The 144179-nt window shown below is 41.8% G+C and overlaps 1 long non-coding RNA gene across 1 annotated transcript; it reads right to left on the bottom strand.

The window, feature by feature from the left end:
- Positions 1-54790: 54790 nt before the first annotated feature.
- On the bottom strand, positions 54791-130813 carry LOC117530119. The gene is made up of 3 exons (XR_004566188.1): positions 130702-130813; positions 130448-130639; positions 54791-54875 (listed from the first exon to the last, which is right to left on the bottom strand). It is a non-coding gene; the product is annotated as an uncharacterized LOC117530119 (long non-coding RNA).
- Positions 130814-144179: the final 13366 nt, after the last annotated feature.

Raw genomic sequence — 144179 nt, 5'->3', positions numbered from 1 at the left:
AATAAATTATGCCTCCTTTCCACATTGTAAGAAAGCAGACACTGCACAGTCTCCTCAATGGGCTATTATTAAAACAAACAAACAAACAAACAAACAAAAAAGATTCAGAGCACTGAATGTGATGCATATGCATCAAGTTGCCCCTTGCACACAGTAAGAGGCATATATTTATTTAAATTAACATCTCTAATGAGCTTCTATGTCAAGGGCAAATATAACAGAGATTCATGTTGTACAATTTGTGTAATATGACTCTTGTTTGCCAAAGATCAAGTTATTGACAGCAGTGATCAATGGCCTCATTTCAATGTCTTTAGGAAAGAGGATCCAGCTGATCACCAAACATTAAAGTAGAACTTTTACGTTTTTCAACCTGGGCTCTAGTGTCACATTAATTTAGAATGCAGATATTAGCACGGCCTAAATGGCTACATATTACAACAAGAGCAATGAAAGATTTATGACGTCTGCTAATCTGGATCCAGATCACCTCCAAAACTCAGTGGAGTCTTCCATGCCCTAATATCTAACTGTGGAGCAAATTTGGTGAGAATCTGTGAAGTAGTTTTGACGTATTCACTCAATGCCTGTATAAAGCGAAATCTTGATCCAGAATCCAGACCTGGATCACCTCCAAAATTTAATGGAGTCTTCATGCCCTAATATCTATATGTAGTGAACATTTTGTCAAAATCTGTGCAGTAGTTTTGACGTAATCCTGTGACCAGACAGACAAATAAATAAATAAATGATGATTTTATTACGTCCTTAGCGGGCGTAATTATACAGTGCAATTACGCAACCATACACTGTGTATACTGGACAACCCACCTGTGATGTCACCGATAGGGTTTCTGAAGAGTTAGCTTGAAGCTCAAGCAGGGCGGATCCAAATGTCCCCAATTTAGGAGTGCCTGACTCCCAGCCCACCCATAAATGGGGCAAGACCACCACGATCTGTTGCGGGATGAATTAATCGTGAATATGTCCCCATACTGGAATTATAAAACATGCTAAAGCTAATAGGATTCAGCTTATTTACTGTGCTTTATTAATACATTTTCATTTATTTATTTAGTTTTTGCAGACTGGACTATGGGTTTTCATAACGAGGCGCTTGGGTGCAGGTATTAAAAATTATGACAAGTTACCTCAGTAACTGCGGAGTAGTAAAAGTGGAAATAACCTCACCAAGCTCAAAATGCTCAGAGAGGACAAACGCAGTTGAGTCCATAGCAGTTACCGCCTATTGCTAGCTACATCTTTTAGCAGGTGGCTGTCACTCAAAGCAACCCCACCCCCTTATTATTTATAACCACATGGTTTAAATATCTTAAACTGATGAGTTAAAAAAAATCACCCTCTGTGCAGTTAATGTGACCGGGGATACTAGCTATAGAAACCAAAAGCATTTTTGTATCAGGCTGTAAATATGTTTATTTCGGCTGTAAAGTTTGGCAATTTAACATGGAGGTCTATGGAGAAATACCTGCTTTTCCAGTTAGCGTTAAGCAGTATCTTTAAAAAACAAACAAACAAACAAACAAAAAAAAAAACCTGCACATTTTGCCACTTTAGCGCTGGCTTCATTTATCAGGACTGGAGGTTGGTTCAAGCTGAAAACACTCAGAGAAAAACGTTTCTTGTCACCACTCAACAGGCACAAATGTCAATGGAACTATCTGGTGGCACAGAGAGAATCCCTACGGAGGTAAACCTGCACCTTTACCTCACTAAATGTAAGGAAACGTTTTAAAACAACTAGTGATACAAATAGCTATTTACCTAACCTCACTATTATCTGGTGCCTGAAAAGATGAACCCCAAAGAGAACATTTCCATCAACTCCAATACAAATTGGTTTCAGAGTAATTCAAAGCAGACAGACAGAAATAAACACATATCCTCACCGGTGAGGATAAATGTGGTCATGCTGCTTTGTTTTCAGTACAACCGAGACGATTCTTCACTACCTTTTATTCTTTTTCTGGAAATGAAAACGTCTTCTAGTCTTTTATAACTGTGTGAACGATTACAAACTTGTATTGTTGTACAGGCTCGTGGGTACGAGCACTGACAAACACCTCTGTCGCAGCCACATATGCAAATGATAGGGCAATTGTAGATATACAAATATGTACCCACAGTCCACGCGGCCTAATAGCCTCCCTCCCTCTGGCTAGCTCAATGGCTCATTTAGATATCTGCTTGGTTTATTATGTGAATAAGTCACGCCTGGCTTGTTACGACCCTCTAGGTTCCTGTTTCTGCTGTGTAGCTTCGATGTGTGGTGCTCAATTAGGCGGGCAAGCTGGCAGAGTTAACCCTTTGTGCCGGATAAGCTGTTTTTTTTTTTTATCGCAGCCAGATGGGGTTGGTACAGTATGGTGGCTCCAGGCAGGGATCAAAAGATCAATCCTAATACAACGCTGCCAGGCTGACCTCTCAGATGTAATAAAGGCGCCATCTTTCACCCTTGGGTCCCATTCAGAGCCTCCCACCCCATGAACAAACCTGGTATCTTTAAATTAGCTGACTTGCTTGGCCTGCAGGTAATTGCATTAGTTTATCAATGTTCAAGACAATTTATTACTTACTCTTGTACCAGTAGGATCCTGGTGTTAATGTCTTCTGTGTGAAAACAGCCAAGGAAGGCCTTTGTGTGTGAGTGTGATATGTGTTTCAGCAAATAAAAAAGACAACACAATGACACAAGCCATCCAAAGGCAACGCAATATTTATTTGGAAGCCAAGGCACATTTCAACACATGAAAGGAGAAGTAAAGTGCAGCCAAAACTAATCTGCTGAGAAAAAAAAATTGTCAGTTAGTTTGAAAATCAAATTGAATTCTTTTTCAGATTGAAAAAAATCCAAATATTTACTTTGCACCAGTTTCTTCTACACTCTAAGAAATAAAACATTGAATTTAAAGAGTTAAGGTAACTTTTTCCACATAACATTGTTAATTAAGTGCAAAACAATATTGTAGTTGAAATTAATTAAATCAAATGAAACATTATTACTTAAATCCCTAAAATTAGCAATTGCAAATGTATTGAAAATAATTGTATTAATTACATTTAAAACCCCTGTGTTTCATTTCTTAGCGTGTACGGTGCACCTGGAAAGTGTTCACAGTGCTTCAATTTTTCCACATTTTACGAGGTCTGTGAGAAAAGTATCGGACCTTTTTATTTTTTTCAAAAACTATATGGATTTGAATCACGTGCGATTACATCAGACAAGCTTGAACCCTCGTGGGCATGCAAGAGTTTTTTCACGCCTGTCGGTTACGTCACTCGCCTGTGGGCAGGCTTTGAGTGAGGAGTGGTCCACCCCCCTCGTCGGAATTCCTTTGTCTGACTTCTTCCTGAGAGACTGGCGCTTTGCTTTATCAAAATCTTTTCAGAACCTGTGAGGCAGATCGAAGTGGACACCATTCGAGAAATTCAGCTGGTTTTCGGTGAAAATTTTAACGGCTGATAAGAGATTATGGAGTCTTACTGTCGCTTTAAGGACTTCCCACAGAGCGGGACGTCGCGCTGTGCTCTGAGGCGTCGTCGTCAGCCTGTTTCGAGCTGAAAACCTCCAAATTTAAGCCTCTGTTGACCCAGGACGTCGTGAGAGAACAGAGAAGTTTCAGAAGAGCTCGGGATCAGCAGTTTATCCGGACATTCCACTGTTAAAGGAGATTTTGTAATGAAAGACGTGCGGACGGATTGGCGCGTTGGCAGGCAGCCGGCGCGGTGCGCCGCCACAGGAAAAACACCTCCATTGGAAGCCTTAAGGACAAGTTGGAACATGTCCAGCTGTTAAACAATTTCTCAGATACTCACTCTACTGAAAGCCATCAAAAGCTGCCTGGTTTTTACAAATGGTTATCAACACGGAGGTGTTTTTCCTGTGGCAGAGCGCTGCGCCGGCCGACGCGCCAATCCGTCCGCACGTCTTTCATTACAAAATCTCCTTTAACAGTGGAATGTCCAGATAAACTGCTGATCCCGAGCTCTTCTGAAACTTCTCTGTTCTCTCACGACGTCCTGGGTCAACAGAGGCTTAAATTTGGAGGTTTTCAGCTCGAAACAGGCTGACGACAGCGCCTCGGAATGCTGCGCGACGTCCCGCTCTGTGGGAAGTCCTTAAAACTGTTGTGTGGGCCACTGAAGAGGAGGTACTGCTGGCCCACCACCACCAGAGGGCGCCCTGCCTGAAGTGTGGGCTTCAGGCACGAGAAGACGCTGCCGCCTCAGGGGAACAGCCGGGACTAACAGCTGTCACTCATCAACTCATGACAGCTGTCACCTATCTCCATTTCATCAACCACTCCATAAAAGCCGGATGACATCTCCACCCCGCTGCCGAGATATCGCCTACCATTGGAGGTACTTTTCCTCAGCCAGATACTGTGCCTTATTGCACGTAACAGTTTGTTTATCCATTTCAGAAGGACCTACTTGCTTGTGTCAGCTGGAGGCTGAACCAGTCGTTGACGGCAGGGTGACGGAGTTCACCCTTCACGACTCGTAAGACAAGCAACTGGTCGGGTTTAGTGGACTGACTGTGTTCAGTATTGCGGAGGTGGAGGTGCATTCCCACCTGCTTTGCTGACTGTGTTACTGGGTGTGCACACACCCACACCTAACTGTTTCTGCTTCCTGCCAGTGGTACCAGATCCGACAGCCGGAGACGGTGGCCACCTGGGGACTCGGGACTTGGCGGCTCCAGTATCCTCCGGGTTCGGTGGCAGGGGAAATCGTGTGGGATCCGGTTCTTGTCTGGACAGACGTCTTCTATCCTCGAGCCTGCCCACACGTCACCTCTGTAGATTGACTGCATACAAATTCTGTAACCGTCTGTATTTCGTTGTGCACATTCACAACAGTAAAGTGTTCTATTTTCGGCTCATTCATTGTCCATTCATTTACGCCCCCTGTTGTGGGTCCGTGTCACTACACTTTCACAACAAAAGCGACAGTAAGACTCCATAATCTCTCATCAGCCATTAAAATTTTCACAGAAAACCAGCTGAATTTCTCGAATGGTGTCCACTTCGATTTGCCTCACAGGTTCTGAAAAAATTTTGATAAAGCAAAGCGCCAGTCTCTCAGGAATAAGTCAGACAAAGGAATTCCGACGAGGGGGGTGGACCACTCCTCACTCAAAGCCTGCCCACAATCGAATGGCGTAACCGACAGGCGTGAAAAAACTCACGCATGCGCAAGAGGGTTCAAGGTTGGCTGATGTAATCACACGTGATTCAAATCCATATAGTTTTTGAAAAAAATAAAAAGGTACATTATTTTTCTCGCAGACCTCGTATATGACAGCCTTATTCAAAAATGGATGAAACTCCAGTAATGACAATGCAAAAATTTTTTTTTGAGATTTTTTGTAAATTTCTTTAAAAAAAAAAACAACAACTAAGAAATCCCTAACCCCTAAGTATTCACAACCTTTGGCATGAAGCTTAAAATTGAGCTCAAGTGTTTCCTGTTTCCACTGATCATTGATCAGATGTTTCTACAGCTTAATTGGAGTCCACCGGGGATAAATGCAGCTGACTGGACATGATTTGGAAAGGCACACATCTGTCTACATATAAGGTCCCACAGTTGACAGTGAATGGCAGAGCACAAACTAAGCATGAAATCAAATAAATTGTCTGTAGACCTCCAAGACAGGATTGCCTCGAGGCACAAATCTGGGGAAGTCTACAGAAACATTTCTGCTGCTTTGAAGGTCCCAATGAGGACAGTGGCCTCCATCATCTGTAAATGGAAGAAGTTCAGATCCACCAGGACTGTTCCTAGAGCTGGCTGCCCATCTAAATGGAGTAAAATGGGGAGAAGGGCCTCAGTCAGGGAGGTGACCAAGAACTTGATGGTCAGTCTGTTAAAGCACCAGTGTTCCTGTGTGGAGAGAGGAGAACCTTCCAGATGGACAACTATCTCTGCAGTAATCCACCAATTAGGCCTGTATGGTAGAGTGGACAGACAGAAGCCATTCCTTAGTAAAAGGCACATGGCAGCCCACCTGGAGTTTGCCAAAAGGGACCTGAAGGACTCTCATGTTTGGAGGAAACCAGGCGCCATCCCTACAGTGAAGCATGGTGGTGGCAGCATCATGCTGTGGAGATGTTTTTCAGTGGCAGGAACTGGGAGACGAGTCAGGATTGAGGGAAAGATGAATGCAGCAATGTACAGAGACATCCTGGATGAAAACCTGCTCCTGAGCACTCTTGACATCAGACTGGGGCGACAGTTCATCTTTCAGCAGGACAATGACCCTAAGCACACAGCCAGTATATCAAAGGAGTGACTTCAGGACAACTCTGTGAATGTCCTTGAGTGGACCAGCCAGAGCTCAGACCTGAATCTGATTGAACATCTCTGGAGAGATCTGAAAATGGCTGTGCACCGACACTCCCCATCCAACCTGATGGAGTTTGAGAGGTGCTGCAAAGAGGAATGGGCAAAACTGCCCAAAGATAGGTGCACCAAGCTTGTGGCATCATATTCAAGATGACTCATCACTCACCCTTAACCGTTTATCCGGGATCTGATCACAAGGGTAATAGCGCCAGCAGGGGACCTCAGATTTCTCTTTCTCGGGCCACATTGACCACCTCTGACTGGGGGATTGTGAGGCATTCCCAGCCCATTGTGAAGATACAGTATAATCTCTCCACTTAGTCCTGGGTCTTCCCCGGGGTATCATCCCAGATGGATCAGCCTGGAACACCTCCCTAGGGACACGGGCCAGACTAAGAATGGTTTACAAGGCACCATTAAAAAGTGAAGTATAGGAAATGTGACCCAGCCCGTAGGAAGCGCGGGGCCCCCATCTGGAGTCAGGCCTGGTTGGAGGGCCCATCAGCAAATGCCTAGTGGCTGGGCTTACCACGGAACCCAGTCTGGCACAACCGGAAAAGGCAAACGTGGACCTTCCATCTCCACCTTGTGTGAAAATTTGCCTTCAGGACAAAAATTATTTTAATTGGTCCAGTATCCATATTATAACAGCCAAGTGGCCTCTGTGTTTGTGTATGTGTGTGTGTGTATGGCTTCGATCACAGAGAAATTGGGGAGAACTGACATTTGCTGTTTGTTATGCTTCTGTATTTTGGGTCAAGAATGAACACTGCAAAAATGAAAAGTTGATAGGACTAAAAATTAGCCATATTAGCTAACAACAGTGAACAATGGACGTTGTGCTGTAATGCACCATGGGAGTTTGGGTTTTGGGGTTTTAAATGTTATTGTGGTTCATGTTAGTGTAACAGTGTTGCTAGTGTTATTGATTTATTTTGTTTTTGTAGTTCTATTGGTTTAGTCAGTTTAAGTGTGATGTTGCCGTTACCATGAGTGAAAAGTGTAGTGCATTTGATGTCTTCTGCCACCATCTGCCACCTTGTCGGTGCGTAAAAATTAAAGCACCTGGTTGCGGCAGAATGCAGATAAGACAAAAAGGTCTGCATGTGTGCGTGTACATAACTTCTATTACAGACAAACTGGGGAGAGCTGACATTTGCCTTTTGGTATGCTTATGTATTTTGGACTAAGGATGAATGCCACCAAAACTGAACATTGATAGAACTAATATTTTTGGAGAAACTATGAATATTAGCTAACAACAGTGAATAATGGACGTTGATAATTACATTCTGGACCCACACGCCATTCCAGCAGGGGGTGGCAAATCATCTATATATTAAAAGCAAAGTAGCCTCTGTGTATGTGTATGCATGCGTGTGTGTACCTTCAAAAACTAATTAACTGGGGAGAACAGACATTTGCCCTTTGGTGTGCTTATGTATTTTGGGTCAAAGATGAACTCCGCTATAACAGAATGTTGACAGGACTAATATTTTTGGAGAACTCCTGATATTATAAAACAACAGTGAACTAGAAGCACTCAGAGAGCACAAACTGCCACCAAGGCCATAGGGTCACTGACATCACATGGAATACCCTTTGGCAAAGAGACTTATTCCACGTCATTTCATGCATCTACTGTCATGTTTCAGATTCAGTGGTTAAACTCTTAGATCTTCAGCAAATGAGAAACTGCATGACGACACAAGGTTTTTTATTTTCTAATAAGTTTATTCAATGAGGAGAAACAAATGCTAAATGATTGTTGTGTCGTAACTTAATTTTTGTTCAGCCTTTGTGACCTGTCTTCATGAAGTTAGATGCAAAAATGTTGAAACTGGCCCTATCCTGCAATGATAAAGAATCCTTAAAAAAATTACTGGATCTGGATCGTGTTCCGGATCATTACCAAAATTTAATGACTTCTAAGTTAGGCCAAGATACACCCCTGGTAAAAATTTAATTGAAATCCGTTAAGGATTTTTTGAGTAATCCTGCTAAGAAACCAACCAATCAATAAACAAACAAACAGACGCGACCGAAAACATAACCTCCTTGGCGGCTGTAACAGTTAAGTTAATCCTATACACTTCTCTAAATAAATAACAGTAAATTCTGAAATAGAACTATTTTTTAAGTGTTGCATGTGCTACACAAGGCCATAGGGTCACTGACCCTAAAGAGATTCCCTCCTTGGTGTTGGGAAAGTGTAGTGAAACGGACCCACAACAGGGGGCGTAAATGAACGGACAATGGATAAGCCAAAAATAACAATTTAATGTTGTGAATTGCACAACGGAATACAGACAATTGCAGTTGAGAAGTACAGTCAATCGTACAAAAGGTGACGTGTGGGCAGGCTCGAGGATAGAAGACGTCTGTCCAGAGAAGAGCCGGATCCCACACGGCTTCCACCGCCAGCGGATCTGAAGAACACCCCGGAGCTGCCAAGTCCTGGGTCCCCAGGTGGCCACCATCTCCAGCTGTCAGACCTGGTACTGCTGGCAGAAACAGAAACAGTTAATGGTGGGTGTGTGAATACACACCCAGTAATCTCTCAGTACTCACTTCCTCCGGGAGGGAGAACCTCCACCTCCAAAATAGGAACACCCGTGCAGCTCCTGTCAGTCGCTGCTCTGGATGGAGTGAGAAGCGAAGACGTCGCAAACCCACACTATGCGCCAATCCAGCAGAAGACTGTATCCACAGGAACAACGGCTGCACACAGAACAATATTTAGTCATGGTAAGGCACAGCAGAGAAGGTTACCTGAGTGGTAGCTGATTTCTCGGCGGGGAGGTGGAGTTGCAGTCCGGCTTTTTTGGTGATGTGGATGATGATAGTAGAATGAGTGACAACTGGTGCTGTTGATGAGTGACAGCTGTCACTCTCTGTTGCTCCAACGCCCTCTCGTGCTTGAAGCCCGCACTTCAAGCAGGGCGCCCTCTGGTGGTGGTAGGCCAGCAGTACCTCCTCTTCAGCGGCCCACACAACAGGACCCCCCCCTCAACGGGCGCCTCCCGGCGCCCGACCAGGCTTGTTCGGATGCCGCCGGTAGAAGTCAGCCAGGAGGGCCGGATCCAGGATGAAGCTCCTCTTCACCCAGGAGCGTTCTTTAGATCCATACCCCTCACAGTCCACAAGGTACTGGAACCCCCGACCCTTCCGACGGATGTCCAGGAGCCGACGCACGGTCCATGCCGGCTCCCCGTCGATGATCCGGGCAGGAGGCGGGGGGTGCAGAGTGGTGAAGTGTGGTAGGGCTTGAGACGTGACACATGGAAAACAGGATGAATCTGCAGTGAAGCTGGCAGCTTCAGCTTCACTGTGGCCGGACTGAGGACTTTCAGGATGGGGAATGGTCCAATAAATCTGTCCTTGAGTTTTTGGGATTCCACTTGAAGAGGGATGTCCTTGGTCGATAGCCAAACCTCCTGCCCGGGCTCGTATGCAGGGGCCGGGGAATGCCGGCGGTCTGCTTGGGCCTTGGCCCTCATCCGGGCTTTGAGCAGGGCAGAACGGGCGGTACGCCACACCCGACAGCACTTCCTTAGGTGGGCCTGGACCGAGGGCACCTCGACCTCTCCCTCCACAAGTGGGAACAATAGGGGCTGGTACCCCAAACACACTTCAAATGGGGAGAGGCCGGTGGCCGATGACACTTGGCTATTGTGGGCATACTCGATCCAGGCCAGATGGTGGCTCCAGGCCGTCGGGTGCGCGGAGGTCACACAACGGAGGGCCTGCTCCAAATCCTGGTTTGCCCGCTCTGCCTGTCCGTTTGTCTGGGAACGGTACCCGGATGAGAGACTCACGGTGGCCCCCAGTTCCCTGCAGAAACTCCTCCAGACTTGAAAGGAGAACTGAGGACCACAATCCAAGATGATGTCTGATGGAATCCCATGCAGATGCACGACATAGTGGACCAGGAGGTCTGCAGTCTCCTGGGCCGTCGGGAGCTTCGGGAGGGCCACAAAGTGGGCCACCTTGGAGAACCGGTCCACTATCATGAAGATGGTGGTCATGCCCTGGGATGGCGGGAGGCCCGTGACGAAGTCCAGGTGGATGTGGGACCAGGGGCGATGAGGCACGGGTGAAGGCTGGAGGAGACCTTGGGTCTTATGATGGTCCGCCTTGCCCCTGGCACAGGTGGTACAGGCCTGGACGTATTCCCGGACGTCAGCTTCCATAGACGCCCACCAGAAGCACTGCCGGACCACTGCCATGGTTCTTCGCACCCCCAGGTGGCAGGATAGCTTGGAACCGTGACAGAAGTCCAAGACCGCAGCTCTGGCCTCTGGTGGGATGTACAATTTATCCTTCGGGCCGGTCACCGGGTCCGGGTTCCGTGCCAGGGCCTCCCAGATGGTCTTCTCCATGTCCCAGGTGAGGGTGGCCACGACAGTGGACTCGGGGATGATGGTTTCCGTTGGGTCCGACAACTCGGCCTTGACTTCCTCCTCGTGCACCCGGGACAGGGTGTCAGATCGTTGAGTCTTAGTCCCGGGGTGGTATGTGATCTGGAAGTCAAAACGCCCGAAGAACAATGACCAGCGGGCTTGCCTGGGGTTCAGACGCTTGGCGGTCTGGATGTACTCCAGGTTCCGATGGTCCGTGAAAACCATAAACGGTACGATGCTCCCTCCAACAGGTGTCTCCACTCCTCAAGAGGCTCTTTCACTGCCTGAAGTTCCAGCTTGCCAACGTCATAGTTCCTTTCAGCCGGGGTCAACCTGCGGGAAAAATAGGCACAAGGATGGAGAACCTTGTCGGACTCCCCGCTCTGGGATAGCACGACTCCTATCCCTGAGTCAGAGGCATCCACTTCGACTATGAACTGGCGATTTGGATCGGGCTGCACCAGGACTGGTGCAGTCGAGAACCAGCATTTCAACTCCCTAAACGCGACTTCACACTGATCCGACCAGGTGAAGGGGACTTTAGTGGAGGTTAGGGCTGTCAAGAGGGTAACTACCTGACTGTAGCCTTTGATGAACCTCCGATAGAAATTTGCAAAGCCGAGGAACTGCAGTTTCCTACGGCTTGTTGGTTGGGGCCAATCTCTCACCGCCACAACCTTGGCCGGATCAGGGGCGACGGAGTTGGAGGAGATTATGAACCCCAGGAAGGACAAAGAAGAGCGGTGGAACTCGCACTTCTCGCCCTTCACAAACAGCCGGTTCTCCAACAACCGCTGCAGGACCTGATGTACATGCTTGACATGGGTTTCAGGATCCGGAGAAAAGATGAGTATATCGTCTAGATATACGAAGACAAACCGATGCAGGAATTCCCGCAAGATGTCATTAACCAAGGCCTGGAACTTCGCGGGTGCATTGGTGAGGCCGAACGGCATGACCAGGTACTCAAAGTGACCTAACAGGGTGTTAAATGTTGTCTTCCACTCGTTTCCCTTCCGGATCCGAACCAGGTGGTACGCATTCCTAAGATCCAATTTGGTGAAATGCAGGGGCGTGAACACCGAATCCAACAGAGGTAATGGGTATCGGTTGCGAACCGTTATTTCGTTCAGCCCTCTGTAATCGATGCATGGACGGAGTCCGCCATCTTTCTTACCCACAAAAAAGAAACCCGCACCCATCGGGGAGGTGGAGTTCCGGATCAACCCGGCAGCTAAAGAGTCCCGGATGTAGGTCTCCATTGATTCGCGCTCTGGACGAGAGAGGTTGTACAGCCTGCTGGACGGGTACTCAACGCCCGGGATCAAATTGATGGCACAATCATACGGTCGGTGCGGGGGAAGAGTGAGTGCCAGATCTTTGCTGAAGACGTCAGCAAGATCGTGATACTCCTCAGGCACCGCCGTCAGATTGGGGGTAACTTTGACCTCCTCATTAGCTGTCACACCGGGTGGAACCGAGGATCCTAAACATTCCCGGTGGCAGGTTTCGCTCCACTGCATCACAACCCCAGACGGCCAGTCTATCTGGGGATTGTGCTTTACCATCCATGGAAAACCCAAAATCACACGGGAGGTGGAATGCGTTACAAAAAACACAATCTCCTCCCTGTGATTACCAGACACAACCAATGTCACTGGCTGTGTCTGGTGTGTGATTAGTGGAAGAAGGGTGCCATCTAGTGCCTGTACCTTCAATGGTGAAGGTAGAGCCAGCAGAGGGAGCCCAACTTCCTTTGCCCATCTGCTGTCCAGCAGATTCCCTTCCGACCCCGTGTCTACCAGTGCTGGGGCGTGAAGGGTTAGATCCCCACTTAGGATCGTGACTGGGATTCGTGCGGATCTACGGGGTTTCCCCGCGTGCGTGTTATGGCCCACCCTTAACCCAGAAACTAAGGGTGGGCGTTGTAGTTTAACCGCTTGGGGCAGTTCTTCTGTATGTGCTCGCTCGAGCCACAGAAAAAACACTCCCCGCGGGCCAGCCTCCGTTGTCTGTTATTTGATTTGACTTTGGCCCTGCTCGTGTCCATAGCTTCGTCAGCAGGGGGAGCTGTTGCCACACGGAGCTCTCTGGCTGTGGAGCGTGGGGACGGCGGCACCCTTTCGGACCCGGAAGGAAGAGGGACGGCTCATGCCCGGCCATGCCCCCCGCCCTGCTCCCGACGATGTTCCTCTAATCGGTTATCTAATCATTTAACCAGGTCGACAAGCCCGTCAAAATCCCACGGTTCTTCTTTAGCCAGCAGATGCTCCTTCAGGACCGGAGACAGTCCGTTTACGAAGGCGGCGCGGATTGCAACAGTATTCCAGCTGGACCTCGCTGCCGCGATGCGGAAGTCGACTGAATACTCCGCTGCACTCCGACGCCCCTGTCTCATCGACAGCAGCACGTTCGAAGCGGTCTCGCCTCTATTGGGGTGATCAAAAACCTGTTTGAACTCCCTCACAAACCCAGTATATGTCGTTAGGAGCCGTGAATTTTGCTCCCAGAGCGCCTTAGCCCAGGAGCGTGCCTCTCCTCGTAGCAGATTAATAACGTAAGCCACCCGGCTAGCATCTGACGCGTACATGACAGGACGCTGTGAAAAGATGAGCGAACACTACATTAAGAAGTCCACGCACGTCTCGACACAGCCTCCGTACAGCTCCGGAGGGCTTATGTAAGCTTGAGGGGATGGAGGGGGGGTTCGTTGAACGACCAGTGGAATGTCTGTATCTGGCATATGACCAGCAGGAGGAGGTGCTGCAGCAGCACCCTGAGCGTGCACTTCCACCCTGGTGGTGAGAGCCTCCATCCTCCGATTGAGAATAACATTCTGCTCGGTTACCAAGTCCAACCGAGCAGTGAAAGCGGTTAAGATGTGCTGCAGCTCACCTAACACGCCTCCTGCTGGCACCTGTGCACCTTGCTCTTCCATTGGCTGTTCAAGCGATGGTTGACGCCCCTCGGAATCCATGACGCTGGCCGAGAAATCCTGTTGGGAAAGTATAGTGACACGGACCCACAACAGGGGGCATAAATGAACGGACAATGGATAAGCCAAAAATAACAATTTAATGTTGTGAATTGCACAATGGAATACAGACAATTGCAGTTGAGAAGTACAGTCAATCGTACAAAAGGTGACGTGTGGGCAGGCTCGAGGATAGAAGACGTCTGTCCAGAGAAGAGCCGGATCCCACACGGCTTCCACCGCCAACGGATCTGAAGAACACCCCGGAGCCGCCAAGTCCTGGGTCCCCAGGTGGCCACCGTCTCCAGCTGTCAGACCTGGTACTGCTGGCAGAAACAGAAACAGTTAATGGTGGGTGTGTGAATACACACCCAGTAATCTCTCAGTACTCACTTCCTCCGGGAGGGAGAACCTCCACCTCCAAAATAGGAACACCCATGCAGCTCCTGTCAGTCGCTACTCTGGATGGAGTGAGAGGCAAAGACGTCGCAAACCCACACTATGCGCCAATCCAGCAGAAGACTGTATCCACAGGAACAACGGCTGCACACAGAACAATATTTAGTCACAGTAAGGCACAGCAGAGAAGGTTACCTGAGTGGTATCTGATTTCTCGGTGGGGAGGTGGAGTTGCACTCCAGCTTTTATGGTGATGTGGATGATGATAGTAGAATGAGTGACAGCTGGTGCTGTTGATGAGTGACAGCTGTCACTCTCTGTTGCTCCGACGCCCTCTCATGCTTGAAGCCCGCGTTGGCTCTCACTGCGGTATTGTATCACTTCCTGTTCCGGAGCACAACAGTGTTTTGCTGTATCTGTTAGCTGTTTAATCTGCACAGTTAGATTGATCTAGTTACCTAGATAACGATTTGTTTCACAGTGTAATCTTCAACTGCCTTAACTAAAGCACTCCCTCTGCTGAATCACCTCTAAATTATTTACACATTATTCACTTTGTGTGTTTTTAGGAATCCGCTAGCTTAGCGCAGCTACTAGCTCTTAGCCGGTTTAGCATGGCGGCTTCTCCTGTCTCTCCCGCACTTTTCTGCTCTGGGTGTGAAATGTTTAGTTATTCCTCGGCCTCCTTTATCAGTAATGGTACTTGTAATAAGTGTAGCTTATTCGTAGCTTTGGAGGCCAGGCTGGGCGAATTGGAGACTCGGCTCCGCACCGTGGAAAATTCTACAGCTAGCCAGGCCCCTGTAGTCGGTGCAGACCAAGGTAGCTTAGCCGCCGTTAGTTTCCCTCTGGCAGATCCCGAGCAGCCGGGAAAGCAGGCCGACTGGGTGACTGTGAGGAGGAAGCGTAGCCCTAAACAGAAGCCCTGTGTACACCGCCAACCCGTTCACATTTTTAACCGTTTTTCCCCACTCGACGACACTCCCGCCGAGGATTGGCGACTCTGTTTTGAGAAATGTGAAGTTAGCGACACCAGCAACCATAGTCAATTGTCTTCCGGGGGCCAGAGCAGGCGACATTGAAGGAAATTTGAAACTGCTGGCTAAGGGTAAGCGTAAATTTGGTAAGATTGTAATTCACGTCGGAAGTAATGACACCCGCTTACGCCAATCGGAGGTCACTAAAATTAACATTGAATCGGTGTGTAACTTTGCAAAAACAATGTCGGACTCTGTAGTTTTCTCTGGGCCCCTCCCCAATCGGACCGGGAGTGACATGTTTAGCCACATGTTCTCCTTGAATTGCTGGCTGTCTGAGTGGTGTCCAAAAAATGAGGTGGGCTTCATAGATAATTGGCAAAGCTTCTGGGTAAAACCTGGTCTTGTTAGGAGAGACTGCATCCATCCCACTTTGGATGGAGCAGCTCTCATTTCTAGAAATCTGGCCAATTTTATTAAATCCTCCAAACCGTGACTATCCAGGGTTGGGACCAGGAAGCAGAGTTGTAGTCTTACACACCTCTCTGCAGCTTCTCTCCCCCTGCCATCCCCTCATTACCCCATCCCCGTAGAGACGGTGCCTGCTCCCAGACCACCAATAACCAGCAAAAATCTATTTAAGCATAAAAATTCAAAAAGAAAAAATAATATAGCACCTTCAACTGCACCACAGACTAAAACAGTTAAATGTGGTCTATTAAACATTAGGTCTCTCTCTTCTAAGTCCCTGTTAGTAAATGATATAATAATTGATCAACATATTGATTTATTCTGCCTTACAGAAACCTGGTTACAGCAGGATGAATATGTTAGTTTAAATGAGTCAACACCCCCGAGTCACACTAACTGCCAGAATGCTCGTAGCACGGGCCGAGGGGGAGGATTAGCAGCAATCTTCCATTCCAGCTTATTAATTAATCAAAAACTCAGACAGAGCTTTAATTCATTTGAAAGCTTGACTCTTAGTCTTGTCCATCCAAATTGGAAGTCCCAAAAAACAGTTTTATTTGTTATTATCTATCGTCCACCTGGTCGTTACTGTGAGTTTCTCTGTGAATTTTCAGACCTTTTGTCTGACTTAGTGCTTAGCTCAGATAAGATAATTATAGTGGGCGATTTTAACATCCACACAGATGCTGAGAATGACAGCCTCAACACTGCATTTAATCTATTATTAGACTCAATTGGCTTTTTTCAAAATGTAAATGAGTCCACCCACCACTTTAATCATATCTTAGATCTTGTTCTGACTTATGGTATGGAAATTGAAGACTTATCAGTATTCCCTGAAAACTCCCTTCTGTCTGATCATTTCTTAATAACATTTACATTTACTCTGATGGACTACCCAGCAGTGGGGAATAAGTTTCATTACACTAGAAGTCTTTCAGAAAGCGCTGTAACTAGGTTTAAGGATATGATTCCTTCTTTATGTTCTCTAATGCCATATACCAACACAGTGCAGAGTAGCTACCTAAACTCTGTAAGTGAGATAGAGTATCTCATCAATAGTTTTACATCCTCATTGAAGACAACTTTGGATGCTGTAGCGCCTCTGAAAAAGAGAGCTTTAAATCAGAAGTGCCTGACTCCGTGGTATAACTCACAAACTCGCAGCTTAAAGCAGATAACCCGTAAGTTGGAGAGGAAATGGCGTCTCACTAATTTAGAAGATCTTCACTTAGCCTGGAAAAAGAGTCTGTTGCTCTATAAAAAAGCCCTCCGTAAAGCTAGGACATCTTAAAACTCATCACTAATTGAAGAAAATAAGAACAACCCCAGGTTTCTTTTCAGCACTGTAGCCAGGCAGACAAAGAGTCAGAGCTCTATTGAGCCAAGTATTCCTTTAACTTTAACTAGTAATGACTTCATGACTTTCTTTGCTAATAAAATTTTAGGTATTAGAGAAAAAATTACTAATAACCATCCCAAAGACGTATCGTTATCTTTGGCTGCTTTCAGTGATGCCGGTATTTGGTTAGACTTTTTCTCTCAGATTGTTCTGTCTGAGTTATTTTCATTAGTTACTTCATCCAAACCATCAACATGTCTATTAGACCCCATTCCTACCAGGCTGCTCAAGGAAGCCCTACCATTATTTAATGCTTCGATCTTAAATATGATCAATCTGTCTTTATTAGTTGGCTATGTACCACAGGCTTTTAAGGTGGCAGTAATTAAACCATTACTTAAAAAGCCATCACTTGACCCAGCTATCTTAGCTAATTATAGACCAATCTCCAACCTTCCTTTTCTCTCAAAAATTCTTGAAAGGGTAGTTGTAAAACAGCTAACTGATCATCTGCAGAGGAATGGTCTATTTGAAGAGTTTCAGTCAGGTTTTAGAATTCATCATAGTACAGAAACAGCATTAGTGAAGGTTACAAATGATCTTCTTATGGCCTCAGACAGTGGACTCATCTCTGTGCTTGTTCTGTTAGACCTCAGTGCTGCTTTTGATACTGTTGACCATAAAATTTTATTACAGGGATTAGAGCATGCCATAGGTATTAAAGGCACTGCGCTGCGGTGGTTTAAATCATATTTATCTAATAGATTACAATTTGTTCATGTAAATGGGGAATCGTCTTCACAGACTAAGGTTAATTATGGAGTTCCACAAGGTTCTGTGCTAGGACCAATTTTATTCACTTTATACATGCTTCCCTTAGGCAGTATTATTAGACGGCATTGCTTAAATTTTCATTGTTACGCAGATGATACCCAGCTTTATCTATCCATGAAGCCAGAGGACACACACCAATTAGCTAAACTGCAGGATTGTCTTACAGACATAAAGACATGGATGACCTCTAATTTCCTGCTTTTAAACTCAGATAAAACTGAAGTTATTGTACTTGGCCCCACAAATCTTAGAAATATGGTGTCTAACCAGATCCTTACTCTGGATGGCATTACCCTGACCTCTAGTAATACTGTGAGAAATCTTGGAGTCATTTTTGATCAGGATATGTCATTCAAAGCGCATATTAAACAAATATGCAGGACTGCTTTTTTGCATTTACGCAATATCTCTAAAATTAGAAAGGTCTTGTCTCAGAGTGATGCTGAAAAACTAATTCATGCATTTATTTCCTCTAGGCTGGACTACTGTAATTCATTATTATCAGGTTGTCCTAAAAGTTCCCTGAAAAGCCTTCAGTTAATTCAAAATGCTGCAGCTAGAGTACTGGCGGGGACTAGAAGGAGAGAGCATATCTCACCCATATTGGCCTCTCTTCAATGGCTTCCTGTTAATTCTAGAATAGAATTTAAAATTCTTCTTCTTACTTATAAGGTTTTGAATAATCAGGTCCCATCTTATCTTAGGGACCTCACAGTACCATATCACTCCAATAGAGCGCTTCGCTCTCAGACTGCAGGCTTACTTGTAGTTCCTAGGGTTTGTAAGAGTAGAATGGGAGGCAGAGCCTTCAGCTTTCAGGCTCCACTCCTGTGGAACCAGCTCCCAATTCAGATCAGGGAGACAGGCACCCTCTCTACTTTTAAGATTAGGCTTAAAACTTTCCTTTTTGCTAAAGCTTATAGTTAGGGCTAGATCAGGTGACCCTGAACCATCCCTTAGTTATGCTGCTACAGACGTAGACTGCTGGGGGGTTCCCATGATGCACTGAGTGTTTCTTTCTCTTTTTGCTCTGTATGCACCACTCTGCATTTAATCATTAGTGATTGATCTCTGCTCCCCTCCACAGCATGTCTTTTTCCTGGTTCTCTCCCTCAGCCCCAGCCAGTCCCAGCAGAAGACTGCACCTCCCTGAGCCTGGTTCTGCTGGAGGTTTCTTCCTGTTAAAAGGGAGTTTTTCCTTCCCACTGTTGCCAAGTGCTTGCTCACAGGGGGTCGTTTTGACCGTTGGGGTTTTTATGTAATTATTGTATGGCCTTGCCTTAGAATATAAGGCGCCTTGGGGCAACTGTTTGTTGTGATTTGGCGCTATATAAATAAAACTGATTAAATTGATTGACTTCAAGCAGGGCGCCCTCTGGTGGTGGTAGGCCAGCAGTACCTCCTCTTCAGCGGCCCACACAACACTTGGCACAGTGATCTATTCAACAATTCAGTGTTACAACCAAAACTATGATACATACACTTTTCTTTCCTTTATATTTGACATCCTTGACCATGAAAACATACTACTAGAACTTGGAATCACTTTTATGTCTTTATTAGTTCAAAAGTTATTGTATAAAAACGATTTTTCGGTAATGGCAGTTTTCTTCTGGATCAAGCTCCATAACATTTGAAGCTACATCAAATCTGATGACACCTTACTGAATCAGTACAGATTCAGCTACAATTTGGTGTTAGTTGTGCATCTCTAGCTTCATTTGTCACCTCACACTGACACATATTCTATTTTCCCTATATTTTTGCATATTCTGGATCACCAGATCCAGAATCCGGATCCGATCATCACCAAACTTTGTTGTTTGATAGAACATTTGACTATGTTACACCCTAATTTTTTTCAAGCCTTTCTTCTTTTTGAGTTATCCTGCTGACAAACAGACAGACAAACTCGACTGAAAACATAACCTCCTTGGCGGAGGTAACAATGGATGTTGATAATTACATTTTGTACTCACATACAATTCCAAATCATTATAGGAACTTTGCATAATTTATTACCACCCTTGAAAACCTATTTTATAAACACTCCCAAATCTGAAGTTTTATAAAGTGAAAATATCAGATATATGTTTTAGTTTTAAAGTAATGCTCTAATTTTGAAGGTTTTAGTGTGGACATGCTGTGTCCAGGTGCATTGTGGGTAATCTCAGTACATTCACGACAGAAAAAATGCATTTGAGACGCTATGATCAGGCTCCACATGGACAACAGCATTAAACTCTTTGTATATTGTGCCTAAAACTCTTGTGAGTATATTCTCTGGGTTTATAGAGGTTGTTATTGTGTTTGTTTTATGTAAAAATGCCCGAAGAAGCCCAGGGTGCTTCTTTATTTTCAGTTGGAATCATTGCAATCGATTCCTGTTTGCTCTTCAGAATTCTGCTTATGTCAAACACTGTCTGTCATCTTTGTTCCAGAGTAATATACAGTGGGGAAAATAAGTATTTGATCCCCTGTCAGTTTTGCAGGTTTTCCCATCTACAAAGAATGGAGAGGTACACTTCAACTGTGAGAGACAGAATCTAAAAAAAAAAATCCAGAAAATCACATTGTATGATTTTTAAATAATTAATTTGCTTTTTATTGCATGAAATAAGTATTTGATCCCCTACCAACCAGCAAGAATTCTGGCTGTCACAGACCTGTTAATTTTTCTTTAAGAAGCCCTCTTATTCTGTACTCTTTACCTGTATTAATTGCACCTGTTTGAACTTGTTACCTGTATAAAAGACACCTGTTCACACACTCAAACACAATCCAACCTGTCCACCATAGCCAAGACCAAAGAGCTGTCTAAGGACATCAGGGACAAAACTGTAGACCTGCACGAGGCTGTGATGGACTACAGGACAACAGGCAAGCAGTGTGGTAGAAGACAACAACTGTTATGATTATTTATTAGAAAGTGGAAGAAACACAAGATGACTGTCGATCTCCCTCGGTCTGGGATTCCATGCAAGCTGTCACTTTATGGGGTAAGGATGATTCTGAGAAAGCTCAGAACTACACAGGAGGACCTGGTCAATGACCTGAAGAGAGCTGGGACCACAGTCACAAAGATTACATTAGTAACACATGATGCTGTCATGGTTTAAAATCCTGCAGGGCAGCAAGGTCCCCTTGCTTAAGCCAGCACATGTCCAGGCCCATTTGAACTTCACCAGTGACCATCTGGATGATCCAGAGGAGGCATGGGAGAAGGTCATGTGGTCAGATGAGACCAAAATAGAGCTTTTTGAAATCAACTCCACTTACCATGTTTAGAGGATGAGAACAACCCCAAGAAAACCATCCCAACCGTGAAGCATGGAGGTGGAAACATCATACTCTGGGGGTGCTCTTCTGCAAAGAGGACAGGACGACTGCACCGTATTGAAGGGAGGATGGATGGGGTCATGTATTGCGGGAGGGGAACAACCTCCTTCCCTCAGTAAGAGCATTGAAGATGGGTCATGGCTGGGTCTTCCAGCATGACAATGACCCCAAACACACAGCCAGGGCAACTAAGGAGGGGCTCCGTAAGAAGCATTTCAAGGTCTTGGAGTGGTCTGGCCAGTCTCCAGACCTGAACTCAATAGAAAATCTTTGGAGGGAGCTGAAACTCCAAACCTGAAAGATTTAGATTTAGATCTGTATTGAGGAGTGGACCAAAATCCCTGTCGCAGTGTGTGAAAACTTGGTTAAGAACTACAGGAAACGTCTGACCTCTGTAATGGCAGACAAATGTTTCTGTACCAATTGTTAATCTCTGTTTTCCTAGGGGATCAAATACTTATTTCATGCAATAAAATGCAAATTCATTATTTAAAAATCATACAATGTGATTTTCTGGATTTTTTTTAGATTCTGTCTCTCACAGTTGAAGTGACCCTCTCCATTCTTTGTAGGTGGGAAAACCGTAAAACTGACAGGCGATCAAATACTTATTTTTCTCCACTGTATATAAGATGTCTGAAATTCAGTTTGTGTTTTTTAAATTCCACGCATCTTAAACATAGCAGACACGGATTATCTGGAATTATGTTTTGGCAGGTTTTCATGGTCTCTACTACCATCTACTGGCCAGTAGTGTTCATGGCAGTATGAGCATCTGGACGCCAGTAGATGGCAATGTTCTATTTATTTTGACCCCAGTTATATCAGACGGTTGTCAAATAACAAATTGACTTTTTGGCTTTTTGCAAATGGCTTTTTTTTTTTAACAAATAAAAAGGGCATATTTTACAAAAGCACATTTATATGTAAACACCAACACACACCTCACATTAACTTGTTGGTTTTTACATAGAATGAATGAGTCAACCAATCAGTGTTAGCAGAGGCACATTTTACCCATAATCTCTTTGGCATCAGTCTGTGTTTGTTACAAAATTTCAGAATTAGTGCATTATTCAAAATTAAAAGATATATATTTTAATTTTGTACAAATGATTTAACTGACATTAATGGAGTGATTCTATTGGTATTAATTTTATTTATAAATCAAAACCATAAGTCAGCACTGCTTTATTTTCCAAGACCTCCACCTCACAGCGATACTGCTATTGAGTAGATTGTTGAACTTTGCTGCTCCTCTCAACTGCTTCATTGCTGCAAGTTATGTAGTAAACAGGAGCTTCCAGCAGGGGGCAGGGCGCTTAAAGACAGAAATGCTGACTCATTATTTGGGTCTGTGGTTTCCTTTGATGCTACCAGAAGCCAATGTGGTGTTAAAGGAGACCTGCATTGAAATAAATGTGGTCAAATTTCAGAAAAGAAATAGCTGATATGTATTTATAAGACCCTTGTGAATGCAGTAAAGTAAATCTGTAAGCCCAAATTTGTAATTCAGCAGAGAAATATTCATTTAAAAATGACAAATTTGTAGCTAACATTTAGCCCTCTGTGAAAACAGTTTGTACATCCGGATCATTTCCATGACGTCGGTGACAAGACGACGCGTTCCCGCCTTCAGTCCGATCCCGCATTGAAATTAATTTTATCTCTTAGTAATGTTACTGTTATACACATCCTGGTTTCAACATCCAAAAGTAAGCTGCAATGAATGTGAGATACAGCTCTGCTTGCTCAGATCCGGGGATCAGATCAGCGGCAGCATCGACAGCGGGCGACATTATTCCCCGACGCCTCGCTCTCACTGCCCCCGATACGCTTACCGAGTGCATGCGCTCGTTAAATGGTTCCGCGGCACTCACACCCCTGTGTCTGCTGTGCAGCCAGCACCACCTCTCTGTCTACTGAATGGAATTACAGCCAACTTGGCACAAGTCCAGAGACTACGCTCGCCGTTTTAATGCAGTGTGCGCGGTGACACCTGTTGCTCGCAAGGACAGACTTCTTGCTGCAAAATCTGCAGCGCCGCACGTCTTGGTAATTGGAGCCGCAGAGCTCCGTGGCCGCTGAGAGAGGTTTATATATTTTTAATGACTTGAATTCTTTGCGGGTCTCGCCTCCGTAGCCCGCGACGGTACACCGGAGGTGAAAGACAGTAGATTTTCAATGCGACACCCCTCAATCATATGAAAAAGTCCACAAAAATAATTTTCAAGCACAAATAAAAGAAATGTGTACTCACCAAGCGTACTGCAAGACAATATGAAGTTTTAAAAAGTAGATCCTTCCGTATAAGACAAGAAAAAGGTGCAGATGCAAACTGACGTAAATCCACAAATTACAGTTGGCGCGCGCAATGCATGCTGGGAGAGGGTCTTGTCCCTGACGTCTCGGCAGCGTCCATGATGAGACGGACAATTTGCGGAGGGCTAAATGTTAGCTGTAAATTTGTCATTTTCAAATGAAGATTTCTCCATTGAATGACAGATCTGGGTTGCAGATTTACTTTACTACATTCAGAAGGATCTTATGTGTAAATATAAGTCATTTTTTGGTCCAAAGATCTGACTGCATTTATTTCAATGCAGATCTACTTTAAAACTCAAAGTCAGCTTGCTAGTAGTTGCAAGTGTACCGGAGACAATACTGGAAGTTATCGGTTAGCTGTAGCTTCCAGTAAATTTTTGGGTGGTTTATCTCTTTAGCTTTATAAAAGATAACTTTTCAGTTAGGTGATTATCTGTTATTGAAGCTAACTTTTTGGTGAGTTGTGCCCACCACTGTGTGTACACACACACACACATACATATATATATATATATATATATATCAAAATCTACCCACTTCAGCAGCCCTTTGAGATACCAGAGTAAACGTCAGAGGACAACATAATCATTCGGCGCTTATAAAATGTTGCAAGCATGTTTTAAAGATGTTTAACCCTCTGGGGCCAACGCCGTCGTATTCAATGACTAACACCAAGCTTTACTAAATTATAAATAACTTTTTAATGATATGAAATAGAAACATACTTTTTTTTTTGCTGAAAAGTTAACTCCGCGGAATTATGAGCCAGCCGTCAGCCATCTTTATACTCCTCATAGAAGCTGTGTGATGACGTGTGCAATCGGAATTGGTTCACCGTCACATGGTTTTCCAAAATCCAATCATGGGCAGATTTACCTCATGTGAAAAGTCAAAGATTGTTTTTAGGAGTGATATGTTACTAGTTGGCCCATTTGAATAGCCCCCTGTGTGCTCCAATGAGTATATACTATTGGGCTCCAATGCGCCCTGCACCATTACGCACAGTGATCAGCAGGGGCGGTCCTGGAGGCGGGCCGACCCGGCAGCCGCCCGGGGCAGCATCGCGGGGGGCACGACCGTGCGGGGAAAAAAAAAACAGGGTGGGGGGTTGTCCTGATGGGGGGGTTCATGGTTACAACGTGCTCAACTTTTGTTCAGAATCAGCTTCTTATCACTGGTAACAACGCGGCTTTCCTCTCACCCATTCCCGCAGCTTCACAGTGCTTTAAACAGTGTGGACGCTGAGCGTCCACAGAGTTCAATAGCGACACAAAGCATGCAGCGAAACTAGATGAGTCATTGGATAATGCTGGGCTTTGTCCCGCCCATCGGACGCTCAGCGTGTCTGGGGGTCTATGGAGCAGTGGGCTGGCCTCGGCTGGCCCGGACGCTCAGCTTCTGCATGATGATTGGATGATCTGTCTGAGGCTGAATCCCTTTTTGATTGACAGTGAAATGAGCGAATCAGCGATCTTTTGGTGTAAACATCCGTGGGAGCATTTTCATTCTGTTCTGAGTTGAACCGGAGACTTTCCTAATCCTCTTAGCGGCATTTTCTTTGTTAAAAACGACTAGCGACAAATCGAGCTTCTATTTCTGGTGTTTTTTTTCTTTTGTGGCTGCTTGTGTTTGGAGACTGACTTCTATCACTCTTTCTGACTTCTATCGCAGTTTCTGTCCCTACCGAGCAGCGGGTGCTGCTGAGCTCCTCCACCGTCACAAAGCACTCACAGGCAGACAAACTTCACACTAGCCTCGCGCCAGTCCCAGTTAGCGAGCTAGCTAGGTAGCAAGCTGCACATAATGGCAGACAATTTGAATGTTGTGGACCGGATTTTGGCGAAGCCATTTGATAGTCTTCCTTATGAAGAAGCCATGGCTGCTGTCATGGCTTCAGCTCTCAATGGTTTGCAGGCCAAAGTTAAAGCAATAGCCCCCAGTGCAATGTTTGTGCATTGCTATGCACACAGACTGAATCTGGTTCTGTCTCAGGGGGCTAAATGCTTATCTGAGTGCAGAATATTTTTTGCATCACTCTCTGGGTTTGCCACATTTTTCTCAAAATCCACAAAGAGGATGTCTTTTCTTGAGTCTGCAGGTTGCTCAAGGTTGCCCAGAAATGCTCCTACTCGATGGAATTTCACATCACGGATAGTGAGCACGGTGGCAAACAATTATGATGCCCTCCTGCAAACTTTTGAGATGATCATTGCAGATAAGTCCATGGATGATGACACATTAGACTGTGCCAATTTCTTTGTGTTTATTATTGCAGTAGTCATTAAAACCGGAAATTTGTTCTTGAAAATAGCTGTTGTGAGTTAATTTGTGGCATTGTGGGTGTTCTGGATGAAGTTAGTGTTTGCATGGGTGGTGGGGCGGAGGTGGTGGCCATGTTAGTGTGCGCCGGGGGGGCATGCAGGGGTTTTTGCCCGGGGAGTAAATCACTCTAGGACCGCCACTGGTGATCAGTGAAAGCAGACGGAGCAGACGGAGAGCCTCTGATGACAATCTCATGTGCTCAAACAAAGAGTGTGTAACTATCAGGATTGCTCCACTAGTTTGCATGTGAATGTTACTGGATAACACTGTTGCTTTCTCGGCGTAAAGCACTGTTTACCGTATCAATGGAGCGAGGGGAAGGGGCCGCTCCTCAGACTGTAAGGAGCCAAAGTGGGCCAAAGTGTGAATGAAAGCTGCTTTAGGAGCAGCACAGAACACTCCAAAACACAGTAGAAGCAGAGGTTTGTGATGTAAAATTTGTATAATAGCAGACAGAAATTGCTTTGAGATGAAGACAAACAAAACGCATAGACCATTTTGTATATATTGTTCAAAATGTGCATTTTGTTGTTTGAACCTTTTTGTTGTACAGTCTTTCACACAAGACCTCAAATTACCTTTATAAAGTGTCAAAAAGTTGTTTATTATAGTTTGCTGGCTGTGTGTTTTGAATAAATGTGTGTGGAAAATTATTTCCGCTTTACTTTTTCATTTCTCATTTCTGATTGGAAACCTTTATTACACTTATAAAACACAACAAAAGCATATATATTATGAAAGTACAGGTTGTCCTGAAAAAAGACACATAGGCTAAAACTTGATTGTGGGATGCAGAGAGAGCTGTTAATAGCAATAATAAAACATTTATGCCAGGCCAGTGAACTGTCCAAAAAATGCCCTCGGACCCCAGAGGGTTAAACAAGATGTTATCCTAATTTTTTAGTTTTTAAAAATTTTATAAATGAAAACTAAAAAGTGTAGTTTAATCTTTAATTGGAGATAACATTGTCATATTTGTTTTCAGATCTCTAAAGTAAGGGTAGGTTGATTTAAATAGTTTTTAAACACTTTTTGAAAAATGTTTTGACACCAAAGGTTCACTTCTGAACCAATGGTACACTGGATTATACTTATTTAAATTTCAATGGCTAAATTTATGATAAATTGGTACTAATTAATGTCCACAATGGAATATCATATTGAAACATTTTTGTGACAATTTATAAACAAAACTGAGAATTGATATGAGTGAAGCAGTGCAAAGCTCATTCATGGTACAGGGCATCTGTTTTGAAACACAAGGTTCGGTCAGATCGGCACACAGAAATGATCACACAGACTGCATTTTGCTAGAATAAAAAGGCGTATATTTATTCCCCACAAAAGCAGTTACATCAAACACAAGTGGTTGCAGCGCATTTTTCTCTTACCGTGACGCCTTTAAGGTGGAGAGCCAACACCTTCAGCAGAGTGCGCCTGTCAACCGGCTGGGCGTTCGTACGTTAACCCGCAGCAGACTCTGTTGAAGCATGGTTCTACTCCCTCTTTTCTAGTGTGTCCGCGAAGGGAGGGTGAGTGGCCAACTCAACCTCCCTGGCGCACATAATTTCTTTAATCAACAGGCATCTGAAAGTTATTTCAAAGATATAATAAAAGCAGTTCTTCACTCCCAGTTCAGAATGATCCCAGCATGCTTCACTCCCAGTCGTTAGTGGCTACGAAAACAAAGTCGTGCTATCAGTGTAATAATAACAAGTACATCCAGCTCTTCGCTCCCAGTTCAGACTGACCCCAGAGTGCTAAAACAAAATTAAATAACAAATACATTCTCAGGGTTACTTTAAGACAGGTGCAAAACAGCACAATAACATTTTTATTATACAGCATCCTAAACAGGAAGTACCAAAATTCAAATCCACAGTAAAACAGGAAATGTTCAAATATCAAAGTCTTCCTGGATTGACGAGATCCCATGGAATTCAAATTCAAATTTGTTAATTTATATAGCGCCAATTCACGATAAAATCATCTCAAGGCGCTTCACACAAAAAAACAATTAAAAATTTTAAACACAATAAAAAAAAAAAATAAAAAAAACGACCATAAAAGAAAGACAACCATAAAAGAATACAAGAATAAAAACACTTCATAATACTAATGATAAAACAGAGAAAACAAATGAGTCTTTAAACGTGACTTAAAAATCTCGCGGGATCTCAGTGGCAAGCTCACACTCAAACAGGAAGTGTCAAATTCTTAGTCACAGTGAAACAGGAACTGTTGAACAATTACTAGCATGGGTGGAGCTAGAGTGGAGGCTGGAGTTTCACTGGACTCCCCTGAAATCTGATTGGACACAGATAAATGACATGTCACGGCACCACACGTATGGTTGAAAGACCTGCATTTTCGGGGGGCTAGTGAGCACCTAATGGAATAGACATTCCTTGACAGAGCTCCTCTAGCCCACACTGCATTTTAGTCACTATTTGATGTAATTGACCCATTGTTCGATCCGGCGAGAACACACCTTTCATCTAATATCATCAAGATGACGAAACCAAGAAGTGAAAGAGGAAAGAAGCCTGAAAAACCTAACAATGAAAGTGATACTGAACCACCTGTGCTAGCCGAGGACTCTGAGCTAACTTCCGCTTCAGCTAGCAAGTTGGACGACGATGAACCGACAGACATCCTGTCTGCCCTTCGCGGCTTACAAAATAGGATGGACAAGAAATTCAACACGCTCGAGGTGTCTCTATTAGTCACCCGGGCATCCGTGGCACTCGTGGCATCTGGTTGCCCGGGTTCAAGATGTTGAGAAGACTGGCTGTGACTACGAGCGACGTATAAAGCTGGTTGAGAATGCTCTTAACATGCTTCAAGCCAAAAACAAAAGGCTGGGTCATAAAGTTGTGGACTTAGAAGCTCGTTTCAGGAGACAGAACATCAAGATAGTGGGAATTCCTGAAAAGATGGAGAAAGGTCAGATGGAAATGTTTTTGTCTAAGTTCCTCTCTGAGCTGCTTGGTGCAGACAAGTTTGAAAAGCCAGTAAAAGTAGACTAAGCGCACCGGCTGGGTGCTCCTGTACTTGGTGAGGGTGAACGTCCGCGCGTAACCATCCCTCGTCTGCATCACTATTTCATCAAGGAGAAGCTATTGCGGCTTGCACGTGAGCCATTCCGGCTCCACTACAACGACAAGCCAATCTTCATGTTTCCAGATCTCCCAGCCGAGGTGGTAAGGCAGCGCCAGGTCTTTGGGGATGTGCATAAGCGTCTAATGGCTCTCGGCGCACGGTGTGGATTCATTTATCCAGCCCGTCTCTGCATGTCTCTTGGATCCACAGTTAAAGTATTCTCTTCGCTGCATGACGCGGAGGTCTACGCGGGCACTTTGGAAGAAGGCTGAACTGTGAAGCTTGATGTTTTGGAGGTGTGTTCTCAGGATTAAAGGTGACTTTTTTTTTACTTTCTTTGGACATTTGTTTTCATCCAGATGGCTAGGAGGGGCTCTCCCGCACGGTTGTTCCAGCTATCCCTACGTGAATATGTGGGTTACACATTCTCACTTTGCTTGGGAAACTGGGAGGGAGGGAGGGGGGTATATGTGTTTTTACGTGTTCTCTTACGTTTGTGTTTCTTTAATGCATATCTACACTGCTACTTTCTTTTTGTGGGTTTATCCCTGAGTCATTAACACAGCAAGGTGGTTTTAAATGTATCAGTTGGAATGTGCATGGTCTGGGACATGTGTTGAAGAGAGCTAAAGTTTTTTCGCATTTAAAATCATTATCTGCTGACATAGTTTACCTCCAAGAAATGCACATTAGACCAGCTAAAGAGCAATTGCTTAAATGCAGCTGGGCTAACCAGATTTTCCAATCTACTTTTTCAAGCAATGCAAGAGGGGTGGCAATTTTAATTAAAAGCACTGTACCTTTCAGGCATCTCTCGACTGTCAAAGATCCGAATGTTTTCTTTTGGTAACCGGCTATATTCACTCATTCCATGTCACACTTTTAAATGTTTATGGCCCCAACTTTGACAATCCCTCTTTTTTTCTTAAAATACTCAAAATGATTCCCAATCTGTCTGAGACCCATGAGATATTTGGTGGAGACTTTGTGTGTTAGATGCACATTTGGATAAATCCTCTCAAATTTCTCATGTGATGGCTTCCTCAATTCAGTTGAAAACCTTAATGACTGCTAACAACTTGGTTAATATATGGAGATTATGCAATCCCACAGAAAGCAACTATTCAAATTTTACACAAGTACACAAATCTTATTCTAGAATAGACTATTTCTTGCTAGATTCCAAATTGTTACCCTATGTAATCTCCACTCAGTATCACACTATTCTTATTTCAGATCACTTCCCAACTTCAATAGTTTTAGATTTACGCTTTTCAACGCAGACATATAACTGGCGGTTTAATCCACATCTTCTGACTGAAAAATCTTTTTCACAATTTATTGCTGATAAAATCTTAGAATTTACAGAGACGAATGATAAAAATGATGTGTCTGACTCGGTGTTGTGGAAAACTTTTAAAGTAGTGCTATGCGGGCATATTATATCGTTTGAAGCTTCTCTAAAGAAGAGACGTAGACAGTGTCTGCTAGATATAGAAGCTAAGCTAACAGAGCTTGAACAAGCACATAAGGCCTCTCCTTGCTTAACTGTCCTGCAGGATATCCTAAAGCTAAAATATGAGTATAATTCCGTTCTATCAACCAAAGTAAGTGAACAACTCATCAGGATTAAACAAAAGCATTTTGAGCTCAGTGAGAAACCCCACAATCTTCTTTCACGACAACTGAGAGGAATTCAATCTAACAGGGCAATACATAAAATAAAATCTAAATCCGGGGAAACTATAATAGATCCTAAAGCTATTAATGACAGATTTAAAGAGTATTATGAAGAGCTCTATAAGTCAAAATCCAAAGGAGACATTTCAGCCTGGCTAGAGAAGTGGAATCACCCAGTTTTAAATGATGCATCACGTAATGCTTTGAATGCTGAAATCACCATTCAAGAGATAGTACCAGCAATTAAATCCTTTCCCAATGGCAAGGCTGCAGGTCTAGATGGCTTTGGCATTGAAATATACAAAAAAAAAAAGCTGAAAAAATTGTCTCTTTGTTACTTAGGATGTTTAAACATTCATTTCAAACCAAGGAATTCCCACGAACATTATATGATGCCATCATCTCATTATTATTGAAGGAAGGGAAGGATGAAATGGAACCTTCATCTTGTCCCATTTCCTTATTAAATACTGATTTGAAAATATTCACTAAGTTATTGGCAAATAGATTAAACAACCACATTAGCTCAATCATTCATCCTGACCAAACTGGGCATCATCTTCCATTCTCACCAACTAAGAATGATCAGCGCCTTTCCCTTTGCATCGGGGCACCCATCAGGGTTGTCCCCTAAGTCCCCTGCTTTTTGCAATTGCAATTGAGCCCCTTGCCATAGCATTTAGGAACAGTCCCTTCATTAACCCAGTCTGGTTAGGAAGAGTTCATTCATTCCATATCACTGTATGCTGATGATGTGGTTATTTTTTTGTCTAATCCTGAAAACTCAGTTCTAGCTTTATTAGAATTGGTAAAATCTTTTGGGGAAATTTCTGGCTACACCATTAATTGGCAGAAAATTGAATTTATGGTTCTGTGGGCCGATCTTGATGTAGATGTTTTTTAGAAAATCTCCCTTTAAAAACTGACCAGTTAAAATATCTTGGTGTTATCTTGCCAAAAAAATCCCAAGTTAATTTTTAATTATAATCATCTTGATAAGATCGAAAAACTAAAGCAGGATATTGAGAAATGGAGAAGCCTTCCTATTTCTATGGTAGGTCACATAAATGCAATAAAAATAGTCTCACTTCCAAAGTTTTTGTACATTTTCCAAAACTTGCCCATTTACCTGACAAAGCAATTCTTTAAATCAATAGACTCAATAATTCTTCCTTTTATTTAGTCTTACACACCTCTCTGCAGCTTCTCTCCCCCTGCCATCCCTCATTACTCCATCCCCGTAGAGACGGTGCCTGCTCCCAGACCACCAACAACCAGTAAAAATCTATTTAAGCATAAAAATTCAAAAAGAAAAAATAATATAGCACCTTCAACTGCACCACAGACTAAAACAGTTAAATGTGGTCTATTAAACATTAGATCTCTCTCTTCTAAGTCCCTGTTAGTAAATGATATAATAATGGATCAACATACTGATTTATTCTGCCTTACAGAAACCTGGTTACAGCAGGATGAATATGTTAGTTTAAATGAGTCAACACCCCCGAGTCACACTAACTGCCAGAATGCTCGTAGCACAGGCCGAGGCGGAGGATTAGCAGCAATCTTCCACTCCAGCTTATTAATTAATCAAAAACCCAGACAGAGCTTTAATTCATTTGAAAGCTTGACTCTTAGTCTTGTCCATCCAAATTGGAAGTCCCAAAAACCAGTTTTATTTGTTATTATCTATCGTCCACCTGGTCCTTACTGTGAGTTTCTCTGTGAATTTTCAGACCTTTTGTCTGACTTAGTGCTTAGCTCAGATAAGATAATTATAGTGGGTGATTTTAACATCCACACAGATGCTGAGAATGACAGCCTCAACACTGCATTTAATCTATTGTTAGACTCGATTGGCTTTGCTCAAAAAGTAAATGAGTCCACCCACCACTTTAATCATACCTTAGATCTTGTTCTGACGTATGGTATGGAAATTGAAGACTTAACAGTATTCCCTGAAAACCCCCTTCTGTCTGATCATTTCTTAATAACATTTACATTTACTCTGATGGACTACCCAGTAGTGGGGAATAAGTTTCATTACAGTAGAAGTCTTTCAGAAAGTGCTGTAACTAGGTTTAAGGATATGATTCCTTCTTTATGTTCTCCAATGCCATATACCAACACAGGGCAGAGTAGCTACCTAAACTCTGTGAGTGAGATAGATTATCTCGTCAATAGTTTTATATCCTCATTGAGGACAACTTTGGATGCTGTAGCTCCTCTGAAAAAGAGAGCCTTAAATCAGAAGTGCCTGACTCCGTGGTATAACTCACAAACTCGCAGCTTAAAGCAGATAACCCGTAAGTTGGAGAGGAAATGGCGTCTCACTAATTTAGAAGATCTTCACTTAGCCTGGAAAAAGAGTCTGTTGTGTTATGTTTCGGATGCGGTCGGAGCACCGACCCAGCGTTTGAAAGGACCCAGCATAAAATAAGCAGAGCACGGTTCAAAAGATAACATAATTTAATAAATAACAGTGAGTGAAGCGCTAAACAACTAAAACGTCCGCGGTCTGGTGAGGTGGAAACACGGCGCGCTCTCAACAGCGCAAACGGTCCGGAGCCACAGCAGTTCGGACCCAGGGACCCCGCCGACACCCCCCAGGTGGCCACGACAAACCAAATCTGTGAAGAAAGAAAACATGGAGGTGAGTCCAACTCCACACAGAGAGACACAACTCAAAGGTGCACGCAATCAGCAAACACTTCCTGGCTTAAATCTATACATCAGCTTCTCACCCTGCAGGCACGGAACAACTCAGTTCAAATCTCCACTGCAGCAGAAGCTGATTAGACAATTAGCATAACGTGACAGCTCAATAACACAAGGTGTGAGGGACACCAAATCTACTGTCATTACTTCATAAAAGTCACCAAAACCAAATTACCTCAGGAAGTGTGCTGAAGAGCGTGAGACCTCACCCAATCCTCCTTCACAGACTGTGGCGTCAAACCTGGAGCGGTCTCTGCGTCCGTGATGGTGAGATTGTTCTCCTGACGTCGATCTCACACGTCTGCTCACAAGGTCGAGTCTCTGGCAATCACACACTGTGCATTCAAGGTTTAAATGCAGCAATCTCTGATTAAGACAAAATACACCACAGCTGTGAGTCCTGATGACCTGCATGTGAAAACAAGCCTCAGGTGTTCAGGGTGAGGTCCTAATGCTCAGCCACTCAGTCCTGAATGCATACCACCTGGTGGGAGAAACAGAAAACAAAAACCAAGCCAGCCAAACACCCCAGCCCACAACATGTTGCTCTATAAAAAAGCCCTCCGTAAAGCTAGGACATCTTACTACTCATCACTAATTGAAGAAAATAAGAACAACCCCAGGTTTCTTTTCAGCACTGTAGCCAGGCTGACAAAGAGTCAGAGCTCTATTGAGCCGAGTATTCCTTTAACTTTAACTAGTAATGACTTCATGACTTTCTTTGCTAATAAAATTTTAACTATTAGAGAAAAAATTACTCATAACCATCCCAAAGACATGTTCTCTTTGGCTGCTTTCAGTGATGCCGGTATTTGGTTAGACTCTTTCTCTCCGATTGTTCTGTCTGAGTTATTTTCATTAGTTACTTCCTCCAAACCATCAACATATCTATTAGACCCCATTCCTACCAGGCTGCTCAAGGAAGCCCTACCATTAATTAATGCTTTGATCTTAAATATGATCAATCTGTCTTTATTAGTTGGCTATGTACCACAGGCTTTTAAGGTGGAAATAATTAAACTATTACTTAAAAAGCCATTACTTGACCCAGCTATCTTAGCTAATTATAGGCCAATCTCCAACCTTCCTTTTCTCTCAAAAATTCTTGAAAGGGTAGTTGTAAAACAGCTAACTGATCATCTGCAGAGGAATGGTCTATTTGAAGAGTTTCAGTCAGGGTTTAGAATTCATTATAGTACAGAAACAGCATTAGTGAAGGTTACAAATGATCTTCTTATGGCCTCAGACAGTGGACTCATTTCTGTGCTTGTTCTGTTAGACCTCAGTGCTGCTTTTGATACTGTTGACCATAAAATTTTATTACAGAGATTAGAGCATGCCATAGGTATTAAAGGCATGCGCTGCGGTGGTTTGAATCATATTTATCTAATAGATTACAATTTGTTCATGTAAATGGGGAATCTTCTTCACAGAATAAGTTTAATTATGGAGTTCCACAAGGTTCTGTGCTAGGACCAATTTTATTCACTTTATACATGCTTCCCTTAGGCAGTATTATTAGACAGCATTGCTTAAATTTTCATTGTTACGCAGATGATACTCAGCTTTATCTATCCATGAAGCCAGAGGACACACACCAATTAGCTAAACTGCAGGATTGTCTTACAGACATAAAGACATGGATGACCTCTAATTTCCTGCTTTTAAACTCAGATAAAACTGAAGTTATTGTACTTGGCCCCACAAATCTTAGAAACATGGTGTCTAACCAGATCCTTACTCTGGATGGCATTACCCTGACCTCTAGTAATACTGTGAGAAATCTTGGAGTCATTTTTGATCAGGATATGTCATTCAATGCGCATATAGAAACAAATATGTAGGACTGCTTGTTTGCATTTGCGCAATATCTCTAAAATTAGAAAGGTCTTGTCTCAGAGTGATGCTGAAAAACTAATTCATGCATATATTTCCTCTAGGCTGGACTATTGTAATTCATTATTATCAGGTTGTCCTAAAAGTTCCCTGAAAAGCTTTCAGTTAATTCAAAATGCTGCAGCTAGAGTACTGACAGGGACTAGAAGGAGAGAGCATATCTCACCCATATTGGCCTCTCTTCATTGGCTTCCTGTTAATTCTAGAATAGAATTTAAAATTCTTCTTTTTACTTATAAGGTTTTGAATAATCAGGTCCCATCTTATCTTAGGGACCTCGTAGTACCATATCACCCCAATAGAGCGCTTCGCTCTCAGACTGCAGGCTTACTTGTAGTTCCTAGGGTTTGTAAGAGTAGAATGGGAGGCAGAGCCTTCAGCTTTCAGGCTCCTCTCCTCTGGAACCAGCTCCCAATTCGGATCAGGGAGACAGACACCCTCTCTACTTTTAAGATTAGGCTTAAAACTTTCCTTTTTGCTAAAACTTATAGTTAGGGCTGGATCAGGTGACCCTGAACCATCCCTTAGTTATGCTGCTACAGACTTAGACTGCTGGGGGGTTCCCATGATGCACTGAGTGTTTCTTTCTCTTTTTGCTCTGTATGCACCACTCTGCATTTAATCATTAGTGATTGATCTCTGCTCCCCTCCACAGCATGTCTTTTTCCTGGTTCTGCTGGAGGTTTCTTCCTGTTAAAAGGGAGTTTTTCCTTCCAACTGTCGCCAAGTGCTTGCTCACAGGGGGTCGTTTTGACAGTTGTGGTTTTTCTGTAATTATTGTATGGCTTTGCCTTGCAATATGAAGCGCCTTGGGGCAACTGTTTGTTGTGATTTGGCGCTATATAAATGAAATTGATTTGATTTGATTTGATTTGATTTATTTGGAGCTATAAAGCCCATAGAATACGTAAGGGTCATTTATGTAAACCCAATTTGATGGGGGGGGGAGTGGTTTTGCCCAGCTTTCAACATTATTATTGGGCAGCAGTCTGCCGCACGTTGGTCAACTGGCAGACGGTGTACAAATTGGACTTAATGCCTGATATTCCTCCATGGGTGGCCATTGAAAGTGAAGAGGTTGAAAACAGTTTCTCCCTGCCCCTCTTTTTGCCTCCTAGTCCAAATGCCAAGGTGCATAATTTTATTGTCTCAAACTGTATAAAAATGCTCAATCAAATCAGGAAAAAATACTCCAAATACCAAATTCAAATATTCATACACTGATATTTCGTAACCATGCTTTCCCCCCATCCTTGTTAGATGCCTTATTTGACAAATGGAAGGAAAAAGGAATGGTTTCTCTTAAAGATTTATATGTTGCTAGACAGTTTGCCTCCTTTGCTCAATTAAAAAATAAGTTCTCTCTGCCTGCAACACATTTTTTTCAATATCTGCAAGTTAGGAACTTTGTTCGCCAGAATATTCCTGAATTCGAGTCCTTACCTGAGGAGGTACCAATTCACAAGCTTCTCTCGAGCTCACCTGAATCCAAAAAGTTGGTGTCTGGGATTGTTAATCTTTTTTGGGTCAGTGTAACTCTTTATTCTTGAAAAATGCATGGGAAGTGGAGCTGGGCTTACAGATAGAGGATGAGGAATGGGTGGAGAGCCTAAACAAAATCCTGCTCTATAAATGCAAGGCATCAATTAATCCAATTTAAAATTTTACACAGACTGCACTACTCTAAGACTAAATTGCACAAAATCTTTCCTTCCACCTCTCCTTTATGTGACTTCTAAATATGCAGAGGGCTCTCTGACCCCTTTATTTTGGTCTTGCACAAAACTGCATAATTTTTGCCTGGAAATTTTTCAGTGGTTTGAAGGCATTTATGAGTGCTGTTTAACCCCAGATCCCAAAGTAGCATTGTTTGGATTATCTCGATCTCTTCTGTGCCTCAGCTCCTCTGAACGACACACAATTGAATATGGTATGATTATAGCAAAAAAGATTATATTAACTTTATGGAAAACTGATACGGTACCCTAATTCAAAATGTGGTTGTCTGAAATTTCAAACATCTTGCATATGGAAAAGATCCAGTGTTCCCTTCTCAATAAAGCAGACAAATTTATCAAGATCTGGCAACCTTTTCTGGACTATTTAGGAAAACATAGAAGTGTCCCGTAGCAGCTATTCAAGATGCCAGCTTAAAAAAACAAAAAACAAAAACGCATATATATGTTTTTATTTCCTTGTTTTCAAAGAAAAATGTGTAGCAGTGTAACAATGTGTCATTCCTTTTTTGTGTGTTTCCTATTATTTTATTTCTGTCTTTTAGTTTGCTCATTTGTTTGTTTGTCAGGTATACTTGACAGGAATGTTTGGGGGTTCTTTACTGTTCCGTTGTTGTTACTGTTTGTTCATTTTGTATATAAATCTGCAAAGCTTTAATAAATACATTTGAAAAAGAAAAAGAAAAAGAAAGACCTGCATTTTCAAATCAGTGAGTCATATTGACTGCTAGGTTCCTCCTGTCCAGTAGTTTGTGCTGCGTACCACAAAAAGTTCTAATCCACCTTAGTAGAAAAAGAAAAAATGTTTGCTTCAGATTTGAACTGAACATGTCGTTTGAACTATGGACTTCTAATCACACCAAACTTATACTGGTGAGTAAACGACCGTATTTTATGCCAGAAATGAGGTCCATGTTGTTTAAAGCAGCGTTTCTCCTTTAATTTGAGTTGTCTTATATGCACATGTTTAAGCTAACAGACAACAGCTTGTTCATGCTCTGTTGGGTTATTAGTGCAGCAGATAACTGAAACAATCTTTATTCTTTATTTTTTTGTATTTCTTGTATTTAAAATGGCATAAACAAATTCAAATGTGTGAAATTCAAAGTGTTCCAATACTTTTGGAGGGCACAGTATCCTAACCTTATGATGAGTGTGAAATGAATGTGTATTATTACTGTTTTGTTTCACTGTTGCTGCACTTTGTGTCAAATCATAGTCATATCGTATATCATATTGATATGAAAATTCAGTAAGGTATATCTTCTGTTATACATTCCAAATCTAAGGTATAACTCTACTAGTGTTTACTAAGGAACACCTAAATACGTATCTTTAAAGGAAAAAAAAGAGAGTCGAGCCACGTAGGTGCCAGGTCTTGAGAACTAGGGATGGTAGGTTGAAAAGCTTTTTTATCCCATGGGAACTCTCCTTACCCACCTAAGTGGCTCAAGAATACGGACAGCATGTATATAAGTGACATTTACATAACAATTTATATGACAATATTGAGATACGATAATTTGGCCATATTGTACAGCCCTACTGTCAACTAGCTGAAAATGTTTTTCTTTTTTTTTTCATTTATATAGCACCAAATCACAACAGAGTTGCATCAAAGTGCTTCACACAGGTAAGGTCTAACCTTACCAACCCCCATAGCAACAGTGGTAAGGAAAAACTCCCTCTGAGGAAGAAACCTAAAGCAGACCAGACTCAAAGGGGTGACCCTCTGCTTGGGCCATGCTACAAACATGAATTACAGAACAATTCACAGAACAATTCATGGACGAATATACAAGAAATGCTATTGGCGCACAGGACAGGAGGATCGCCAACACGAATACAACTCCCATCCCTTAAACAGAGAGAAAAAACAGAATCAGGCATCAGAAAGACAAAAAATACTGTATAATTTGCCACCATTAAACAACAAGAAAAACAGAGAAATACTAAGGTGATCGCCGGCCACTAGCCCTAAACTTCACTAAAAGACCCAGAATTTAGGTAAAGTTGAGGCTGCAGCCCACTCCAATTACTAATAAGTGAATTAAAAGAGTAAAAAGCGTAAAACAAAATTGTACCAGTATGCTAGCCATATGAAAGGTGAAATATGTGCGTCTTAAGTCTGGACTTGAAAATCTCCACAGAATCTGATTGTTTTATTGACGCAGGGAGATCATTCCACAGAACAGGGGCATGATAAGAGAAAGCTCTGTGACCCGCAGACTTCTTATTCACCTTAGGGACACAAAGTAGTCCTGCACCCTGAGAAGGTAAAGCCCGGGCCGGTACGTAAGGTTTAATTAGGTCAGCTAGGTAGGGAGGTGCCAGTCCATGAATAATTTTATAGGTTAGTAGCATTTACTTTGCAGTAGCAATTACTTTGAATATTAATTTACATCTACATTTAAAAAAAAGCTTAAAGTGGCAGGGGGTTAAGTGGGCTGTAATTAGGGGGGTCAGCTGAAAAGCAAAAAAAAAAAAAAAACCCAAAAAGCTTAAAAAGGTGGGGCGTATGGGAAGCAGAGCCCCTCCAGAAGCTGAAAGGCAAAATAAGGAAAATGTTTAAAAAGGCAGGGGATCTGGGGGGTGGAGCCCCCCCGAAGCTGAAAGGTAGTCATTCTCATGCTCCCAAGAACAATTTTACTGAAAAAAGTCTGAAGGACCTAAAGGACATGGTTAGATGGCGAGGAGCTTTTCCTGGCATGTGAGAGGCAAATAAAGAAAAATGCTTAAAAAGGCGGGGCGTCTGGGGGAGCTCGGCACCCCAGACACTGAAAGGTTTTTGCAGTGCTAATGCTCCGCTGCAGCATTTACTCAAAATAGTCTGAAGGACCTAAATGACATGGTGAGATGCTGACAAGCTTTGCTCATTCATGTCTGCAACATATGCATATTAATTGTAAAACAACTGGCAGATTAAGTACTTAAGAAAATAATCATGAAATGTAGCCATAGAATTTCAATACAAATTTTGGTAACATCATACATATAGAAAAATATGAAAACACAAGCCCTCATAATATAGTCAGTCACAGCTAAAACAAGGCCTGAGAGAAAGCCTTTGAGGTTATTTTTACACAATAAGTAAATCCTCAGCTGATAAAAATCTAACCTTGGAAAGCACAAGAAAGCCACCACCTGATATCCTGAGAAAACTGGGAGTTGACTCATCCATCAAGTCTATAGTGTAATAAGAAGCGTGCAGCTTTGTATACTCATATTATTTTTAGAATTGGATTCTGAGTCTACTTGGAGCCAATGAAGAGATCTGACTGTGGGAGTTCAGTTTTCCTTTCTTGATTAAGGAATCAAGATACCGGATATTAATGCATTAACAATAACTTTACACAGTGCGAAATTGAAATAAATGTTTTGTCAATATTTATTTCTTTATCAAAATAAATCTGTTTTTATAATGCTATAGATTTGATTTTTGACAAATAGACATCTGTCTCCATAATAACGTAGATGTTCATGACCTGCTCACTAAATTTCAAAGATAGCAATATTGCCTGAATTTGAGGATGTGCTACAAGGATATCAGCCTTATCTGAGCTCTCACATATCAAGTGGGTGATGCCAGCAATAAAACACAGGATATTGATAGGACTCAAGTCCTTACAAGAAAGTCTTCTCCAGACACTGAGGCTCATTGGCTTGTGCTTATATCTTTGGATACCGTAACATGGAGCAAATGAAAGTCTACAACTCCCCCTGAATCGCATGCTAGTCCATCACAGGTTATTTTCCAACCATTGACTGGTACCCAAATTACAGCTGAGTTGACTGGGACAATGCAGACAAGGTGTCTTGTCCATGGACACACACACAGGTAGCAAGAAGAAGACCTGGAATTAAACCCCGGTCTATGAGGGGTGATTGAAAGGTTTTGAGCCTGACCCAGAAAAAGTAGGGTGTAGTTCTCTATCTTTTGCATTCTGAGAAAACAAAATTTCTTGAGAATGTGTAAAGTTTTGACTCACTGTGTGCAATGTTGAGAAATGTTAGTTTTTCTGGGTCAGGCTCAAAACTTCTCAATCACCCCTCATGTATATGCATAGGTAGGACCTGGAATCAAACCCTGGCTTATATATAGATACTCCAAGTCCTAACCCACAGAGGCAACTGCACTGTAGAATGGTGGGTCATCAGCATAGAGTGATAGAATATATTGTGAAGTCAGTCTTCTTTGTCTAAAAGTATGAATTTAACAGTCAATTAAGGAGTTAAATGTGGGCATTTGAACAGACACACAACCATGTAATTCCTTGACCTTGCTTATGGCATGACCTGTCAAATGAACCTTTCTCCTGTCCGTCCTTGTACTTCCAACTCATCGATCTCCACCCTGAGAGCAATCAGTACTCATCGTTGTTTTAAAGCTTTATTAGGTGTAGACCTATATGCCTTATTAGAAGTTCAAATCAGATTAAGTAAAAATGCTTGCTTTCTGCACTGTTCTCCAGAAATCTTCTGCCAGCAGCCACTGCATGCTTCCTCACATCTGTATGCATTATGGATCTGTCTGAGGTAATAAACAGACCCCGCTCTTATTCCTTCTTCCTGGTATCATTATTCCTTGCCCCTCAGATGGATTATAGCCCACTACGCAACATGTAGATGAGTGGTGCTCCTCTGATTGCCTTATGGCCATCAGGCTTTGCATATTTACTGCCCATGAATCACGGTGTGCTGAAAAACCCACAGCAACATATTCCAATCCTCCCCCCATCACTTGTACCCTCCACTCTGTTTTACACTTTGTCTGTCATTTTGCCTTATTCTCTTCCTTTCCTTCCTCTCACTGCGGCCCTCTTTTCTCCTTACCACTCTTTTTTTCCACTGCCTGTCTTTCACTGTGCCTTGATCCTGCAATATGCATTCCCAGCTGCTTAATTAAAGCATGTATTATTAATACTGCTATATCTTTGTCCATCCTTCTTTCCTCTTCATATGACTGCTACATTAAGAGTAAATTGTTTCGCTGTAATACCCTTTTAATGTCCCTGTTATAATCAGTGATTCTGGTGTGCAGGGGAAAGGGAGGGGAGTGGGATCATAGGCTTTTACTGTAACTTACTGTTTGATGTGCGGGTTGCATACCACAGGCCCTGTAATTAGGTCTGTTTTACAAGTCAAATGTATATGGCAGCAATCTCCGAAAATATGAGATTAATAAAGGAAAGTTGTAGCTGAGTAGCATGTTAGATTTTTTCACTAAGCTCCAGGGAAAGTGCAGCACACTTCAATGCTTATAACTTTTGATAATGGGCACCCATTGTTCAATGAAAACTGATCATTAAGCGGACTTAAACACTTATATAATTTGTAAGATTCTGAGATACAATTTGATATTTTGTTGTGAAATATCATTGGCGTTCTGTTTGAATCCAAAGGACATTTTTCATATACATACATTCTCTTGCCTACTTTGTTTCAGGAAACCCAGATGGTAACCTTAAAATCTGATTGTTCACCCCCAAAATTTCTAGCTTATTACTTTCACCAATATAAGGGCCGGTGTCGCAGACTGAACGATCCCCCCTAAAAATCGGTCCCCTTTTGCATACTGCACATGCGTGCTGCAGTGGTGACGCACATGGTTTACTTTCAGAAGGAATAAGATGCTTGCTTGCCATCTTACTCTTGATATACGATGTATCTAGTGATAATGGATGCCACTGAAGAGAGAGCTTTGGACGATGGAAAGACTGTTTGTGACTACAATGAACTGATGGAGGCAATTAAGCAGTACTTGAAGGATTGCACTCAGCATGACGAGTGTAATAGATCCTTTTAATTTATTCATATTATCACACGATCAGATTGGCACATTAATATTTACAATCTGCCCGAGTAAATCAAAAGTAAGTTATTACTATTTATTAAAAGAAAAAAAATACAAAAAATAAACATTTCTAAAATTATCTTTTTTATGCTCAATCTGAAAGCAAATCTCTACAATGTGATATAAATTCATTAAAAATATAAAGGCCAAGATGATGGGTTGCATAAGTAATGGAACACTTTGGTGTAACACCTGTAAATATTCTGGTATAAAGGAGGATTTTCTTAAAAAAACCTGAAAGTTCAACTACACTTTGCGATAAGGTACATCTGAGATGCAAGCCTAGATTTGATGTTTTGGTGACAGAAAATCCTCCTCTATACCACTTTATCATGAAGCTGTATAACTGCACATGCAAAATGTAAAACATGCACTATGCACAATTTCTCCAATCACAGCCACAGAAGCCTTCTTGTTGTCTGGGTGTCTTCGTGGCTTTCCACACTATTCTTCTAGTCAGTTTTTGAGAACTGTCTACTCCACACAGATTTACCATGGAGTGCCATATTATTTGTATTTCTTCATAATTGATGTAAATGAAGTCCAAGACATATTAAGTGACTTGGAAATGGTCATGTATCCATCCCCTGACTTGTCTGAAGAAAACTGCCAATAAAACTGATTATTTACAGGTATCATACCAAGGCGTTCCATTACTTATGAGGTCTATCATCTTGGCTTTTATATTTTTTTATTAATTTATATCAAGTTGTAGAGATTTGCTTTCAGTTTGAGTTTAAGGAAGACAATTTTCGAAATTTTTATTTTTTGTATTTGAAATGGCATAAACAAATGAAAATGGATGAAATACCAAGTGTTCCAGTACTTTTGGAGAGCACTGTATATTGACAGATGGATTGTTATTGTGAATTTTTTATTCCCTAATATAGGTATCCCCCCCCCCCCAATCCATATCAGTTAGTTGTAATGTGTTGTTAATAGCTCTGCTAAAAAGATTTTGCATACCAATTTTTGTACACTATTTGACAATAATTTGTTAGTTGGAGCAGCCATTGCCATATTTAGTGATTTTGCCACAACACCAACTCTAAGTCCTAACACCAACTCTAAGTCCTAATAAAATTCAGCAACTAAGACACTAGTGGTATAGTTAAACAGTAATGGCCCATTTTAACAATACACTAAAGAGTCGATGGAGAAGCATAGCCCCAATTTGTACTTCTCATTATTTTATTAGGTATTCAGCAAATCATAATATGGTGGAAATGATAGACTTTCAATATAAGTGGCATGTGGTACATCACACTGTGGACCATGGAGCACTTTCTGATCACATTTCTGTGAATTTCAACCATAATGAATGTGTAGAATATCAGTTTTTACGTTATGAAGCTGGCTTTCAAGAATGTTAATACAAGAGATAAAATTAAGATACAATTTGAGGTAGACAATGCTCAAAACCAAATTGTAATCAATCCTTCCCTGACCTGACTATGTTGAGACCATTTTCATAACTTTGTCTCTTAAGGTTAGGTTGGGAACGAGGGGGTGGACTATCAGCCCAGCAGAGCATAGGCCTCAAAAGGGCCCATTGCTCCCCCAAAATAAACCTACTTAGTTTGACCTTTTGGTACTCTTGAAAAAGGATACCAGGTTGCTTAGCTTTAATTTCCTAATCTGAGGCAGAGGATTTTGGGTTCCTTGACACTGGCCCAAAAAGTGGAATGATGTCCTAGGTTCCTCCCCACAAGCTGTACATGTACTGACCTGTTGGAGTCTCATTACCATTCTATGTCTGTTCAAGAGGTTGTGACCTGTGAGAGTCCCAACCACTGTACTTATTATACTTCTAGGCAGGCCAACTAGCTCCCTGGAAAGCCTTAGGTTTGGTCCTTCCACGAGTTGTCTTACCTCCCTGCAGACACTCAAGCGCTGCCATCATTTGTGGTACTGCTTTCTGATCCAGTTCTGGAGGGCGGTCTTCTGCACAGCAGTTGACATCCATACAATGGGCACTAGACCAACAGGTTTAGTTGAGCTCCCCGACTGAATTAACCCTCAAAACCACACAACCCGCTAGTTAATTTGAAAGCCGCATTTTCTTAAAATAAGAAATAAAGAAAATCAGCAGAATAACACTATTTAACATAGAACCTGTAAAAATCCAAATTATCATTGAGTTTTCAAATAAGTGATGGTTCTGGAACTAATCAAGCATTTCCAACACTTTCTTTTTAGATTCTTTTAAATATATTGGTCAAATTATTGGAAATTTAAAAACAAACATCAACAAAGCATCTCTGATCTGATCCAAGTCTTTTACTGCACATCTGAGTTTTTTTTTAAAGAAGTAGAATATTTGTTTAACAATTTGAGCTGATGTTTTGTTACGTAGATGCAAGGTTAGCAAAGTGCATGCAGACTGTTGTATTTATTAACATATTAGTTGTTTTAAAACAGGGAACAAGGTATCAGATTTGTATTGGTATTGGCAGATATTAAATGTTCCAGTATCAGTATCATATCAGATATGAAGTAAGTGGTATTGTCAATTCAAGTCAAGTCTCGGATCATGTGCTCAATACAACGGAATTGCCTTGTCCTGGATGGCAACCACCCAAGCAGACAACTGCTCCATTCCCACATTTCTAAAGTAACCATCTATGTCCCAGCCAGCAGTGGTGGGCACAGATAACAAATTAACTTCGATAACAGATAATCAGATAACTGAAAAGTTATCTTCAATAAAGAAACGATAAACCACCCAGAAATGTATCTGAAGTTACAGATAACCGATAAATTCCAGTATCGTCTCCGGTATACTTGCAACTACTAATAAGGTGATTTTGAGTTTTAACACCACGATCGCTTTTGGAAGCATCAAAAGTGACAACAGACCCAAACAATGAGTCAGCACTTTTGTCTTTCAGCATCCTGCCCCCTGCTGGAAGCTCCATTTTACTACATGGCTTCCAGCACAGATGCAACTGAGAGGAGTCAGAAAGCTCAACTCTCTATCCAATCACAGTGCTGCTGTCAGGCCAAGGTCTTGGAAAATAAAGCAGTGCTGAGTTATGGTTTGGTGTATAAAGAAAATGAATACTGATAGAATAACTCCATTAATGTCAATTCTGTTATTTGTGCAAAGTTAAGATATAACATATATCTTTTAATGTTGAATAATGCACTAATTCTGAAGTTTTGTAACAAACACAGACAGATGGCATTCTGGGTAAAATGTGCCTCCGCTACACTGATTGGATGATTCATTCTATGTAAACCAACACATTAATGTGAGGTGTGTCGTGTGTTGGTGTTTACAGATAAATGTGCTTTTGTAAAATATGCCATTTTTTTATTTGTAAAAAAAAAAAAAGGCATTTTCAAAAAAAAAAAAAAAAGCCAAGTTATAACCGTCTGATATAACCGGTGTCAAAATAAATAGAACCCTGCTATGATCTACTGGTGCCAGTGCGAGTTTTGGCCCTTTTTCAGCTGATTTTTTCATTCGTGTGAGAATTTTTTGGATCGCACCAAGTTTCAGGTTAATCGCACGTCCTGCATCGTTTAGTATACATGGAGTAACGAACTGCGTTTAACATCTCACGACCACCTCCTGATCGCCAATCATATGATCAGATGAAAATCAAACCTGTTGATATTCTGGTCGGCCGTCGTGAGGGTATCCCGCTGCTGAAGCGCTACAAGCATCCAACCTCTTGCACTGTGCATGTGCAAACACCGCAGACCTGTCTTGTAATGTTTTTTTTGTTTTTTTTAAACTTTGATGTCTCCCATCGAGAGTTTTTGTAAATTAAGTTTGAAAAAAACGCTTCTGCTTACGTTTTGCTTCTGGAAACACGAGTCCGACATATGGTTTTTGAACATACAATGTGTGTGAGAACATAAATCGGGAGCTCTGAACTTTTACACCATGCGGTTCTCTGGTACAGTGTCTGCCTAGCTTTAGTCTGAATACTGCCATGAACACTAGTGGCCAGTAGATGGCAGTAGAGACCTTGAAAACTTGCAAACACAAAATTCCAGATAATCTAGTGTTCTAAAATTTTTTTAAACAGTTATCAGAAATTTTGAGGTAACAAACAACAACAAAAAACATTTCCAAGGATTTTTCTTCAGAAAACTGCTCTATAAATGAGCAGATGAGTGGTTTCTGTACCGATCTCTTTTGTACAGATCTGTGGTTTCTGCACTGATCTGTTTTGTACCACTAGTCTTCCATGTTTTGGCCCGCGTCATTCCTATTGGACAGCGCGAAGCTACGTCACAGCTCAGAGTGTAGAAAGTTGGATGTGGTTGAACTTATGTTTTTTCTTTTGTTCAATAAAAAAAAGATTGGGTTGAACTTTGACCGTGTCAGCCTGCTGACAAGCGGCAATACGCGCTCCCTTCAGAAGCGTCGCTTTAGCTCAGCTTTTGACGCGATGCTGACGCCTCTAAAAAGCAATGCGTCTCATTGAAAATAATGGTTTTTACACCGATTCTTGACGCCTCTGACGCTTCCGACGCGTGAAAGGCCCATTAATCTGCAATAATGAGCTTGAAATGGCACTGATAAAAATAATGAGGATAAGATCTATATCGGATTCCTGATCGGGATGCAACGTCCGATTTCGATCAAGTCTGAAACCACGTGATCGGGCCCAATTTCCGATCACATGATCGGATCGGGACATCCCTAGTTGTATATTATGTAACACATCCGTGAGTTTTGAGGTGATGTCTTTCACATTATTTCCGTGAGTAAAAATGACCACATCATCCGCATACATTTGTGCATTGAAATCTTTGCACACATTTGGTAAGTCATTTATGTACAGCGAGAACAGTAAAGGTCCAAGGATTGATCCTTGTGGGACACCGGCTGGGTTGTTAAGAAAAGGAGATTTAAAACCATTAACGGTGACACATTGTACTTTTTTGTTAGATAAGATTGTATTGTATTGTATTGATCCAGATGAGAAGTTGAAATATGTAAGTTTTTTCAGAAGCATTTGGTGGTCTACTGTGTCGAATACCTTTCTAAGGTCAAGGAACACAGCACCCACATACGGGTTTTTATCCAGCATATACTTAATCTTTTCTAAAAACAAAAGTTTGCTGACTCAGTGGAGTGATGGGGTTGGAAGCCAAATTACATTGGATGAAGCAGATTAAGTCCTCTGATCAGATGTTTGATCAGTAATTTGGAGACCCATTTTTCAATTAGTTTAGAAATCACAGGGAGAATGCTGATTGGCCGGTAAAGAACCACTGATGTCTTATCCCTGGATTTAATGATGGGCATTATTGTGGCTAATTTCCAGGATGATGGTACTTCCTTTGGGATAATTGACTGATTAACAAGAATAGTGATTGTTTTTATCAGTGCATTAGAATATGTTTTAGGAAGTCGGTGTCTAAATCAGATATATCCTTGGCCTTTGAACATTTCAAAGCAGAAATAATGTTCTTTACCTCTGGTTCAGTAATCTGCTCTAGTCTATAAACAGGATGTATTATTATATTATTTCTAAATTTACAGGTAAGAAGATAAAACGTGTAGAACTGACTTACAATGCCCCATTGGCATTTGTAATCTGTTGCTGTTGCCTGTCAATAAGGTTCAAAGACCTACGACTGTCAGTAAAGCAAGCAATCATTATGCTGAAAAATCACAAGAAATACATCAAATTGCACAACACTAGGTCTGGTGAAATTAAGAGTTTCTGTATCCTGCATAGGTCCTGAGACCCATTGCTGCTGGTGCTCATTTCCAGGTTGCATAGCATGAAGCAGATCAGAGTCTATGACTCCACCTGCACTGGATGCGATTTGTATCATCCTTTGCAGAAGATCTTGAGAAAATCCTTGAACCCTTTGATGAAGCCTACACTAAGCTTGGTCTTCACATCAGCCTTAAGAAGACACAGATCCTGTATCAGCCTCCACCCAACATGGTCAATCCAAAGCTTCCAGCTGTGAAACTGCACGCACAGGTCCTGGAGAACATGACCCAGTTTAATACATGGGCAGTCATATGTCATCAAATGCTGACATTGGTTAGATCCAACACAGACTCGACTGTACAGGAACTGCCTTCTGCCGGTCTTGCACCTGTGTTTTCAACAACATAGGCCTTCGACGTGAAATAAAAAAGCTTGTCTACAAAGCTGTTGTCATGCCAACCCTGCTGTACGAATCTGAGACCTGCATGACCTACTGCTATCACCTAAAGACCCTCGAGCTATTCCATCAGCGCTGCCTAACGAGTATCCTCCGCATCAGCTACAGAGCAGAGTGTGATACCCTGCATCATGGGCGGGCCTTAGGGTGCCTTGCCCGCCCTTGGAGTCAGTTGGGACCACCCTGGATGGATAAACCTGTCAGTCACCTGCCAACCAAAAAAAAAACAAAAACACTAACACTGGCGGAACATACATTGCATGCTCTAGCCAGTCAATCAAGAGCCCGAAAACACCAGATTTGACTAAAGAGCCGTGGTTACAGCAACTACACATGGAAAATATGAAAGGCATGTGATCTCCATGAGCAGGGTTGGTGACCCCTGACTTGTGTACAGCACCTTCAGTTGACTTGTGTTCTGATTAATGCTGCATAAACAAACAGAATTGAATTGTGAAAGATCCAAAGCACAACATCTGATCCACGAAGCACAGTGGAAGTAGTGTTAAGTGTCAATGAAATTGGTTCTATTGATTATTTAGTCATGATGTACACTACTTTCAATGGTTGGAAACTCCTAACAAACTTAATTTTCTGTCCATTTATGAACCAGATAATGATCAATACATAGAAAAGTCACATACTTAAGTTTTTTTTAATATAATTGATAAATACGTGATTAACAAATGTCCTGCAATTGTTAAATCCTGAAGTATACTGTATTTTATCTGATTACATTCAATGATTTGCTTTAGGGTTATTTGAAAGGTGCTTCATTGTACAAATGGACTGTGAACCAAAGCAAATGACAAAAGCTACTTAATCTTCTCTAATCCTCACAGGGTCAAAATTATACATAAAGGTTCTAATATATACATACCCCCTGTCCCCCCCCCACTAATATTTGGTTAAATGTTCCTTAACAAGCTGCACCTCGACCAGATGCTTTAGGTATAGCCATCAACAAGCTTCTGGCATTCTGACTGGATATTTAACCACTTGTCTGGTCAGAATTGGTAGAGTTCATTAAATTGGTTGGTTTCTGGGCACAGACCTGGCTTTTAAGTGTAGTACACAAATGTTCCAAGGGTTAAAATCAGAGCTTTGGGAATTGGGCCATTCCAGATTCCTGCTTTACCCAACCCAGAACCTGTTTGAAGTGTGTTTGTGATAATTGTCCTGTTGAAACACCCAGTTGTGGCCAAGTTTCAATGTTCTACTTATTGATTTGAGGTGACATTGAATAATTTGGAGGCAGTCCTCCTTCTTCATGAATCCATCCAGTTTGTACACAGCACCAATGCCACTGGCAGCAAAACAGCCCCAGAGAATGATGCTACCGCCACCATACATGACATTTCCTACAGTGTTCTTAGGTATGAAATCCTCACCTTCACTCCTCCAAACATGACTCTTGTCATTGTGGCCAAATAGCTCAATGTTTGTCTCGTCTGGCCATAAAACCTTGTCCATGTAGGCAGCTGCAAATTTCAATTTAGATTTAAGGTGTTGATTTTGGGGCAGTGGCTTCTTTCTTGATCTGCACCCTCTCAGTCCATGGCGATGTTAAACTTGCTTCCCTGTGGACAGTGATGCTGGTGTTCCAGCAGTTTCCAGTTCATGGTAAGCCTGAACCTTGGTGGTTTCTGGGCTGTTCCTGAACATTCTAACCAATTTCCTCTCATCTGAGGGTGACAGTTTGGGTCTTCTTCCAGACCTTGGCAATGTGGTGGCACATCCAATTAATTTGTACTTATGTACAAGTGCTTGAACCGATGATCTTGGACTCTGCACTTGTTTAAAAATGGCTCCAAAAGACCTTCCCAACTTGTTTAAATCTACAAATCATCTTCTTAAGGTGCCTTGACACTTACACAAATTTGATCTGCGCACTGGTACACAATCTGCCATGCAGGAGAATAAACTCATAAACTGTGCATGGCTTCGTGCAAGTGTGCAAAGAAAATTTTGAAATGTTCAAAATCTCTGTCATGCATTAATTATGTGAACTTCCTGTGAACATTGCGCAAACAATCATGAGGGGATATCAAAAGGTTTTGAGCCTCAAACAGAAAGAGCAAGATATTTGGATTTATAATGTTTTATTTTTCAACATAGTCCCCTTCCAACTATATACACTTGTTCCACCTAGTTTGCCAGTCACTGATACCTGATTGGTAAAACTCAACATCTTGGTCCCCTAACCAGCCCTCCACTGCAGCAGTCAGCTCATCGTTATCCTCAAATCTCTTGCCCCGAAGGTAATTTTTCAGCCTGGGAAAGCGGTGGAAGTCGCTAGGGGCTAGGTCTGGAGAATGGGGTGGGTGAGGAAGAAGTTCATAGCGACACTCGCGCACAGCGTCCATGGCAACCCGACTGGTGTGGACTGGTGCGTTGTCTTGGTGAAGCAGAATGCCACGACTGACACTGAAGGGTGTGTCTCTTCCACACAGTGTTATGACTCAACAATTGAAGTGAGTAATATGATCCTACCTGAAATAAGTAGCTATGGCATTGATGTAGATCAGATGCGATGCATTGTAACATCCGACTGGGAAAAATGTGCGAGGCTCAAAACGTTTTGACATCCCCTCGTAAAAACACTGCGTGTGAGTGCGAGTCATTGCATCAAATGCGTTAGCACACTCCATCACAGCGCAGCTTATCTGATTGATTATGACGAGATGTTAAAACTCAATTTGCAACCGTAATCCAGCATTAACATCCGCAAGTCATCAGACACATGGGGGTTATTCCCACTCTAATCCAATTCCATCGTTTGCACGGTTTATTTTTCTGTAAGTAATTCGGTCGGTGAAGCTTACCGTAGCAACAACGTCTTCATGCCAAACTGGAAATTCTGCGAGCAGACCCACAGATTTCTCCATCTCGTCAACTGCACTGAGTAATTCTGTATGAGAATCCACATCAATACTTTCCTATGATACATTAAATTCACCCATTTCCACATTGTCAACGCTGCACTAGTTTCTCTCGCTCTCAGCTGACAGCGCCATTATTGACATCTACCTAGCAATGCGGTCAAGGTGCGGAGTAATACATCAAATGTGAAATGGTCGAATATTTTGCCACCGTCAGCGCTATATCTTACGGTGTGAAATCTCACATGATTAACCAATCAGATTTGCGGAACAAATGTAATTGGATTAGAATTGAACTGTCCTGTTGTTCTGAGCACTGGTGGTTACAGTGAGTGCTCTCAAACATCCTTTTGATGCTGTCAAAGAGAAACAACTAGTTGTAGTCAGTCATGATCACTAATGAGGAGAAAATAGGCCTTGATCTTGCCACATTAAAAGACATTGTAGAACCTACAGCACCACTTATTAAAATATTTAAATGAATGTACGCATGTATATATAGACTTAGACTTTCTTTATTGTCATTGCACAAAAACACAACAGTGAGTCTGGCAACGAAATATCGTTGCTTGGCTACCGGAGTACACAGCAAAAACTGGAACAAGTTATAAATACCTATAAAAATCTATCTATCTATCTATTAGTGCAAATAGAGCTAAATTTAAAAACACTATAAAAATAATTAAATACAAGGTCTGTCCATAAAGTAACGGTCCTTTTTATTTTTTTCAAAAACTATATGGATTTTATTCATATGTTTTTACGTCACACATGCTTGAACCCTCGTGTGCATGCGTGAGTTTTTCCACGCCTGTCGGTGACGTCATTCGCCTGTGAGCACGCCTTGGGAAGGAGTGGTCCCGCCCCCTCGTTGGATTTTCATTGTCTGGAAATGGCGGAATGAAAAGGACTTTTTTTCCATCAGAATTTTTTCAGAAGCTGTTAGAGACTGGCAGACCGTCGTGTGCTCTTTAACCAGAGAAAGAGCACACGATGGTCTCGTATCCACAGAGCCATCCGTTTAGAAATGGTCCGGTGGCTTGTGCCGCGTCATCGCAGCTCGGAGCGCGGTGCACCGAGCGTCCTTAAAGGGGTCCTTAAAGCTGTACTAACAGACCTTATTCTCTGTGAAGCCTGTAAAATTTTCACCGAAAGCCAGATACATTTTTCGAATGGTTTCCAGGTGCCAGTCTCTAACAGCTTCTGAAAAAATTCTGATGGAAAAAAAGTCCTTTTCATTCTGCCATTTCCAGACAATGAAAATCCAACAAGGGGGCGGGACCACTCCTTCCCAAGGCATGCTCACAGGCGAATGATGTCACCGACAGGCGTGGAAAAACTCACGCATGCGCACGAGGGTTCAAGCATGTCTGACATAAAAACATATGAATGAAATCCATATAGTTTTTGAAAAAAATAAAAAGGACCGTTACTTTATGGACAGACCTCGTACATAGTTAGCAGCAGTATCTAGAGTATTGCACAGATAGTATTGCACTCAAGTTTTCTTCAAACAGTACCACTAGTCCTGAGAAGGGCAGGGAAGAGGGGTTAAGTGGCGTTTAGTAGTCTGATGGCCAGTGGAAAATAACTGTTTTTGAATCTGGCTGTTCTGACGCACATGGTGTGGAACCTCCTGCCAGAAGCCAGCGGGGAGAACAGTCCATGGTGGGGGTGGGTGGGGTCGGAGAGGATCCGGTGAGCTCTGGCTAGGCATCGCCTGTGGGCAATGTCTTGGATGGGGGGGAGTGGAGTCCCAATGATCTTCTCCGTTGTCCTCACCATACTCTGCAAAGACTTCCAGTCTGAAGCCTTACACCTCCCAGACCAGACAGAGATGCAGCTGGTCAGTGGGTATGCTGACCAGCTGCATCTCTGTGAGCCTGTATGTATAGTTTTGAGCCTGTGTGGATTAGAGAAGATCCAAAATAAATTCAATCTTGTGCACCCAAGTCTTCTTTTTTAAAGTCATTAATGATGTATGTTGTACAATTATTCCACCTTGGCAAAAGAACAGTTCAAGGACATCATTAATAACCCAAAAGTACCATGACATTCATGCACATGATGAGTCTGACAACTGTAAATGTCCAGCCCAGTCTCACGTATTTTTTTCATGCTCCCATGACGAATTGAGTCAAATTTTCGTGACAGGGTTTTTTAAAATCATTATTCCTAACCCTACTCCTACCCCAACCCTAACCTTAACCATAACCTAATCTTACTCCTTCCCCCAACCCTAACCATAACCACCCCGACCCCCCACTTCACTTTTAATTTCGTGCAGTCATCATGGAATGAATTAGAATTAATTCATGCTGCCGTGACGAAACTGATGCGCTTTTTGTCACAATATCACGAACCAATAGATTAATGTATATATTTCGTGCTGCTGAGTCACGACTTGCCGTGAGACAGGGTTGGTAAGTGTAATATTCTACAGAAGCCAAGTAAACAACCCATGCATGTTACGGTTAAACCCAAACATGAATGGAGTGGATCCAACATGTGGGAGCTGAATGACAGAACAAGAGGATTTATTGGTTGACACAAGTGTAAAGTGCAATACAACAAATGTGGAAAATGTGCAAGGAGGCCTGGAGCATGGAGACCCAGACTGGACTGGGACAGGGAGCCGCAGTCTGCCAGAACCAGAACCAGAGATGATGTGAGGTGATCCAGAGGACTGGAGTGAGTCCGGCGGTGTGGACACCTGAGCCGAGGCACGGGATGAGGAAATGATGACCCGAGCCAAGTGGCCGTCCATGGAGCTGATGAGGTGTGTGTTCGCTGTGGAGTGACAGGCAAAGGTGAGTACTGTCATGGAGATGTCCAAACAGACAGTAGCACAAAAAGACTGTTGAGCACAAAAAGGCTGAGTCCAGGCTGGCATAAAGCAGTGAGCACAGAGCAATCACAGCATAGGAACGCTTTAGCAGAACTGTGTACAAACGCACAAACTCTGACTAGGAAGGCAGAGGAGCCAGAGACTCTGTGTTGCGACAACTGAGCTTCTGGTGAAGGTGGAGGAGTTGAACTGGGGTTTAAATGCAGCTGGTTTGATGAATGGCAGGTGTGGTGATCAGCTCCGTGTCATGCCACCTGGAAACAGAAAAGGAGGAAAGGCAGAACCAGGCAGGAGCCACGGCAGCACACAACAATGTATTTAATGAATGAATGAATGAATGAATGAATGAATGAATGAAGAAATTTATTTGGCACGCAAAGAAGCTCTCACTCACTCACTCACTCACTCACTCACTCACTCACTCACTCACTCACTCACTCACTCACTCACTCACTCACTCACTCACTCACTCACTCACTCATCTTCAACCGCTTTTCCGGGTTCGGGTCATAGGGGCACCAGCTCCAGCAGGGGACTCCAGACTTCCCTTTCCGTGCCACATTGACCACCTCTGACTGGGGGATCCCGATGCATTCCCAGGCTAGTGTGGAGATATAATCTCTCTATCTAGTCCTGGGTCTTCCCCGGGGTCTCCTCCCAGATGGACGTGCCTGGAACACCTCCCTTGGGAGGCGCCCAGGAGGCATCCTTACCAGATGCCTGAACCGCTTCAGCTGGCTCCTTTCAATGCAAAGGAGCAGCGAATCCGAGCTCCCCACAGATGACCGAACTTCTCACCCTATCTCTAAGGGTTAGGGTTAATCCAACAATGCACTCATGTGCCCGAAAGGGTGTAGGCAGAAGCAAAAGCTTGTAAACACCCACCCCTTTAAACAAAAAATAAAAATTATACATATGTATATATATATGTATGTACATATGACAACTAATACAAAGTATAAATTAATCCCTGAACTAAAATTTCAAAAACACAAACATGCAAACAGCAGTGCAGCAAAAACAAAACAAAATCAAGAAACCTAATTCATCATGCTATAACAAGTAATCAAATAATTTTTGTAGAGCCTTTTAAAGCCAACCAAATTACCGAGTGATTTTATGTTATCCGGACAATTATTCCAAATATTAACACATTTAACAGAAACACAATGACTTTTTACGGTAGTCAAATATTTGATGTCTGAAATAATAATTATGCTTCTCGCAAATTCTAACTGGAATCCCTCATTTTGAACAGGTCCTGGACATGTATGTTGTGGTAAAAGTTTATTTTAATTTTTAATTTCTTAAAACTACAGTGTGTAGTGTTTAGGGCATTTAGTAGCTGAAATGGAAATGGAATATTGCATTCATAACTATCTGTTAAACATTAAACCTGCAATAAACTGATGTGTTAGAATGAAATGTTCATATTTGTATGGCCGTACTTACATACTTACTATGCCAAAAAAAAAAAAAAAAAATACAGGAATTAGTGTTTGCTCTCTTAAACACTCTATGCTGGTTACTAGTGTAGGCTACCAAGTTTGAGGAAGGGATGCACCGATCCACATTTTTTTCACTTCCAATCCAATCTATACCTGAATTTGGATAGCTACAGATACCGATATTATTTCGACACCAGAGCTCTTTTTGCTTTAATATTATTATTATCATCATTGATGTTGACTTTATATAAGGATATTTTGTATCCCCAGTTATACTGCTTCATGATGAAGTGGTATAGAGGAGGATTTTCTTAAAAAGAAGACCTGAAATTTGAGCTCTAGCCCTGGTGCGGTCCAGGGGGCAAGGCCCCCTGAAGCTATAGGGTTTTATGCCTCTAAAACATTATTGGCAAGCCCTATTTTAACAAATTTTTAGTGGGTTTAGATGCATTGAAAGCAAGAAAAATAGACAAAAAAAAAATAAAATAAATTTATGTTGTAATATTTGTAATATCAAAGTTCTTTTTCTGTTTCTGTCAAAGTTTAAGTTAATAAAATAAATAACGTCAAGGTTAAAAACAAATTATTTGCACAGTACATTTAATCCAGTGGAGGAGGCAGAGTTTTTCATCTTGACTTTTTTTTCAACATTTTTGAGTGGGATTGCATTACTTAAAAAATGTTGTTTGTCTTGTCTGTCTAATTGTCTTGTTTGAACAAAAGCTGAACCTGGACTGATTTGATTGTCAAACCTGCTGTTTTAAAGATGAAAAACTTTCTGAATCAGTTTTTCACACTTTCCAGTTTATGATTGTTATGATTAATGAGCGTGTAGCACTAATGTTGCTGTTCCACAAATGATCATGGGATCATATGTGTAAACAGTAAACAGTTTTGAAACAGTTCCAATAAAAAACTACTCTCTCTCTCTCTCTCTCTCTCTCTCTCTTTATCTCTCTCTCTTTCTCCCTCTCACCGTTTTGCTGCTAAGAGCAAACTTGGAACTTTTTGGAAACACAAAGCCTTTCAACTGAAAAATAAACCATAAATTTCTAAATGTATCATCAGCTACGAGCACAGAAGGAACTTTGGGTTAATACTGAAGGATTTTGATGGAGTTTTTTCCCCCATTCAGTGGATAGAAACTCTGTTCAGCTGCGCTCTGAGCTCAGTGTTTCACAGCCTCACAGGACACTGTAGTGGCTGATTTTTCATCACACATTTACAATTCAGTTCATTTTTCAGAAAATCCATGCTCAGTAGCACAGCCAATTTGAACCCGAGAGCCGGGCGGAAATTTGTTGCCCACCATGGCTAGAACCCTGCTCCTCAACTGCGGAAGAGACCTCTCTCAAACAGCTCGGCCTCAGTTCAGAAACCTCCCCCTCCTCCCTCCCCTCCTCACACTCATCAGCAAGCAGAGCATAGATGCTATGAAGGTCTGACAGAACATCAGCAGAACCCAACTGGGTCAGTCCATCTTTAAGTGCTTATTACTCAAAAAGTATGCTAGATAAAGCAAAGATTTTTCTCCTATTAATTTGACATATTAGACCACATACACAAGAAAACCAAAGTTATTGCTATTTCAGGAGTGACAGAACAATTTTTATTAATATGGTTGTTTTTTAATTTAAAAAAAAAAATTGCTTGTTTTTACAACCTCATTTGGCCATGTGGCCATTTGAATAACAGTTTCATGTTTTCACAATGAGTTCTTATATATCCGAATATGATATAACCAAAAAAAAAAAAAAAAAAAAAATGTGTTGTTACTGGCCTTCCTGTTGGAGTTATTATTTTTTTTTGTGTGTATATATAAATTCAGGCGTTATAGTTGTCAGGCTGGATTATACAGTGAGAATTATTGTATATGTACTTTGCATTCAATTTTTGAAGAGCAATTTAATGCAATGGTTGCTATTGTGACTTTATTATTAGCATCATATCCTTGGTTCACATTAGGGTGGTCCATAAAAATGGTCAAACTTTTTTTTCAAAAAATGTCAAGTCTCACCCTCTAAATTTGTTGTACCTAACATAAAAACACATCATGTACAATTTCATAAAACTCTAATAATTTTTACTGGTAGCACACAGCCCTTAAAGGTTTTGCTGGCAATAACTTTGTCATATAGTATGGTCATTTCCAGATATTTCCAAAATATTTCTGTCAGTTTAATATTGATATGTCAGGACAGAAATTATGGCAATACATTGGAAAATCAAATCTTTTCATATCCCATAAAATAGTTAACACTAAAACATGAATTGTGAGATGCAGTTCTTCTCGTACATGTATCATGCATACCTACATATTGGGGTAGCGAAGATTTTGTAACAATCAAACATTGCATTTTCATTTTATTGATGAAATACTGTTTCATTATTAATAAATTTAAATAAGTCTATGCTTTATATATTTCCACATATATTTTGATCTAGCTCCAAACAATAATATTCTTTATGCCTTGCAGTACTTAATATTCAAAAATGTATGAATCAGCACAAGAACCAATTATACAGCTGTGTAACATAAGAGAACATCCTTTACATGATAATGATATTTAAGTTGCTTGCATCATGACCAAGACTTGCTGCCGTTTCAGTCAGAATATAGGCGGCACTTCTGTCTGTTGTTTTGGTCCTATCCAATGCTGCTGCAAGTCCTGGTGTTACAACAGCTTTAATTTTACTGGCTTTTTGTGGCACTGGCATAACAAATTCTTCATCTGGACTTTCTGTGTTCACTCTGGCTGGAGACAGTGTCCGGTAGTGAGACATTAGATGGTCCAGGCTCCTCCAGTTTCTCTTTGTATTTTGCGTCTGCAGCTTTCCTTTTTTCTGCTCTTTGTTCTTTGGCAGTTTGTATTTTATCTACACCTGTCATGCATCCTCTACCTTTCTCTCGCTGAGCAAGTAGGAACTGTCTGTCATCTTCAAACTTTATCATTGTTAGGACATCCTGATGTGCCATGTCAAACAAGTCCTCCAAAGATTCACAAAACACTGTTTCATCTTTCTTCTGCTTGTCTGTATTGCGATTCTTGGTCTTTTTCAATGTTTTCCATTTTCCGAACACCTTTTCTAACTTTGTGATCAGATGCTGCTTTGCCCTCAGTGGGATTCTAGCTCTCTCCCAAAAAGGAATTGCCATGTCTATAGAGGTCACAGCAGCATCATGGACAGTTTTCTTCAAATCAGTGTGTTTGAAGAAAAATACCTTGAGTATTTGCCCATTTGAGGGCAATTTGTTTCCCTTTATTTCAGTCGGTGGAACCAATAAGGTATACAAATGTTCTACTTCTAGTAGCTGACATGTTTTACTGAAGTTTCCAGTTAATGGTTAAGCATGTTAAGTCAGCAAGTGTCTCTTTTTACATTTATCTCATGTTAGATTCACCATCACCAAAGATCTGAAAGAAAAGAAGCTGTGAATTGAAGCAAAATTTTCAGCTTGTAGCCTAAAATAACATTTTTGAAAGTATGTTGTTTGTGAGAAATATTTAAACCCAGGTATAGTTTTAAATTGAATATAAAATTATACTTTAGTTACACTCAGGTGGTTAACTTCTATCCTCTTTATAAGTGATGTGATTAGATACTGGATAATGGATAACCTATTGCACGGGCACTCGGGCAGTGATAATTGATATATTTACAACCTTCAGCTATGATGTGCTACCTCTAAATATTAATGTATGACAAAAATATTTGGCAAGCTTTCTTTTTTCCCAAAGCATCATAAAATGAAGGGGTGAGAGTAATGAATTTCCAACTTTTATTTTTTTGAACCACCCTAGTTCACATGTATTGAATAAAAAGTCATGGATGGCTAAAACAATGATTTGTATTTAATGATTATGCAATGTAAATATTTATGATTATGTAAAATATCTAGAAGTTGAGCTTTTCACTTGCTTTTGGTCAGATGTCACTGAGTGATCAATACATGTCAGTACTTGTCTTATTGCATATGTTGTAATCATACTTGAACTTGAAGAATATACCTTGTCAGGCTTTTCTGTGCATGTCCAAAGTCAATGATACATGTCAGTACTTGTCTTATTTCATCTGATGTCGGCAAAAAGTACATGATCTTAGGTAAGTACACTCAACAAAAATATAAACGCAACACTTTTGGTTTTGCTCCCATTTTGTATGAGATGAACTCAAAGATCTAAAACTTTTTCCACATACACAATATCACCATTTCCCTCAAATATTGTTCACAAACCAGTCTAAATCTGTGATAGTGAGCACTTCTTTGCTGAGATAATCCATCCCACCTCACAGGTGTGCCATACCAAGATGCTGATTAGACACCATGATTAGTGCACAGGTGTGCCTTAGACTGCCCACAATAAAAGGCCACTCTGAAAGGTGCAGTTTTGTCACACAGCACAATGCCACAGATGTTGCAAGATTTGAGGGAGCGTGCAATTGGCATGCTGACAGCAGGAATGTCAACCAGTTCATCTCATACAAAATGGGAGCAAAACCAAAAGTGTTGCGTTTATATTTTTTGTTGAGCATATTAAACCATAATTAATGAAGTGATCTACTCATGTCTGTACATGTCCAAAGTATTGCATAAGTTGTGTCCCCTATATAAGCCAGCTAATCTGGTGTGATCATAATAACTCTATTAATAATAACTATTAAGATGGATACAACTGATTTGTCTAAGTGTCAACTTGGAATTGCACTGGATGATACATGTCATAAAACGAGTTATTCAAGGCAACAAGGATTTTTGAAATTTAGTTCTTTCTCTGATGAGAGTAAGGCTTTAATTACATGGAGATCAGGAATTTCATTGAATGAGAAGGACAATGTATGTTTCCATCATGACCAATTATTTCTGACATGTTTTGAGGGTCGCCAGCGTTCTTGTGCAGATCCAAGAACATCTATAAGAAACAAATAACAGTAATTATTGTTTGTCAACTGTGGCATTTGTAACCTATTAAATTTAATAAATTTTCTGATCTGTAAAAAGGTTGTTGCTTTTTCATTGTTTGCATCTAAGATAAAACTTGTTAATTGCTGTTAGAAGTCTATTTGGTAGCTGTGCAACTTGAATTTAACTTTAAAAAATAATTTAATTTAATAATTTTACTTGCATTAACATTTACGAGTACCTTATATTGAAAAAATCATAACTCCAACAGGAAGGCCAGTAACAACACAATTTTTTGATTATATCATATTCAGATATGTAAGAACACATTGCGAAAAGATGAAACTGTTATTCAAATGGCCACATGGCCAAATGAGGATGTGAAAACAGGCAATTTTTTTTAAAAATTAAAAAACGAGCATATTAGTAAAAATTGTTCTGTCACTCTTGAACTAGCAATAACTTTGGTTTTCTTATGGATGTGATCTAATATGTCAAACTAATAGGAGAGAAAAAAAAATTGCTTTATCTAGCATAATTTTGAGTAATAAGCACTTGAAGGTAGTAGAATTTTTTTGGAGCCTTGTGAAGGAAAATGGGTACAAGATATACAAAATCTGACAGGATTTTTGAATTCTATAGGAAAAGGTAGCCCTAGACACTTACTTTCAAAGCTGTGCATGCCATTTAATTGGAGATATTCATGTTGGAAAGTGCACAGAGAGCCTTGTTTGGTAAAATTCAAATAACTAAAATTTCCAGGGGCTGTGCCTTCAACACTATTTGAGATACAGACCTAATATTTTGGGGTTTTACATATCTCTGGTATAGGACCACCTGTGAATTTTTTCATAAGAATCGGAGAGGGTGAACTTGGAAGTTTTTCCAAAATTGGGTGATTTGAGATGGACTGACCCAACTTCTGGCAATATTTCTGGGTTCTAGAGTTTTGATATTCATTGCAAGGGACTCAAAATAAAACATGAAGTTCTGAGAAACTGTCTAAACTAACAAACTAATGTCAGTTTAATTTATACTATTTTCATTTGCCCATTTAGAATTGAGACCTTATCATTCAATGTATAGGAAATAGCTATTTTTTTTTCTAATTCCCTGTTATGTCACTTGATTCAGACCAGCATCAAAATTTAATAGCTTCAAATCCACACCAAAAATTAAGCTTTAATGCCAATTTGCTCATTAACCTGTAACTTTAACCTTCTTGGTGAACATCATGATATTACTTGTACCCCCCCACCACCACTCACAGTCAGCCCCTAGTAAAAATGAGACCCTTCATCCTGTCAAAAACACTTCAGTCTCACCTTCTCTAACCATCATGTCTAATAAAATGGAGCTGATGTTTTACCATTCATCAATCACAGAACGCTTTGTTCAAGATATTGATTTTAAGGAAGGCCAATTGGCTGGGATGGCATGTAAACCTGGCAATTTAAAACCTACATTCTTCATTTTCAGAATGATGGGTGCAGAATGAGATTGTAAGTGGCTGAATGAGAGACAATAAACAAAGGCAATGAAACATAATCTGGCAGACATGCTGTCAATAGAACTGGCCTGCTTGATGTCCTCAAAGTAACTGGTGGGGCAACAATGATTGGCCATTGTAACAAAGACCGCCTGTAAAAGTATGCGGCATTCACTGCTCGTACCTGAGCTCCGTCTGTGCTCAGATAGATGTTGTCAGTGAGTAATGGGTAACCATCGGCCAACGCGCATTCCGTGCAGCACAGAGTTAATGGGGAAATAGTGTGAGGGCCCGGTAATATCGTAAAACAGTGTTTAAATATTTTAATTTCATTTGTCAGAGGGTCCCCTCCTTCGCACTCCATTACTCTGACAACCATCCTTCATCAGCTGAATGAGTGCATTATTCATTAGCACTAATTATTTTCACATAACGTCTGCCCCGATATATTTAACCTCCACATTACACCCGAGATAATGGCCTTGTAAAATTGAATTGTGAGAAAGAAGTGGAGTTGGGAAGCTCATTTAAAGAACATAAGAGGGAGAAAAGGAGTGCGGAAGGTGCAGGAGGGGTTGAGGGCTTTTGAAGCAGCTGGAGTGGGGGTTGACAAGAGGAGTGTTGAGCAATTTGGGACATGGAGTCCCAGAAGTGACAGGACATTTGTTCCTGTCTCATTTACATGCAAAGAGAAGCGCCCAGTGGTTCTCAGTTGGGTTGAAGAGGCACCTAAAAACCCTCTGGGATGAAGGTGGCCTTCTCTCCTGACCTCACATGTGACCTCAAACATTAAGCCTCAAACATTAAGCCTCTAACACGGGGTGGCCAAGTTCAGTCCTCGAGATCTACCTTCCTGACACTCTTGTCTCCCTGCTCCAACACACCTGAATCCAATGAAAGACTCATTAAAAGTCTGCTAATGAGTCTTTCATTGGATTCAGGTGTGTTGGAACAGGGAGACAAGAGTGTCAGGAAGGTAGATCTCGAGGACTGAACTTGGCCACCCCTGCTCTAACACTTTCACTCTGCCTTTCCCCATGTGTTCGTCTCCATCTCTTTATTTCTTCTGTATAATGTTTCACAACATTTTTCCTGTCAGGCTACAGCTGTTTGAAATAAATAAATAAAATCAAAGACACACTCTACATAAAATTTTATAAATGTTCTCCAGTGTCTCTGTGGCCTTCACATACACAAATTTCAAAGTCACAACTCTATCTGTCCATCCTTTGTTTGTCCGTCCATGTTAGAGATCTATATTAAAAATCAACCGTATTCCTATTCTTGTTTATATTTTATGCATCACACCTCCTGCGTAAATGTCTTTGCAGAAAAAGGCATCTTACAAAAACAAAACAATTTATAGTACTTTACATACACTCCTTTACAAGCCACAACGATATTATACAAAATAGCAAATAAATAAATAAATAAATAAAATAAAAAAATTGTAAGGCACTGTATACAGTATACAGATGAGCATGGCATAGGCAGACTAATTCAATTCATTATCGATTTCCACAAATCATAAAGAATAAATGCAAACCAATATACCTCTGGATACAAAGTATGCTGAGCAGCGCAAAAATTCTAATAGGAACTGTTACCTTGTTAACTTCCACTGAATCAGTTCAGACAAGCTACAAGTAATGTAACCTAGAGTAAATCGTAGCCTGCATGGTACTTTGTCTGGCTAGGTGTTGGGAAAGTGTAGTGACACGGACCCACAACAGGGGGCGCAAATGAACGGTCAATAGATGAGCCAAAATATAACAATTTAATGTTGTGAATGTGCACAACGAACATACAGACAATCTCAGAATATCATAACAGTCAATACACAAAGGTGACGTGTGGGCAGGCTCGAGGATAGAAGACGTCTGTCCCAAGAAGAGCCGGAACCACACGATTTCCGCCGCCCCAGAACCTGGTGAATACTGGAGCCGCCAAGTCCCGAATTCCCAGGTGATCACCGTCCCCGACTGTCGGATCTGGTACTGCTGGCGAAGAACAAAGACAGTCAAGTGTGGGTGTGTGTACACCCAGTAACAACGATGGTGGGAATGCCACCTCCACCTCTCACACAAAAATTGCAGAGTACTGTAGATTCCTCAGGGGAAAAGAGTGCCTTCAGCGCTCTCACACCTTTCACCGACGGAGGTACTGGTAGTCCTGCACACTCACAATATACAATATACAAATATTGCAATCACAAAAACGGCTGAGGATATTACCTCCAATGAAGTATGATATCTCGGTAACGAGGTGGAGATGACGTCTGGTCTTTATGGAGTGAGATGATGTTGAGTAGATGGGTGACAGCTGTCAAGAGGTAATGAGCGACAGCTGTCACCCCCGGCTGTGTCCATGGCGGCAGCGCCCTCTCGTGCCTGAAGCCCGCACTTCAGGCAGGGCGCCCTCTGGTGGTGGGCCAGCAGTACCTCCTCTTCTGGCAGCCCACACAACACTAGGCGTAGTTATCACATCGCAGATTCAACAGTAGAACTACTTGCAAAGGCGTACTCACGGGACCCAATCTGTAATGTACCATTCCCAAGCCTGTTTGACCCCCAAAGTTCAGTTTGTATGACTAGTGTGAATGGTCCTACCATGCCTGGGCACAGTACACTTAACTGTGCTTTAGCCCACTTGAAGAGGTGGCCTCCGGTGTGATTCAGTTAGACCTGTTGCTTTACACAAGTAGTGTGATTGCTAAGGCTGGATTTTCACATACTATGTTTGTGTTCTGTCTACAGAACAGGAGGTAATGGAGGAGATGACACAGGCACTCAATGGAGGTGAAAAGATTTTGGAAAACTGGAAAAGTACAGCAGATGTGGTGAGGAAGAAAGCTAGGAAGGTACTGGGTGTGACATCTGGACAGTGGAAGGAAGACAAGGAGACTTGGTGGTGGAATGAAAGTGTTCAGGAGTGCATAAGGAGAAAGAAGTTGGAAAAACAAGAATTGGAATAGTTAGAGAGATGAAGAAATTAGTTTCAATTTCAATTTATTTCATTTATACAACAGCACCAAAATCACAACAAAGCTGCCTAGAGGTGCTTCACACGAGTAAGGTCGAACCTTAAAAACCCCTACAGCAAAATAACATGTTTTTGACAGGAATACAAAAAGATGCGGTGTAAGGTGAAAAGAGAAGTGGCAAAGGCTAAAGACATATAGCAATCTGTACAAGGAGTTAAATACTAAGGAAGGAGAAAAGGACTTGTACTGATTGGCCAGACAAAGGGACCGAGCTGGAAAGGATGTGTGACAGGTTGGGGTGTTAAAAGATGCAGATGGTAATGTGCTGACAAGTGAGGAGAGTGTGTTGAGAAGGTAGAGGGAATATTCTGAGAATCTGATGAATGAAGAAAATGAGGCTGGATTATGATGAGAGAGTAAATCAGGAATTGTAACGGATTAGTTATGACGGAGTGAGGAAACCTATGAAGAGGATGAAGGAAAGGCAGTTGGTCCAGATGACATTCCAGTGGAAGCATGGAAGTGTTTAGGAGAGATGGCAGTGGAGTTTGTAACCCAATTGTTTAATAAAATCTTGGAAAAGTGACAGTATGCCTGAGGAGTGGAGATGAAATGTACTTGTGTCAAGGGAAGAGTTATGGTATTGTATGAGGAAGTTTGGAGTGGCAGAGAAGTATGTGAGGGTGGTGCAGGATATGTGCAAGGACAGTGTGACAACAGTGAGATGTGCAGTTGGAATGACAAATGTATTCAAGGTGGACGTAGGATTACATCAAGGATCAACTCTGAGCCCTGTCTTATTCAAAATGATGGTTGACGGACATCAGACATGAGTCTACATGGGCTATGATGTTTGCAGATGGTATTGCCACACACACACACACACACACACACACACACACACACACACACACACACACACACACACACACACACACACACACACACACACACCTACTTCCATAACCCCCCCTCCCCCCCCGACAGCAACCAACCTAAGCTACCCCCCACCGTGTTACAATTTTTTTGTCATGTCACTTTGATGGAATCTGACTTCAGGCTGTGTTACAGGCAACATCTCTCTCTCTCTCTCTCTCTCTCTCTCTCTCTCTCTCTCTCTCTCTCTAATAAATAATAATAAAAAAATATATATTTTTTATACTAAATAATAAAACAAGAATTAAATAACATCCTCGCTTTTCAGCAACAGGAACTGGGAAACTAGTCAGGACTAAGGGAAAGATGAATGTAGCAATGTGCTGTGCATCCAGAAAGTATTCACGGCGCTTCACTTTTTCCAAATTTTTTTAATGTTACAGCCTTATTCCAAAATGGATGAAATTCATTTTTCTCCTCAAAAGTCTACACACAATATCCCCATAATGACAATATGATTTTTTTTTTTACATTTTTGCAAATTTATTAAAAATAAAAACACTAAGAGTAAATGAGTACTTTAATCTGACTTTTTCTTTTTCCTGTTTCTTCAGCTTTGTAAAATCTTTGTAAAAAACTTGTAACTGTTACAATGGCCTAAGCTGTGGTCCACCCCTCTGAGTCTGGTCTGCTTGAGGTTTCTTCATCTGAGGGAGTTTTTCCTTACCACTGACACCCGTGTGCTTGCTCTAGGGGTCGGTAAGGTTAGACTTATATATATATATATATATATATATATATATATATATGTATATATATATATATATATATATATATATATATATATATATATATATATATATATATATATATATATATATGTATATATATATATGTATATATATATATACACTCAACAAAATATAAACGCAACACTTTTTGTTTTGCTCCCATTTTGTATGAGATGAACTCAAAGATCTAAAACTTTTTCCACATACACAATATCACCATTTCCCTCAAATATTGTTCACAAACCAGTCTAAATCTGTGATAGTGAGCACTTCTCCTTTGCTGAGATAATCCATCCCACCTCACAGGTGTGCCATACCAAGATGCTGATTAGACACCATGATTAGTGCACAGGTGTGCCTTAGACTGCCCACAATAAAAGGCCACTCTGAAAGGTGCAGTTTTGTTTTATTGGGGGGGGGGGGGGATACCAGTCAGTATCTGGTGTGACCACCATTTGCCTCATGCAGTGCAACACATCTCCTTCGCATAGAGTTGATCAGGTTGTCAATTGTGGCCTGTGGAATGTTGGTCCACTCCTCTTCAATGGCTGTGCGAAGTTGCGGGATATTGGCAGGAACTGGTACACGCTGTCGTATATGCTGGTCCAGAGCATCCCAAACATGCTCAATGGGTGACATGTCCGGTGAGTATGCCGGCCATGCAAGAACTGGGACATTTTCAGCTTCCAAAAATTGTGTACAGATCCTTGCAACATGGGGCCGTGCATTATCCTGCTGCAACATGAGGTGATGTTCTTGGATGTATGGCACAACAATGGGCCTCAGGATCTCGTCACGGTATCTCTGTGCATTCAAAATGCCATCAATAAAATGCACCTGTGTTCTTCGTCCATAACAGACGCCTGCCCATACCATAACCCCACTGCCACTATGGGCCACTCGATCCACAACATTGACATCAGAAAACCGCTCACCCACACGACGCCACACACGCTGTCTGCCATCTGCCCTGGACAGTGTGAACCGGGATTCATCCGTGAAGAGAACACCTCTCCAATGTGCCAAACGCCAGCGAATGTGAGCATTTGCCCACTCAAGTCGGTTACGACAATGAACTGGAGTCAGGTCGAGACCCCAATGAGGACGACGAGCATGCATATGAGCTTCCCTGAGACGGTTTCTGACAGTTTGTGCAGAAATTCTTTGGTTATGCAAACCGATTGTTTCAGCAGCTGTCCGAGTGGCTGATCTTGGAGGTGAACATGCTGGATGTGGAGGTCCTGGTGTGGTTACACGTGATCTACGGTTGTGAGGCTGGTTGGATGTACTGCCAAATTCTCTGAAACGCCTTTGGAGATGGCTTATGGTAGAGAAATGAACATTCAATACACGAGCAACAGCTCTGGTTGACATTCCTGCTATCAGCATGCCAATTGTACACTCCCTCAAATCTTGAGACATCTGTGGCATTGTGCTGTGTGATAAAACGAGAGTGGCCTTTTATTGTGGGCAGTCTAAGGCACACCTGTGCACTAATCATGGTGTCTAATCAGCATCTTGGTATGGCACACCTGTGAGGTGGGATGGATTATCTCAGCAAAGGAGAAGTTTATATATATATATATATATATAAACAGTTCTTTGCATAACATTGGACCTGTTCCTGGGTGTTGGACTCTGCCAATGCTGCCCCTTGTCACAATCCTGTTTGTGATGTTCATGGATGGGATTTCAAGGCACAGTCAGGGACCAGACAATGTCTAGTCGGACCGGAAGTGACATGTTTAGCCGCATGTTCTCCCTGAACTGCTGGCTGTCTGAGTGGTGTCCAAAAAATGAGGTGGGCTTCATAGATAATTAGCAAAGCTTCTGGGGAAAACCTGGTTAGAAGAGACGGCATCCATCCCACTTTGGATGGAGCAGCTCTCATTTCTAGAAATCTGGCCAATTTTTTTAAATCCTCCAAACTGTGACTATCCAGGGTTGGGACCAGGAAGCAGAGTTGTAGTCTTACACACCTCTCTGCAGCTTCTCTCCCCCTGCCATCCCCTCATTACCCCATCCCCGTAGAGATGGTGCCTGCTCCCAGTGTTGTGTGGGCCGCCAGAAGAGGAGGTACTGCTGGCCCACCACCCGAGGGCACCCTGCCTGAAGTGCGGGCTTCAGGCACGAGAGGGCGCTGCCGCCACGGACACAACCGGGAGTGACAGCTGTCACACATCAACTCATGACAGCTGTCACCCATCATTTCATCACTCCATAAAAGCCGGATGTCATCTCCACCTCGCTGCCGAGATATCATCTACCTGTGAAGGTAATATTCTCTGCTGTATCTGAACTTAACACTGACTTTATAGTCTGAACTTCTTTGCAGCCGTTTTCCTGTGGGTGTTGCCTTATCTGTGGGATTGGCGTTTTGGTGTGATCAGCGACGGCTTCGCTTCACACCCCAACCAGATAAGTGGTTAACAGGAGATGCACGAGTGTGTGATTAAAGGTGGAGGTGACTTTCCACCTTCTGACTGTTTTTGTTACTGGGTGTGCACACACCCACATCTCACTGTTTTTGCTCCTCGCCAGCAGTACCAGATCCGACAGTCGGGGACGGTGATCACCTGGGAATTCGGGACTTGGCGGCTCCAGTATTCACCAGGTTCGGTGGCGGTGGAAATCGTGTGGTTCCGGCTCTTCTCAGGACAGACGTCTTCTATCCTCGAGCCTGCCCACACGTCACCTTTGTGTATTGACTGCTATCAGATTCTGAGATTGTCTGTATATTCGTTGTGCACATTCACAACATTAAATTGTTACCTTTTGGCTCATCTATTGACCGTTCATTTGCGCCCCCTGTTGTGGGTCCGTGTCACTACACTTTCCCCAACAGGATATCTCGGCCAACGTCATGGATTCCGAGGGGCGTCAACCATCTGTTGGACAGCCAGTGGAAGAGCAGGGTGTGCAGGCGTCGGCTGGAGGCGTGATTGGTGAGTTGCAGCACATCCTCACCGCCTTTACCGCTCGGATGGACCTGATAACCGAGCAAAACGTCATCCTTAATCGCAGGATGGATGCTTTCACCGCGCAGGTGGAAGCGCGCACTCAGGGCGCTGCTGCAGCTCCTCCTCCTGCCGACCCGGTGCCGAATACAGACATTCCACTGGTCATTCAACGACCCCCCCCCACCATCCCCTGAAGCATACATAAGCCCCCCAGAGCCGTACGGAGGTTGTGTGGAGACGTGCGCGGACTTTCTTATGCAGTGTTCGCTCGTCTTTGCACAACGTCCCGTGATGTACGCGTCTGACGCCAGCAAGGTGGCTTATGTGATTAATTTGCTTCGAGGCGAGGCACGCGCTTGGGCTACAGTGGTTTGGGAACAGAGTTCACGGCTCCTCGCCTCTTATACTGGGTTTGTGAGGGAGCTCAGAACTGTTTTTGATCACCCTAACAGAGGCGAAACCGCGTCTACCGTGCTGCTGTCAATGAGACAGGGGCGCCGCAGCGCAGCCGAATATGCAGTCGACTTCCGCATCACGGCTGCGAGATCCGGCTGGAATATGACTGCGCTCCGTGCCGCCTTCATAAACGGACTGTCGTCGGTCCTGAAGGAGCACCTGGTGGCTAAGGAGGAACCGCGGAATTTGGCTGAGCTTATCGATTTGGTTATACGATTGGACAATCGGTTAGAAGAACGCCGACGGGAGCGACGCGAAGGGTGTGGTCAGGCACAAGCCATCCCTCTTCCTCCCGGGTCCGAAAGAGAGCCGTCTTCCCCACGCTCCACAGCCACAGCGTTCCGTGTGGCTACAGCTCCCCCTGCTGACGGTGCTAGGGACACGAGCAGGGCCACATTCAGACAGAGGAGGCTGGTCCGCGTGTTTTGTCTGTGGCTCGAGTGAGCATCAGCAGAGAGACTGCCTCAAACGGTCAAAACACAAACGCCCGCCCTTAGAGACTGGGCTGAGGGGGGGTCAAAACATTTACGTGGGTCATACACATCTGTCAACACAACTCCCAGTTAAAATCCTGAGCGGGGATTTAACCCTTCAAGCCCCAGCACTGGTGGACACGGGGTCAGAAGGGAATCTGCTGGATAGCAGATGGGCAAGGGAGGTAGGGCTCCCTCTGGTGGCGCTTTCTTCGCCAGTGAAGGTGCGAGCACTAGATGGCACTCTTCTCCCTTTTATCACACACAAGACACTACCTGTAACCCTGGTAGTGTCTGGGAATCACCGGGAGGAAATTGAGTTTTTTGTAACTCCTTCTACCTCCCGCGTGATTTTGGGCTTCCCATGGATGAATAAACACAATCCCCGGATTGATTGGCCGTCTGGGGTTGTGACTCAGTGGAGCGAAACCTGCCACCGGAAGTGTTTAGGATCCTCGGTTCCTCCCGGTGTAAATGCTAATGAGGAGGTTAAAGTCCCTCCCAATCTGACGGCGGTGCCAATTGAGTACCATGACCTTGCTGACGTCTTCAGCAAGGATCTGGCGCTCACCCTTCCCCCGCACCGTCCGTACGATTGTGCCATTGATTTGGTCCCGGGTGCTGAGTACCCGTCCAGCAGGCTGTACAACCTCTCACGTCCTGAGCGCGAATCAATGGAGACCTACATCCGGGACTCATTAGCTGCCGGGCTGATCCGGAATTCCACCTCCCCGATGGGTGCAGGTTTCTTTTTTGTGGGCAAGAAAGATGACGGACTCCGTCCATGCATTGATTACAGGGGGCTGAACGATATAACGGTCTGTAATCGATACCCTTTACCCCTGTTGGATTCAGTGTTCACGCCCCTGCATGGAGCCCAAATTTTCACCAAACTGGACCTTAGGAATGCGTATCACCTGGTTCGGATCCGGAAGGGAGACGAATGGAAAACGGCATTTAACACCCCATTAGGTCATTTTGAGTACCTGGTCATGCCTTTCGGCCTCACTAACGCCCCCGCGACGTTCCAAGCTTTGGTTAATGACGTCTTGCGGGACGTCCTGCACTGATTCGTCTTCGTATATCTGGATGACATACTCATCTTTTCCCCGGACCCTGAGACTCATGTCCAGCATGTACGTCAGGTCCTGCAGCGGTTGTTGGAGAACCGGCTGTTTGTGAAGGGTGAGAAGTGTGAGTTTCACCGCTCCTCTTTGTCTTTCCTGGGGTTCATCATCTCCTCCAACTCCGTCACCCCTGATCCGGCCAAGGTTGCGGCGGTGAGAGATTGGCCCCAACCAACAAGCCGTAGGAAGCTGCAACAGTTCCTCGGCTTCGCAAATTTCTACAGGAGGTTCATTAAGGGCTACAGTCAGGTAGTTAGCCCCCTGACAGCCCTGACCTCTCCAAAAGTCCCCTTCACCTGGTCGGATCGGTGCGAAGCCGCGTTCAAGGAGTTGAAACGCCGGTTCTCGTCTGCACCAGTTCTGGTGCAGCCCGACCCTAGCCGCCAGTTCGTGGTTGAAGTGGACTCCTCTGACTCAGGGATAGGAGCCGTGCTATCCCAGAGCGGAGAGACCGATAAGGTTCTTCACCCGTGTGCCTACTTTTCTCTCAGGTTGACCCCAGCTGAACGGAACTATGACGTCGGCAATCGAGAACTCCTTGCGGTGAAAGAGGCTCTTGAGGAGTGGAGACACCTGTTGGAGGGAGCGTCTGTGCCGTTCATGGTTTTCACTGACCATCGGAACCTGGAGTATATCAGGACCGCCAAGCGGCTGAACCCCAGGCAAGCCCGCTGGTCACTGTTCTTCGGGCGTTTTGACTTCCGAATCACCTACCGTCCCGGGACCAAGAACCAGAGATTGGATGCCTTGTCCCGGGTGCATGAAGATGAGGTCAAGACTGAGCAGTCGGATCCACCAGAGCCCATCATTCCGGAGTCCACTATCGTGGCCACCCTCACCTGGGACGTGGAGAAGACCGTCCGGGAGGCCCTGGCACGGAGCCCGGACCCCGGAACTGGACCAAAGAACCGTTTATACGTCCCACCAGAGGCCAGAGCTGCAGTCTTGGACTTCTGTCACGGGTCCAAGCTCTCCTGTCATCCAGGGGTGCATAGGACCGTGGCAGTTGTCCGGCAGCGCTTCTGGTGGGCGTCCATGGAGGCCGACGTCCGGGAGTATGTCCAGGCCTGCACCACCTGTGCCAGGGGCAAGGCAGACCACTCCAAGACACAAGGACTCTTCCACTCCAGCTTATTAATTAATCAAAAACCCAGACAGAGCTTTAATTCATTTGAAAGCTTGACTCTTAGTCTTGTCCATCTAAATTGGAAGTCCCAAAAAACAGTTTTATTTGTTGTTATCTATCGTCCACCTGGTCGTTACTGTGAGTTTCTCTGTGAATTTTCGGACCTTTTGTCTGACTTAGTGCTTATCTCAGATAAGATTATAGTGGGCGATTTTAACATCCACACAGATGCTGAGAATGACAGCCTCAACACTGTATTTAATCTATTGTTAGACTCGATTGGCTTTGCTCAAAATGTAAATGAGTCCCCCCACCACTTTAATCATACCTTAGATCTTGTTCTGACTTATGGTATGGAAATTGAAGATTTAACAGTATTCCCTGAAAAACCCCTTCTGTCTGATCATTTCTTAATAACATTTACATTTACTCTGATGGACTACCCAGCAGTGGGGAATAAGTTTCATTACAGTAGGAGTCTTTCAGAAAGTGCTGTAACTAGATTTAAGGATATGATTCCTTCTTTATATTCTCCAATGCCATATACCAACACAGGGCAGAGTAGCTACCTAAACTCTGTGAGTGAGATAGATTATCTCGTCAATAGTTTTATATCCTCATTGAGGACAACTTTGGATGCTGTAGCTCCTCTGAAAAAGAGAGCCTTAAATCAGAAGTGCCTGACTCCATGGTATAACTCACAAACTTGCAGCTTAAAGCAGATAACCCGTAAGTTGGAGAGGAAATGGCGTCTCACTAATTTAGAAGATCTTCACTTAGCCTGGAAAAAGAGTCTGTTGCTCTATATAAAAAAGCCCTCCGTAAAGCTAGGACATCTTACTACTCATCACTAATTGAAGAAAATAAGAACAACCCCAGGTTTCTTTTCAGCACTGTAGCCAGGCTGACAAAGAGTCAGAGCTCTATTGAGCTGAGTATTCCTTTAACTTTAACTAGTAATGACTTCATGACTTTCTTTGCTAATAAAATTTTAACTATTAGAGAAAAAATTACTCATAACCATCCCAAAGACATATCGTTCTCTTTGGCTGCTTTCAGTGATGCCGGTATTTGGTTACACTCTTTCTCTCCGATTGTTCTGTCTGAGTTATTTTCATTAGTTACTTCCTCCAAACCATCAACATGTCTATTAGACCCCATTCCTACCAGGCTGCTCAAGGAAGCTCTACCATTAATTAATGCTTTGATCTTAAATATGATCAATCTATCTTTATTAGTTGGCTATGTACCACAGGCTTTTAAGGTGGCAGTAATTAAACCATTACTTAAAAAGCCATCACTTGACCCAGCTATGTTAGCTAATTATAGGCCAATCTCCAACCTTCCTTTTCTCTCAAAAATTCTTGAAAGGGTAGTTGTAAAACAGCTAACTGATCATCTGCAGAGGAATGGTCTATTTGTACTTGGCCCCACAAATCTTAGAAACATGGTGTCTAACCAGATCCTTACTCTGGATGGCATTACCCTGACCTCTAGTAATACTGTGAGAAATCTTGGAGTCATTTTTGATCAGGATATGTCATTCAATGCACATATTAAACAAATATGTAGGACTGCTTTTTTGCATTTGCGCAATATCTCTAAAATTAGAAAGGTCTTGTCTCAGAGTGTTGCTGAAAAACTAATTCATGCATTTATTTCCTCTAGGCTGGACTATTGTAATTCATTATTATCAGGTTGTCCTAAAAGTTCCCTGAAAAGCCTTCAGTTAATTCAAAATGCTGCAGCTAGAGTACTGACAGGGACTAGAAGGAGAGAGCATATCTCACCCATATTGGCCTCTCTTCATTGGCTTCCTGTTAATTCTAGAATAGAATTTAAAATTCTTCTTCTTACTTATAAGGTTTTGAATAATCAGGTCCCATCTTAGCTTAGGGACCTCATAGTACCATATCACCCCAATAGAGCGCTTTGCTCTCAGACTGCAGGCTTACTTGTAGTTCCTAGGGTTTGTAAGAGTAGAATGGGAGGCAGAGCCTTCAGCTTTCAGGCTCCTCTCCTGTGGAACCAGCTCCCAATTCGGATCAGGGAGACAGACACCCTCTCTACTTTTAAGATTAGGCTTAAAACTTTCCTTTTTGCTAAAGCTCATAGTTAGGGCTGGATCAGGTGACCCTGAACCATCCCTTAGTTATGCTGCTATAGACTTAGACTGCTGGGGGGTTCCCATGATGCACTGAGTGTTTCTTTCTGTTTTTGCTCTGTATGCACCACTCTGCATTTAATCATTAGTGATTGATCTCTGCTCCCCTCCACAGCATGTCTTTTTCCTGGTTTTCTCCCTCAGCCCCAACCAGTCCCAGCAGAAGACTGCCCCTCCCTGAGCCTGGTTCTGCTGGAGGTTTCTTCCTGTTAAAAGGGAGTTTTTCCTTCCCACTGTCGCCAAGTGCTTGCTCACAGGGGGTCGTTTTGACCGTTGGGGTTTTTCCGTAATTATTGTATGGCTTTGTCTTACAATGTAAAGCGCCTTGGGGCAACTGTTTGTTGTGATTTGGCGCTATATAAATAAAATTGATTTGATTTGATTTAGTTTGGTGACCTAAAAGTTGCATCTCTGCTTTATGTGGATGGCATGGTTCTATTGTCTTCATCAGGCAGTGACCTCCAGTCCACATTGAGCAGGTTTAAGGATGAGTGTGAAGTGACTGGGATGAGAATAAGCACCTCCAAATCTGAGAACATGGTTCTCTGTCAGAAAAAGGTGGATTGTTCCCTTTGGGTCAGGGGAGAGTTATTGCCCCAGGTCTTGGAGTTTAAGTATCTCAGGGTCTTGTTCATGAGTGGTGGTAAGTTGGAGAGTGAGGTCGATAGATAGCGATTGATGGTTTACTTTTGCTGTACCAGACCACCATGGTGAAGAAGGAACTAAACCAGAAGGTGAGGCTCTCAACCTATCAGTTGATTTGCGCTCCTATCTTCACCAGTGGTCATGAACTTTGGATAAGTTTGCGGACACAAGCCGTGGATATGAGACTCCTCTGTCGGGTATCTGGGCTTAAACTTCTGGACGTGAGTTACAGGGCTTGGTTGATGATAGAGAAGTGTGGGATGAGCTGCATTGTCTAAACTTTCCTCTTCACTTTGTCCCTCTGGATGCAGAAATTATATTTTATGTGGCGGATGCTGTTAATAAAACAAGAATTAAATAATATCCTCGCTTAGGAAAGGGTGAGCGAGCTTTCAGCATAACTGCAATTTCTATAATTACATTGTAAAATACAGTCTAAACATAAACCTTTTCCTTTTGTACAAGTTACATGTCCATAAAATACATAATTTGCTGAGGGTAACACAAAAAAGCAAATGACTTATTTCTATTGAGCCCCTCAGAAACAGAAGAAAATACAACAGGCAAAAGGCAAAGCAACAGAAAATAATGCGACATGTTTAATCACACTGATTTATGCCTTATGGCAACTTTTACACATCACTGTTAGCGTTCTTGCTTCTTGTACTGTATATCTGATGTGAATAGTCTATGAATTAAATATTACAGGCTACCCAAACAGCCCATTATAAAGCCAGTTTCACCAACAACTAAACATCACACACAAACGTGCACTGAAAATAGTCTCGGAACAAGTTTAGTATGCATCCAGAAAGTACGAGTATTCACAGCACTTCACATTTTCTACTTTTTTTGGTATTATGGCCTTAATCCAAAATGGATGAAATTAATTTTTCCCTCAAACGTCTACACACAATACCCCATAATAACAATGTGAATTTTTTTTTTTGCAAATTTAGTAAAATTTACAATAATAATAAAAAAAGAAATTACATGTACATAAGTATTCACAGTCCAAATGAACACAGTGGCCTCCATCATCTGCAAATGGAAGAAGTTTGGATCTACCAGCACTCTTTCTATAGAGCAGGCTGCCTGTCTAAACTGAGCGAATGGGAAAGGAGGCCCTTAGTCAGAGAGGTGACCAAGAACTCAACATTCACTTTGTCAGCGCTCCCACATTCTTCTTTGGAGAGAGGAGAATCATCCAGAAGGACAACCACCAATCAGGCCTGTATGGTAGAGTGGCCAGACGGAAGACACTCCTTAGTAAAAGGCACATAGCAGCCCACCTGGAGTTTGCCAAAAGGTACCTGAAGGCAAGGGCACAATTTAGAACTAGAAATTGGGGGGACAAAGTGCGAGGACCGCAGGACCGATTCCCATAGGCCGGGGGTCTGGGGTCCGCTTTAGGCCCCCAGAAGCCAACGGTTTCTAGATAAGCTCAGATGCATTCTGAGCATCCAGAGCAGTAATTTTAATGTTTTGAGAAGACCGTAAAGTGGACACCATTTGACTTATGCAATTTGAAACTATGGATATAAGTACATTATTCTGAGAATAGCCAGCATTGATTTTATTAACATCCTGGTGTAAATAAGGTATCACCACATGTGAAGAACTCAAAAAGAATGATAGGTTGAATTTTCATTAAAAACAAAACAAAACAAAAAAAAAACAACTGCAATGTGGTAAAATGTATTCATACAGTAGTGTCTTGGTTCCAAATCTTGGATCCAAACCAACAAAATGAATGCCTCGCAGATGTGAAGAAATCATGAAAAACTGGTTATACAACTAAATACTACTTTAGTGATTCACAGGATTGCTAAAAAAGTAGTTTGAGCATAATAGTTTTGAGTTTGTAGCATCAACAGCAGATGCTACTATTATTGTGAACACCCCCTTTTCTACTTTTTTTTTTTACTAATAGCCCAATTTCATAGCCTTAAGTGTGTGCATATCATGAATGCTTGGTCTTGTTGGATTTGTGAGAATCTACTGAATCTACTGGTACCTTGTTTCCCATGTAACAACAATAAATATACTCAAAACCTGGATTAATCTTTTTAGTTCCATAGCACTACTATTATTCTGAACACTACTGTACACATACAATGTTTGGCGAAATTCTATCCTAGGTCTTTTGGATCCTTTGGATCTATAAAGCTTAAATATGAAAAAGTATCGGTTTCGGTATCAATATCGGCGATACTAGGCCTGTATTTACTTGGTATTGGATCAATACCAAAATACTTGGTATCACCCACCTCTACTGATCACAGCGTCTCAAATGCATTTCTTCTGTTGTGAATGTACTGAGGGTACCCATAATGCACCAAAATTAGTGCATTACTTTAAAACTAAAACATATATCTGATATTTTCACTTCACTTATAAAACTTCAGACATGATGTTAATTTAAATAACTTGTCCGAAATTAGTTTGATTAAAATTGTAACCATAAGTCCAAGTCAACCAAGTCTGGATGACTTGGGTGATATTGCCAGCGTATCAGTATGGGGTAAAAAGAAATGAGTTTTTTTTCCTTTTCTGTGACTAGATCTCCTTTGCCTGCAGAGGATAGAGCGGTTTCCTCCGGAACCAGCGCTCCTCTGTTTGCAGAGAATAGAACTGCGCATCTACTACAAAACATTTAGCAGGTAAGTACTCAACTGATTTTAGACTTAATAAATGTTTGTAACTGTTAAGCTTTGTTTATCATGTCTGCAAAAATATGTTAGTGGTCTAAAAAATTATCAGACCAAAACTTATCGGAAGATAATTGGTCCGATGATGGTTTTCAAAGTTATCTGAAAAGCTAATTTGATAATGTAAACATTATCTTCGATAATTAGTGGATTAGCAGAACTATGCCCACCACTGGTGCTGTACACATTAAAAACAAGATAATCAACAAAATGCAGAAATTACAATAAATAAATAATACTAAACCACACAACACAGTGCATTAAAATAGTATAGAAATAATGAATGTTTGAGTTCAATTGTATGAATATTTCATGAGGTGAAAGCTGGAACATACCATTCACCAAATTAAATATTCGTTCCATTAAAAGAATGTAAAAACATTCATTATTTGTTTTATATAATGGCTACAATAGATCCTTGTTATACTTTATATTAATTATATATTTTAATAATTAATATGTATTAATAATTAAATTAATTGTTGTGTGGGCCGCTGAAGAGGAGGTACTGCTGGCCCACCACCACCAGATGGCGCCCTGCTTGGAGTGCGGGCTCCAAGCACGAGAGGGCGTTGGAGCCGCTGGAAGTGACAGCTGTCACCTATCAACCCCAGCTGTCACCCATCACCACCACTACAAAGATGGACTGCAACTCCACCTCCTCGCTGAGAAATCAGCTACCATTCAGGTAATATTCTCTGCTGCACTTAACACTGACTAACAGTCTGAACTTCTTTGCAGCCGTTTTCCTGTGACGGTGTCCTTATCTGTGGGATTGGCGTTTGGTGTGATCAGCGACGGCTTCGCTTCACACCCCAACCAGATAAGTGATTAGACAGGAGCTGCACGAGTGTGTGATTGGAGGTGGAGGTTCTCCCTCCTTACTGAATACAGACTGTGGGATTACTGAGTGTGCGAACTCACACTCATCAGGACTGTCTCTGTTCTCTGCCAGCAGTACCGGGTCTGACTGCTGAAGACAGCGGCCACCTGGGGCGCAGGGCTTGGCGGCTCCGGTGTTCTTCAGCTCCGTTGGTGGTGGAAGCTGTGTGGGATCCGGCTCTTCTCTCGCCAGGCGTCTTCTATCGTCGAGCCTGCCCACACGTCACCTGGTGTATAATTGACAGTCCACCATATTGTTGTTGTCTGTACGTCGTTGTGCGATTCACAACATTAAATTGTTACTTTTGGCTTATCCATTGTCCGTTCATTAACGCCCCCTGTTGTGGGTCCGTGTCACGACACTTTCACAACATTAATAATATTAATAATTATATATATATATATATATATATATATATATATATATATATATATATATATATATATATATATATATTAATTTATAAACAACAGAAAAGGAACTTACATTTTGGTGTTCCACTGCTGCTAAAGTCCAAATTGTGACGTGTAGTCCGGTGATGCTGTGCACTGACTTCAGACTTCCATAAAAAAAGTCTTTGTGTAGTTTGTGCTTTTCATCTTTTCATCTGAACAGCTCTTCATGCATCCAGACGGCTTACAGCAGAGTGGATTGTGTGTGTGTATGTGTATGTGTGTTACAAGAATTAGCACCGTCAGTTAGCTCAATCAAATCGTCGTCTCACTTGTATTGTTGTCCCGCGCGTGCGCGCTCACACAACCGTGTTGGCACTTGTGCGCGCGTGTATACTTCAAAAAAAAAAAAAAAGACTGTACATCCGCAGTGCAGCGAAAAAAAAAATCACGTCAGAAATGAGTCCAACTTTTATTCTAACTTCCTGCTAACAGCCTCCAGACAGCACAGTGGATTTGCTTGGTGTGTGCATGCGCACGTGTGTGTGCAATGGTGCCAAACGTATGGAACCAAATTTGTACTCTAAAGGGAACCAAATTGACCTCTAAATGCAAAGCAACACAAATGGGACAAATAATCCATGTCATGTGACATACAAAGCACCAATCAACTGACAAGGATTCACACAGCACTTATATAAAATAAAATAAAATAGATTGAAATTAATTAAAATTCAATTAAAATTTTGCCAGAAGCCGACTTAAACTTGATTAAAAGCCAAGGAGAAGAGGTGAGTCTTCAGGGAAGATTTAAAAACCTTGACCAATCCCACAGAGCGAATGTGCCAGGGCAGGTTGCTCCAGAGCCGAGGGGCCGCTGCCACAAAGGCTCTGTCATGTTTAGTTTTTAGCCTCATTTTTGAGGTGACCAGCAGCAGCAGTTGATTCATGGATTTCAGTGCTCTGGCAGGGGCGTAGACACGGAGGAGCTCAGTAAAGTGCTGGGGGGCAAGGCCAATGAGATTTTTAAAAACAAATAATAAAATTTTTAAGTCTATTCTAAAAGCAACCGAGAGCCAGTGCAGCGATGCTAGGACAGGGAATATGTAGTCACGCTTGCGTTTCCCAGTAAGGAGACAGGCAGCTGCATTTTGTACCAGGTGCAGGTGATTGGTCCAGGACAAAATGCAGTGAGTTACAGTAATCCAGCTGTGTTAATAAAAGCATGGATTACAGTCTCAAGATCTTCACGTGGCAGGTACCCTTTTACTTTTGATAAAATCCTCAAACAAAAAAGCTGTTTTTCACAACTGAACTAAACCGACGATCAAATTTCAGCCAGTCATCAAATATTACACTGATGACCAGATGTTTGGTCATCAGAAAACCAATAGAAAAGGCTGATGGACCACTCCCAAATATTATGATTTCAGTCTTGTTTTTATTTAAATTCAAAACGTTTGCAGTCATCCAGGAATTAATGTCATTTAGACAATCAAGCAATGTCTGTATGGAGTCATTGGATTTTGATGTTAAAGGCAGGTAGATATGAACGTCATCGACATAACAATGAAAACAAAGATTATATTTCTTAAAAAGTGACCCTAATGGTAGCATATACAGAGGAAAAGAGTCGGGCCGAGGATGGAGCCTTGGGGGACCCCAGAGACGAGAGGGGCTGAGGATGAGGTGAATTCACCTAGCTGCTCAGAAATCTCCGGTCAGTTAAGTAGGATTGGAACCATGAGAGATCAGAGCCTGTAATGCCCACCCACAGTTCCAGGCCTGCGAGGAGGATCCCATGATCCACAGTGTCAAAATACCAGAGAAGACTCACTCCAGGGGTCCAAATTTTCTGTCTTCAGCTCATTTGACATTTCATTTACCAGACATATGCACTTTAAGTCAATTCATCACAGTTCCATGAACGTGGACAGGCTGTGAAAAGTATTATTAAATTTAAATGAAATTAATTCTATGTCATATCACACTGATTACAAAAAAACTGATTAAAAAAAGCCTATTGTGCAAAGAAGAAAAAGGCAATTTTGCATTCTGGCTTTCTGAGTAATGTTGTGAACACAGTGACCACACTCCTCTCCAGGCTATGGTAACTGTAAGTGCACTACTTTGTATGTCTGATGCTCTGTAATTGCAGTTCATTTCAACTGGGAAAAATATTATTTTCACACTTTTTGCGTTAGGCCCAGAAGGCAGCATTCTATATGTGCAAAGTATCTGTCTCCCTGACATTTAGATTTGCCTTTTAAAGATGACATTTTTCAAATGTGGCATTTTTTCATGTTTTCTGCAGGCGACAAAATTATTCTTTTACATTCCAGTCACCATGTTTGTGCAACTGTCATTTATCCAACCTTAAGTTGTTTGGTCATGTTGTTTTCCTTTGCTCTGTTGATATTATTTCATATGTTCTAAAATTGTAATACCTGCCTGACCATTATCTTTCCTCATAGTGTAAAGCCTACTAAAAAAAGCAAAACATAAAATCCCCTTTTCCCAATACATGCTTCATGTTTAAAGAGTAAGTACATTTTTTTTTCAGAATTTATATGTATGTCTGAGTTATGAAAATGATAATCAGAAAATAATTCTTCTTTTTGAACATTGTACAAACATCAGCCAAAGAAAGTTTTTTTTTTCTCCCTGCCACAATCTCATTTTCATCAAACGAATCTGATTCAAGAACCATTTTCATTCAGTATTTGTTGGTCCCCTGTTCTACGTGGAAACCAGTAAGATCACGGTCACATACTCACACAAGCACATGGCACGTACCTGCACAATCTACAACATGGGAAGGGTTCACTAGTCTGAAGGTTCAGTAATCTGTGTGTATTTACTCCAAATTAAGTCAAATATCGCAATTCACAGTCACCCGTGAAGGTTGGAAAATTGCCATTTGAATTAAATGCCAAAGTCAATTACAGAATATTGTGTATGACATTTACATTGTACGGTGTAACAAAGTGACGTTTTTTTTTTTAACATTCACTCTCACATCACAGATTAAAGAAAAGTCTTTTTAATTGAAATGAAAAGCACATGTAAGTATACAGTTAGTAGTGCAGCCTACTGAAACTTGGCATCAAAAATTAAAGGATTATTAACTGAGTGCGAGATCTGTACGGGAAAATATCAGACCAAGGTGTGGACTGAGCATCAGCGAGGTCCGTGTGAAAAACATCGAGGTCTGATAATCCCGTACAGACAGAGCAAGTGAGGTTAATAACTAATAATTAGTTTATTATATGCATAGGCGTAGGAGGTGGGGTCTCTTTGGGGGGGGCGCGAAACCATTACTATATATATATATATATATATATATATATATATATATATATATAAAATCAAATCAATTTTATTATATAGCGCCAAATCACAACAAACAGTTGCCCCAAGGCGCTTTATATTGTAAGGCAAAGCCATACAATAATTACGGAAAAACCTCAACGGTTAAAACGACCCCCTGTGAGCAAGCACTTGGCGACAGTGGGAAGGAAAAACTCCCTTTTAACAGGAAGAAACCTCCAGCAGAACCAGGCTCAGGGAGGGGCAGTCTTCTGCTGGGACTGGTTGGGGCTGAGGGGAGAGAATCAGGAAAAAGACATGCTGTGGAAGAGAGCAGAGATCAATCACTAATGATTAAATGCAGAGTGGTGCATACAGCGCAAAAAGAGAAAGAAACAGTGTTGTGTGGGCCGCTGAAGAGGAGGTACTGCTGGCCCACCACCACCAGATGGCGCCCTGCTTGGAGTGCGGGCTCCAAGCACGAGAGGGCGTCCGAGCCGCTGGGAGTGACAGCTGTCACTTATCAGCACCAGCTGTCACTCATCACCATCACTACAAAGGCCGGACTGCAACTCCACCTCCTCGCCGAGAAATCAGCTACCGAACAAGGTAATTTTCTCTGCGGTAATTATTATTGTGACTTAACAGTGGTTTGTGTGCAGCCGTGTTCCTGCGAGGTCTATTTAAGGCTGGATTGGCGGACAGTGAGAGGACGACGGACTTCGTCTCTCACTTCATCCAGCAAGGAGACCAACAGGAGCTGCACGGGTGATATTGTATCTGGAGGTGGAGGTTCTCCCTCCCGGAGGAACTACTCAGGGAACGATTACTGGGTGTGTCTTCACACACCCACCATTAACTGTTTCTGTTTCTGCCAGCAGTACCTGGTCTGACAGCTGGAGACGGTGGCCACCTGGGACCCAGGACCTGGCGGCTCCGGTGTTCTTCAGATCCATTGGCAGTGGAAGCCAAGGAGGATCCGGCTCTTCTCTGGACAGACGTCTTCTATCCTCGAGCCTGCCCATACGTCACCTTGTGTATGATTGACTGAACTCCTCAACTGCAATTGTCTGTATTCCGTTGTGCAATTCACAACATTAAATTGTTACTTTTTGGCTCATCCATTGTCCGTTCATTACCGCCCCCTGTTGTGGGTCCGTGTCACAACACCTTCCCAACAACTCAGTGCATCATGGGAACCCCTCAGCAGTCTAAGACTATAGCAGCATAACTAAGGGATGGTTCAGGGTCACCTGATCCAGCCCTAACTATAAGCTTTAGCAAAAAGGAAAGTTTTAAGCCTAATCTTAAAAGTAGAGAGGGTGTCTGTCTCCCTGATCTGAATTGGGAGCTGGTTCCACAGGAGAGGAGCCTGAAAGCTGGGTCGGCTGGACACGCCGGGCCAGCAGATGTGGACATGATGAGAGCGCACTGCTTCATTCGTGTCATGCCATGAGTGTACGTCCGTCACCATGGGTCATCTACGGAGGAACAGCCCATTCACTTGATAAGATTTTCACTATTGTTCACTTCAAATCAAATCAAATCAAATCAAATCAATTTTATTTATATAGCGCCAAATCACAACAAACAGTTGCCCCAAGGCGCCTTATATTGTAAGGCAAGGCCATACAATAATTACGGAAAAACCCCAATGGTCAAAACGACCCCCTGTGAGCAAACACTTGGCAACAGTGGGAAGGAAAAACTCCCTTTTAACAGGAAGAAACCTCCAGCAGAACCAGGCTCAGGGAGGGGCAGTCTTCTGCTCGGACTGGTTGGGGCTGAGGGAGAGAACCAGGAAAAAGACATGCTGTGGAGGGGAGCAGAGATCAATCACTAATGATTAAATGCAGAGTGGTGCATACAGAGCAAAAAGAGAAAGAAACACTCAGTGCATCATGGGAACCCCCCAGCAGTCTAAGTCTATAGCAGCATAACTAAGGGATGGTTCAGGGTCACCTGATCCAGCCCTAACTATAAGCTTTAGCAAAAAGGAAAGTTTTAAGCCTAATCTTAAAAGTAGAGAGGGTGTCTGTCTCCCTGATCCGAATTGGGAGCTGGTTCCAGAGGAGAGGAGCCTGAAAGCTGAAGGCTCTGCCTCCCATTCTACTCTTACAAACCCTAGGAACTACAAGTAAGCCCGCAGTCTGAGAGCGAAGCGCTCTATTGGGGTGATATGGTACTATGAGGTCCCTAAGATAAGATGGGACCTGATTATTCAAAACCTTATAAGTAAGAATAAGAATTTTAAATTCTATTCTAGAATTAACAGGAAGCCAATGAAGAGAGGCCAATATGGGTGAGATATGCTCTCTCCTTCTAGTCCCTGTCAGTACTCTAGCTGCAGCATTTTGAATTAACTGAAGGCTTTTCAGGGAACTTTTAGGACAACCTGATATTAATGAATTACAATAGTCCAGCCTAGAGGAAATATATGCATGAATTAGTTTTTCAGCATCACTCTGAGACAAGACCTTTCTAATTTTAGAGATATTGCGCAAATGCAAAAAAGCAGTCCTACATATTTGTTTAATATGCGCATTGAATGACATATCCTGATCAAAAATGACTCCAAGATTTCTCACAGTATTACTAGAGGTCAGGGTAATGCCATCCAGAGTAAGGATCTGGTTAGACACCATGTTTCTAAGATTTGTGGGGCCAAGTACAATAACTTCAGTTTTATCTGAGTTTAAAAGCAGGAAATTAGAGGTCATCCACGTCTTTATGTCTGTAAGACATTCCTGCAGTTTAGCTAATTGGTGTGTGTCCTCTGGCTTCATGGATAGATAAAGCTGGGTATCATCTGCGTAAAAATGAAAATTTAAGCAATGCTGTCTAATAATACTGCCTAAGGGAAGCATGTATAAAGTGAATAAAATTGGTCCTAGCACAGAACCTTGTGGAACTCCATAATTAACCTTAGTCTGTGAAGAAGATTCCCCATTTACATGAACAGATTGTAATCTATTAGATAAATATGATTGAAACCACCGCAGTGCAGTGCCTTTAATACCTATGGCATGCTCTAATCTCTGTAATAAAATTTTATGGTCAACAGTATCAAAAGCAGCACTGAGATCTAACAGAACAAGCACAGAGATGAGTCCACTGTCTGAGGCCATAAGAAGATCATTTGTAACCTTCACTAATGCTGTTTCTGTACTATGATGAATTCTAAACCGTGACTGAAACTCTTCAAATAGACCATTCCTCTGCAGATGATCAGTTAGCTGTTTTACAACTACCCTTTCAAGAATTTTTGAGAGAAAAGGAAGGTTGGAGATTGGCCTATAATTAGTTAAGATAGCTGGGTCAAGTGATGACTTTTTAAGTAATGGTTTAATTACTGCCAAGTTAAAGGAATACTCGGGTCAATAGAGCTCTGACTCTTTGTCAGCCTGGCTACAGTGCTGAAAAGAAACCTGGGGTTGTTCTTATTTTCTTCAATTAGTGATGAGTAGTAAGATGTCTTAGCTTTTTTTATAGAGCAACAGACTCTTTTTCCAGGCTAAGTGAAGATCTTCTAAATTAGTGAGACGCCATTTCCTCTCCAACTTACGGGTTATCTACTTTAAGCTGCGAGTTTGTGAGTTATACCACAGAGTCAGGCACTTCTGATTTAAGGCTCTCTTTTTCAGAGGAGCTACAGCATCCAAAGTTGTCCTCAATGAGGATATAAAACTATTGACGAGATAATCTATCTCACTCACAGAGTTTAGGTAGCTACTCTGCCCTGTGTTGGTATATGGCATAAAGAACATAAAGAATGAATCATATCCTTAAATCTAGTTACAACGCTTTCTGAAAGACTTCTACTGTAAAGAAACTTATTCCCCACTGCTGGGTAGTCCATCAGAGTAAATGTAAATGTTATTAAGAAATGATCTGACAGAAGAGGGTTTTCAGGGAATACTGTTAAATTTTCAATTTCCATACCATAAGTCAGAACAAGATCTAAGATATGATTAAAGTGATGGGTGGACTCATTTACATTTTGAGCAAAGCCAATTGAGTCTAATAATAGATTAAATGCAGTGTTGAGGCTGTCATTCTCAGCATCTGTGTGGATGTTAAAATCGCCCACTATAATTATCTTATCTGAGCTAAGCACTAAGTCAGACAAAAGGTCTGAAAATTCACAGAGAAACTCACAGTAACGACCAGGTGGACGATAGATAATAACAAATAAAACTGTTTTTTGGGACTTCCAATTTGGATGGACAAGACTAAGAGTCGAGCTTTCAAATGAATTAAAGCTCTGTCTGGGTTTTTGATTAATTAATAAGCTGGAATGGAAGATTTCTGCTAATCCTCTGCCTCGGCCCGTGCTACGAGCATTCTGACAGTTAGTGTGACTCGGGGGTGTTGACTCATTTAAACTAACATATTCATCCTGCTGTAACCAGGTTTCTGTAAGGCAGAATAAATCAATATGTTGATCAATTATTATATCATTTACTAACAGGGACTTAGAAGAGAGAGACCTAATGTTTAATAGACCACATTTAACTGTTTTAGTCTGTGGTGCAGTTGAAGGTGCTATATTATTTTTTCTTTTTGAATTTTTATGCTTAAATAGATTTTTGCTGGTTATTGGTGGTCTGGGAGCAGGCACCGTATATACACCATATATATATATATATATATATATATATATATATATATATATATATATATATAGGCAGCAATGCTTGGGCTTTGGACTGGAAGGAGTGGGCTTCTGTGTGGGCCATTGGCATTTGCAACCCTGGACCCTGGCACTAGACTCTACAGAGTTGAATACATCTGTTCTACTTCTACACTGATGATGGTCATCACACTTTCGAGTAAAATTTCATCATCAGTTTTTTTTCTTGGCCTTTGGAATATTTTTTAGACATAAACATATTTTCCTTGACATGGCCCATTCCCAAATTTCCCAGCCCATCTGCCCGAATTTGAGCATTTTGCTCCCCCTGCTCCCCCACCTCCTACGCCTATGAATATGGCTATTATACAGACCTGTTCGCTTCACCTTCATGAAGAACTTACTAACAGATGGTCCAATCGTTAGCTGGTAAGTTTTCAATCTCTGTGTTTTTTCTAATGCTGTTTAGATATTTATGGAGTACGTTCATGTCCGACTTGGTTTCATGTTTTTAGCTTTCTGGTTTGTAATGAATGTGATACATGTTTCGGACTGATTGTCATGGTAACCAGTCGGATATGGGAAAATATCAGACCGGAAATCAGAGCGTGCGTAGCGTCGCAGCCATATAATAAATTTATTTATTGACCTGAACCTTTAGCCTAGTGAACCTTCTGACCAGCGGGATGTTCCCCTACAACACACAACGCATAACACAAGTGTATCCTGAGGTCTGTCCAACTCTGCATTACTATTTACATGTCATGGAATCTGAGTGGAAAGGGGGCACAAGGGGAAGGTATTTAGTCAGCTAGTTAGTCATAGATGTGTTTTGGCCAGAACATGAAAATTAAACAACAATATCATTGGTCAATACTTCAAAATATGAGCACACCATCAGCTGCATGTTGGTAAAACACAAAACAAAGTTGTAAAATCATTTCCAAAAAACAGTTACTCATTGGGCGGCATCAAGTGGTTAGCAATGTTGCCTCACAGCAAGAAGGTCATGGGATTGATTCCCAACTGTAGCCTTTCTGTGTGGAGCTGGCATGTTCTCCCCATGTTTGGGTGGGTTCTCTCCTCCTACATCCAAAGACATGCAGGTTAGGTGCATTGGAAACTTAAAATTGTCCATAGGTGTGTGAATGTGTTTGTCTATATGTGACCCTGCGACAGACTGGCGTCCTGTCCAGGGTGTACCTCACTTCACGCCCTGTGACTACTGGGATAGACTCCAGGCCCCCTGTGACCCTTAATTGGAGTAAGTGGTTAAAGATGAGTAAGTGTGAGCTACTCAGTAGATAACACACACTAAGAACACACAACTGAGCCAGTGTAAAAAGAGCGTATGGCACTGCAAGTGCATGAATGAAAATAAGGATAAGGACCTGAGAAGAATCCAAACCAACACACCTGCAGCTCCTTTTATGGAAAGATTAAAAAGTGCTCATTCTGACTCTCTGTTGTGATGGAGACATGGAGCGAGAAGGTTGGAGTGTGTGATTACAGGTTACAGTGCAGTGTTGTTGTATCACAGCACGGGTTTTTATCCATCTTAATAATCTATCCACACTCTGCATTTTCATTTCAAATCATATATAAAGTCCAAATATGTGAAACTGAATCCCACCGTTCAATTCGGTTTATTGCTGCTGTCTGTCCGCCAACCTGGAGAGGAAGAAATCCAGTGTCAAAATTATGGGTCAAACCAGGTTATTAAAGAATAATATTTTGCAGTAGACTGTACTCTTATTGTTTTAATTAATATTTGTCTTCAATTCAGTTTCATTATTATATGATGCACATATGCAAATCCCGGTGGGTACAGTTAGATCATACGTGCACGGTGAAGTGAATACTGCACCTTGTAAACAGCAGATTACTGCATTGCACTTTAGACCAAGTTTTTACTGGACTATGGCATCATCACTTTCAGCTGCCACACAATGGCAATGCAACACAAATCATTTTTAAACCAACATACCCATGGGAGCACAGATGAGCGCAAGTAGACTTGCAATGTTAAAAACACAGGAGCTGGGCTTGAAAATGACAGCTACATCAGTGGTAACCTTGCTGCTATGGTTCGACCAATGCACAAAACGTGAACCCAAATAATTGCATGCAGTATTATTTTTATACAAAGAAAACTGACGCTGTAATTTCCCAGTAACACATTGATGGAGAATCACTGGCTCACTTTGTACATACTGTTGAATTACTTCCAGGCATAGGTCAGTCGGCTTCCGAGCTTCTGAGCTTGAGGTGAGAAAGCCACCTACTGAATTTGTCCAGTCATAGATGGGACTTGGATTATGTTATATTAAGTATAAATTTGTCAGGTCTGGTCCCACCAAATAATGAACCATGAATAATGAGCAATGTAGCATGTTTTTTTGGCATGAGTTGAGTTATTCAACAAACATGGTTACAGCAGGATGAATATGTTAGTTTAAATGAGTCAACACCCCCAAGTCACACTAACTGTCAGAATGCTCGTAGCACGGGCCGGGGCGGAGGATTAGCAGCAATCTTCCATTCCAGCTTATTAATTAATCAAAAACCCAGACAGAGCTTTAATTCATTTGAAAGCTTGACTCTTAGTCTTGTCCATCCAAATTGGAAGTCCCAAAAACCAGTTTTATTTGTTATTATCTATCATCCACCTGGTCCTTACTGTGAGTTTCTCTGTGAATTTTCAGACCTTTTGTCTGACTTAGTGCTTAGCTCAGATAAGATAATTATAGTGGGCGATTTTAACATCCACACAGATGCTGAGAATGACAGCCTCAACACTGCATTTAATCTATTATTAGACTCTATTGGCTTTGCTCAAAAGTAAATGAGTCCACCCACCACTTTAATCATATCTTAGATCTTGTTCTGACTTATGGTATGGAAATTGAAGACTTAACAGTATTCCCTGAAAACTCCCTTCTGTCTGATCATTTCTTAATAACATTTACATTTACTCTGATGGACTACCCAGCAGTGGGGAATAAGTTTCATTACACTAGAAGTCTTTCAGAAAGCGCTGTAATTAGGTTTAAGGATATGATTCCTTCTTTATGTTCTCTAATGCCATGTACCAACACAGTGCAGAGTAGCTACCTAAACTCTGTAAATGAGATAGAGTATCTCGTCAATAGTTTTACATCCTCATTGAGGACAACTTTGGATGCTGTAGCTCCTCTGAAAAAGAGAGCCTTAAATCAGAAGTGCCTGACTCTGTGGTATAACTCACAAACTCGCAGCTTAAAGCAGATAACCCGTAAGTTGGAGAGGAAATGGCGTCTCACTAATTTAGAAGATCTTCACTTAGCCTGGAAAAAGAGTCTGTTGCTCTATAAAAAAAAGCCCTCCGTAAAGCTAGGACATCTTTCTACTCATCACTAATTGAAGAAAATAAGAACAACCCCAGGTTTCTTTTCAGCACTGTAGCCAGGCTGACAAAGAGTCAGAGCTCTATTGAGCTGAGTATTCCATTAACTTTAACTAGTAATGACTTCATGACTTTCTTTGCTAACAAAATTTTAACTATTAGAGAAAAAATTACTCATAACCATCCCAAAGACGTATCGTTATCTTTGGCTGCTTTCAGTGATGCCGGTATTTGGTTAGACTCTTTCTCTCCGATTGTTCTGTCTGAGTTATTTTCATTAGTTACTTCATCCAAACCATCAACATGTTTATTAGACCCCATTCCTACCAGGCTGCTCAAGGAAGCCCTACCATTATTTAATGCTTCGATCTTAAATATGATCAATCTATCTTTGTTAGTTGGCTATGTACCACAGGCTTTTAAGGTGGCAGTAATTAAACCATTACTTAAAAAGCCATCACTTGACCCGGCTATCTTAACTAATTATAGGCCAATCTCCAACCTTCCTTTTCTCTCAAAAATTCTTGAAAGGGTAGTTGTAAAACAGCTAACTGATCATCTGCAGAGGAATGGTCTATTTGAAGAGTTTCAGTCAGGTTTTAGAATTCATCATAGTACAGAAACAGCATTAGTGAAGGTTACAAATGATCTTCTTATGGCCTCGGACAGTGGACTCATATCTGTGCTTGTTCTGTTAGACCTCAGTGCTGCTTTTGATACTGTTGACCATAAAATTTTCTTACAGAGATTAGAGCATGCCATAGGTATTAAAGGCACTGCGCTGCGGTGGCTTGAATCATATTTGTCTAATAGATTACAGTTTGTTCATGTAAATGGACCACAAGGTTCTGTGCTGGGACCAATTTTATTTGCTTTGTACATGCTTCCCTTGGGCAGTGTTATTAGACGGTATTGCTTGAATTTTCATTGTTACGCAGATGATACCCAGCTTTACCTATCCATGAAGCCAGAGGACACACACCAATTAGCTAAACTGCAGGATTGTCTTACAGACATAAAGACATGGATGACCTCTAATTTCCTGCTTTTAAACTCAGATAAAACTGAAGTTATTGTACTTGGCCCCACAAATCTTAGAAACATGGTGTCTAACCAGATCCTTACTCTGGATGGCATTACCCTGACCTCTAGTAATACTGTGAGAAATCTTGGAGTCATTTTTGATCAGGATATGTCATTCAAAGCGCATATTAAACAAATATGTAGGACTGCTTTTTTGCATTTACGCAATATCTCTAAAATCAGAAAGGTCTTGTCTCAGAGTGATGCTGAAAAACTAATTCATGCATTTATTTCCTCTAGGCTGGACTATTGTAATTCATTATTATCAGGTTGTCCTAAAAGTTCCCTAAAAAGCCTTCAGTTAATTCAAAATGCTGCAGCTAGAGTACTGACGGGGACTAGAAGGAGAGAGCATATCTCACCCATATTGGCCTCTCTTTATTGGCTTCCTGTTAATTCTAGAATAGAATTTAAAATTCTTCTTCTTACTTATAAGGTTTTGAATAATCAGGTCCCATCTTATCTTAGGGACCTCGTAGTACCATATCACCCCAATAGAGCGCTTCGCTCTCAGACTGCAGGCTTACTTGTAGTTCCTAGGGTTTGTAAGAGTAGAATGGGAGGCAGAGCCTTCAGCTTTCAGGCTCCTCTCCTGTGGAACCAGCTCCCAATTCAGATCAGGGAGACAGACACCCTCTCTACTTTTAAGATTAGGCTTAAAACTTTCCTTTTTGCTAAAGCTTATAGTTAGTGCTGGATCAGGTGACCCTGAACCATCCCTTAGTTATGCTGCTATAGACGTAGACTGCTGGGGGGTTCCCATGATGCACTGTTTCTTTCTCTTTTTGCTCTGTATGCACCACTCTGCATTTAATCATTAGTGATCGATCTCTGCTCCCCTCCACAGCATGTCTTTTTCCTGGTTCTCTCCCTCAGCCCCAACCAGTCCCAGCAGAAGACTGCCCCTCCCTGAGCCTGGTTCTGCTGGAGGTTTCTTCCTGTTAAAAGAGAGTTTTTCCTTCCCACTGTAGCCAAGTGCTTGCTCACAGGGGGTCGTTTTGACGGTTGGGGTTTTACATAATTATTGTATGGCCTTGCCTTACAATATAAAGCGCCTTGGGGCAACTGTTTGTTGTGATTTGGCGCTATATAAAAAAATGGATTGATTGATTGATTGACATGGGAGAATAGTGGCTCTTAGATGCTCTTAGAGGCACAATATTCGGTTAACGAGGCTCATCTCTGAGCATGGCGCTAATTTCAAGAAGTTCAAAATTTAGCAAAAACAGCGTGGGGCAGTTTGTGTATGGGGTACTACGAGGACAAACGAGGATGTTAGAGGCATGTTAGTGGTGAGAATGAGGCTGTTAGAAGCCCATTATCTGAGTACCTGGCGGCTACGAGGACAGGACAGGCTATTTTGGACAGGCTATTGTGGCTCCGCACTCTCGCGCACTTCGTTGTGACAATCCCACCCACTTTGTTCTGCTGGATGCCATGCTTTGTTCACTGGACACTGTGTATATGAAATAATTATTTTGTAGCAGATTAATCATTTTCTCTCAGAATTTGGCTGTTGAAAACACCTCTAATCGCTTCTGAAATCACATAGGATCATTTCAACTGGAGCTTTTTTCTCTCTCTCTCCTGCGCTTCTCGAGGTGGAGAACATATTTGGAACAGTCTAAAAGGTAATTATTTGTAATATTTATATTGTAATGGCTTAGTAAAACCATTGCATGTTCTTTCCTTTTTTTGAGCAGCTGTAAAAGCATGTTTATGATAGATTTAACATCTCGTTATAATCGATCTGACGCAGTGACTCACACGCATCATTTTTTTAATTGTTTGGGCAACGTTCATATACGTGGCTCATTATTCGAATAATCACTGAAATTTCTCACAGAACCATACGTGACTCATTATTCATGGCTTTATTATTCAGTGGGACCAAAGCTTTATATGTGGAGAGATACACTGGCCTGCATTCAGTCTGATAAAATGTTGCAAAATATTGGCCAGAATTTTGGAATGTTTTATTGGGGTGAATGCAGTGACATTATGTTATTTGGTTCATTTGGGTGGGTGTCACACCACCTATTTAGAAAAAAAAATCTCATTTTATTATCACGTATCTGTTGTTAGCATTAAACCTGCATGCTATGTTATGTTTTGTTTTTAATTAAGTAAGCTAATGTGATGTGCATGCATTTGTGTGTGTGCAGTCATACTGTACTTCATGTAATGCCTGTGCAGATCTGTGAACCCCATAGGAGCACCCCGGTCAAATAAACCTGAACATGCCACTGCTCCCCGGCCTCTTAATTTGCTGCTCATTATTGCAGCACTCCATCAAGAAGTTACTGCAGTGATCCCAGCAACTATCATATATATATATATATATATATATATATATATATATATATATATATATATATATATATATATATATATATATATATATATATATATATATATATATATATATATAAGATGAAAAGGTGTGTGTGTGTAAGAGAGAGAGAGAGACAGAGAGAGAGACAGAGAAGTACTAATAGAAATCTATTGGGCAGCACGGTGGATTAGTGGTTAGCACTGTTGCCTCACAGCAAGCTCATGGGATCAATTCCCACCTGTCAAGGATTTTATACAGTTCATGCTCTTATTATCATTTATTTTCTTTAGTTTATATTATTATTATTTATTTTCTTATAGTTTATGCTTATTATTTTTCCTCTTTGTGAGAAGAGGAGATTTTAGAAAGAAAGACTTGTTGACTGCATTCTTCATGAGTGAGCAAGCTATTTTTCATTTTACATAAGTGCCTTATCCTGCTGTGGGAGCCGCAAGGTTCATGTCGCAGGAATGGAAGGTTCCAGCAGTCACCTTGTCCCGATATCTCCCTCTTGCAGACATGACTCATGTGTAACCTCTCCCGACTGTCCTTGTTTGTTTTTTCTCATGTTGATGAACTAAATAAAAGGCTGGGCCAGAGGAGATTTTAGGAGAGCTTTGTAGCTGAGCACTTACAAGCTGCTTCATTGTTCTCCTCCTCTGCGCAGAGCAAAAAATATATATATTTGTCTCTCTCTGGCTGGTTTCTTTTCAGCGTTTGTGCCTCTCATTTCTTTAAAAACAGGGTGCAAACCCAACAGTTTTTTCTTGGCGCCCAACGTGGGGCGTCGACAGATCTTCTCGAGCGAACGGAGGGAGACACGCCGCAGACCGTGCACAGCCGATTCCACTAGAGGGATCGAAGGAAAGTCCTGAGGAGTGAATTCTCCGTCGGGCCGGTGACTATAGACGTCCACCTCCGCTCGCCGCAGTAGATTGACGACGCCTCCGAACCAAATGAGGGGCGCAACAAATTAACGTAAGTAATTACTGCCTGCCTGTGAGGAAAATATGTTGAGGAGGGGTTAGAGTCCCCATCCAGAATAAAGTGCGGGGGAGGGAGTTAGAGTCTCCGGTCCTGCCGGCACAGGTGGCGGAGGGGTTAGAGTCCCCATCCGGAATAAATTGCGGGGGAGGGAGTTAGAGTCTCCGGTCCTGCCGGCACAGGTGGCGGAGGGGTTAGAGTCCCCATCCGGAATAAAGTGCGGGGGAGGGAGTTAGAGTCTCCGGTCCTGCCGGCACAGGTGGCGGAGGGGTTAGAGTCCCCATCCGGAATAAAGTGCGGGGGAGGGAGTTAGAGTCTCCGGTCCTGCCGGCACAGGTGGCGGAGGGGTTAGAGTCCCCATCCGGAATAAAGTGCGGGGGAGGGAGTTAGAGTCTCCGGTCCTGCCGGCACAGGTGACGGAGGGGTTCGAGTCCCCATCCGGCTGAGAAATACAGGAGGAGTAAGAATAAATTTCAGGAGAAGCAGTTAGAGAGACGCGAATTAATTGATTATTTCAAAAGTGAAACTAACTGTGTTTGTGGTATGAATGAGAGAAAATTCTGTTTTTGTTGTTTTGTTGTAAGGATTTTGTTGTTATTTATGTATTATTATTATTATTTTATTTTATTTTTTTTAGATGAGAGCTTGTCTGTAATTGCAATCATTGATGTAATCTGTAATTTATTTTGTATGTGTGTGAGAGTTGGAGCGGTTGTGGGAGTGTGTGTGTGTGTGACAGTGTCGGACTGTATGTGTGGTATTGTTTGACTGAGTATTCCTTAGTAATGATAAAAGAATGAGACTGTGAGTGACTGAAGCATGGACAGCTTGATATCCCATTTTATCAGGGGATAAAAGTGGAGCCGTTGTCTGCAAAGTAGGTCATTTTAAGTCCATATGCACCACACTCACATATTCCTGACGAGTCTGCAAAGAGGGAGATTCCAAGGAAGGTCTGCCCCACGGGGTAGAAGCTTGACCTGAACTTTGCAGAGTGAAGGGGAATAGGTGAACAACATGGGAAACACATGCACAGAAAATAAGCCCCTATTTCAGGGCGACGAAAAATACATGCACAAACGCAATCTGGAAAATCTGAAGTACATAATTAAATGAAAAAAGAAATATGGCTTTTCAGGTAAATTGGTTATGCCAGATTGTGAAGGTTTGGTGTTAAAACTTACAGCAGCAGCAGCAAATAAAAAGGGTAACAGGAAAGTAAGAAAAGAAGGAGAGAGAGAAAGTGCAAAAGTATGGCTCAGTGAAGCACAGATGACAGTAGAGGCCATAAAGAGGAAGAAAGACGAGAAAGGAAAGTCAGAGGGGAAAGTAATGTTTGTAAAACCTGAAGATAATGAGACGGCCGTGAGAGGGACATTTACAGGACGTGCTGCAGACGGCACGGTCCTGCCATACGGGAATGAGGAAGATTCGGCAGCGGCGTTACAGGCTCAAATAACCGATCTAATGACCAGAGTTAAAAACATGTTTAAACAAAAAGCGGACTATGGTAAAATAAATGCGTGTAAACAAAAGGCAGATGAGCATGTGGATGATTATAATCAGCGTTTAGGGACAGTTTTCCGTGCAAACAGCGGTATACCGCATAATGATGATCAAGCGGGAGCATATCAAAATCAGCTGAAACAAGCCCTCCTGAATGGTTTGAAGCCAGAAATTAGTGCATGGATTAGAAAGCACAATGTGACCACTGACTCAGATGATATGATTAAGATACTGGACGTAACAACAAACACACCAATAAGTGACAACATTAATGAGTTACCAGAAAAACAGATAACAATCACAGTGGATATTCATGGAGCATGGTCATTACCACTCCTGAAAGAAAGACCTGGGGTGACTCTAAAGGCAAATGGACAGGTGAATTCAGAGAAAATATTGAAGTTTGTCAATTTTGAAGATCCTGAAACGAACCAAACTGCTTGTGTCTCTGTGGTTTATTCGCCCCATTGTCCAGTAAATTTACTGGGACGAGATTTGATGACTGCCTTATCTATAGGAGTCACACCAACAGTAGTTGGTATGAGAGCTGTGAGACAGCCCGCTACTGTATATACAAATTTGGCCCAGGCCTGGCAGTACTCTTTGGATCTGCCAGAGTTGAGACAAACTGAACAATTATTGGAGGAAGGTCTGATGACCTGTGAAAACAGAGAACATGTAGTAATGATGTCACCAAAAGATCTACACATAACTATGCTATTCACTCCACAAAAGGATGAAAGGTATGGAGCAGGATTTCTGAAAATTCCATCAGAATTACAGACAGTAGCACACCTATACACAGACAGAAAAACCACCTCTGTGTGTAGTGTAGTGCTGACCCAAAGTGCAGACAAATGGTAGAGAGGAAAACCTGAGGCTGTGCCGCATATTTCACTGACAAGGGCAGACACTCAGTCCTGGAAGGACCTTGGAGGAATTGCTAAAATAGCTGAGGAAGCAACTGATTGGCACGAAGCAGATGCAGTGTCGGTGTGGGATTTCAGTCCATCCACAGGCTTGTATCGGAAATACATGTTTGTAAGTGCTTGGACGACACCGGTGATACATGAAGTAGATCTGGACGATTGAAATTTAACAACATCTGTGTTGTTGACACAGGAAGATGAGACTTTATTGGCCAAACTGCCTCCTCATCTCTGGGTGAATGCACCCACAGATGTAGGACTGTTGAAAAATATTCTGCCAGTCAACATTAAGCCACGATCTGATTGGAGACCAGGGATCAAACAATATCCATTAAAACCTGAAGCAGAAAAAGGAAATGATGACTTTCTTAGGTATCTGTAATTATTGCAGAGCCTGGATTCCATGTTATGCAGAGAAGGTGCAGAAATTGCAGGATTTAATACACTCTATACCAATGGATATGACTGACAAAATACAGTGGAATAAAGAAGCTGAAGAACAGTTTACAGTTCTTAAGAACTTGTGAGTTCCACAGTATTATCTCTACCCAATTATGCCAAGCCATTCACTCTCATGGTGGACACAAAACAGGGATTCATGTGTGCAGTCTTGCTACAACAACACAGTAATAAAAATAAACCAGTTGGCTATTATTCTAAATGTTTGGATACATTCTTATCGCCTGCTAGACAGACAGCTTATACAGCAATGCTATTGTCTCAGCCACAGATTACCTTTGAAAGATGCAACACCTTGAATCCCGCCACGCTCCTACCTACTGAAACAGACGGTGAACCGCACGATTGTTTGGCAGACACACAGAAACAACAATTACCTCGACCAGACCTAACAGACGAACCATTTACAGATGGACTACATTACTTTGTGGATGGCTCATGTTTCAAAGATCAGAAAGGACAGACATTAACAGGCTATGCTGTTGTTCAATTACCAAATACTGTTATTGAAGCAAAACAGATCGATCATTTTAAATCAGCCCAAGCTGCAGAACTCATTGCATTAACCAGAGCTTGTATCTTGGCTAAAGGACAGAAACTGACAGTCTATACAGATAGTCAGTATGCATTTTCAACAATTTGGTTCTTTGCAAAACAATGGCAACAAAGAGGTATGATAACCTCTACAGGGAAACCAGTGACACATGCAGGCTTACTCACAAATTTGCTAGAAGCAGTGACATTACCATCACACCTGGCATTATGTAAATGCGCAGCCCACACCAGAGGTACAGATTTTGTCTCCAGAGGAAACTGTCTCGCAGACAAAATAGCGAAAGAAGCAGCAGCTGGTCGATATGGTACTTCTTCTATTTACACAGCTCAGACAGACAATGAACCATTAATAGATTCTGACCTTTTATTGGATATGCAAAAACAGGCACCAGCGCAGGAATGACATTTGTGGTTGAAAAATGGGGCAACCCCAAACCCCAAAGGACTTTATTGTGTACATAACAAACCCATCCTACCCAAAAGCTTATTCAAAGCAGCTGCAATTGTGACGCATGGGTTAACGCATGTGTCAACAGGGGGGATGGTATATATGGTAGACCAATACTTTACTACCTATGGATTTAATTTATACTAAAAAAAATTTTTTTTGTAAAGCCTGTGTTACCTGATTGAAACACAACCCACAGGGAAGTATAAGACCCCGGAGAGGGCAATTCCCAAAACCACAGTATCCTTTTCAAATTGTTCATATGGACTTTATTGAACTAAATCGATGTGGACCTTATCAGTACTGTCTAGTATTAATTGATGCCTTTTCAAAATGGGTAGAAATTGTTCCATCACAAAAAGCAGATGCTTTAACAGTAGCAAAAGCATTGTGTAAGACAATTATTCCGTATTATGGAATACCAGAGACATTGTACAGTGATAATGGAACACATTTTGTAAATGAAGTTGTACAAAGAGTAGCAGAACACATGAAAATTAAGTTAAAACATCATTGTGCTTACCACCCACAAAGTGCAGGATTAGTGGAAAGGACAAATGGCACAATAAAAATAAGACTAAGGAAATGTATGGAAGAGACAAAACGAACCTGGATTGAATGTTTGGACCTAGTAAAATTGTATATGAGAATAACACCAACACCATCAGGTTTAACACCATTTGAGATACTTTATGGATGACCATATCGTCTACCAATTTTTGACATGGATACTTAAACAGCAGATGAGGAACAAACATTAGCAGATTTTATAAAAAAGACATTAACACAGAAAGAGATAACTTAAACACATTTACTGCCGAATAATTTTGATCTTCCACAGGACGGCCTTCCAGTAGTCCAGCCAGGAGACTGGGTGTTCATCAGAGTGATTAAGAGAAAGAATTGGTCCAGTCCTCATTGGGAAGGTCCATACCAAGTGCTGTTAACAACACCAACTGCAGTAAAGATAGCGGAGAGATCAACGTGGATACATCTAAGTCACTGTAAGATACAGCGGGTGTTGGCTGCCTCCACAGTGTAAGGGGAAGTCTGGCTACAAAGGGAGTCTATTTAATTAGCAATAGATTGTCTCAATGCCAGTGAAGCAGGGAGATCCTTGCACTATTAGGTGAGGTTGGTTATCAACACTGTATCCTAGCAATCATGACTGAACTACAGCAGACCCCGGAGCGGCGAGGTCAGCGCCGCCGCTGCCGGACTGTTGGTAGGGCAGCCGGTTGCGTTGTGATCTTAGTGTGTTTTGTGCTTCTCGGATTCCTGGCCTGGTGGTTGACCCAAGAATTGCAGCTCACTGTGGACCGAGCCAGAGAACAATGCAAGCAACGTCAGAAGAGGTTTATTCATAATGTGAATGAGACAGATGGACACCCTCATATATACCATACTAATATGTGGTACAGATATGTTCATTTATTGGCTATGGAATTACATGTTACTAATTGTTATGTTTGTTCGCAAATGCCTATATCCTCAACACACCCAGCTCTGACGGCTAAACCGTACCCTGCTAGGGTGACAGAATGTCTTATCATACGGATGCATAATCAAACTGTATTTCGGGGGCAGCAGTTCTCAGCAAATCTGATAAGATGTAACACCACTTGCCTCAGTGCAACCACTTATATGATAGGGATTTCAACAGAGGATGTACAAGCATGCCCAAGTGCTGCTCCATTGACTAGACTGAAGGGAAACGCAAAAATATCATCACATGTTAAATTGTCATCACAACGGCCATTCCCGATTTGCTTTTACGGGACAGGGAATAAAACTGTAGGTAAATCCAAACGTATGTTTTATCAAATAATTTAAGCCTAACCAAAACATAATATGTGGATGGTACTTATCTTCATCACATTGGACGGGGATGTAATTATACAGGCTCCTGTCCATGGGGAACGGATGAATCATGTGCTTATGTTAGTAAGTTTTTGCTACCACCTGTAAATGGTACTCCGGTGTATGATGACATCTATTGGCTTTGTGGTTCCAGACTGTACATGAGTCTCCCACCAAATTGGGGTGGTGTGTGTGCACCTACCCAGGTGACTGACCATACATATGTGGTAGTGCCAAGGACCTCCACAGAGAAGAATGGCAGCACCAGACGGAGGAGATTAAGATACCCAGATGTGTTACCACATGATCACATGTGGGGCTCAGAGGTACCAAAGGACCAAAAATTGTGGTCTGTAGGAGATAAAATAGCACATTCACTGTTCCCCTGGATAGGAGTGGTAAAAAATTCATTAATGATTGAAACTCTGAATTATCGATTGGGTCTGTTCATGAATGTAACTGAGAAAATAGTAGCAGCTCAAAACACTGAAATAGATGCTTTACGTACCATGGTGATGCAAAATCGCATGGTTTTAGACTTGCTTACTGGTTCACAGGGAGGAGTTTGTGTTCTGCTGAACACAACATGCTGTACTTTCATCCCAGACTCCATTCATTCAGTGGATGTGCAGGATGCATTGGAAGAGCTGAATAAACTTCATGATGCAATGCATAAAGACACCCTAGCCATGAGCCGGTGGAATCCCTGGTCCTGGTTGACTTCACGACCATGGTGGCAGTTACTATTGAAAATGGTGACACCAGTTATTATAGTCCTAATTCTGATTGGACTTTGCATGTGTTGTGTGATCCCTTGTATCAAAACAATGGTTGGCAAAATGGTGTCAAATACATTTGTACAGTGTAATCTGGCTTTCCAACAAACTATGCCAAAATATCAAGCATTGAAACAGTCAGACCTTAGTGGAGAAAACTATGACTGTGTTGAGAATTATGATGATATTGAAAAGCTCACAACTCCAGTTCAAGCTTGAACTGTTGACGTGATGAGTTAACACACTCTTAGCCTATGAAGCTTTAGCTGAAAATGTAATAAGACAAGTGGTTAAAGTGGACAAATTTTCTATTGAAGTGTGTTTTGGACATGACAAACTTATGTAAATAAATGATAAACAGGGAGGATTATGTCAAGGATTTTATACAGTTCATGCTCTTATTATCATTTATTTTCTTTAGTTTATATTATTATTATTTATTTTCTTATAGTTTATCCTTATTATTTTTCCTCTTTGTGAGAAGAGGAGATTTTAGAAAGAAAGACTTGTTGACTGCATTCTTCATGAGTGAGCAAGCTATTTTTCATTTTACATAAGTGCCTTATCCTGCTGTGGGAGCCGCAAGGTTCATGTCGCAGGAATGGAAGGTTCCAGCAGTCACCTTGTCCCGATATCTCCCTCTTGCAGACATGACTCATGTGTAACCTCTCCCGACTGTCCTTGTTTGTTTTTTCTCATGTTGATGAACTAAATAAAAGGCTGGGCCAGAGGAGGAGATTTTAGGAGAGCTTTGTAGCTGAGCACTTACAAGCTGCTTCATTGTTCTCCTCCTCTGCGCAGAGCAAAAAATATATATATTTGTCTCTCTCTGGCTGGTTTCTTTTCAGTGTTTGTGCCTCTCATTTCTTTAAAAACAGGGTGGAAACCCAACACCACCTGTGGCCTTTCTGTGTGGAGTTTGCATGTTCTCCCCATGCCCCATGCTTGCGCAGGGTTTCTCTGGGTGCTCCAGTTTCCTCTCACACTTAAAGACATGCAGGTTTGGTGAATTGGAAACTTTATAATTGTCCAGGTCTCCCTTGCAAAAGAGGTCTTGATCTCATTGGGACTAACCTGGTTAAATAATGGTTAAATTAAAGTGGGTTCAATCCTATCTGCAGCAAAATTGGTGTGACTCGGGTCACTGGGCATATTCAAAATATGTTTGAAGTACATCCAAAGAAAGAAACGAAGAGTTTGGCCCTAAAAATATACAATGTCAGTATATCAGCCGTTCATGGCTCTGACATCTGGTTCCAAGAGGGTGCTTGGGCACTGCACCCTCAAAATTTTGAGAAAAGATAATCTACTACAAGTTAATTCATAAATAAGACATAAGTATAATAAGTATGTTTTGCTCACAGTCAGTGTATGCAATTGCTTGTCAGTGTAAGTATGTGTTTAAATGTGTTGCCACACTACATTTCAGTGTTTTAATTTCATTTTGGTTGATGAGTAAAACACAGCCTCATCTCACATGAGGCTGTTTTAATTGGAGCATCAAATTGTCCCTCAGGGACTCAGCTCCGTGCGTATGGTTTTTGATCTAATTTATTGGACGATGGAGAAATCACTTAAAAACAAAAACAAAAAAACCCTGGAAGTTGTTATTTAAACCTAGCGGCCGATGACCACCACAGCCTTTGTGTTCATTTCATTTGTTTGTGTGCTTATGCAGTCATTAAACATCACATAATTCAAAGCAAAGATCAGTGTGAAGCACTCTTTGGACTCTTTAAAGCGCACTTTGAAGCTTTGAAAGTAAAAGAAAGTAAAGAAAGTAAAAGTCCAGACACATATTTGTTCCATCTTCCCAATAAACCAGCTGATTGCAATTAGTTATGCATATGTTCTAATTCCATGTACAGTGGCTGATCAGTTTGTTAATTCAGGTATTTCATCACAAAAGGTTCAATACAACTGATGCATAGTGGGGAATTATTTTGCAAGATTAATCTCACATCTCTAGTCTGCACTTTGGATGGAATAGTTTGTACTCGTATGTGTGTGAAGATTAATGACGGATTGAATGTTCATCCTTTGCTTTATATTTGCAATGATTTTCACTCTTGTGCCTTGCTCTGAACGTTTATCCATTCTTCAAATGGTCACACTATCTCCAAATAATTTCCTCAAAAAAGATGGTGATTGGTATTATGAAATATTCAGGAGACGATTTTCGTTTTCCATCAGACGTTTGAAATATTCATAATTACATAATAATCTACAGTGTACTATAATTCATTATGGGTTCATTGGGAAAACGTTCTCTCCGAAAAATGTTAAATATAGGTCTAATGGTTTGAAACTGAAGTCATGATTTTTTTTTCTTTTTGATTGTTTTGCAGTAATTGGTTTGTGTAGGACAATACAGTTGAATTGTTGCTGCCCTCACAGCACTAGAGGCAGGAATTTGATATTATAAACAGTCTATAGTGTCTCTCTTTCTCTCTCTCTCTCTCTCTCTCTCTCTCTCTGTGTGTGTGTGTCCACTTGCAAAACTCAAAAATCATCACCACGGTGACAGCAGTTATTACTATGAGATCTGCCATATTTGATACAAACTTGCATCAACATTAAACACTGCATTGCACCAACGATATTCAGTGATTATGGCTAAATGTCAATAATCTGTGCTTTAAAATTGTGGCTATACTGCATCATAGAAGATTAAAAGAAGATGCTTTGGATCACCCATCAAGGCTTAGGGTTATTGAGATATACAATAAGGTCTTTTCTTTTAGGCAAGGTTTTCCTTTGACCAAATTACTCCAAAAACTAATCACGTCCAGATATCTTCTTCTTCTTCTTCTGGCTGCTCCCATTAAGGGTCACCATAGTAGGTCAACAGTTTCCATCTCACCCTGTCCTCTATATCTTCCTCTGTCACACCAACCACCTGCATGTCCTCCCTCAGCACCTCCATAAACCTTTTCTTTGGTCTCCCTCTTTTCCTCCTGTCTGGTGGCTCAATCCTCAGCATCCTTCTCCCTATATACCCTGGATCCCTTCTCTGCACATGTCCAATCCATCTCAATCTCGCCTCTCTGACTTTTTCTTCAAACAGCCCCACCTGAGCTGTCCCTCTATGTTCATTCCAAATCCTGTCCATCCTCGTCAGCTCTGCCTCCTGTCTTTTTGTTAGCGCTCTTGTGTCTCTAATCCATACAACATAGCTGATCCCTCTACTGCCTTGTAAACTTTCCCCTTCACTCTGGCAGATATCCTTCTGTCACAAATCACCCCTGTAACCTTTCTCCACCCACGCCACCCTGCCTTCATTCTCTTCTTCAGCTCTATCACACTTTATTTATTACTTTGGATAGTTGTTTCCAAGTATTTAAGCTCATATACGTTAACCACCTGTACTCCTTGTAACCACACTATTCCAATAGGCTCCCTCTCATTCACACACATGTACTCAGTCTTGCTCCTACTGATTTTCATTCCCCTTCTCTCCAGAGCATATTTCCACATCTCAAGGCTAATCTCAACCTGTTTTCTACTCTCACTGCAGATCACAGTGTCATCTGCAAACATCGTAGTCCATGCAGACTCCTGTCTGATCTTGTCCGTCAACCTGTCCATCACCATTGCAAACAAGAAAGGACTCATAGCCGATCCTTGATGTAATCCCACCTTGAATCCATCTGCAAAATGATGGCATCATACTCAAGTGGAAGTGACAACAAAAACCTGATGACAACTCATTATCTTTTGCTGTTGATGGTGTGTTTGGGTTGGTAAATTAATTTTCATTAAGGTTTGGGTGCGTGTGTGGGAGAGAGACATTCATCTGGATGTGGCGGGGGGAAGCAAACACAGAAAACAAGTAACACACAAACCGCCCTCACAAGTGACTATAATACTCTGAAAATGCCATTTGTGATAAATTCTAAATAACAACTCCACATTACATTGTAATTTCAGGGGTGGGATAAAACAAAATAATAGCAGTGTTTGGAGAAGAAGGTACAGTGTGCTGCAGCAGTGGATTTTGCCTTGCTGGCTAAAATGTGAGGTTAAAGTTCACTTAACGTGCAATATAACTCGAGTAGAAGAGTCATGTTCCTGCTGTGCTGGGGTTTTAAGGGCGAGACAGAAGGCTATTTGGACAACATGGACAATGTTGATTTGTGATTTCAGTCATGAGCTGCAAATGAGTACAGGTATATTATCTCCAGAAGTATTTACATTGAATTGTGTGCCATAAAGAGCTAATGTGTTCCAGCATTCCTGTGCAGCTGCTGCCACATTCCTGTGGCGGTTTATAATGTAGAATACAGTTTAGACAGCACGATCTCACTGTAAGATATTTAAGAAAGTGAGCCATAAAAAAAATCTTTTAGCCACTGGCTTTATAACCAATAAAGTTAAATGTAGGCGCTGACATTTTTAGTATTACATTATTGTAAGTCAGCCTTCACAATATGTGTGCAGTCAGAGAGGCAGCATGTCAAAACAGCTGTCAGTCAGTGCCGCCGAGCGCTCAGAGGGACGATGGTAATGACCGTGTTGTTAAAGTGTGAAACTCAAGTGCTAACAGTGCCCAGCTTAAAGGCCAACGCTGTCACAGCAGGTGGGTGTCGACTCTGTGTGTGTGTGTGTGTGTGTGTGTGTGTGTGTGTGTGTGTGTGTGTGTGTGTGTGTGTGTGTGTGTGTGTGTGTGTGTGTGTGTGTGTGTGCGTGTGTTGCTGGAGGTAGGTCTGTCCATATGTCTCTGTCTGGCTGTCTGCGTGTGTCTGTCTGTTAGTCGACCTGTGTATGTGTATGTTTGTGTGTCTGTCTATCTGTTAGTCGACCTGTGTGTCTGTCTGTCTCTTAGTCTACCTGTGTATCTGTATGTTTGAATGTCTGTCTATCTGTTAGTCTACCTGTGTGTCTGTCTGTCTGTTAGTCTACCTGTGTGTCTGTATGTTTGAGTGTCTGTCTATCTGTTAGTCTACCTGTGTGTCTGTCTGTCTGTTAGTCTACCTGTATATCTGTCTGTCTTTCTATATGTCTGTCTGCGTGTCTCTGTTGGTTAGTGTGTCTCTGTGTCTGTCTGTGTTCATCTACCTATCTGTCTGTCTATATGTTTGTGTGTGTTTGTCTATGTTTCTGTGTCTGTATATGTTTGTGTGTCTGTCTATATGTCTGTCTGCATGTCTGCCCATGTGTTTGTTTGTCTATATGTGTGTGTGTCTGTCTATATATTTGTGTGTGTTTGTCTATATGTTTCTGTGTCTGTATATGTTTCTGTGTCTGTCTATATGTCTGTCTGCATGTCTGCCCATGTGTTTGTTTGTCTATATGTGTGTGTGTCTGTCTATATATTTGTGTGTGTTTGTCTATATGTTTCTGTGTCTGTATATGTTTCTGTGTCTGTCTATATGTCTGTCTGCATGTCTGCCCATGTGTTTGTTTGTGTGTCTGTCTATATGTTTGTGTGTCTGTCTACATGTTTGTGTGTCTGTCTATATGTCTGACTGCATGTCTGCCCATGTGTTTGTGTGTTTGTCTATATGTGTGAGTGTCTGTCTATATGTTTCTGTGTCTGTCTATATGTCTGTCTGCATGTCTGCCCATGTGTTTGTGTGTTTGTCTATATGTGTGAGTGTCTGTCTATATGTATCTGTGTCTGTCTATATGTTTCTGTGTCTGTCTATATGTTTCTGTGTCTGTCTATATGTCTGTCTGCATGTCTGCCCATGTGTTTGTTTGTGTGTTTGTCTATATGTGTGTGTCTGTCTATATGTTTGTGTCTCTGTCTACGTGTGTCTGTCTATGTCTGACTGCATGTCTGCATATGTGTCTGCCTACATTTCTGTGTGTCTTACTGTCTTTGCATCTGTCTGTTGCTCTGTCTATGTGTGTGTGTGTGTGTGTGTGCACAGCCCAGTCTCAAGGGTTTTTTTTTTTCGTGATACCGCCATGAAATCAAATCATTTGATCACATTGTGATCCTGTGCAGCTAATCATCATGTCTGAGTGCCTGTCTATATGTGTCTGTCTGTCTGTCTGTCTGTGTGTGTGTGTGTGTGTGTGTCTGTGTGATTTAGGGCGGATGTAGAGGTTTTTCAGTGCATTGTGCACTTCGGCCTCTTCTCATCAGCATTACTCATCCCACTCTGGGAAAAAAGACCTTTTTGTCAGCGTAATCAAACCCTGATGTCCCTCATTTTTAAACACCATTTTGTGATGAATTCCCATCTGCAAAGTATTTCCGAACACTTTGCCCAAGGAGGTGTAATTTAAATAATATCAGTCATTGTGCTGCTGCCAGTGTAAGAATTATGTTGCTGTTAATATCTCATCTGACACGAGGCAGAGAGCAGCCTTTCCTCCTGAATAACAAAAGTGCAATAATTCATCCTGTGTTATTATCAACCTAATTACAACAGGAAATGTCTCTTTTCCTGCTTGATTCAAACCAAATTTGCCAAATGATCAGTTATGTTAATGTTCAGAGTGGTTCAATATTATTCATTTTAAGACTGTAAATGAGATGTTATATGGAGTTTACCAATTAGGACAAACTTTAAAAAAGCAACTTAATCCCACATTTTTTTTTCCTGTCCTAATTTAAAGGTGAGTGGCCGTAATCTGGTGAAATTGCTAACCACACACCAAGTGTTACCCCATTTTGCAGACATATTTTCATAATAAAATCACTGTAGCAGATTTAATGAGTACAATCAGTGGTGAACATTTTTGCCTCCAAGGAAGCAGAGGTCCCAGCCACTCACAGATCTACTTCTTGGTCATTATTAATTTGCAGAGCATGTTTGCCGAGTGTCAGGGTCCTGTGAGTGCCGTTCCCCAGTGACTCCTACCCACAGTCCCACTGCTCAAAGGGGGGGGGGCTAATTAGACCGTCATGTGTATTTAATGGACTTGCTGGGTTTTGGTCCTGCAAGAAAGCCTGTTATGCTGCAAACCTCCGTTTTGAAGGTCTGCACGTGCACACAGAGGAGACACCTGTGTGTGCCTGACAGGACCACAACTTAAAGACCGACTGGCCACTTGAATTTTCAATCAGGGTCAAAATTAAAAGATGCTCCAATCATATTGAAAACTATATCACATTATTTGCCTGATCATACATATTCCAAAAAGGTATAGTTTGGACTGTCCATGACTGAATGTGATGACGTTATGGGGTAAAAACAGCAAGAATGGTGACAAAGGTCAGTTTCAGTTTGTACAGGGATCAAAAGTTAAAGTTGCTTCAATTTTGGTAAAAAGTGATGCAAATTATTAGTCGAGTTAAAAGGGTTTTTAAAAAGGAATACTTTGGACCATGTGTCATGCTTAGTTATCATGTTACGGGGTAACATGTCACATCTCATAGAATCCAATGGACGCTTGACCTTGTTTGACCTTTACTTCGGAGACCAAACATTCAACACAAAACTATTCCATTTATTAATCCTACTAGCTCAGCCAATAATTTGCATCACTTTTTTTTTTTTTTTTTTTACCAAAATTGAGCAACTTTAACTTTTGACCCCTGTACAAGCTGAAACGGACTTTTGTCGTCATTCTTGCTGTTTTTACCCCATAACTCCAGAACATTCAGTCACAGATAGTCCAAACTATGCCTTTTTGGAAACTTTATGATCAGGCAAATAATGTGATATAGTTTGCAATATAACTGGAGCATCTTTTAATTTTGACCCCTGTGTAATTCAACTGACCCCTACCTGACCGCCAATTGTCTATGGAGTATTTGTGCTGAATTTAGTGCTTGTATCACCATTTGAAGGATTGTTTCAGTTATCTGCTGCACAATAGACCTCAGCGGTTGGGCTCCATACACAGGTGAATGTGTGTTTAAATGTAAGCCATTTAAATGTTTTCACTCTCAGAGGGGTCTATTCTAATGAGGACAAACATCTGTACTGGTCTCACAATATGGATGTGACCCCTGTGGTCAGTCCGTGCCCTCAAACCCACCAGGACACATAAAGCAGGAGCACTGCCCCTGTTAAAGTGCTTCTCCAGAACATAAATCGGTTCTGTCGCTTCTTAACTGTCCAATTTACATGGCCCCTATGCAAAGAGGCTAACAACGGTTTGCAAGCAAAACACAAGAACATACGTGCAAGCAGGTAAAACTGGACAATGCACATGTGGATGGACGTGCAGTGAATTTAAAAATTATCTGATGGGACTTTTGTTAAAATCCTGAAACTTAAAACATGGACCAGCAGAAAGATAGAGACTGGGAGAGACTCAAAAATGTATTAAAAAGTGAATGAAAAAGTAAACACAGAGAAAAGAGGAGTGAGACTGCCGATGGGAAAAGGCAAGATGAAGAGGGTGGTGAGATGGGAATCTGGGTAGTTTCATCTGGTGGGTAGGGAGATGGTGGCGGGAGGATCTGTCTCTGTTAGAGAGAACATGGTCCTGTTATTAAAGCCATTTATCACTGGCTGAATATTCTCCCTTTAATAGGCTCTGTCGTTAATTACCCAACTTTGTCAAGATAGGGAGTCGGGGCTCTCTGTTTTCTTGGTCCATGCCATGCACATACTCTTGCACACATACATGTCACCACACATATGCTCGAACACATTAAGTGATAGGACATGTACAAGGCATGAGGAAACACAGAGACAGATATCAACCGAAATAGTTTCCACCTTTGCTTTTGTGCATCTATTGCACCTTGTTTCAATTCAATTTATTTATTTATATAGCGCCAAATCACCAAAACATTGCCTCAATGCGCTTCACACACGTAAGGTCTAACCTTACCACTCCCTCCCCCAAGTAAGCACACAAGCAATAGTGGTAAGGAAAAACTCCCTCTGATGATAATGAGGAAGAAACCTCAAGCAGACCAGACTCAGACGGGTGACCAAAGTGACTTTGTTTCTTAAGTCAACAAATAAAATCAGAGAGAAGAATGAGCATACTACAGTAATATGGTACAGTGCAATACACTGGTTAGTGCTAGTTTGGTTAGAATATTCTTAAAAGCATTGCAATGCAGTTTTTAATCTACCATTTACAGTTTAGCATAGTTTTAATTTCTTGCTGAATATCACAAAAGTCTCACAATTCTGCATGAAGAAATTATCCTGTTATAAACCAGACTTAATGGATAAAAATGATCATTTCAGAAATCTAATGTGTCTGACATGTCTCTGACATACAGTGCATTTGGAAAGTATTAACAGCACTTTGCATTTTTTTTTTACACATTTTGTTATGTTACAGTCTTATTCCAAAATGTATGAAATTAATTTCCCCTCAAAATTTGACACACACACAATACCCCATAATGACAATGTGAATTATTTTTTTAAGAACATGTATGTTAGTATTCACAGTCTTTGTTATGAAGGTCAGAATTGAGCTCAGGTGCATCCTGTATCCACTGATCATCAAAATTACATCCTGTTGTCCCTGGACTCAAAGAGACTTGTACTGTTGGTAATGCTTGATCTCACTGCAGCATTCGATACAGTGGACCACTCCATCCTCCTGAACCGTCTAGCCCAGCAGGTTGGCTTTCAGGGTCCCGTGCTGCAGTGGTTCAAGTCCTATTTAACGGACAGGCACTTCTCTGTTTTCATCAATGGCCACTCCTCTTCTACAGCCCGACTGTCTTCTGGTGTCCCGCAAGGCTCCATTTTGGGCCCAGTTCTGTTCTCTCTTTACATGCTGCCTCTGGGTTCAATCATCTCTAGCCATAATGTGTCTTTTCATATGTACGCCGATGATCTTTAAATCTATCTACCAGTCTCACCAGATTCTCCAGATGCATTTCAGACCATCAACACCTGTATGGATGACATCAAGCACTGGCTCACACAGAATTTCCTGAGTCTAAATGAATCCAAAACGGAATTCTGTCTATTTGGCACCACAAGCCCACTTGCCGCTGTCTCAAACGGTCACTCACTTCCACACCATAACACCGTAATCGGAAACTTGGGAGTTCACTTGGACACTAGCTTAAATCTCCATAAACAAATTGACTCTGTTGTTAAGACAAGCTTCTTTCAGCTCCGCATTCTCACAAGAGTGAAACCCTTCCTCAGTTGTTGTGACCTGGAGAAAGCAATCCACGCATTCATCAGCTCACGCTTGGACTACTGCAATGCTTTGTACATTGGACTCAGTCAAACATCTAACTGGTACAGAATGCTGCTGCCCGGCTCCTCACAAATTCTCGTAAACATCACCATATCACACCTGTTCTGCGCTCTCTCCACTGGCTGCCAGTGCAATACAGGATCCAATACAAACTTCTCCTGTTTGTTTTCTGCTCCATCCACAGCTTCGCACCTGTGTATCTATGTGAGATTCTGACTCTTCACCAGCCCAGCAGATTTCTACGATCTGCACAGCTCTACTTGTTGGAGCAGCCCAGGTCTCGAAGCAAACAGTGGGGTGATCGTGCTTTCGCAGTAGCAGGTCCTAAACTTTGGAACTCGCTGCCCCTTGACTTGCGTGCCATCTCGGATCTGCCCCTTTTTAAAACAAAACTCAAAACGTATTTGTTTAGATGTGCTTTTGATACTTAGTCTTTTTAGACTTGGGAATAAAATGAATCTGTGTTCCTCTTTTTAGCTATATTTTAAATGCGATTTTTATATGTACAGCACTTTGGTCAACTTAGGTTGTTGTAAGGCGCTTAACAAATACAATTTGATTGATTGATTGATTGATTGATCATCCTTGAGATGTTTCTACAGCTTAATTGGAGTCCACCTGGGGTAAATTCAGTTGATTGGGCATGATTTGGAAAGTCACACACCTGTCTACATATAAGGTCCCACAGTTGACAGTGCATCTCGGAGCAGAAACCAAGCATGAAGTCAAAGGAATTGTCTGTGGACCTCTGAGACAGGATTGTCTGGAGGCACAAATCTGGGGAAGGTTACAGAAACATTTCTACTGCTTCGAAGGTCCCAATGAGCACAGTGGCCTCTATCATCTGTAAATGGAGGAAGTTCGGCACCACCAGGACTCTTCCTAGAGCTGGGTGCTTATCTAAACTGAATGATGAGTGGTGAAGGGCTTTAGTCAGGGAGGTGACCAAGAACCTGATGGTCCCTCTGTCAGAGCTCTGGAGCATTCCTCCGTGGAGATAGGAGAACCTTTCAGAAGGACATCCAACTCTGCAGCAATCCACCAATCAGGCCTGTATGGTAGAGTGGCCACACAGAAGCAATTCCTTAGTAAAAAGCACATGGCAGCCCTCCTGGACTTTGACAAAAGGCACCTGAAGGACTCTCAGACCATGACAAACAAAATTCTCACCTGGAGTTTGTCAAAAGACACCTGAAGGATGCTCAGAAACAAAATTCTCTGGTCTGATGTATCAAAAATTAAACTCTTTGGTTTGAGTGCCAGGCTTCATGTTTGGAGGAAACCAGGCATCATCCCTACAGTGAAGCATGGTGGTGGCAGCATCATGCTATGCAGATGTTTTTAATCAGTAGGAAGTGGGAGAGTAGTCAGAATTGAGGGAAAGATGAATGCACAGAATGTACAGAGACATCCTGGATAAAAACCTGCTCCAGAGCGCTCTTGACCTTAGAGTGGGGTGGCGGTTCATCTTTCAGCAGGACAATGACTCTAAGCACACAGCCAAGATATCAAAGGAGTGACTTCCGGATAACTTCGTGAATGTCCTTGAGTGGCTGAAATGTTGTAATTATGGGGTGTAGTGAGCATAATTTTGAGGAGAAAAAATGAATTTACTCCGGTGTTGATTAGATATATTTAGTACTAGGTCTCTCTGGAGATTCACTGGGTTTACACCGGATGCCCTTCCTGACGCAACTCCACATTACGTGAAGAAATGTGGAAGGGGTGGGGTTCGAGCCGGGAACCTTCCACACTGAAACCAAGCACACTAACCACTTGGCCACTACCCCTCCAATAATGCAATAATAATAATAATAATAATAATAATAATAATAATAATGATCATATGGAATGTTCCATCTCTTACTGCATGAATTATTTGTACCATTGAATGAATGAATGAAAAACATTCATTATTTGTTTTATATAATGCCTAAAAATGTGATATTTTATTAATTTCTAAACAAGAGAAAAGGGAATTACATTTTAGTGTGTGTCGCTGGTCCTGTGACATCATGAGGTTCCAAACATTCCAACACGGATTTTAAATAGCAGTCCAATCCAAATCCAAAATTGTTCTCAGCAGAGGTGGGACGAAGTCACTGTCAGGTCATTCTCAAGTCATCAATCTGCAAGTCTCAAGTCAAGTCTCAAGTCAGCTTGCAAACAATTGGTGGTCATTATGATTTGAGACTTGACTTGGGGCAGATTGATGACTTGAGAGTGACTTGCTGGTGACTTCGTCCTATCTCTGGTTCTCAGTCAACTTGCAAAAACAGTCAGATGGTTCAAAAACAATCCTGATGATGTAGTCTGTAGCTGATGCTATGCACTGACTTCTTCACGTACTTCTACTTTTTTCAGTCCAGAAAAAATTTGGAACAGAAATTTGTTGAGTTCTTCATTCGACATCAGTTCTACTTTAGCTAGATACGCCCCAGCAAATATTGCAAATGCCTCCAGATGGCTTAAGGTGCACTGACATGAGAATGCCTTTGCTTCACGACACATCACGACCTGTGTCGTGATGTGTCGTGCTGGAGAGTAAACCCATCTTTAACGGGTGCAAGACTGGATGCCAGAGGGGCGCCGGTGCATGCTATTGCACACAGAGAATTCTGAAATGTTCAAAAAAAATCTTTCACGCACAAATGTCATGCTATGTGGCGCGATCTAATCTCCAACACTACATGCAGCTTGTCAAGTGGAGCAAAGAAGATGAACAGAGCGGGTGGTGACGTCAGCAGATCGCATCAGAGTGCAGCTCGTCTGAAGGGTTATAACAAGAAGTTAAATCTGTTATAAACATACTTTAACAGCTGCAGACAAGTAGGAAAGAACACACAACTGTTTTATCAAGCCATGACAATGTAAACAAGACAAATAATGACCTTTTTAGATGGCTCAAAATGCTTTCTGCAGCTTGTTAGGCACGCGCGAACAGCTGCAGCCTCCTCTGTGATTCAGGAAGTGATTAGAACTGTTTTCAACAGCCAATTTGCAGGAAAAAAAAAAGATTAATCCGCCATGAAATAAGTATTTTATATACGCAGTGTCCAGCACAGAGCACGTGGCAGCCGGTAGAACAAAGAACGGCGTCCAGCTGGGAGCACAGCGGGTGGGATCGTCATAACGACCTTCGTGCTATTGCGTGAAGCAAAGGCAAGCTCGTGTCAGTACACCTTTACTCCATACTGGATTTGTTTTTTTCTTTTGTGTTGGAAGAATGAGCAGTGTCAGTAAGCTGCTACGTGCTGTCGTCAGTTGTGTGTGCGCACAGTGTACGTGTGTGGTGGTCGCAGCGTGCAATGGTACAAAACATATGGAACAAAATCTGCATGCTAAATGTAACCAAAATCGCACAACTAATGCAGCACAATGGCAAATGGGATGAACGATCCATGTCATGTGACATAAAACCACCAATCAAATGACAAGGATCTAATCCGGTATTATGTAATAATAAATTCTCAACTCTGCAGCCAGATTAATTCATTGACAAAATATCACAATTTATCTTTCTAAAGACCCATTGCTACAAAAATGTATTAAAAATAATCAGCTACATTACAAACATACTCACTGAGGCCAGATTACTACGAATCGAGATACTAGCCTAACGAGCTGCTCGGAAATTCTCAGTGATCAAGTATTTGAAACAATAAAAAAAGAATTAGGCTGCTCTTTGCATGTCTTTGGGCACTTTTATTAGGGGGACTTCATTTGTGTCGAGCTGTGTCAGCTACTCCGTTTGGAGAGGTGCAGGGCTGTAACCCCCTTATTCCTCCTCCTCCTCTCTTTTATCCTTAATCAGGCTGCTTTTATAATTAGCCACTTAACTAGCTGGGAGAATGGAACTGCGGCTGTAAAGCATTTACAAGGGTACTCGACAGGACACGCCAGCACCTTTTGTTTAGCAATTAGTTTGCCTGTGAAAGGAACAAGACAAATAGCCTGGGAGAGCATCTGGTGGCCTTGTAGCAAGAGAGAGACGGAGCAAATAAAAGGCAGTGACAGAGGTTGGGGGGGGCGCCCTTTCCCATTGATGTACCTAGCAGAGCAATTTGACATTTCCATAAGATTATGTAGCATTCTTGTGTTTGTCTTTTCCCACGCGTCAGATCAGGTTTGTGAAAATGTGATTACAAGGTATAAAACAATCTGACACGGAATGAAAGCCTGTGCAGCAGATACTAATCATATCCAAACTCCAAGTGTGTGCAAATGATATAAATCTATTGATAATCGAATCCAAAATGCAGTAGAGCAGAACAAGACAGATTAATAGAGATTTATCCTGTTATCTGGTGGGAAGAAGAAAAATGCCTTGCAGTGGGCAGCCACACACAGAGACACTGCGTTGGTCAACAGCAGTTCAAGGAGCGATTTTGAGAGATTTTGAGGTGATACTGTCGCTTTAAGGACTTCCCACGGTGCGAGACGTCGCGCAGCGCTCTCAGGCGTCGTCGTCAGCCTGTTTCAAGCTGAAAACCTCCACATTTCAAGCTCTATTGATCCAGGACGTCGTGAGAGAACAGAGAAGTTTCAGAAGAAGTCGGTTTCAGCATTTTATCCGGATATTCCACTGTTAAAGGAGATTTTTTAAATGAAAGACGTGCGGACGGATTGCAGCGTCGGGACGCAGCCGGCACGGTGCGGCGGCACAGGAAAAACACCTCCGTGTTGATAACCATTTGTAAAAGCCAGGCGGTTTTTTATGGCTTTCAGTGGAGTGAGTATATGAGAAATTGTTTAACAGCTGGACATGTTCCAACTTGTCCTTAAGGCTTCCAACAGAGGTGTTTTTCCTGTGGCGGAGCGTTGCAGCGGCTGCGAGCCGACACTGCAATCCGTCCGCACGTCTTTCATTAAAAAAAAATCTCCTTTAACAGTGGAATCTCCGGATAAAATGCTGAAACCGACTTCTTCTGAAACTTCTCTCTTCTCTCACGACGTCCTGGATCAACAGAGCCTGAAATGTGGAGGTTTTCAGCTTGAAACAGGCTGACGACGGCGCCTGAAAGCGCTGCACGACGTCTCGCACCGTGGGAAGTCCTTAAAGTGACAGTATCACCTCAAAATCTCTCATCAGCCGTTAAAATTTTCACTGAAAACCAGCTTAATTTGTTGAACCGTGTCCACTTCGATGTGTCTCACAGGTTTAGAAAAAAGTTTGATCAAACAAAGCGCCAGTCTCTCAGCAACTTCTCAGACAAAGGAATTCCGACGAGGGGCTGGACGACTCCTCCCACAAGGAGTGCTCACAGGCGAATGACGTCACCGACAGGCGTGGAAAAACTCACGCATGCGCACGAGGGTTCAAGCATGTCTGACGTAAAAACATGTGTTGTGAAAGTGACGTGACACGGACCCACAACAGGGGGCGGTAATGAACGGACAATGGATAAGCCAAAAGTAACAATTTAATGTTGTGAATCGCACAACGATGTACAGGCAATAACAATATGGTGGACTGTCAATCATACACCAGGTGACGTGTGGGCAGGCTCGACGATAGAAGACGCCTGGCGAGAGAAGAGCTGGATCCCCACACAGCTTCCACCACCAACGGAGCTGAAGAACACCAGAGCCGCCAAGCCCTGCGCCCCAGGTGGCCGCTGTCTTCAGCAGTCAGACCCGGTACTGCTGGCAGAAAACAGAGACAGTCCTGATGAGTGTGAGTTCGCACACTCAGTAATCCCACAGTCAGTGTTCAGTAAAGGAGGGAGAACCTCCACCTCCAATCACACACTCGTGCAGCTCCTGTCTAACCACTTATCTGATTGGAGTGTGAAGCGAAGCCGTCGCTGATCACACCAAATGCCAATCCCACAGATAAGGCAAACACCACAGGATAACGGCTGCAAAAGAAGTTCAGATTATTACTCAACGTTTTGAGTCAGCAGAGAAAAGTACCTGAATGGTAGCTGATTTCTCGGCGGGGAGGTGGAGTTGCAGTCCGGCCTTTATGGTGGTGGTGATGAGTAGTGGATGAGTGACAGCTGGTATGGATGATGAGTGACAGCTGTCACTCCTGGTTGCTCCGACGCCCTCTCGTGCTTGAAGCCCGCACTTCAAGCAGGGCGCCATCTTGTGGTGGTGGGCCAGCAGTACCTCCTCTTCAGCGGCCCACACAACAATATGAATGAAATCCATATAGTTTTTGAAAAAAATAAAAGGACCTATACTTTATTGACAGACCTCGTACTTGCCAAACCATCCATGACATCACCTATAACTTTTCTGAAGAGCAGTTTTGAACCTCAGATGTTGTCCTCTTGGCAGCACCTAACTCCACCTAACCTACATTTGCAGTCAGATGTTTGCATACACTCATCATGGGCATGAATGTCACGGTAATTTTGGGTATATAATGATGTCCTTGGACTGTTCCTGTGCCAGGGTTGAATGATTCTATAATATACATCATTAATGACTTGATAAACAAGAATTTAGTGCACAAGTTTGAATTCATTTTGGATCTTTTCCAATCCACACAGAGTCAAAATTATACATACAAGTTCAAATATATACATTTATTCCCACTAATATTTGGTTAAATGACCCTTAGTAAGCTGCACCCCAACACCTTTGGTAACCACCAACAAACTTCTGGCATAATTCTGGTTGGACATTTGACCACTTGGCTTGGCAGAATTGATAGTTATTTCAAATTTTTTAGTTTCTTGGCACAGACCCGGCTTTTAAGTGTGACCGATTACTTATTTTTGTGGCAGGGATGGCGGTGGGATTTGAACCCTGGATTGCTTGCACTCGAGACAAGACACTATCGGGTCAGCCAAAGGGGAATTCCCCACTAGCCAAGCTAGCAGGAACATCTTTTCAATCCGGACTTCATCTTGCTACATATTTCCCCACCATTTTTGACTTTGTCCCAAAGTCACAGGTGCATTTAAGCATATTCTGCGAGTACCCAGTCAACTGCCACATCCTGCTGACAACGCCAGTTTGTGACCGGATGACTTATTTTTGTGGCTGGGATGGCGATGGGATTTGAACCCCAGATTGCTCGCATTGGAGACCAAGACACTACCAGGTCAGCCAAAGGGGAATTCCATGCTAGCCAAGCTAGCAGGCACATCTTTTCAATCCGGGCTTCACCTTGCTACATAAAGCATAGTTCACAAATTTTCACTTGGGCCGAGCTTGGTCCTCAGTTCAAGGACATTGTTAAAAATGCAAAATTACCATGACGTTCACACCCATGATGAGTGCATGTAGACTTCTGACCACACCTGTAAATGGGCAAAGAGGTGGAGAGTGGACAAAACCGGTGTGACCTGGGAGGGATGAATGAAGCCCGAATATGCCCTCATCTCACAGTTACCAAACAAGTGAAGCTAAGCTAAGGTTCACAGGTGAACACTGGTTTGGGTGTTTTAAGTTTTAAAGTTTAAAGCATGTTTTATGGACTGGGCAGTGGTTTTCATAATGTCTGATCAGCATATTGCCTAAATTCTTGCTCTGGTAGTCTGACTTCTGTCTTGACTCTTAAGCAGTGTCAGTTTTTTGTTCATGAAAGACTGCTTAAGCAGTTTCAGTCTTTTGTTCATGGTAATGAGTCATTCACGTCATCAGGAGAGTCGTCAGGAGAGCCGTCAGGAGAGCCTTCAGGACAGGCGTCAGTCCCATCGTTAGGAGGGACAGCTGCCCTGTCATTAGGAGGGTGCTAACTAGAGCACAACAGGTGTTAATTAGAGCAATTGTTTAGTCACTAGCCAATAGCAGTCTGCCTCTCGGTACGAGGGGTCTGGTTAGGTTTAATACTCCAGCTTTTGTAGCTTCTGTTATTCTTCTCTACAGGACAGAAGTCAGACTACTAGAGCAATAATTTTAGCTGAGGAAGCTTCTGCGATTTGAAGTGAAACGTCCTCGCGTCAAGCAACCCAGTCCAGTCAAAGATTCAAGCTTCTCTACTATGGACCACCTGGACAACTGAGAGCCTTCACAGAAACATCACCATGCTACCTGCGAATTTGGGCAATTCTCATACTAACGGTACTAACATATTAATTAAATAACACTAAAAGAAAATACTGGAACACAGATTTCTTTGATGGTCCATTTGTACTATGAACTGAACAGCAAGCCATGCTACCTTAGATATTTAACCCCCCCCACCACACACACACACACACACACATACACACCATTCCCACTACAGCTGTCATGAAGATGGAAAGTAGCTATAGAGACCAAAATTGTTTTTTTGTACCAGGCTGTAGATGTTTTTATTTCTGCTGTAAAGTTGAGTATTTTAACATGGGGGTCTGTGGGGAGTGACTTGTTTTTGGAGCCAGCCTCATATGAGCTATTTGAGGAACTTGAAGATTGCCATAGCAGTGGTTGTGGACTACATGCGTTGCAGTACTACAATATCATATTGTATTTGAGTGTACTCACTTGTATAGAAAGCACTGTGTCCTCTTGCGATGTTTGTTTTTGGCATTAGGTGGGAATTAAGTACAACAATTAACATCTCCCTGTGTTTGTACCCATGGCTAACCTAGTACTGAATATGAGACCCTTGTAACACATATTACAAAGGAAAATGTGTTGGATGATTTCTGTAGTGTTTGACATTGTAAGAAATTAACTGACCAGAAAGCTTCATGAGAGATTACTTATGGCCTCTAAAAATGGAGAGACTGTGTGTAAAAATAGCAGTAATTCCTCAATGATTAATGCAATATTTCTGAAATAAAGCTGAAAGTCTACATTACAAAGACATCTTGACTGCTTAATTTCAAATCCATTGCAGTGATGTGCAGAGGCAAATCCCCCCCAAAAGAAAGACAAAAATGCTCCACTGTAAAGTAACTGTTTCGGGCTGTATATTTGGAACCATTGTGTCTGTATATATGTCATTCTGGCTTGTTTTTTCAGTGTCTCCTTTAAAGCATGTCTTGTGAACTGTGGGACAGGTCAAAAGTGTAATCTATTAGGCTGACTCAGTAGGGCATTGGTCTCGAAACTGAACTCTTGTGTTTTAACCTCGCCGGAGCCACATTTTTGGGGAGCCAACAATATTTGTTGCTTAGTTGCATCTACTTTGACAAGCACAATGTTTCCTCTGACTCACTCACTCATCTTCAACTGCTTATCCAATTAAGGGTCGGGGGGGCTGGAGCCTGTCCCAGCAGTCATAGGGTACACCCTGGACAGGACAACAGTCTGTTGAAGGGCCACATATAGACAAACACATTCACACCCGCACGCACACCTACAGACAATTTAAAGGTTCCGATCCATAACCTGCATGTCTTTGGATATGGGAGGAAGCCGGAGCACCCGCAAACACAAGGAGAGCCTGCAAACTCCACACAGAAAAGCCACAGGTGGGAATCAATCCCATGACAGTGCTAACCACTAAGCCAGCGTAGTGCCCCTCTTATGAATACTCAAAAACAAATACTTTGAAAACCTATGTTACAAATGCTGGTCCCATGCTGGCATATACGCTTTCATGTAGCTTTATTCTAAATGTCACCTAACCTAGAGTGCCTTAAATGAGAGAGTGATAAACAACTGTCACGTGACTCGTGGTGCCATCTTGGGTTCAAAATAGCGTTCACTGTTAACCCTCTGGAGCTGACACCATTGTATATGACGGCTAAGACCAAGCTTTACTAAATTATAAATAACTTTTTAATGATATAAGATAGAAACTTACTTTTTTGCTGAAAAGTTAACTCTGCGGACTTTCGAGCCAGCCATCGGCCATCTTTGTACTACTCATAGAAGCTCTGTGATGACATGCACAATGTGAGCATCCAGTTGGAATTGGTTCACCGTCACATGGTTTTCCAAAATCCAATCGTTGGGCAGATTTACCTCATGTGAAAAGCCAAAGATCGTTTTCAGGAGTGATATGTTACTAGTTGGCCCGTTTGAATAGCCCCCTGGGTGCTCCAATGAGTACATACTATTGGGCTCCAATGCGCCCTGTGCCATTAAGCACAACGATGAGTGAAAGCAGATGGAGAGCCTCTGATGGCAATCTCGCGTGCTCAAACAAAGAGTGTGTAACTATCAGGATTGCTCCACTAGTTTGCATGTGAATGTTACTGGATAACTCTGTTGCTTTCTCTGCGTAAAGCACTGTTTACCATATCAATGGAGCGAGGGGGAGGGCCGCTCCTCAGACTGTAAGGAGCCAAAGTGGGCCAAAGTGTAAATGAAAGCTGCTTTAGGAGCAGCACAGAACACTACAAAACACAGTAGAAGTAGAAGTTTATGATGTAACTTTTGTGTAATAGCAGACAGAAATTGCTTTGAGATGAAGATAAAAAAAACCACATAGACCATTTTGTATATATTGCTCAAAATGTGCATTTGTGTTTATTGTTTGAACCTTTTTGTTGTACCGTCTTTCACACAAGACCTCAAATTACCTTTACAACGTGTCAAAACAGTTGTTTATTATAGTTTGCTGTATGTTTTGAATAAATGTGTGTGGAAAATTATTTCCGCTTTACTTTTTCCTTTCTTATTTCTGATTGTAAACCTTTATTACACTTACAAAACACAACAAAAGCATATACAAGGTCTGTTAGAAAACTATCTGACCTTTTTGCAAAAACCATATGGATTTGAATCACGTGTGCTTGCATGAGCCAACCTTGAACCTTCGTGCGCATGCGTGAGTTTTTTCATGCCTGTTGGTTGCATCATTCACCTGTGAGCACACTTTGTGGGAGGAGTGGTCCAGCCCCCTCGGCGGATTTTCATTGTCAGGAAAATGGCTGAGGGACTGCCGCTTTGCATCAAAATTTTGGCATGCTTGAACCTTTGTGCACATGCGTGAGTTTTTTCACGCCTGTCGGTTGCGTCATTCGCCTGTGAGCAGGCTTTGAGTGAGCACTGGTCCTCCCCCCTTATCGGATTTTCATTGTGAGGAAAATGTCTGAACGGCTGGAGCAGCAATGCATCAAATTTTTCCAGAAACTGTGAGAGACAGCCAGCTGGACACCATTCGGAAAATTCAGATGGCTGTCAGGGACGATTTTATGGGCATCACACAGATTAAGGAGTGTTACAGCCGGTTTAAAGACGGCGCACAATGGCGGAGGGCACGCCGCGCTCCGAGCGGTGATCGACAGGCTGAAATGACCAGATCATTTCCAAACTGAATGCTGTGTTGATCCAGGATGTCGTCTGACTACCAGAGAAATGGCAGAAAAGATGGACATCAGCACTTTTCCGGCAATTCCACTGTTAAAGGAGATTTTGTCATGAAAACAGGAGCGGAGGAATTCGCCACGGAGCCGCTAATGGCGCGGAATGAAAGCACCTCCGTGTTGGTCTCACAGGACATGTTTTGGCATGCTCAGGTCTTCGACAATTTCTTGGATACTCACTCGACTGAAAAGCCACCCAAAGCCGTCTGAATCTTCCAAATGGTGGAAGAGCTGGGCATGTCCCGTGAGACTTCCAACACGGAGGTGCTTTTTGTTCTGCACCATTACGCAGCTCCGTCCTGACGTGCGAATTCCGCCGCACATCTTTCATTACAAAATCTCCTGTAACAGTGTAATGCACCGAAAAAGTGCTATGTCCACCTCTCTTGCCATTTCTCTGGTAGTCAGACGACGTTCCGGATCAACACAGCCTTCACTTTGGAAATTATCTGGTCGTTTCAGCCTGTCGATGGCCGCTCAAAGTGCAGCGCGCCCTCAGCCGCTGTGGGCCGTCTTTAATCTGGTTGTAATGCTCCTTAATCTGCGTGATGCCCATAAGATCTTCACCGAAAGCCATCTGAATTTTCCGAATGGTTTCCACCTGGCTGTCTCTCACAGTTTCTGAAAAAATTTTGATGCAAAGCGGCAGTCGCTCAGCCATTTTCCTGACAATGAAAATCCGCCGAGGGGGCTGGACCACTCCTCCCACTAAGTGTGCTCACAGGCGAATGACACAACCGACAGGTGTGAAAAAACTCACGCATGCGCAGGAAGGTTCAAGGTTGGCTCATGCAAGCACACGTGATTCAAATCCATATGGTTTTTGCAAAAAATAAAAAGGTTGGATAGTTTTCTAACAGACCTCGTATATTATGAAAGCACAGGTTGTCCTGAAAAAAAGAGACATAAAACTTGATTGTGGGATGCAGGGAGAGCTGTTAACAGTAACAGCAATAATAAAACATTTATGCTGGGCGAGTGAACTGTCCAAAAAAATGCCCTCGGACCCCAGAGGGTTAATCTATCTGCATGTAAATCCAGCTATTTTATTTTTATTCACTGAAAATGATGGGTTGTTGTGCATTTGGATGCAGAAATAGTCACAGCAAGGGCTTCAAGATGTACAGATTCTCTTTAAATCCAAATAGAAGAAACAGAAACAGAAATAAAGTCAGCCGTGTGGGATGGAAGCGACTTCATCATCAAAGCTTTGCGAAGTAAATTTATTGTTCAGTCCCATGTACAGTAAAACTCACCTCAGCCGTCATTGTATAAACCGGATATTCGCAGTCATCGGACAAAAAAGTGCCGGTGTTTTTGTATTGTTTTCCATGTAATAAACCATATATAACAGATTTTTCCTTCACATCAGATAAAATGTCCCATCTGATCACAACGTATTTCCATTAAACCACTGCATGTGGGACCGGAATCATTTCCATGTTTAAAAACCTGACCGTTTATTTTTTTCACACCATGCTCATTCTCGGACCTGAAGCCTGACGCGCACCTGTTAAATCAGACACAGCAAAAGACTGTGATTTGACACTTTTCCTTCATCTGTCATTATAATAACAATATATTTTTACAGTGCGCATGCTGATTAAAAATGGATCAGAAAAGCCCGCAACTTTACAGCACAAAGTCGGAAAAAGAGGAAATTGTTCATCTTACCTTCGAATTGGAGGTTATGATTATAGAAAGAAAAGCTTGTTGAGGGTCAGATTAGCCCAGAATGAAGCATAATCCCGAGGTGGAGAACTTTAAAACTGTCACGCATATCATTGCATGACAAAGTTACAGAGCTGCAGAAGCTTAAATCTGGCTTTAAATTAATCAAATAAATCATCATAAATTGAAAATTTATGTAAATTTGATAGCTTAACTATTTTTATATTTATTTTGATAGCACCTGTATGTGTTGCTGTATGTGGTTTAATGAATTCAAAAAATGTTGAAAAGATAAAAGGTTCATTCAGTAGTTCAATGCAGTTGGAACCAAAATGGTGCCATGTTCTGAGTTGATGCCACTCTCTCTATCAAGGCACACTAACTTAACCACCCCGTCCCTCTCGCTCCGTCCGCCCCCCCCCCCCCCCCCCTTTTTTTTTAAGCAAACCAGGGTTTGAATAATTTCAAATTCACTGAAGGTCTCTTGGAGTTCAGGGTGTTCTCACACTAAACACAAAATCAATCAGCCATGAATAGAAACACTATGGCACCATATGGGAGCTTTGTTTAGAAGCAGGTTCCCTTAAAAAGTTATGGTAAACAAAGCAGACTAGTGAAGGAAGCTCCCAAGGCACAGATGACAACTCTGAAGGAGTTACAAGCTTCTGTGGATGTGACTGGAGAAACTGGCTGAGCATAGAACAACTTTTGGCTGTTACATCACTGGTTACAGCTGTGATGAGTGGCACAAAGAACATCTTTTATTTCAAAACAAACAAGTAAACAACCTACAAAACTGATGCAGCAAAGGTTACCCTACACCCAGTTTTTCTATTCAGACCCATGAAATCTTGTAACTCCTTCAGCTGTCTTAAGTGTGTTGGATGCTCACTCACTTATCTTCTTTATTCACTATCACTATTTTTTAAATAAACCTGCCTGAAACAAAATTTCCATACAGTGCCAATCTGATTCTATTTGTTATTGTTTGACTTAAATGAGGTCTAAGACATTCAGTGACAGTGCAGATTCAAGTCATGTATCTCTCCTGTAACTTGTCTAAAGAAAACTGGCTGTAAAAGTGATGATTTCAATCAATCAATCAATCAATCAATTCAATTTTTTTTTTATAGCGCCAAATCACAACAAACAGTTGCCCCAAGGTGCTTTATATTGTAAGGCAAGGCCATACAATAATTATGTAAAACCCCAACGGTCAAAACGACCCCCTGTGAGCAAGCACTTGGCTACAGTGGGAAGGAAAAACTCCCTTTTAACAGGAAGAAACCTCCAGCAGAACCAGGCTCAGGGAGGGGCAGTCTTCTGCTGGGACTGGTTGGGGCTGAGGGAGAGAACCAGGAAAAAGACATGCTGTGGAGGGGAGCAGAGATCGATCACTAATGATTAAATGCAGAGTGGTACATACAGAGCAAAAAGAGAAAGAAACAGTGCATCATGGGAACCCCCCAGCAGTCTACGTCTATAGCAGCATAACTAAGGGATGGTTCAGGGTCACCTGATCCAGCCCTAACTATAAGCTTTAGCAAAAAGGAAAGTTTTAAGCCTAATCTTAAAAGTAGAGAGGGTGTCTGTCTCCCTGATCTGAATTGGGAGCTGGTTCCACAGGAGAGGAGCCTAAAAGCTGAAGGCTCTGCCTCCCATTCTACTCTTACAAACCCTAGGAACTACAAGTAAGCCTGCAGTCTGAGAGCGAAGCGCTCTATTGGGGTGATATGGTACTACGAGGTCCCTAAGATAAGATGGGACCTGATTATTCAAAACCTTATAAGTAAGAAGAAGAATTTTAAATTCTATTCTAGAATTAACAGGAAGCCAATGAAGAGAGGCCAATATGGGTGAGATATGCTCTCTCCTTCTAGTCCCCGTTAGTACTCTAGCTGCAGCATGTTATGTGGGCCGCTGAAGAGGAGGTACTGCTGGCCCACTACCACCAGAGGGCGCCCTGCTTGGAGTGCGGGCTCCAAGCACGAGAGGGTGCCAGACCCAGAGGAAGTGACAGCTGTCACTCATCACACCAGCTGTCACTCATCTACACCACTACTTAAGCCGGACTGCAACTCCACCTCCCCGCCGAGAAATCGACTACCATTAAAAAGGTAATTTCTCTGCTGACAGACACTTTGTGTGTAATAACCTGAACTTCTATTGCAGCCGTTTTCCTGGAGTGTTGCCTTATCTGGAGGATTGGCGTTTGTTGTGACAGCGACGGCTTCGCCTCACATCCCAACCCAGATAAGTGGTTGACCAGGAGCTGCATGAGTGTGTGTGACTGGAGGTGGAGGTGCTCCCTCCTAACTGTGTATGGACTGTGAATTACTGAGTGTGCGGACTCACACTCATACATCTTATCTCTGCTTTCTGCCAGCAGTACCAGGGTCGACAGCCTAAGACAGAGGCCACCTGGGGACTCGGGACTTGGCGGCTCCTGTGTTCTTCAGACCGTTGGTGGTGGAAGCCGTGTGGGACGCGGCTTCTCTCTCGTCAGGGGTCTTCTATCTTCGAGCCTGCCCACACGTCACCTGGTGTTTATTGAGTGTGCAAATTTCTGTACCTTTAGTTGTGTATTATCACAACATTAAATTGTTACTTTTTGGCTTACTCATTGTCCGTTCATTTGCGCCCCCTGTTGTGGGTCTGTGCTACGACACCTTCCCAACACAGCATTTTGAATTAACTGAAGGCTTTTTAGGGAACTTTTAGGACAACCTGATAATAATGAATTACAATAGTCCAGCCTAGAGGAAATAAATGCATGAATTAGTTTTTCAGCATCACTCTGAGACAAGACCTTTCTAATTTTAGAGATATTGCGTAAATGCAATGGTTTAGGTGTTTTATACCTTATTTTCTAAACCGTCACTTTTTTATTGCTTGTTTGGCTGATCCTGCGACTTATGTTTTGAAGTCACTTATATGTGCCATGAGATGGCACCATCTACATGCATGACAAGCTGCACCTGTATATTGAACTGGATACCAACAAAAAAAGAAGAAGGTTTGAATGAAGACCACATGCTGGGTCTTAGAGAATGATCGGCACTAATAAATCATGCTCTCAAACTGAAAGAATGAAAGAATATGTACTTTAATTAAGAGAGAAAATAGTTTTCATACTCATCACACTCAAATTGTCTGTGGGACAGCCAGAACTGCAGTAAGGAGAATGGCTGGGCTAAGGTAAGGCTTACTATAATGTTTTATAAATGTGTAATTAAATAGTAAGTCCCTTTGGGTTCTCCCTTGTTTTTCACACAGGGTTGCCACAGCAAATCTGAGATGGATTTGCATGTGGCACGAGTTTTACACTGGATGCCCTTCCTAACGCAACTCCACATTACATGGAGAACGGGCAGGGGTGGTGTTTGAACTAGGAACCTTGCACACTGGAAACAAGTGCACTAACCACTTGTCCACCATAAAGGTTAGTTACATTTGCTACAAATGTGCATACGTTTAGCTCTGCGTTGATGTTTTTGTCTGTCCACTGGTAACAAGAAGCAATTTACCTTTGAGTTTTTGTTCCTCGTACAAAGAACTGTAGAACTGTTTTTAAAAATAGACTTAAGTATTTGCTTTTGATTGGTTATAACAGGAAACATTTTACTTGCCAACTTTGACTTGGTGTACTCCTACTGTACAATATCAAACACGTCTTTTATTCCCATGTAACACCAAAACACAATATTACAAGAGGACACAGCTTTCAGTGTAAGTGCAAAAGGAGAGAGAGCGAGAGAGAGAGAGAGCAAGCAACCAAGCAGGAGGAAGAAGAAAAGGCTTTGAGCCTATCAGCAACAAAAAGGATGGTACCACAAGGATTTGCTGCAGGAGCAGTAAAGTTTACAGTCTGAGGACCCTGATCTGGAAATGAATAAAGGCGCTCTGACAAATATAATGATAAGAAACTCAGAGAGGGCTGTGTAATAAGGACCGATTTTTCACACGCTACTGATTAAGAACTGTCTAAGTGTCTGCAGAGATTCCCATGTGCACAATGCTGCACGGGCAGAGTTTAGTATGTGCCCCAGTAGGGTTTGCTTTAGTATCCAGTCATTTACATTGTAGTTATCCAAAGACAGCAGGAATGCATCTCTGTGTGACAGCCCCTTCATTGATCCCTTTGGCTTGATTAGCTCACCAGTGTACCGTTAAACCAAACTAATCAGATACATGGATCATGGAATACCTCTGTCATGCATCCCCAGGCAATATCACGATTATTTTCAAATCACTACTTAGTTATCTGATGAGATGTGACGCCGCATGTTTGACTTTTAAGTTAATGGCTTGATTCAGAAGTTATGTCTGCTTAGCAGTTACATAATCATGGTAATAAAAGGCCATTTAATCTCCTGGTAGACAAACTTTGTAGGCTTCTTTTCACTCTATAGCACTTTCATTTTTGTCCAGAAGAGGTTGCTGTGGTCTCTGCCGACATGAGGAGGTGGGATCGCTGATCCTAAATCCTTTTTTTTCTGACAGGTACAGGGAGAAAAGTAAAGAAAAAGCTCAATACAAATTCCAACATGTGAGTAAAGATGTTCAGTCTACACAAATAAATATACCTAAGTTCCTTTTAACTGTAATAAGAGCTCCAGTTAGGGTTGATACATTTTTTATATTTTTTTCAATCAGCCTACAGTTGATTTGATCCAGTACAATTAAAATAACTGTAGTAATTCTGCGCACACACACACACACACACACACACACACACACACACACACACACACACACACACACACACACACACACACACACACACACACACACACACACACACACACACACACACACACACACAACTCTGAATTGTTATGAATAAATGTGTAAATATTCAGCATTACAGGCATGTGTAAATAATAAATACGTAAAAAAAAGTTTGTAATGCCTATTTTAAAAAGTCAAGCAAAAATAAAGAAAAAGGTCTAAGACAAAATGTTGTTAATAGCTATGAACGTCCCACTAATTGATTATAGGTGTGATTTTCATTATTGACAGTAGGGGGCAGAATCCATACATTGATTGCTCGTCTATTCTGTGCAGGTCAGCTCATAGTGTTGTTGTGCAGCTTTGGACAGGAGCTTGCTGACTTCTACACCTTTATTTGCATTTATATTTAAAGGACAAGCTATAAAAAAGAGAAGTGACGTACCTTCCATGTACAGATGTTCCCGAGCCCATTTACCGCCATGTAATCCAGCAGCGGCACGGTGAAACCTCTGAGCTGCTCTCTGATACTCATGTTCCTGTGATGCTGCTGATCAAACGCTGTGATAACATCACTTCCTGTCTGTCACACCCTCAGGCTAAACATCAGGAAGGCGCCATGCGGCTGGAAACCGTTCTGGTGACAAAGTTAAAATGTCTCCATTAATATGTGAGTGCTTGGCTTTTTTTGTCACTTACCTGTCTCTGTGCAGCAGCTTCTTCTCCACCTGCTGATTCCTGCTGCTGAATTCATCCTGTGCTGTCACTGTATAGTCAGGGAAAAGTCTGATTCAGAAGATGTGCAGAATCTCTCTCTGGGTGTTTGATGTGACTCCTGATGACTGGTTCTATTCGGTTTCAAAGAGAATTCAGCATGACGCAGTTTAGTTAATCTTCTGAACCTTTAAAAACACGTAGACTGATTTCCATTTGCTGCATGATGTTTTGTCATGATACGGTGTAACCACAGCCTAAATATGAATTCTCTATGAATGCCTCCAGATGACCTCTAGCTGTTGACCATTCTAACATCTGGGCATGCAGATGTTAGAAGCCCAGAGCTGAAAGTTCCATAAGTAATGTCTCTTCCATTTGTTGGCGTCTCATCCATCCATCAACTTTTAACCAGGCCTCATGATGGTGTGTGACTTAAAAGCACAACACGTCAGACCTAATTAACCAACGCCTGATCACACAGGTCGCTGCACCTCTGACACACACACACACACACACACACACACACACACACACACACACACACACACACACACACACACACACACACACACACACACACACACACACACACACACACACACACACACACACACACACACACCATCAGCTGTATAGACACCAAATGATACACTGTACTTGATGGTTTGATGATGTGTGACTTTATGAGGCCACAAAGTTGCACTTGTACCGGGCAGCATGCACAGTGCTCCTATCTATCTGCATTGTACAACTTCTATGGTGTAACTGTTTGTTGTGATTTGGCGCTATATAAGAAAAAAGTTGATTGATTGATTGATTTTCTGATTAAATAATAATAATATAGTGTTAACTGCAATTAATTAATAATTGTATTTCTTCTTTTGATTCATTCTACTGGTAGGATGGCTTGCAGAGGTGCTGTGCACTGGTTTTTATCAGATCCATTCATTGATATGCTTAAATAATTTTTAAACATTTTTAAGATAAGAGAGACTTTATTGTCATTGTAATAAACAGCTAAACTTCGTTGGTGACAACCAGTCAGTAGCACCAATGATTAAATATAAAAATGAAATTAAAATTAATAAAAATAAAAGAACAATAAGATGCATAAGACACCAATAGAGATGTTATTTACAATGTAAACTGAGTTCCAGTTATATGACATTTTTAGCTTTTTGTGATATCTTAACCCCTGTAATTACGTCCACCAAGGACGTAATAAAGTCATTGGTGTTTATTTATTTGTCTGTCTGTCTGTTAGCAGGATTACGTCACAACTACTGCATGAATTCTGACAAAAGTTTCACCACAGATAGATATGAAAGACTCCATTAAATATTGGATGTGATTCTGATCCGGATTCTGGATCTGGAGGCATGGAGGGCTCCAGTGAATTTTGGAGGTGATCTGGATCCAGATTGGCAGATGTCAGAAATCTTGGATTGCTCTTGTTCAACATTGTGATTAGTTTATTCTTTGTGTTTTAAGCTAATTTTTAATATTTTGTTTGCAAGAGTTTTATGTATTCAATTGTATGCATACTGTATGATGTAAGCGAGTGGGCAAGTGTAATAAACTAAACTAAACTGCATACCACAAGATCACAGTACATTATGCATTTGTCAATAATGTGCAATAAGCAACACAAAAGATGTCAGTAATTGTGCATATCACCACTCTCTAAAGCAGAGGTGCAGATTTTTTTTTCCTTTGAAGGGTGATAAATAATTTGAATGTAGGGCCTTGGGCCAAAGCAAAATGTCGAAGTGTGAAATATTGTGTATTATTTCATTACAATTACATGTACAATTACAATTACATGTACATACAATTACAATTACATTTTACAGAAAATTAACATTCTAAATCTAAAATTAAATGATAAACATACTAATCTTGCATTCTGATACTAATACTAATCTTGTGCATTCAATTCCTACATACACCCTTTCGGTTGCATGGGTTGACTGGCTGAGAAATCAGTTTTGTTTTGTTTTGTTTTATTTTATTGCAAAGTGCTGAATAAACTTGAACTTGAACTTGAATTCCTGGTACTCTGTATGCTCTGAATGTTTCTTTCTGTAAGGCTCTAAGTACTTGTGCACCCACTTATCTTAGTCAACTCTTTGAACCTTATGTGCCTTCTCTTGTCCTGCGGCCTCAGGATGTGGGTCTATGCTTCCATGTTGGTGGGCTTTAGAAACTTTGATAATCATGCTTATACTTTGTGGAACAGTTTGCCAGTTGATATTAGCAAGTCCAGTTACATTAGATCCTTTAAGAGTAATCTTAAAATAATATTTTCTGTTGCCTGCAATTAGTTTTGGTTTTACCTCATTTTAACTGCATTTGTTAGTTTGTATTATGTGTTTATTCTGTGTTTCTGTGTAGGCTCTCAGTTGTCCAGGTGGTTTCCAAAGATTCAAGCTTCTCTACTATCTTTATTCTGTGTTTATTACTCTGTATTATGTGTTTATTCTTGATTTCTTGATGATAACATTTTAAATTGATCTAATAGATGTTATGATTATTGTTGTACTATTGATGCAGCCAATCTGCTCTGTGTGAAGGGCTTTTCACACTGAGCATGCAAATATGGTGCACATCGCTCTGAAACTCCTTATTTTCAATAAGAAGCGGTGTGGCATGAAGTGAAGAAACCAAGCATGTGCGATGCTTGGCTGAGAGGGCATACTGCTGCTTGACGTCAAACTCCACGTGGTCAAAATAAAAGTCGGTCCAACTTTCACCGGAGTGTGCAGTGACAGCTTTTCACTGTGACATAGCTTCGCATGTCCAATAGAGACAAGGCAACAGGCCAAAACAAGGAAGACACCAGAGTGCATAAATGACTGTCAGAGGAGCATCACAACTACTAATTTATACATAGCAGCTTTCTAAAAAAAAAATCCATATAATTATTTTAACCTTTATTAAGATTAATTTCTGATGACTGTACATTTTCAAGTAAAAAAGTTTCTTAGATTAGTTAAGTTATAATTAAAATAGTTTTAACTAACTTGACATTCATCTGTAAATTAAAACCACAACTTATCTGTTCTTTTTTCAGATGAGATGATTTCTTGAGTAACATGCTAATGAACCTTGGACATTTACTTTTAGACAGATAAAATAGCATGACATGTAATGTGTACATTGTTAAGCCTGGTAGAGTTAATCAACCAGGAAAAAACACAACATAAATACACTGAACAAAACTATAAAAGCAACACTATTGTTTCTGCTCACATTTTTCATGAGCTGAACTCAAAGATCTAAAACATTTTCTATATACACAAAAGACCTATTTCACTTTATTGTTCACAAATCTGTCTAAATCTGTGTTAGTGGGCACTTTGCTGAGATAATCCATCCCACCTCACAGGTGTTGCATATCAAGATGCTGATTAGATAGCATGATTATTGCACAGGTGTGCCTTAGGCTGGCCACAACGAAAGGCCACTCTCCCCCTTCTCTCCTTGTAATTTGGAGCTATATAATATAAATAAAATAAAATAATAATAATAATTATTAGGATATTTTAACATTCAGTATTAACATCAACACCACAGTAATACTGAACAGACCTTTTTAGAAAACACAGTGCAACTCTGTGGTGTGGAGTGGAATGCGATGAGTTTTAATTTTGAAATGGAGCTACTTAAAAGGGCGGAGCCAGGACTGTACATTGTAAACATTGTGAGTTGAAGTCTTTTGCTAACAAACGTAGTGTCCTGGAAGGCAGACCACTATTTTTTACAAAGAATTCACAAAAAGAGGCGGAGCCATGGTGGGATGTTTGGGCCTTAAAGCAGGTATCAACTCTAAGTGCCCTTTTCGATTTATGTACATTGTTTTCTGCTGAACACATTGCTTGGGAGCTGTTTGAGACATGTTGTGCTCTTCTGCTGCATTGTAATGTCCCCTTTGCAAGTCAGCAGAGGTAATTTTGTGCTATTGTGAGTATTATATAAATGTAAAGATGTAAGAAGCAGCGTCGTCTTATTTTTTATTCAGTCTCCTCTCAGATTGTCGGTGCTCTTCTTGTGTCTGTTTTCACATCTGCTCAATGGTCCCCCTGTTAATTATTTCTGTAGTGTAGACAGTATAGGGGACCTCAGAGACCCAAACCCTTGTGTACCTGTTTTGAGTTTGATTAACACTGCGTTTTAGCACGCAGTTTTCTGGCCCAGTGGAAAGAGCTTAAAAGGGTTGTGGGATGAGGCTAATGTCCTGAAGCTGTGGTGCAGGACAGATGGAGACGTGATAAATGGGAAACAGGGATGGCTGTGTGTCAGTTCGTGTTGACTACATTGTGTAAAATCAGTCTGACATGAAGATGCTGAGGTGGTTTCTTAGGACATCAGAGGACACACGGAGGCAGCCAAGTGTCCTTTGCACTCTGAAATATTCAAAGGCTTTTGTTTTGTCTGGTTAGACATACACTGATACGACACACAAGCTGTGAACAATAGCATTTCACACGCACAGGACACTTCTTTTTTATAATTCATGATCATTTAACACTGTATACGTGGTACACTGCTGGATCTCAGCATACTAGAGCCATTACACCTTAAACATTGTCAACGGTATAAGCAAAACACAATAATCAATCAATCAATCAATCAATTTTATTTATATAGCGCCAAATCACAACAAACAGTTGCCCCAAGGCGCTTTATATTGTAAGGCAAGGCCATACAATACAACCCCTGGCAGTAATTATGGAATCACCAGCCTCAGAGGATGTTCATTCAGTTGTTTAATTTTGTAGAAAAAAAGCAGATCACAGACATGACACAAAACTAAAGTCATTTCAAATGGCAACTTTCTGGCTTTAAGAAACACTATAAGAAATCAGGAAAAAAAATTGTGGCAGTCAGTAAAGGTTACTTTTTTAGACCAAGCAGAGGGAAAAAAATATGGACTCACTCAATTCTGAGGAATAAATTATGGAATCACCCTGTACATTTTCATCCCCAAAACTAACACCTGCATCAAATCAGATCTGCTCGTTAGTTTGCATCTTAAAAGGAGTGATCACACCTTGGAGAGCTGTTGCACCAAGTGGACTGACATGAATCATGGCTCCAACACGAGAGATGTCAATTGAAACAAAGGAGAGGATTAGCAAACTCTTAAAAGAGGGTAAATCATCACACAATGTTGCAAAAGATGTTGGTTGTTCACAGTCAGCTGTGTCTAAACTCTGGACCAAATACAAACAACATGGGAATGTTGTTAAAGGCAAACATACTGGTAGGCCAAGGAAGACATCAAAGCATCAAGACAGAAAACTTAAAGCAATATGTCTCAAAAATCGAAAATGCACAACAAAACAAATGAGGAATGAATGGGAGGAAACTGGAGTCAACGTCTGTGACCGAACTGTAAGAAACCGCCTAAAGGAAATGGGATTTACATACAGAAAAGCTAAACGAAAGCCATCATTAACACCTAAACAGAAAAAAACAAGGTTACAATGGGCTAAGGAAAAGCAATCCTGGACTGTGGATGACTGGATGAAAGTCATATTCAGTGATGAATCTTGAATCTGCATTGGGCAAGGTGATGATGCTGGAACTTTTGTTTGGTGCCGTTCCAATGAGATTTATAAAGATGACTGCCTGAAGAGAACATGTAAATTTCCACAGTTATTGATGATATGGGGCTGCATGTCAGGTAAAGGCACTGGGGAGATGGCTGTCATTACATCATCAATAAATGCACAAGTTTACGTTGATATTTTGGACACTTTTCTTATCCCATCAATTGAAAGGATGTTTGGAGATGATGAAGATGATAATGCATCTTGCCATAGAGCAAAAACTGTGAAAACAATCCTTGCAAAAAGACACATAGGGTCAATGTCATGGCCTGCAAATAGTCCGGATCTTAATCCAATTGAAAATCTTTGGTGGAAGTTGAAGAAAATGGTCCATGACAAGGCTCCAACCTGCAAAGCTGATCTGGCAACAGCAATCAGAGAAAGTTGGAGCCAGACTGATGAAGAATACTCTTTGTCACTCATTAAGTCCATGCCTCAGAGACTGCAAGCTGTTATAAAAGCCAGAGGTGGTGCAACAAAATACTAGTGATGTGTTGGAGCGTTCTTTTGTTTTTCATGATTCCATAATTTTTTCCTCAGAATTGAGTGATTCCATATTTTTTTCCCTCTGCTTGGTCTAAAAAAGTAACCGTTACTGACTGCCACAATTTTTTTTTCCTGATTTCTTATAGTGTTTCTTAAAGCCAGAAAGTTGCCATTTGAAATGACTTTAGTTTTGTGTCATGTCTGTGATCTGCTTTTTTTCTACAAAATTAAACAACTGAATGAACATCCTCAGAGGCCGGTGATTCCATAATTTTTGCCAGGGGTTGTAATTATGTAAAAACCCCAACGGTCAAAGCGACCCCCTGTGAGCAAGCACTTGGCGACAGTGGGAAGGAAAAACTCCCTTTTAACAGGAAGAAACCTCCAGCAGAACCAGGCTCAGGGAGGGGCAGTCTTCTGCTGGGACTGGTTGGGGCTGAGGGAGAGAACCAGGAAAAAGACATGGTTCCACAGGAGAGGAGCCTGAAAGCTGAAGGCTCTGCCTCCCATTCTACTCTTACAAACCCTAGGAACTACAAGTAAGCCTGCAGTCTGAGAGCGAAGCGCTCTATTGGGGTGATATGGTACTATGAGGTCACTAAGATAAGATGGGACCTGATTATTCAAAACCTTATAAGTAAGAAGAAGAATTTTAAATTCTATTCTAGAATTAACAGGAAGCCAATGAAGAGAGGCCAATATGGGTGAGATATGCTCTCTCCTTCTAGTCCCCGTTCAGTTTTATCTGAGTTTAAAAGCAGGAAATTAGAGGTCATCCATGTCTTTATGTCTCAAAGGAATGTGTGTGTATTCTACATGACATCACAATATGTGAGACTGTAAGGTGACTGTAAAGTGAGTATTTTCTTTAGCAAATACATGTGATGGCTGCAGTTCTCAGTGGAACACAAATGAGTCATAAAACTATATAGTAATGCTGAGGAGTTAATCGTTTTTAGACTAAGTGCAATTTAGTGCAAATTTAATCACATATAATTAGGACAAACCCTTTCAAATCTAGTCAACTGATTCACTGGTTAACAACAACAAAATTTTTTTTTTCTTGCACAGACTTTGAGAACTGATTTTGGGTAATTTTGGGGTGCTGAATCAGATTTTCTCTATCACATCACTTTTTTTTTTGCAATCTGCATGTTCCATCTTGATGGATTATGGTTTGACGCCACTAATCGTGCACAAAAGCAGCTTCCAAAGCATAGTTTTTAAACCAGGTCCGTGAAATGTTAACAAGAGCTGTAATATCATTTATGGTGCTGAAGAGGTGTGCAAGACTGCAGCTTTTGCTTCAATGCTTGATAAGAGAAATGTGTTTTCATATCTCAAAAACATGATGTGACTGGCAAAAACTAACACCACATTTGGATTCAGCACTACCAAATTACCCAGAATCCAGTGAAATACTCCATGCAAGAAAAATCATGTTGACCAGTGTTATCAAAGGGAGAGACAGTTTATTTCTGCACAGAAATGTAAGAAGTCAGAGGAGCATCTTTTTCAGATTTTTTATTTATTTATTCATTTTTTGCAGTGGTCACATTCTAAAACTCAGATACCATGGTCATAACTCCATACAACCCAGTGGAAAGGATTTTGTATGATTTTAGCCATGAAAGAAAAGAGAACAAGGAAGATGGTGGCCCAAGGTACTCTTTGAATGTGATCCACGAAAGAAAGGATTTTGATGAAGTGAGTCAAAGTACTAAATTAGATAAACAAATGATTATTTTCAAAATGTTTAACAGTGGTTCCATTTTGACACATTACATCACAAATGATTTTGTATGAATATTGCCTGAAATGAATTGGTGAGTTTTTTCATTTCCAAAAGCCTAGGTTTGGTGGTCATCGCCAGTTGTTTTTAATGTCAGCATGAAGAATAAATTTGTCTTGTAAAGTGGTCCAGATGTCATTTAAAGCTCTAAACTGGCTCTTCAAATCAGGCAAGTGTAAAGATTTGATTGCTGCAATGATGCTGTAAAAAGTTTAGGTTTGGGAAAAAAACCCTGTAAAAAATCTTGAGGATAGTACTGTATTGTCTGGGTTGTACTGTATGCTGTGGTTTTACTTGACAAGTTTGTGAAGTCCTGCCATTTACATATATGCTGAAACACCTTATATATTGGAAAAAACACTGACAACATCCCCAGTCAGGGTCAACAGCTTCCCACCCGCACCATAGACAGTGCCGGTGGAGAGCTGCTTCCGCCTCCTGAGGCGTCGGACAGTTTGTCAGAATCTCTTCGAGGCCAACCGATAGACCTCCTCCATGGCCTCTCCGTATTCCTCCCAGACCCAAGTTTTTGCCTCTGCGACTGCACGGGCTGCAGCACGCTTGGCCTGCCGGTACCTGTCAGCTGCCTCCGGGGTCCCACTTACCAACAAAGACAAGTAGGACTCCTTCTTCAGCTTGACGGCATCCCTTACTTCCGGCATCCACCACCAGGTTCTGGGATTGTCGCCGCGACAGGCACCAGAGACCTTGTGACCACAGCTATGAGAAGCCGCATTGACAATGGAGGTGCAGAACATGGTCCTCTTGGACTCCATGTCTCCAACCTCCCCTGGGATCTGGGAGAAGCTGTCCCGGAGGTGGGAGTTGAAGACCTCGCTGACACAGGGTTCCGCCAGTCGTTCCCAGCAGACCCTCACGATACGTTTTGGCCTGCCAGGTCTGAATTGAATTGCTTGGATTGTATAAGACAACAACAACACCAAGGCTAACGTGAGGATACGTATTATCTTTTATGAATATTTTACAAGAGTTTTCAAATGTTTAATTACATTGACCATTAAGCACATATTTGTGTCTGTTCAGTCGCCACAATTAGCAGTTTACTCGAGTTCTTTATACCTTGTACAATAACATTAATTAACTCATTAAATTCTGCTTGCTATTGCAATGTTTGTGTCATAAATAAGCATCAAGTTTTCAAATGTTTAATTACATTGCATGTTTACTTCACCAATGATCATCAGTTCAGTGTCCAAACAAAGCCATTTACTCAAGTTTTGCGCCTTGTACAATAATATTAATTACCTCATTAGCATTTGCTTGCTAAGGTAGTGTTTGTGTTATAAATAATGTGACGATTAAATAAACTTTGCTCTCTTTTACAATAGCACAATGTTTTGAAAATGAATATGACTTATGTATTTTCACCTCTTCAAGACATTTTGTGCGCAGCTTTGACTACACTCTGGGGCAATGTATAGTCCAGAAAGTACAGTATATTTCTTTTGAATTTACCTTTCTGAATATTAATTGCTTTTTTTCTGGTTCTGAAAGAGAAAGCGAAAGCTAATGTAGAGATTTATTGCACAGAGCGACAGTTACAGCAAACACAACCTGCAGATGATGGACATCACAGCTCACCTTTGGCATGAATAATGTTCAGCCTCAAATCCACACAGACAGAGAGGATCCCACTGTGTCAGACACGTCAGACTTCAGGTCCTGGACAGGCGAAATCCAGTCTGATGGCAACCTGCCTTAAAGACATGGACAAAAGGATTCACACACACACACACACACACACACACACACATGCGCGCGCACACACACAAACACACACACACAAACACACATACATGAATTATACATCTCTCAGGAGAATTTGATTTTCTGCTTTCCTTTTCTCCCACCTCTTTCTTACCTTCTTCTTCATTATTATTATTATTATTATTATTATTATTATTATTATTATTGTTATTATTATTATTGTTGTTGTTGTTGTTTTGCAAATTTATGCTTCAACTTTGTAAAAATCAACAATAAAGTGAGCATTGATCTAAAGGAGTTATGGCAGTAATTTTTGGTGTTAATTTTTGATGTGTCTAAAACCTTTAAAATAATTAAATATCACAAAATATGTGACAATTTAAAATATATAACCAGAAATTTATTTTAGATGGTCTTCTGCAGTTTGTAAGAAAATTAGTGTTGTCCAGGCTTTTACAGTCATTTTATTGAGAAGATTATCAACAGCTGTCCTGGTATTATGTTGTACCACTCAGTGCACTTTGAAAAATTTTAAAAATCAAAATAAGGCCTACAACTTGATAACTGATATTTTTTTATTTAAATGAATACAAAAACACAGGATTTGTTTTTCTGCTGAGCCACTGCTTGAAAACAGAAAAAAAAAAAAATCAAATGTGATTTTTTTTATATATGTAATTTTAAAAAGTAATAAATATTAAATAAAAAAAAAATTTTTGAATTTTTTTGGGGGTGCCTAAAATGTTTGCACAGTACTGATACGCCTTCAGTTTGAATCATTAAAAAGAATTCTATACACTCTGTGACCACATCTTTTAATTTATATACATTATTTAACTTAAAACTCAAAACTTTTTCAGTTATACAACACATTCCTCTAAAGAACCACAATGTTAAAAAGGTCTTATTTTCAAAAAGCTGTGTTATGTCATCTTTAAATACGTCTAATAGTTATCTGTAAACATCATGGCGAAGTCATTTATGATGAATAAATTATTTCCCCATCACCGTTGGGAAGGTAATTTCTAGTGACATTCAATGAGCATGTTTCCAGAAGAGCTATGGATCAGCAAATTAAACGGGAGCGGCGTGCACGCTGTTTGTGCATTCACACGTGGCCGTCTGCGAGAGCGCAATCATCTAAGATGAAACAAACCCCTCATACTGCAGCTCGGGGACACTCCAACCGTAATTGTGCAGGTGGCATTTTGGAAATACTCCACACAACAGGGGTCAGTTTCTCTTCAGGTCACTGAGAATGACATCATCATACTACTATTAACAGGACAAACAATCCCAGCTCTGCCGGGCCGCGTATTGACAACAGCTTCCTTCAAACCAAACGGCACGCTCCGGGCTTTGCCCTCAATCTAAAACCATCACCTCACAGTGAATAATGGAGAAATGTCTGTCTGACCAGGCAGGACCAACGGCGAGGAGAAGCGGACTAAAAATGATATGGAAAACAATCCGTACTTATCCGTCAGTATCTCTCTCCCTCAAACAGCCAATGTTGGTGCAAAGTGCTTTTTCTCTTAGACATCGCATATATGACCCTTAAAATGAACGTTTTAAGGGTGCATATTTAGTACCGTGTCTGAATACGACCAGTTCAACACGTCTGTGGTGTGAGGTCTGAGCGGCATACTGGTGCGGTGTGCCCACGAGGGCAAGTCGTGTATTGACATCCAAACACGAGGAAACCATCCACATGCCGTCCACTGTTTTTCTGTAATAATAGCTAGCAGCCTCGCGTTAAATATTTAATGTGGTCTGCCCGATACAAAGTGGATGGCATGCAGTCTGCACTGCACCGGTGTGTGCACGCTGCATGACTGTGCTTATTACCGCCACAGAGGAGGTTTTCCACCCATGACAGTTTGTTTGTTGGTAGGACTGCTCAAAAACTGATTTAAGCAAAAGTGTACCTGCCGTGTTGCAGTATCCACAAATAGATTCAACAAAATTCACCTCCCTGACCAAAAAAAAAGGAACATGAAATTTCAGGAGGAAAAAAAAAGAAACAAAATAAGAGAGGAATTTATTTTTGTTTTTAAACCGATTATTATTATTATTATTTTTAGAATACCTGATACAAATGTTGTGCTGGATTGGCATAATGGGATAATGATGATGGTAATTATTTATTGGAGGTTCACACACAAAAACAAAACATATAGAACGCAACTTTTTACAAAACAACAATTAAAAGGCAAAAAATAACTGTACAATATAAGAAGAAAAAATTAATATTACATAGTTTGATTGCAATAACATTAAAAGAATAACAAAAAAGAGGCTTTATTAAAAAAACAGATCAGGACTGGGAGTGTGTAGGAATGTGCTGGTGTTATGAGTTGCACTATGGAGCCGCCTCAGGTCATGAATGGCAACAATCCAGGCAAATAACTGGCCCATCCCCACCTCTTGAAAGTCATCTGATGCAGGAGGTGGGTAGGTAGTTAAGTGTAGGCAATGCAGAATAAATGTGCTTTAAGTTTCAATTCAAAGCACTCAAAATAATACAAAGCATGAAAAGGCACATAAGGTTCAAGTTCTGATCAAGGTGCACTACCATTAAATATTGTAAAAAGTAAGTCCCTTCGGCTGCTCCCTTGTTTTGTACTCGGGGTCGCCACAGCAAATCCAAGGTGGATCTGCATGTTGAACTGGCACAAGTTTTACACCGGATGCCCTTCCTGATGCAACTCCACATTACATGGAGAAATGTGGCAGGGGTGGGATTTGAACCAGGAACCTTCTGCACTGAAACCAAGTGCATTAACCACTTGGCTACCACCCCTACATCTACCATTAAATATTGTATACCAACAAAACCTTAAAGTCCAATGTTAAAGGTACAGGGAACCAATTAGAGGTATTCAGGAAAATTAGAGGAATGAAAAGACCTTAGATATCACACGTACATTAGTATTCACACCCTTTGCTCAATACTTTGTTGATGCAGCTTCAGCAGTAATTACCACCTCAATTCTTCTTGAATATGATACCACAAGCTTGGTGCACCTATCTTTGGGCAGTTTTACATATTTCTCTTTGCAGCACCTCTCAAGGTCCATCAGGTTAGATGGGGAGCATCAGTGCACAGCCATTTTCAGATCTCCTCAGAGATGTTCAGTTGGATTCAAGACTGTGCTCTGGTTGAGCCACTCAAGGACATGCACAGAGTTGAAGCCACTCCATTGATATCTTGGTGCTTATGGTCATTGTCCTGCTGAAAGACGAACCGTCGCCCCAGTGTGAGGTCAAGAGCGCTCTGGAGCAGGTTTTCATCCAGGATGTCTCTGTACCTTGCAGCCTTCATCTTTCCCTCAATCCTGACTAGTTTCCCAGTTACTGCTGATTAAAAACATTTCCACAGCATGATGCTGCCACCACTGTGCGTCACTGTAGGGATGATGCCTGGTTTCCTCCAATAATGACACCTGGCATTCACACCAAAGAGTTCAATCTTTGTCTCATCAGACCAGAGAATTTTATTTCTCATGGTCTGAGAGTCCTTCAGGTGCCTTTTGTCAAACTCCAAGTGGGCTGCCATGTGCCTTTTAGTAAGGAGTGGCTTCTTTCTGACCACTCTACCATACAGGCCTGATTGCTGGATTGCTGCAGAGATGGTTGTCTTTCTAGAAGCTTCTTCTCTCTCCACAGAAGAATACGGTAGCTCTGACAGGGTGACCATCAGGTTCTTGGTCACCTCCCTGACTAAGGCCCTTCACCCCGATCGCTCAGTTTAGATGGGTGGCCGGTTCTACGAAGAGTCCTGGTGGATCTGAACATCTTCCATTTACAGATGATGGAGGTCACTGTGCTCATTAGGA

Source organism: Thalassophryne amazonica, chromosome 2 (genome assembly GCF_902500255.1).
Source record: "Thalassophryne amazonica chromosome 2, fThaAma1.1, whole genome shotgun sequence".
In the NCBI taxonomy this organism is placed as follows: domain Eukaryota; kingdom Metazoa; phylum Chordata; class Actinopteri; order Batrachoidiformes; family Batrachoididae; genus Thalassophryne; species Thalassophryne amazonica.
Note: the sequence above shows the minus strand (reverse complement) of the source record. Positions and strands in the feature narration are given on the sequence as shown.